Source organism: Cetorhinus maximus, chromosome 17, assembly GCF_964194155.1.
Source record: "Cetorhinus maximus chromosome 17, sCetMax3.hap1.1, whole genome shotgun sequence".
Taxonomy (NCBI): Eukaryota; Metazoa; Chordata; class Chondrichthyes; order Lamniformes; family Cetorhinidae; genus Cetorhinus; species Cetorhinus maximus.
In genome coordinates, this window is record NC_135895.1 from 7,006,770 (window position 1) to 7,127,741 (window position 120,972).

Genomic DNA, 120,972 nt, shown 5'->3' on the forward strand with positions numbered 1-120,972 from the left:
GTGAGTGGTCAGTGAGCTGTAGTTTGTGTTCCCCCTCTGAGTGGTCAGTTAGCTGTAATTTGTGTTCCCCCTGTGAGTGGTCAGTGAGCTGTAGTTTGTGTTCCCCCCGTGAGTGGTCAATGAGCTGTAGTTTGTGTTCCCCCTGTGAGTGGTCATTTAGCTATAGTTTGTGTTCCCCCTGTGAGTGGTCAGCGACCTGTTATCCCCCTGTGAGTGGTCAGTGACCTGTCTTTTCCCTGTGAGTGGTCAGCGAGCTGTGTTCCCCCTGTGAATGGTCAGTGAGCTGTAGTTTGTGTTCCCCTTGTGAGTGGTCAGTGAGCTGTAGTTTGTGTTCCCCCTGTGAGTTGTCAGTGAGCTGTATTTGTGTTCCCCCTGTGAATGGTAAGTGAGCTGTAGTTCGTAATCCCCCTGTAAGTGGTCAGTGAGCTGTGGATTGTGTTCCCCCTGTGAATGGTCAGTGGGCAGTGGTTTGTGTTCCCCCTGTGAGTAGTCAGTGAGCTGTAGTTTGTGTTCCCCCTGTGATTGGTAAGTGAGCTGCAGTTCGTAATCCCCCTGTGAGTGGTCAGTGAGTTGTAGTTTGTGTTCCCCCTGTTAGTGGTCAGTGAGCTGTAGATGGTATTGCCCATGTGAGTGGTCAGTGAGCTGTAGTTCATAATCCCCCTGTGAGTGGTCAGTGAGCTGTGGTTTGTGTTACCCCTGTGAGTGGTCAGTGAGCTGTAGTTCGTAATCCCCCTGTGAGGGGTCAGTGAGCTGTAGTTCATAATGCCCCTCTGAGGGGTCAGTGAGCCGTAGTTTGTGTTCCCCTGTGAGGGGTCAGTGAGCTGTAGTTTGTGTATGCGCTGTGACTGGTCAGTAAGCTGTAATTTGTGACCCCCCCTGTCAGTGGTCAGTGAGCTGTAGCTTGTGTTCCCCCTCTGAGTGGTCAGTGAGCTGTAGTTTGTGTTCCCCCTGTGAGTGGTCAATGAGCTGTAGTTTGTGTTCCCCCTGTGAGTGGTCAGTAAGCTGTAGTTTGTGTTCGCCCTGTGTGTGGTCAGTGAGCTGTAGTTTGTGTTCCCCCTGTGAGTGGTCAATGAGCTGTAATTTGTGTTCCCCCTGTGAGTGGTCAGTGAGCTGTAGTTTGTGTTCCCCCAGTGAGTGGTCAGTGAGCTGTAGTTTGTGTTCCCCCTGTGAGTGGTCAGTGAGCTGCAGTTTGTTTTCCCCCTGTGAATGGTCAGTGAGCTGTAGTTCGTACTCCCCCTGTGAGTTGTCAGTGAGATGTTGTTTGTGTTCACGTGTGAGTGGTCAGTGAGCTGTACTTTGTGTTACCCCTGTGAGTGGTCAGTGAGCTGTAGTTTGTGTTCCCTTTGTGAGTGGTCAGTGAGCTGTGGTTTGTGTTCCCCCTGTGAGTGGTCAGTGAGCTGTTATTTGTGTTCCCCCTGTGAGTGGTCAGTGAGCTGTAGTTTGTGTTCCCCCTCTGAGTGGTCAGTTATCTGTAGTTTGTGTTCCCCCTGTGAGTGGTCAATGAGCTGTAGTTTGTGTTCCCCCTGTGAGTGGTCAGCGAGCTGTGTTCCCCCTGTGAGTGGTCAGTTACCTGTCTTTCCCCTGTGAGTGGTCAGCGAGCTGTGTTCCCCCTGTGAATGGTCAGTGAGCTCTTGTTTGTGTTCCCGCTGTGAGTGGTCAGTGAGCTGTAGTTTGTGTTCCCTCTGTGAGTGGTCAGTGAGCTGTGGTTTGTGTTCCCCCTGTGAGTGGTCAGTGAGCTGTAGTTTGTGTTCCCCCTGTGAGTGGTCAGTGAGCTGTAGTTTGTGTTCTCCCTGTGAGTGGTCAGTGAGCTGTGGTTTGTTTTCCCCCTGTGAGTGGTCTGTGAGCTGTAGTTAGTGTTCCCCCTGTGAGTGGTCAGTGAACTGTAGCTTGTGTTCACCCTGTGAGTGGTCAGTGAGCTGTAGTTCGTAATCCCCCTGTGAGTGGTCAGTGAAATGTAGTTTGTGTTCTCCTGTGAGTGGTCAGTAAGCTGTAGTTTCTGTTCCCCCTGTGAGTGGTCAGTGAGCTGTATTTGTTTTCCCTTTGTGAGTGGTCAGAGAGCTGTAGCATGTGTTCCCTATGTGAGTGCTCAGTAAGCTGTAGTTTGTGTTCCCCCTGTGAGTGGTCAGTGAGCTGCAGTTTGTGTTCCCCCTGTGAGTAGTCAATGAGCTGTAATTTGTGTTCCCCCTGTGAGTGGTCAGTGAGCTGTAGTTTGTGTTCCCCCTGTGAGTGGTCAGTGAGCAGTAGTTTGTGTTCCCTCTGTGAGTGGTCAGTGAGCTACAGTTTGTGTCCCCCCTGTGAATGGTCAGTGAGCTGTAGTTTGTGTTCCCGTGTGAGTGGTCAGTGAGCTGTAGTTTGTGTTCCCTTTGTGAGTGGTCAGTGAGCTGTAGTTTGTGTTCCCCCTCTGAGTGGTCAGTTAGCTGTAATTTGTGTTGCCCCTGTGAGTGGTCAGTGAGCTGTAGTTTGTGTTCCCACTGTGAGTGGTCATTGAGCTGTAGTTTGTGTTCCCCCTGTTAGTGGTCAGTGAGCTTTAGATGGTATTGCCCATGTGAGTGGTCAGTGAGCTGTAGTTCGTAATCCCCTGTGAGTTGTTAGTGAGCTATAGTTTGTGTTCCCCCTGTGAGTGGTCAGTGAGCTGTGGTTTGTGTTCCCCCTGTGAGTGGTCAATGAGCTGTAGTTCGTAATCCCCCTGTGAGTGGTCAGTGAGCTGTGGATTGTGTTCCCCCTGTGAGTGGTCTGTGAGCTGTAGTTTGTGTTCCCTTTGTGATTAGTCAGTGAGCTGTAGTTTGTGTTCCCCCTGTGCGTGGTCAGTGAGCTGTAGTTGGTGTTCCCCCTGTGAGTGGTCAGCGAGCTGTGTTCCCCCTGTGAGTGGTCATTGACCTGTTTTTCCCCTGAGATTGCTCAGCGAGCTGTGTTCCCCCTGTGAGTGGTCAGTGAGCTGTAGTTTGTGTTCCCCCTGTGAGTGGTCAGTGAGCTGTAATTGGTGTTCCCCCTGTGAGTGGTCAGGGAGCTGTAGTTTGTGTTCCCCCTGTGAGTGGTCAGTGAGCTGTAGTTTGTGTTCCCCCTGTGAGTGGTCAATGAGCTGTAGTTTGTGTTCCCACTGTGAGCGTTCAGTGAGCTGTGGTTTGTGTTCCCCCTGTGAGTGGTCAGTGATCTGTAGTTGGTGTTTCCCCTGTCAGTGGTCAGTGAGCTGAGTGAGTGGTCGGTCAGTTGTGTGAGTGGTCAGTGAGATGGGTGAGTGTTCAGTTAGCTTTGTGAGTGGTCAGTGGGCTGTGTGAGTGGTCAGTGAGCTGTGTGAGTGGTCAGTGAGCTGTAGTTTGTGTTCCCCCTGTGAGTGGTCAGTGAGCTGTGGGAGTGGTCAGTGAGCTGTGTGAGTGGTCAGTGAGCTGTAGTTTGTGTTCCCCCTTCTGAGTGGTAAGTGAGCTCTAGTTTGTGTTCCCCCTGTGAGTGGTCAGTGAGCAGTAGTTTGTGTTGCCCCTGTGAGTGGTCAGTGAGCTGTGGTTTGTGTTCCCCCTGGGAGTGGTCAGTGAGCTGTGGTTTGTGTTCCCCCCTGTGAGTGGTCAGTGAGCTGTTTGTTTGTGTTGCCCCTGTGTGTGGTCAGTGAGCTGTACTTGGTGTTCCCCCTGGGAGTGGTCAGTGAGCTGTGGTTTGTGTTCCCCCAGTAAGTGGTCAGTGAGCTGTGGTTTGTGTTCCCCCTGTGAGTGGTCAGTGATATGTAGTTTGTGTTCCCCCTGTGAATGGTCAGTGAGCTGTAGTTCGTAATCCCCCTGTGAGGGGTCAGTGAGCCGTAGTTTGTGTAGCCGCTGTGACTGGTCAGTAAGCTATAATTTGTGATCCCCCCTGTGAGTGGTCAGTGAGCTGTAGTTTGTGTTCCCCCTGTGAGTGGTCAGTGAGCTGTAGTTTGTGTTCCCCCTGTGAGTGGTCAGTGAGCTGTAGTTTGTGTTCCCCCTGTGAGTGGTCTGTGAGCTGTGGATTGTGTTACCCCTGTGAGTGGTCAGTGAGCTGTAGTTCGTAATCCCCCTGTGAGGGGTCAGTGATCTGTTGTTAGTGTTCCCCCTGTGAATGGTCAGTGAGCTGTAGTTCATAATCCCCCTGTGAGGGGTCAGTGAGCCGTAGTATGTGTTCCCCTGTGAGGGGTCAGTGAGCTGTAGTTTGTGTAGCCGCTGTGACTGGTCAGTAAGCTATAATTTGTGATCCCCCCTGTGAGTGGTCAGTGAGCTGTAGTTTCTGTTCCCCCTGTGAGTGGTCAGTGAGCTGTAATTTGTGTTCCCCCTGTGAGTGGTCAGTGAGCTGTGGTTTGTGTCCCCCCTGTGAGTGGTCTGTGAGCTGTAATTAGTGTTCCCCCTGTGAGTGGTCAGTGAACTGTAGCTTGTGTTCCCCCTGTGAGTGGTCAGTGAGCTGTAGTTCGTAATCCCCCTGTGAGTGGTCAGTGAGATGTAGTTTGTGTTCTCCTGTGAGTGGTCAGTAAGCTGTAGTTTCTGTTCCCCCTGTGAGTGGTCAGTGAGCTGTAGTTTGTTTTCCCTTTGTGAGTGGTCAGTGAGCTGTAGTATGTGTTCCCCCTGTGAGTGGTCAGTAAGCTGTAGTTTGTGTTCCCCCTGTGAGTGGTCAGTGAGCTGTAGATTGTGTTCCCCCTCTGAGTGGTCAGTGAGCTGTAGTTTGTGTTCCCCCTGTGAGTGGTCAATGAGCTGTAGTTTGTGTTCCTCCTGTGAGTGGTCAGTGAGCTGTGGTTTGTGTTCCCCCTGTGAGAGGTCTGTGAGCTGTAGTTAGTGATCCCCCTGTGAGTGGTCAGTGAACCGTAGCTTGTGTTCCCCCTGTGAGTGGTCAGTGAGCTGTAGTTCGGAATCCCCCTGTGAGTGGTCAGTGAGATGTAGTTTGTGTTCTCCTGTGAGTGGTCAATAAGCTGTAGTTTCTGTTCCCCCTTTGAGTGGTCAGTGAGCTGTAGTTTGTTTTCCCTTTGTGAGTGGTCAGTGAGCTGTAGTTCGTACACCCCCTGTGAGTGGTCAGTGAGATGTAGTTTGCGTTCCCGTCTGAGTGGTCAGTGAGCTGTAGTTTGTGTTACCCCTGTGAGTGGTCAGTGAGCTGTTGTTTGTGTTCCCTTTGTGAGTGGTCAGTGAGCTGTAGTTTGTGTTCCCCCTCTGAGTGGTCAGTTAGCTGTAATTTGTGTTCCCCCTGTGAGTGGTCAGTGAGCTGTAGTTTGTGTTCCCCCCGTGAGTGGTCAATGAGCTGTAGTTTGTGTTCCCCCTGTGAGTGGTCATTTAGCTATAGTTTGTGTTCCCCCTGTGAGTGGTCAGCGACCTGTTATCCCCCTGTGAGTGGTCAGTGACCTGTCTTTTCCCTGTGAGTGGTCAGCGAGCTGTGTTCCCCCTGTGAATGGTCAGTGAGCTGTAGTTTGTGTTCCCCTTGTGAGTGGTCAGTGAGCTGTAGTTTGTGTTCCCCCTGTGAGTTGTCAGTGAGCTGTATTTGTGTTCCCCCTGTGAATGGTAAGTGAGCTGTAGTTCGTAATCCCCCTGTAAGTGGTCAGTGAGCTGTGGATTGTGTTCCCCCTGTGAATGGTCAGTGGGCAGTGGTTTGTGTTCCCCCTGTGAGTAGTCAGTGAGCTGTAGTTTGTGTTCCCCCTGTGATTGGTAAGTGAGCTGCAGTTCGTAATCCCCCTGTGAGTGGTCAGTGAGTTGTAGTTTGTGTTCCCCCTGTTAGTGGTCAGTGAGCTGTAGATGGTATTGCCCATGTGAGTGGTCAGTGAGCTGTAGTTCATAATCCCCCTGTGAGTGGTCAGTGAGCTGTGGTTTGTGTTACCCCTGTGAGTGGTCAGTGAGCTGTAGTTCGTAATCCCCCTGTGAGGGGTCAGTGAGCTGTAGTTCATAATGCCCCTCTGAGGGGTCAGTGAGCCGTAGTTTGTGTTCCCCTGTGAGGGGTCAGTGAGCTGTAGTTTGTGTATGCGCTGTGACTGGTCAGTAAGCTGTAATTTGTGACCCCCCCTGTCAGTGGTCAGTGAGCTGTAGCTTGTGTTCCCCCTCTGAGTGGTCAGTGAGCTGTAGTTTGTGTTCCCCCTGTGAGTGGTCAATGAGCTGTAGTTTGTGTTCCCCCTGTGAGTGGTCAGTAAGCTGTAGTTTGTGTTCGCCCTGTGTGTGGTCAGTGAGCTGTAGTTTGTGTTCCCCCTGTGAGTGGTCAATGAGCTGTAATTTGTGTTCCCCCTGTGAGTGGTCAGTGAGCTGTAGTTTGTGTTCCCCCAGTGAGTGGTCAGTGAGCTGTAGTTTGTGTTCCCCCTGTGAGTGGTCAGTGAGCTGCAGTTTGTTTTCCCCCTGTGAATGGTCAGTGAGCTGTAGTTCGTACTCCCCCTGTGAGTTGTCAGTGAGATGTTGTTTGTGTTCACGTGTGAGTGGTCAGTGAGCTGTACTTTGTGTTACCCCTGTGAGTGGTCAGTGAGCTGTAGTTTGTGTTCCCTTTGTGAGTGGTCAGTGAGCTGTGGTTTGTGTTCCCCCTGTGAGTGGTCAGTGAGCTGTTATTTGTGTTCCCCCTGTGAGTGGTCAGTGAGCTGTAGTTTGTGTTCCCCCTCTGAGTGGTCAGTTATCTGTAGTTTGTGTTCCCCCTGTGAGTGGTCAATGAGCTGTAGTTTGTGTTCCCCCTGTGAGTGGTCAGCGAGCTGTGTTCCCCCTGTGAGTGGTCAGTTACCTGTCTTTCCCCTGTGAGTGGTCAGCGAGCTGTGTTCCCCCTGTGAATGGTCAGTGAGCTCTTGTTTGTGTTCCCGCTGTGAGTGGTCAGTGAGCTGTAGTTTGTGTTCCCTCTGTGAGTGGTCAGTGAGCTGTGGTTTGTGTTCCCCCTGTGAGTGGTCAGTGAACTGTAGTTTGTGTTCCCCCTGTGAGTGGTCAGTGAGCTGTAGTTTGTGTTCTCCCTGTGAGTGGTCAGTGAGCTGTGGTTTGTTTTCCCCCTGTGAGTGGTCTGTGAGCTGTAGTTAGTGTGCCCCTGTGAGTGGTCAGTGAACTGTAGCTTGTGTTCACCCTGTGAGTGGTCAGTGAGCTGTAGTTCGTAATCCCCCTGTGAGTGGTCAGTGAAATGTAGTTTGTGTTCTCCTGTGAGTGGTCAGTAAGCTGTAGTTTCTGTTCCCCCTGTGAGTGGTCAGTGAGCTGTATTTGTTTTCCCTTTGTGAGTGGTCAGAGAGCTGTAGCATGTGTTCCCTATGTGAGTGCTCAGTAAGCTGTAGTTTGTGTTCCCCCTGTGAGTGGTCAGTGAGCTGCAGTTTGTGTTCCCCCTGTGAGTAGTCAATGAGCTGTAATTTGTGTTCCCCCTGTGAGTGGTCAGTGAGCTGTAGTTTGTGTTCCCCCTGTGAGTGGTCAGTGAGCAGTAGTTTGTGTTCCCTCTGTGAGTGGTCAGTGAGCTACAGTTTGTGTCCCCCCTGTGAATGGTCAGTGAGCTGTAGTTTGTGTTCCCGTGTGAGTGGTCAGTGAGCTGTAGTTTGTGTTCCCTTTGTGAGTGGTCAGTGAGCTGTAGTTTGTGTTCCCCCTCTGAGTGGTCAGTTAGCTGTAATTTGTGTTGCCCCTGTGAGTGGTCAGTGAGCTGTAGTTTGTGTTCCCACTGTGAGTGGTCATTGAGCTGTAGTTTGTGTTCCCCCTGTTAGTGGTCAGTGAGCTTTAGATGGTATTGCCCATGTGAGTGGTCAGTGAGCTGTAGTTCGTAATCCCCTGTGAGTTGTTAGTGAGCTATAGTTTGTGTTCCCCCTGTGAGTGGTCAGTGAGCTGTGGTTTGTGTTCCCCCTGTGAGTGGTCAATGAGCTGTAGTTCGTAATCCCCCTGTGAGTGGTCAGTGAGCTGTGGATTGTGTTCCCCCTGTGAGTGGTCTGTGAGCTGTAGTTTGTGTTCCCTTTGTGATTAGTCAGTGAGCTGTAGTTTGTGTTCCCCCTGTGCGTGGTCAGTGAGCTGTAGTTTGTGTTCCCCCTGTGAGTGGTCAGTGAGCTGCAGTTTGTGTTCCCCCTGTGAATGGTCAGTGAGCTGTAGTTCGTACTCCCCCTGTGAGTTGTCAGTGAGATGTAGTTTGTGTTCCCGTGTGAGTGGTCAGTGAGCTGTACTTTGTGTTACCCCTGTGAGTGGTCAGTGAGCTGTAGTTTGTGTTCCCTTTGTGATTGGTCAGTGAGCTGTAGTTTGTGTTCCCCCTGTGCGTGGTCAGTGAGCTGTAGTTTGTGTTCCCCCTGTGAATGGTAAGTGAGCTGTAGTTCGTAATCCCCCTGTGAGTGGTCAGTGAGCTGTAGTTTGTGTTCCCCCTGTTAGTGGTCAGTGACCTGTAGATGCTATTGCCCATGTGAGTGGTCAGTGAGCTGTGGTTTGTGTTCCCCCTGTCAGTGGTCAGTGAGCTGTAGTTTGTGTTCCCCCTGTGAGTGGTCAGTGATCTGTGGATTGTGTCCCCCCTGTGAGTGGTCAGTGAGCTGTAGTTTGTTTTCCCTTTGTGAGTGGTCAGTGAGCTGTAGTATGTGTTCCCCCTGTGAGTGGTCAGTAAGCTGTAGTTTGTGTTCGCCCTGTGAGTGGTCAGTGAGCTGTAGTTTGTTTTTCCCCCTGTGAGTGGTCAATGAGCTGTAGTTTGTGTTCCCCCTGTGAGTGGTCAATGAGCCGTAGTTTGTGTTACTCCTGTGAGTGGTCAATGAGCTGTAGTTTGTGTTCCCCCTGTGAGTGGTCAGTGAGCTGTAGCTTGTGTTCCCCCTGTGAGTGGTCATTGAGCTGTAGTTTGTGTTCCCCCTGTTAGTGGTCAGTGAGCTTTAGATGGTATTGCCCATGTGAGTGGTCAGTGAGCTGTAGTTCGTAATCCCCTGTGAGTGGTCAGTGAGCTGTAGTTTCTGTTCCCCCTGTGAGTGGTCAGTGAGCTGTAATTTGTGTTCCCCCTGTGAGTGGTCAGTGAGCTGTGGTTTGTGTCCCCCCTGTGAGTGGTCTGTGAGCTGTAATTAGTGTTCCCCCTGTGAGTGGTCAGTGAACTGTAGCTTGTGTTCCCCCTGTGAGTGGTCAGTGAGCTGTAGTTCGTAATCCCCCTGTGAGTGGTCAGTGAGATGTAGTTTGTGTTCTCCTGTGAGTGGTCAGTAAGCTGTAGTTTCTGTTCCCCCTGTGAGTGGTCAGTGAGCTGTAGTTTGTTTTCCCTTTGTGAGTGGTCAGTGAGCTGTAGTATGTGTTCCCCCTGTGAGTGGTCAGTAAGCTGTAGTTTGTGTTCCCCCTGTGAGTGGTCAGTGAGCTGTAGATTGTGTTCCCCCTCTGAGTGGTCAGTGAGCTGTAGTTTGTGTTCCCCCTGTGAGTGGTCAATGAGCTGTAGTTTGTGTTCCCCCTGTGAGTGGTCAGTGAGCTGTGGTTTGTGTTCCCCCTGTGAGAGGTCTGTGAGCTGTAGTTAGTGATCCCCCTGTGAGTGGTCAGTGAACCGTAGCTTGTGTTCCCCCTGTGAGTGGTCAGTGAGCTGTAGTTCGGAATCCCCCTGTGAGTGGTCAGTGAGCTGTAGTTTGTGTTCTCCTGTGAGTGGTCAATAAGCTGTAGTTTCTGTTCCCCCTTTGAGTGGTCAGTGAGCTGTAGTTTGTTTTCCCTTTGTGAGTGGTCAGTGAGCTGTAGTATGTGTTCCCCCTGTGAGTTGTCAGTAAGCTGTAGTTTGTGTTCCCCCTGTGAGTGGTCAGTGAGCTGTAGTTTGTGTTCCCCCTGTGAGTAGTCAATGAGCTGTAATTTGTTTTCCCCCTGTGAGTGGTCAGTGAGCTGTTGTTTGTGTACCCCCTGTGAGTGGTCAGTGAGCTGTAGTTTGTGTTCCCCCTGTGAGTGGTCAGTGAGCTGCAGTTTGTGTTCCTCCTGTGAATGGTCATTGAGCTGTAGTTCGTACACCCCCTGTGAGTGGTCAGTGAGATGTAGTTTGCGTTCCCGTCTGAGTGGTCAGTGAGCTGTAGTTTGTGTTACCCCTGTGAGTGGTCAGTGAGCTGTTGTTTGTGTTCCCTTTGTGAGTGGTCAGTGAGCTGTAGTTTGTGTTCCCCCTCTGAGTGGTCAGTTATCTGTAGTTTGTGTTCCCCCTGTGAGTGGTCAATGAGCTGTAGTTTGTGTTCCCCCTGTGAGTGGTCAGCGAGCTGTGTTCCCCCATTGAGTGGTCAGTTACCTGTCTTTCCCCTGTGAGTGGTCAGCGAGCTGTGTTCCCCCTGTGAATGGTCAGTGAGCTCTTGTTTGTGTTCCCGCTGTGAGTGGTCAGTGAGCTGTAGTTTGTGTTCCCTCTGTGAGTGGTCAGTGAGCTGTGGTTTGTGTTCCCCCTGTGAGTGGTCAGTGAGCTGTAGTTTGTGTTCCCCCTGTGAGTGGTCAGTGAGCTGTAGTTTGTGTTCTCCCTGTGAGTGGTCAGTGAGCTGTGGTTTGTTTTCCCCCTGTGAGTGGTCTGTGAGCTGTAGTTAGTGTTCCCCCTGTGAGTGGTCAGTGAACTGTAGCTTGTGTTCACCCTGTGAGTGGTCAGTGAGCTGTAGTTCGTAATCCCCCTGTGAGTGGTCAGTGAAATGTAGTTTGTGTTCTCCTGTGAGTGGTCAGTAAGCTGTAGTTTCTGTTCCCCCTGTGAGTGGTCAGTGAGCTGTATTTGTTTTCCCTTTGTGAGTGGTCAGGGAGCTGTAGCATGTGTTCCCTATGTGAGTGCTCAGTAAGCTGTAGTTTGTGTTCCCCCTGTGAGTGGTCAGTGAGCTGCAGTTTGTGTTCCCCCTGTGAGTAGTCAATGAGCTGTAATTTGTGTTCCCCCTGTGAGTGGTCAGTGAGCTGTAGTTTGTGTTCCCCCTGTGAGTGGTCAGTGAGCAGTAGTTTGTTTTCCCTCTGTGAGTGGTCAGTGAGCTACAGTTTGTGTCCCCCCTGTGAATGGTCAGTGAGCTGTAGTTTGTGTTCCCGTGTGAGTGGTCAGTGAGCTGTAGTTTGTGTTCCCTTTGTGAGTGGTCAGTGAGCTGTAGTTTGTGTTCCCCCTCTGAGTGGTCAGTTAGCTGTAATTTGTGTTGCCCCTGTGAGTGGTCAGTGAGCTGTAGTTTGTGTTCCCACTGTGAGTGGTCATTGAGCTGTAGTTTGTGTTCCCCCTGTTAGTGGTCAGTGAGCTTTAGATGGTATTGCCCATGTGAGTGGTCAGTGAGCTGTAGTTCGTAATCCCCTGTGAGTTGTTAGTGAGCTATAGTTTGTGTTCCCCCTGTGAGTGGTCAGTGAGCTGTGGTTTGTGTTCCCCCTGTGAGTGGTCAATGAGCTGTAGTTCGTAATCCCCCTGTGAGTGGTCAGTGAGCTGTGGATTGTGTTCCCCCTGTGAGTGGTCAGTGAGCTGTAGTTGGTGTTCCCCCTGTGAGTGGTCTGTGAGCTGTAGTTTGTGTTCCCTTTGTGATTAGTCAGTGAGCTGTAGTTTGTGTTCCCCCTGTGCGTGGTCAGTGAGCTGTAGTTTGTGTTCCCCCTGTGAGTGGTCAGTGAGCTGCAGTTTGTGTTCCCCCTGTGAATGGTCAGTGAGCTGTAGTTCGTACTCCCCCTGTGAGTTGTCAGTGAGATGTAGTTTGTGTTCCCGTGTGAGTGGTCAGTGAGCTGTACTTTGTGTTACCCCTGTGAGTGGTCAGTGAGCTGTAGTTTGTGTTCCCTTTGTGATTGGCCAGTGAGCTGTAGTTTGTGTTCCCCCTGTGCGTGGTCAGTGAGCTGTAGTTTGTGTTCCCCCTGTGAGTGGTCAGTGAGCTGTAGTTTGTGTTCCCCCTGTGAATGGTAAGTGAGCTGTAGTTCGTAATCCCCCTGTGAGTGGTCAGTGAGCTGTAGTTTGTGTTCCCCCTGTTAGTGGTCAGTGACCTGTAGATGCTATTGCCCATGTGAGTGGTCAGTGAGCTGTGGTTTGTGTTCCCCCTGTCAGTGGTCAGTGAGCTGTAGTTTGTGTTCCCCCTGTGAGTGGTCAGTGATCTGTGGATTGTGTCCCCCCTGTGAGTGGTCAGTGAGCTGTAGTTTGTTTTCCCTTTGTGAGTGGTCAGTGAGCTGTAGTATGTGTTCCCCCTGTGAGTGGTCAGTAAGCTGTAGTTTGTGTTCGCCCTGTGAGTGGTCAGTGAGCTGTAGTTTGTTTTTCCCCCTGTGAGTGGTCAATGAGCTGTAGTTTGTGTTCCCCCTGTGAGTGGTCAATGAGCCGTAGTTTGTGTTACTCCTGTGAGTGGTCAGTGAGCTGTAGTTTGTGTTCCCCCTGTGAGTGGTCAGTGAGCTGTAGCTTGTGTTCCCCCTGTGAGTGGTCATTGAGCTGTAGTTTGTGTTCCCCCTGTTAGTGGTCAGTGAGCTTTAGATGGTATTGCCCATGTGAGTGGTCAGTGAGCTGTAGTTCGTAATCCCCTGTGAGTGGTCAGTGAGCTGTAGTTTCTGTTCCCCCTGTGAGTGGTCAGTGAGCTGTAATTTGTGTTCCCCCTGTGAGTGGTCAGTGAGCTGTGGTTTGTGTCCCCCCTGTGAGTGGTCTGTGAGCTGTAATTAGTGTTCCCCCTGTGAGTGGTCAGTGAACTGTAGCTTGTGTTCCCCCTGTGAGTGGTCAGTGAGCTGTAGTTCGTAATCCCCCTGTGAGTGGTCAGTGAGATGTAGTTTGTGTTCTCCTGTGAGTGGTCAGTAAGCTGTAGTTTCTGTTCCCCCTGTGAGTGGTCAGTGAGCTGTAGTTTGTTTTCCCTTTGTGAGTGGTCAGTGAGCTGTAGTATGTGTTCCCCCTGTGAGTGGTCAGTAAGCTGTAGTTTGTGTTCCCCCTGTGAGTGGTCAGTGAGCTGTAGATTGTGTTCCCCCTCTGAGTGGTCAGTGAGCTGTAGTTTGTGTTCCCCCTGTGAGTGGTCAATGAGCTGTAGTTTGTGTTCCCCCTGTGAGTGGTCAGTGAGCTGTGGTTTGTGTTCCCCCTGTGAGAGGTCTGTGAGCTGTAGTTAGTGATCCCCCTGTGAGTGGTCAGTGAACCGTAGCTTGTGTTCCCCCTGTGAGTGGTCAGTGAGCTGTAGTTCGGAATCCCCCTGTGAGTGGTCAGTGAGCTGTAGTTTGTGTTCTCCTGTGAGTGGTCAATAAGCTGTAGTTTCTGTTCCCCCTTTGAGTGGTCAGTGAGCTGTAGTTTGTTTTCCCTTTGTGAGTGGTCAGTGAGCTGTAGTATGTGTTCCCCCTGTGAGTTGTCAGTAAGCTGTAGTTTGTGTTCCCCCTGTGAGTGGTCAGTGAGCTGTAGTTTGTGTTCCCCCTGTGAGTAGTCAATGAGCTGTAATTTGTTTTCCCCCTGTGAGTGGTCAGTGAGCTGTTGTTTGTGTACCCCCTGTGAGTGGTCAGTGAGCTGTAGTTTGTGTTCCCCCTGTGAGTGGTCAGTGAGCTGCAGTTTGTGTTCCCCCTGTGAATGGTCATTGAGCTGTAGTTCGTACACCCCCTGTGAGTGGTCAGTGAGATGTAGTTTGCGTTCCCGTCTGAGTGGTCAGTGAGCTGTAGTTTGTGTTACCCCTGTGAGTGGTCAGTGAGCTGTTGTTTGTGTTCCCTTTGTGAGTGGTCAGTGAGCTGTAGTTTGTGTTCCCCCTCTGAGTGGTCAGTTAGCTGTAATTTGTGTTCCCCCTGTGAGTGGTCAGTGAGCTGTAGTTTGTGTTCCCCCTGTGAGTGGTCAATGAGCTGTAGTTTGTGTTCCCCCTGTGAGTGGTCATTTAGCTATAGTTTGTGTTCCCCCTGTGAGTGGTCAGCGACCTGTTATCCCCCTGTGAGTGGTCAGTGACCTGTCTTTTCCCTGTGAGTGGTCAGCGAGCTGTGTTCCCCCTGTGAATGGTCAGTGAGCTGTAGTTTGTGTTCCCCTTGTGAGTGGTCAGTGAGCTGTAGTTTGTGTTCCCCCTGTGAGTGGTCAGTGAGCTGTAGTTTGTGTTCCCCCTGTGAATGGTAAGTGAGCTGTAGTTCGTAATCCCCCTGTAAGTGGTCAGTGAGCTGTGGATTGTGTTCCCCCTGTGAATGGTCAGTGGGCAGTGGTTTGTGTTCCCCCTGTGAGTAGTCAGTGAGCTGTAGTTTGTGTTCCCCCTGTGATTGGTAAGTGAGCTGTAGTTCGTAATCCCCCTGTGAGTGGTCAGTGAGCTGTAGTTTGTGTTCCCACTGTGAGTGGTCAGTGAGATGTAGTTTGTGTTCCCCCTGTTAGTGGTCAGTGAGCTGTAGATGGTATTGCCCATGTGAGTGGTCAGTGAGCTGTAGTTCGTAGTCCCCCTGTGAGTGGTCAGTGAGCTGTGGTTTGTGTTACCCCTGTGAGTGGTCAGTGAGCTGTAGTTCGTAATCCCCCTGTGAGGGGTCAGTGAGCTGTAGTTCATAATGCCCCTCTGAGGGGTCAGTGAGCCGTAGTTTGTGTTCCCCTGTGAGTGGTCAGTGAGCTGTAGTTTGTGTAGGCGCTGTGACTGGTCAGTAAGCTGTAATTTGTGACCCCCCCTGTCAGTGGTCAGTGAGCTGTAGCTTGTGTTCCCCCTCTGAGTGGTCAGTAAGCTGTAGTTTGTGTTCGCCCTGTGTGTGGTCAGTGAGCTGTAGTTTGTGTTCCCCCTGTGAGTGGTCAATGAGCTGTAATTTGTGTTCCCCCTGTGAGTGGTCAGTGAGCTGTAGTTTGTGTTCCCCCAGTGAGTGGTCAGTGAGCTGTAGTTTGTGTTCCCCCTGTGAGTGGTCAGTGAGCTGCAGTTTGATTTCCCCCTGTGAATGGTCAGTGAGCTGTAGTTCGTACTCCCCCTGTGAGTTGTCAGTGAGATGTTGTTTGTGTTCACGTGTGAGTGGTCAGTGAGCTGTACTTTGTGTTACCCCTGTGAGTGGTCAGTGAGCTGTAGTTTGTGTTCCCTTTGTGAGTGGTCAGTGAGCTGTGGTTTGTGTTCCCCCTGTGAGTGGTCAGTGAGCTGTTATTTGTGTTCCCCCTGTGAGTGGTCAGTGAGCTGTAGTTTGTGTTCCCCCTCTGAGTGGTCAGTTATCTGTAGTTTGTGTTCCCCCTGTGAGTGGTCAATGAGCTGTAGTTTGTGTTCCCCCTGTGAGTGGTCAGCGAGCTGTGTTCCCCCTGTGAGTGGTCAGTTACCTGTCTTTCCCCTGTGAGTGGTCAGCGAGCTGTGTTCCCCCTGTGAATGGTCAGTGAGCTCTTGTTTGTGTTCCCGCTGTGAGTGGTCAGTGAGCTGTAGTTTGTGTTCCCTCTGTGAGTGGTCAGTGAGCTGTGGTTTGTGTTCCCCCTGTGAGTGGTCAGTGAGCTGTAGTTTGTGTTCCCCCTGTGAGTGGTCAGTGAGCTGTAGTTTGTGTTCTCCCTGTGAGTGGTCAGTGAGCTGTGGTTTGTTTTCCCCCTGTGAGTGGTCTGTGAGCTGTAGTTAGTGTTCCCCCTGTGAGTGGTCAGTGAACTGTAGCTTGTGTTCACCCTGTGAGTGGTCAGTGAGCTGTAGTTCGTAATCCCCCTGTGAGTGGTCAGTGAAATGTAGTTTGTGTTCTCCTGTGAGTGTTCAGTAAGCTGTAGTTTCTGTTCCCCCTGTGAGTGGTCAGTGAGCTGTAGTTTGTTTTCCCTTTGTGAGTGGTCAGGGAGCTGTAGCATGTGTTCCCTATGTGAGTGCTCAGTAAGCTGTAGTTTGTGTTCCCCCTGTGAGTGGTCAGTGAGCTGCAGTTTGTGTTCCCCTTGTGAGTAGTCAATGAGCTGTAATTTGTGTTCCCCCTGTGAGTGGTCAGTGAGCTGTAGTTTGTGTTCCCCCTGTGAGTGGTCAGTGAGCAGTAGTTTGTGTTCCCTCTGTGAGTGGTCAGTGAGCTACAGTTTGTGTCCCCCCTGTGAATGGTCAGTGAGCTGTAGTTTGTGTTCCCGTGTGAGTGGTCAGTGAGCTGTAGTTTGTGTTCCCTTTGTGAGTGGTCAGTGAGCTGTAGTTTGTGTTCCCCCTCTGAGTGGTCAGTTAGCTGTAATTTGTGTTGCCCCTGTGAGTGGTCAGTGAGCTGTAGTTTGTGTTCCCTCTGTGAGTGGTCAGTGAGCTGTGGTTTGTGTTCCCCCTGTGAGTGGTCAGTGAGCTGTAGTTTGTGTTCCCCCTGTGAGTGGTCAGTGAGCTGTAGTTTGTGTTCTCCCTGTGAGTGGTCAGTGAGCTGTGGTTTGTTTTCCCCCTGTGAGTGGTCTGTGAGCTGTAGTTAGTGTTCCCCCTGTGAGTGGTCAGTGAACTGTAGCTTGTGTTCACCCTGTGAGTGGTCAGTGAGCTGTAGTTCGTAATCCCCCTGTGAGTGGTCAGTGAAATGTAGTTTGTGTTCTCCTGTGAGTGTTCAGTAAGCTGTAGTTTCTGTTCCCCCTGTGAGTGGTCAGTGAGCTGTAGTTTGTTTTCCCTTTGTGAGTGGTCAGGGAGCTGTAGCATGTGTTCCCTATGTGAGTGCTCAGTAAGCTGTAGTTTGTGTTCCCCCTGTGAGTGGTCAGTGAGCTGCAGTTTGTGTTCCCCTTGTGAGTAGTCAATGAGCTGTAATTTGTGTTCCCCCTGTGAGTGGTCAGTGAGCTGTAGTTTGTGTTCCCCCTGTGAGTGGTCAGTGAGCAGTAGTTTGTGTTCCCTCTGTGAGTGGTCAGTGAGCTACAGTTTGTGTCCCCCCTGTGAATGGTCAGTGAGCTGTAGTTTGTGTTCCCGTGTGAGTGGTCAGTGAGCTGTAGTTTGTGTTCCCTTTGTGAGTGGTCAGTGAGCTGTAGTTTGTGTTCCCCCTCTGAGTGGTCAGTTAGCTGTAATTTGTGTTGCCCCTGTGAGTGGTCAGTGAGCTGTAGTTTGTGTTCCCACTGTGAGTGGTCATTGAGCTGTAGTTTGTGTTCCCCCTGTTAGTGGTCAGTGAGCTTTAGATGGTATTGCCCATGTGAGTGGTCAGTGAGCTGTAGTTCGTAATCCCCTGTGAGTTGTTAGTGAGCTATAGTTTGTGTTCCCCCTGTGAGTGGTCAGTGAGCTGTGGTTTGTGTTCCCCCTGTGAGTGGTCAATGAGCTGTAGTTCGTAATCCCCCTGTGAGTGGTCAGTGGGCGGTGTGAGTGGTCAGTGAGCGGTGTGAGTGGTCAGTGAGTGGTCAGTGGGCGGTGTGAGCGGTCAGTGAGCAGTGTGAGTGGTCAGTGCGCTGTGTGAGTGGTCAGTGGGCGGTGTGAGTGGTCAGTGGGCGGTGTGAGTGGTTAGAGGGCGGTGTGAGCGGTCAGTGGGCGGTGTGAGCGGACAGTGAGCGGTGTGAGTGGTCAGAGGGCTGTGTGAGCGGTGTGTGAGCGGTGTGAGTGGTCAGTGATTGGTCAGTGTGCGGTGTGAGTGGTCAGTGAGCGGTGTGAATGGTCAGTGGGCTGTGTGAGCGGTGTGAGTGGTCAGTGAGTGGTCAGTGAGCAGTGTGTGGTCAGTGCGCTGTGTGAGTGGTCAGTGGGCTGTGTGAGCAGTGTGAGTGGTCAGTGAGCCGTGTGAGTGGTCAGTGAGCGGTGTGAGTGGTCAGTGAGTGGTCAGTGGGCGGTGTGAGTGGTCAGTGAGCTGTGGTTTGTGTTGCCCCTGTGAGTGGTCAGTGAGCGGTGTGAGCGGTCAGTGAGTGGTCAGTGAGCGGTGTGAGTGGTCAGTGAGCGGTGTGAGTGGTCAGTGGGCGGTGTGAGTGGTCAGTGAGCGGTGTGAGTGGTCAGTGAGTGGTCAGTGGGCGGTGTGAGTGGTCAGTGAGCGGTGTGAGTGGTCAGTGAGTGGTCAGTGGGTGGTGTGAGCGGTCAGTGAGCGGTGTGAGCGGTCAGTGAGTGGTCAGTGAGCGGTGTGAGCGGTCAGTGAGTGGTCAGTGGGCGGTGTGAGTGGTCAGTGAGCGGTGTGAGCGGTCAGTGAGCGGTGTGAGTGGTCAGTGAGTGGTCAGTGGGCGGTGTGAGTGGTCAGTGAGTGGTCAGTGGGCGGTGTGAGTGGTCAGTGAGTGGTCAGTGGGCGGTGTGAGTGGTCAGTGGGCGGTGTGAGTGGTCAGTGAGCGGTGTGAGCGGTCAGTGGGCGGTGTGAGTGGTCAGTGAGCGGTGTGAGTGGTCAGTGGGCGGTGTGAGTGGTCAGTGAGCGGTGTGAGTGGTGAGTGGTCAGTGGGTGGTGTGAGTGGTCAGTGAGCGGTGTGAGTGGTCAGTGAGCGGTGTGAGTGGTCAGTGAGTGGTCAGTGGGCGGTGTGAGCGGTCAGTGAGCGGTGTGAGCGGTCAGTGAGTGGTCAGTGAGCGGTGTGAGCGGTCAGTGAGTGGTCAGTGGGCGGTGTGAGTGGTCAGTGAGCGGTGTGAGCGGTCAGTGAGCGGTGTGAGTGGTCAGTGAGTGGTCAGTGGGCGGTGTGAGTGGTCAGTGAGTGGTCAGTGAGTGGTCAGTGGGCGGTGTGAGTGGTCAGTGAGTGGTCAGTGGGCGGTGTGAGTGGTCAGTGAGCGGTGTGAGCGGTCAGTGGGCGGTGTGAGTGGTCAGTGAGTGGTCAGTGGGCGGTGTGAGTGGTCAGTGAGCGGTGTGAGTGGTCAGTGGGCGGTGTGAGTGGTCAGTGGGCGGTGTGAGTGGTCAGTGAGCGGTCAGTGAGTGGTCAGTGGGCGGTGTGAGTGGTCAGTGAGTGGTCAGTGGGCGGTGTGAGTGGTCAGTGAGTGGTCAGTGGGCGGTGTGAGTGGTCAGTGGGCGGTGTGAGTGGTCAGTGAGCGGTGTGAGCGGTCAGTGAGCGGTGTGAGTGGTCAGTGAGTGGTCAGTGGGCGGTGTGAGTGGTCAGTGAGTGGTCAGTGGGCGGTGTGAGTGGTCAGTGGGCGGTGTGAGTGGTCAGTGAGCGGTGTGAGCGGTCAGTGGGCGGTGTGAGTGGTCAGTGAGTGGTCAGTGGGCGGTGTGAGTGGTCAGTGAGCGGTGTGAGTGGTCAGTGAGCGGTGTGAGTGGTGAGTGGTCAGTGGGTGGTGTGAGTGGTCAGTGAGCGGTGTGAGTGGTCAGTGAGCGGTGTGAGTGGTCAGTGAGTGGTCAGTGGGCGGTGTGAGCGGTCAGTGAGCGGTGTGAGCGGTCAGTGAGTGGTCAGTGAGCGGTGTGAGCGGTCAGTGAGTGGTCAGTGGGCGGTGTGAGTGGTCAGTGAGCGGTGTGAGCGGTCAGTGAGCGGTGTGAGTGGTCAGTGAGTGGTCAGTGGGCGGTGTGAGTGGTCAGTGAGTGGTCAGTGAGTGGTCAGTGGGCGGTGTGAGTGGTCAGTGAGTGGTCAGTGGGCGGTGTGAGTGGTCAGTGGGCGGTGTGAGTGGTCAGTGAGCGGTGTGAGCGGTCAGTGGGCGGTGTGAGTGGTCAGTGAGTGGTCAGTGGGCGGTGTGAGTGGTCAGTGAGCGGTGTGAGTGGTCAGTGGGCGGTGTGAGTGGTCAGTGGGCGGTGTGAGTGGTCAGTGAGCGGTCAGTGAGTGGTCAGTGGGCGGTGTGAGTGGTCAGTGAGTGGTCAGTGGACGGTGTGAGTGGTCAGTGAGTGGTCAGTGGGCGGTGTGAGTGGTCAGTGAGTGGTCAGTGGGCGGTGTGAGTGGTCAGTGGGCGGTGTGAGTGGTCAGTGAGCGGTGTGAGCGGTCAGTGGGCGGTGTGAGTGGTCAGTGAGTGGTCAGTGGGCGGTGTGAGTGGTCAGTGAGCGGTGTGAGTGGTCAGTGGGCGGTGTGAGTGGTCAGTGAGCGGTGTGAGTGGTGAGTGGTCAGTGGGTGGTGTGAGTGGTCAGTGAGCGGTGTGAGTGGTCAGTGAGCGGTGTGAGTGGTCAGTGAGTGGTCAGTGGGTGGTGTGAGCGGTCAGTGAGCGGTGTGAGCGGTCAGTGAGTGGTCAGTGAGCGGTGTGAGCGGTCAGTGAGTGGTCAGTGGGCGGTGTGAGTGGTCAGTGAGCGGTGTGAGCGGTCAGTGAGCGGTGTGAGTGGTCAGTGAGTGGTCAGTGGGCGGTGTGAGTGGTCAGTGAGTGGTCAGTGAGTGGTCAGTGGGCGGTGTGAGTGGTCAGTGAGTGGTCAGTGGGCGGTGTGAGTGGTCAGTGGGCGGTGTGAGTGGTCAGTGAGCGGTGTGAGCGGTCAGTGGGCGGTGTGAGTGGTCAGTGAGTGGTCAGTGGGCGGTGTGAGTGGTCAGTGAGCGGTGTGAGTGGTCAGTGGGCGGTGTGAGTGGTCAGTGAGCGGTGTGAGTGGTCAGTAGCTGTGTGAGTGGTCAGTGGGCGGTGTGAGTGGTCAGTGAGCGGTGTGAGTGGTCAGTGGGCGGTGTGAGTGGTCAGTGAGTGGTCAGTGGGCGGTGTGAGTGGTCAGTGAGCGGTGTGAGCGGTCAGTGAGTGGTCAGTGGGCGGTGTGAGTGGTCAGTGAGTGGTCAGTGGGCGGTGTGAGTGGTCAGTGAGCGGTGTGAGCGGTCAGTGAGTGGTCAGTGGGCGGTGTGAGTGGTCAGTGAGTGGTCAGTGGGCGGTGTGAGTGGTCAGTACGCTGCCTGTTGCCGCTGCTGCTTGTCCCGGTGTGAACGGTGCGGGGCGCAGCAGCAGCAGCGGCAGCGGCGCCGGGAGGAGCGGCCGCCTCTGCGAAAGGGAAAGAAAAGAGTGAAACCGGAAAAAGCCTCAGCGAGTCTGAGCCCGACTCCCCCGCAAACAGGGCGCGGACAGCGTCTCCCTTCCCCAGCGCCACAGCCACAGGCACAGCCAGAGCCAGAGAGATGTCGGCCGCCGCTAACCTCAGCACCACCAGGAAGATGGTGCAGCAGCTCCGCTCCGAGCTGGGGATCAAGAGGCTGAAGGTGAGCGGGTGGGAGCGGCGGAGACAGAGACAGAGCCTGAGCCCGGGGCGGGGGGTTTAACCTGAGCCCGGGGCGGGGGGGGATTAACCTGAGCCCGGGGGTGGGGGGGTTTAACCTGAGCCGGGGGGGGGTTTAACCTGAGCCCGGGGGGGGGGGGTTTAACCTGAGCCCGGGGCGGGGGGTTTAACCTGAGCCCGGGGCGGGGGGTTTAACCTGAGCCCGGGGCGGGGGGTTTAACCTGAGCCCGGGGCGGGGGGTTTAACCTGAGCCCGGGGCGGGGGGTTTAACCTGAGCCCGGGGCGGGGGGTTTAACCTGAGCCGGGGGGAAAGGGTGCGGGACCCAGAGACAAGTGGGATCCGGAGCTCCCTCCAGTCGCCGCTCCCTGTAACCCGCAGCGTGTCCGCAAAGCAGCAGCAGAGAGACCCCCACCTCCCTCCCCATCAGTGATCGAATCGCACGCAGGGAGGCCATTCGGCCCATCGTGCCAGCCCTGGCTCTTTCCAAGAGCTTATCCTCCCTCCTACTCTAGTCCCACTTCCCCATAATCCTGCAATTCACCCCCTCCTTTCCCCCCCTTTACAAATATTTACCCCATTTCCCCTTTTGCAAGCTGCTATTTCTGATCTGCTTTCAAACAGAGAATTGTCAGCAGATCCAAAATGGCAAAGGGTGAGTTTACTCGCTGGCCCTTGTGTGTGTGTGTGTGTGTGTGTGTTTATGGAGGTGAACTTTATTTCCCATTCACCCCAAGATTGTTACCTCTAGTCTGGAGCTTGCTAATCACTTCGTAAGACTCTTCCTTTTCATGAGTTTCATCCCATCCCTTTCTTAAGGACATTTAAAATCCAGTCCCTCCCTCCGACTCCCACTGGGACTGAATCTTTGGTTCTCTTTAACATGACCTGCTTTAATTGTCACACCTTTAGTTAAAAGCAATAGCTCACACATGCGCCTTAATGTGTTTAAGTGAGTTTCTGAGATGTCTCCTATCCTATGCTGTCTGTGAATTACCTCCCTTCATCTCCCTGTCAACAGCTCTGCGTGTTTTCTGTGTATTTTTTTTTTAAGATTGGCACAATTTTGGAAAGGGATTTAGGTAGTTCCAAGTGTAAAGATTTCACAACAGCCCATCTTTGGGGTGTGCTTTTCCTTCCATCCAGTCATGTCTTAATTTACAAGTGAAATGTTGAAAAACCTGTGAGCAAAACAATTCTCTCTTTCTCTGCCCCTTTCTCTGAAGAAAGAAAGAAGTTAGTTATAAAATAAACACTTCCTTGAACTGAGCAAATGCTCAGGGCATTGTAAACTTCCGTGTCATTCTTATGAGGAAGCAGAGCTTTAGCTCCTTGTAAATAACATTATGACACTTTCAGATCAGACCAAATATTGAATTAGACCTCGTCACAAGGAGTGAACACTTGCTTGCTAAGAGCTAAGTGAGCTCGACTGACTGTTCTAAAGTTCCTTATCCCTGTCAGGTTCAGTAGGATTTTTAATCGCCATTATATCCAGTGTTTCAGTTTCTGTAATTGACACAATCACTCCTAAGGCCAGGACAAGAATATTGCCTCACATACCATTAGCATTACCAGGAAGCTGACGGAGGTCTGTAGGAATCTTATTGACTGTTGAATTGTGTAAAGCATAAGTTCTGCAGAAGTGCATGTGGAGTGATTGTACCTGTTGTTGTTTTAAGTATTTTTGAATGTCTGCGCAATTCTAAAATTCTGTTAATAATTTCCGTTTTAGTTTTAAACAGTACAATGTGACATCACAGTACTCGTTGCACATCAGGATCAGCCGCCAGTACAAGATATCATATAAATGTGATACATACAAAGTTGTAAATTTCACAAGTTGGGAGAGGAAACTGAAATTTGCTGCAATAACAGTGGGTTAGGGAGAGAGTCCAAATTGCAACACTTATGCTGCAAATATGGCTTGGGGTCTTTGGTATCAGAGCTCACTTTCTGCGTCCTTTCGCTACTCAGAACCCCATCAGTGTGAATCTTGTGTCACCTTGGTCTGATAAGTGTTTCTTCTTAATTTGGAATATAAATTTAATATGTAATTTGATTTTGTATAAAGGTGATCCTTTTGGTTACATTAGAGGTGCATATTCTCTTTGAGCTCCCTGTTTGTTCAGTATGTTGATAGTCCTTGTCTTCTGTGAAACTTGCCCCTTTATGGTCAAATTCATGATAACGATCAAAAATATTATGAAGACATGGATTAGGTAGGGTAATGGAGGGAAAAAACAAGAACTTAAATGTAGAAAAACGTTTTGGAGGGATCGAGGAGAAATACAGATGAAAGGAAGTTAGAACCAGACAACAGGCTGCGGCACTAGTTACCAGTGGGTGAGTTTTGAGAAGATTTTTAAAGGTGGAGGAGGAATGGTTTAGGGAAGGAACTCCAGAGAGTGAGGGCCAAGATGGCTGAAGGCTCCCTTATCAGTGATTGGCTTAAAGAAGATGAGATGTACAGAAAGCCAAAGTAGGGGGGGAATGTAAGATTGGAGGGGGAATGAATGGGCAAATCTGTGGAGGGATTCATTTAAGTAGCTGTGGAACTCTGTTAGGAAGCCCCTCCCTAACAGCACTGTGGGTGTACCTACACCACATGGACCGCAGCGATTCACGAAGGCAGCTCACCACCACCTTCTAGAGGGCAACTAGGGATGGGCAATAAATGCTGGCCCAGCCAGCGAAACCCACAGCCTATGAAAGAATAAAAAAAAATAATAATTTAATAAACATTTGGCTGCTGTGGCTGTTAAAGTCATTCGAGATGGAGTGGCTTTCCTCATCTGTATTTTGGGCTGTTTTCGACTGCTAATGTACCAAAAATTTACAGGCTGGTTCTCTATTTGGTGATTCATCGGATTGAGCCTGTCATCAAGTATTAGTCCTCTCGCTGCCGAGTGCCAGTTTCTATCCAGGGAATTGAAAGCTTGTGCAACAACTTCAAATTATACCATGCTTTTAACAAAATAAAACAGCCCCAGGCGCTTCACAGGAGCATCATAAAACTAAATGTGACACCGAGTCACAGCAAGAGATTTTAGGGCAGATTTCTTAAAGCTTGGTTTAAAGGAGCATCTTAAGAAGCGAGATGGAGAGGTTTAAGGGGCTTAGGGCCTTGGCAGCTGAAGGTGTAGCCATCGATGGTGGAGCAATTAAAATCAGGGATGCTCGAGAGGCCAGAATTGGAGGAGCGCAGAGATCTTAAAGGGTTGTGAGACTGGAGGAGATTACAGAAAGAGGTAAGGCTAGGTAGGGATTTGAAAACAAAAATGAGAATTTTAAAATCGAGGCGTCGCTTGACTGGGAGCCAGTATAGGTCATTGAGCGCAAGGGTGATAGAGGAATGGGAGTTAATGCAGCAGAGTTTTGGATAATGGAGGGCAGAATGTGGGAGCCCAGCCATAAGTGCATTGGAATAGTCGAGGCTAAAGGCAACAAAGGTAGCAGATGGGCTGAGTAAGGGACAGAGTCTTGTGATGTTATGGAGGTGGCAATAGGCAGTCTTGGTGATGGCATTGATAGGACATGAAGGCTGGTTTAGCCTCGGCCAGTTCCCAGAGAGAAAAATGGAATTGGTAGCTGGAGAACAGTGTGCAGCACCCACTGAAGATAATGGCTTCAGTCTCCACAATATTTAATTAGAAAACATTTCTCCTCATCTAATGCTGAACGTCGAATAAGCAGCCTGATAATTTACAGACAGTGCAGGAGCTGAGAGAGGTGCTGGTGAGGTAGAACTGGCTGTCATTGGTGTACATGTGGAAACTGATGTGTTTTTGGATGATATCGCTGAGGGGCAGTATGTGTATGTGAGAAATAGGAAGGGGCCAAGGATAGATCCTTAGGGAAACACCAGAGGTTACAGCGTGGGAAGAGAAGCCATTGCACGTGATTCTTTGACTATGATTAGAAAGGTAAGAATGGAATCAGGTGTGAGCAGACCCACCCAGCTGTTGCAATGCAGAGTAACCTTGACAGCGCTAACTGACTGTAATAGGAGCAGTAACTGGTGTGGTTTTAAAATGATCCGGTAACAATACTATCGTGATATAAACATGGTCCTCGGTTGGTCACCACATGTAGACCTCCATCTCTGATGCATGAGACAACAAATGCATCCTTGGGGTAGCATCCTTGTTGCTTTCTGACAGCTGCATTCAGAAGTGACTCCATACTGTCTTAGGATTTTTACCAATTACATCTGGTTCTATTGTAAACTAGGTACTTGTATCCCATGCAGATAATTTTTGGAACAACGTAAGTTATGGCTACAGTAGAAACTCTCACTTTGTTCCATAAGTCAATAATTGAAATAATGTTCAAAAAGGCAGCTCAGGGTTTTGTCCTGTGTACTGGGAACAAACTGATGTCTTCTGTTTCACACTCTCTTCAAACTTTAGGATTAAGAAGAGTTTTCTCAAAGATGTCTAACCTTCTTTACCATGAAGTCTCATTTAAGAGGATTTAAATTATGTTAAACTTTACCTTTTGTTGTTTCTTGGCTTCAGATATCTCCTGCATTCTCATTTCCCTCCCGATATCCTCATTGTGTTTGGTGTAGAATTTATCAAACAGTTTCTTGCTCCGTAACTCTTTTTATTTTATTTATTCTTTCACACGATGTGGGCACCGCTGGCAAGGCCAGCATTTATTGCCCACTTTGAACTGAGAGACTCGCGAGGCCATTTCAGAGGGCAGTTAAGAGTTAACCACATTGCTGTGGGTCTGGAGTCACATGTAGGCCTGACCAGGTAAGGGCGGCACATTTCCTACCCTAAAGGGTAGGATCCAGATGGGTTTTTATGACAATCAATGATAGTTGTGATGGTCACCATTACTGAGACTAGCTTTATATTCCAGATTTTATTAATTGAATTTAAATTCCACAAGCTGCCATGGTGGGATTTGTATCCATGTCACCAGAGCCTGGTGGGCCTCTGGATTACTACTCCAGTGACATTACCATTAACCACCGTCTCACCTCAGGAGTTCCTGAACACCTCTCTCCTTCCTCAAGAGATCTTCATGCGTTTAATCCCTAATGCAATTTGCAATTGGAGGGGAACACCACCACCTGGAAGTTCCCCTCCAAGTCACTCACCATCCTGACTTGGAAATATATCGCCGTTCCTTCACTGTCGCTGGGTCAAAATCCTGGAACTCCCTCCCTAACAGCATTCTGGGTGTACCCACACCACATGGACTGCAGCAATTAAAGAAGGCAGCTCACCACCACCTTCTCAAGGGCAATTAGGGATGGGCAATAAATGCTGGCCCAGCCAGTGAAGCCCACATCCCATAAATGAATTTTTAAAAATTATTTTCTATGCTGTTTTCCAGCTTTGTAGTGTCCTTTGGGTCTGGCTATTCACCTTTGTGTCTGGGAACTAATTAACTCCACTGCCCATTGATTAGCAGAACAATTTATCACTAGTTTTACTATTCTTTGATTCTTTTTTTAGTTGTGCTGAAGCAGGCAGCCCACATCAGGTAATGAGAGTACTGGTGCCAATATTTCTCCTGTAAATCTATAGCTGATTCAGTACAACTATGCAAGAACAGGATTATCATCACCAAAGCTCTATTGTTCAGTACTTGTCTGCTTTGGTCCTGTAGCTAGGTATGACTTCATTATACCTCACTGTAATTAATGCACTTGACACTAAACACTTAGCTTCAAAGTGGATTTAACATGTCTGCCGTGCTGAATCAGAGGTTGTGGGTTCAAGGCCCAGGCTTGAACACATAATCTAGGCAATACCTAGGGAGCATTGCACTGTTAGTGGTGACATCCTTTGGATGAGATGTTAACTTGGGGCCCCTATACATCCTCTGAGATGGACATAAGAGATCTCAGGGCACTATTTTGAAGAAATTGAGGGGAGTTTTAACCAATGTCCCAGCCAATATTTATCCCTCGACTAACACTCAAAACAGATGATGTGACCATTTGTGGGATCTTGCTGCACACAAATTGGCTATCGCATTTTTCTACACTTGATATCCCTTCATAAATACTTCAATGGCTGTATAATGCTTTGGGATGTTCAGAGGTCATGAAAGGTGTTATAAAAATTCCTAAGCACTTCTAAGCAATCAAGCTTTCTGTCACTGACATTTGAGTTTACCTCTATAGAGATACATTTTTGTGCTAATAAGTTATAAAGACAGAAACATTGGGGACATTTCAAATACAGCTAGGCATTATGATGGAAGAATGAATGTACCAGCGGGATCTTTGATCAGTTGAATAGCCTTCCCTTACCCTGCTTTCTTTTATATATTGCTAATGGTCAGTGCTTTTCTGAATGTCCTGGCCCTATTCTCATTGAGCTACAACAATGTCATTCTATACACCCTTCTTCCCGGCATTGAAATCTGTACTGTTTTTCATTTGTTCACAGGATGTGGGCATCGCTGGCTAGACCAGCATTTATTGCCCATCCTTAATTGCCCTCGAGAAGGTGGTGGTGAGCTGCCTTCTTGAATCGCTGCAGTCCATGTTGTGTGGGTACACCCAGAGTGCTGTTAGGGAGGGAGCTCCAGGATTTTGACCCAGCGACAGTGAAGGAACGGCGATATATTTCCAAGTCAGGGCGGTGAGTGACTTGGAGGGGAGCTTGCAGATGGTGGTGATCCCATGCATCTGCTGCCTTTGTCCTTCTAGGGCTAGAGGTCACGGGTTTGGAAGGTGCTGTCAAAGGAGCCTTGGTGAGTTGCTGCAGTAGATAGTACACACTGCTGCCACTCTGTGTTGATGGTGGAGGGAGTGAATGTTGAAGGTAATGGATGGGGTGCCAATCAAGCAGGCTGCTTTGTCTTGGATGGTGTCAAGCTTCCTGTGTGTTGTTGGAGCTGCACTCATCCGGGCAAGTGGGGAGTATTCCATCACACTCCTGACTTGTGCCTTGTAGATGGTGGACAGGCTTTGGGAGTTAGTGGGTGAGCTACTTACTGCAGAATTCCCAGCATCTGACTTACTCTTGTAGCCACAGTATTTATATGGCTAGTCCAGTTCAGTTTCTGGTCGATAGTAACCCACAGAATGTTGATAGTGGGGGATTCAGTGATGGTAATGCCATTGAATGTCAAGGGGAGATGGTTGGATTCTCTCTTGTTGGAAATGGTCATTGCCTGGCACTTGTGTGATGTAAATGTTACTTGCTACTTAACAGCTCAAGCCCGATTATTGTCCAGGTCTTGCTGCATTTGGACATGGACTCCGTCAGTATTTGAGGAGTTTTGAATGGTGCTGAACATTGTACAATCGTCAGTGAACATCCCCACTTCTGACCTTATGATGGAAGGAAGGTCATTGATGAAGCAGCTGAAGATGGTTAGGCTGAGGTCACTACCCTGAGGAACTCCTGCAGTGATGTCCTGGGACTGAGATAATTGACCTCCAACAACCACAACCATCTTCCTTCCTCCTAGGTATGACTCCAACCAGTGGAAAGTTTTCTCCCTGATTCCCATTCACTCCAGTTTTGCTGGGGCTCCTTGATGCCACGCTCGATCAAATACTGCCTTGATGTCAAGGGCAGTCACTCTCACCTCACTTCTGGAGTTCAGCTCTTTTGTCCATGTTTGAAGCAAGGCAGTAATGAGGCCAGGAGCTGAGTGGCCCTGGCAGAACACAAACTGGGCATCAGTGAGCAGGTTATTGCCAAGCAAGTGCCGTTCGATGGCACTGTCAACGACCCCTTCCTTCACTTTACTGATGATCAAGAGAAGACTGACGGGGCGGTAATTGGCCGGATGGGTTGGTCGTTTTTGTGTACAGGACATATCTGGGTAATTTTCCACATAGCCGGTAGATGCCAGTGTTGTAACTGTACTGGAACAGCTTGGCTAGGGGCGCGGCAAGTTCTGCAGCACAAGTCTTCAGTATTATTGCCAGAATGTTCTCAGGGCCTGTAGCCTTCGCAGTATCCAGCGCCATCAGCCGTATCTTGATATCACGTGGAGTGAATCGAATTGGCTGAAGACTGGCATCTGTGATGCGGGGGACCTCCGGAGGTGGCCGAGATGGATCATCCACCTGGCACCTGGCCTTTGTGGCTCAAGGTGGCAGAAAATGCTTCAGCCTTGTCTTTTGCATTGATGTGTTGGACTCCCCAATCATTGAGGATGGGGATATTTGTGGAGCCTCCTCCTCCAGTGAGTTGTTTAATTGTCCACCACCATTCACAACTGGACATGTCAGGACTGCAGAGCTTAGATCTGATCTGTTGGTTGTGGGATCGATTAGCTCTGTATATCGCATGCTGCTTATGCTGTTTGGCACGCAAGTAGTCCTGAGTTGTAGCTTCATCAGGTTGGCACCTCATTTTTAGGTATGCTTGATGTTGCTTCTGGCATGCCCTCCTGCACTCTTCATTGAACAGGGTTGATGTCCCGACTTGGTGGTAATGGTAGAGTGGGGGATATGCCGGGTTTGTGGTTGAGTACAATTCTGCTGCTGCTGATGGCCCACAGCGCCTCATGGATGCCCAGTTTTGAGTTGCTAGATCTGTTCGAAATCTATCCCATCTAGCATGCTGGTAGTGCCACATAATATGATGGAGGGTGTCCTCAATGTGAAGGCAGGACTTTGTCTCCACAAGGACTGTGTGGTTGTCACTGCTACCAATACTGTCATGGACAGATGCATCTGAGACAGGCAGGTTGGTGAGGACGAGGTCAAGTATGTTTTTCCCTCTTGTTGGTTCCCTCACCACCTGCCGCAGACCCAGTCTAGCAGCTATGTCCTTTAGGACTCGGCCAGCTAGAACTGTCCTGATGCCACTGAGCCATTCTTGGTGATGGATATTGAAGTCCCCCACCCAGAGTACATTCTGCACTCAACGTTTCCTCCAAGTACTGTACAACGTGGGAGAGTACTGATTCATCAGCTGAGAGGGCACAATAAGTGGTAATCAGCAGGATGTTTGCTTGCTGATGATTGACCTGATGCCATGAGACTTCAGAGGGTCCGGAGTTGATGCAGGGCAACTCTTTCCCGACTGTATACCACTGTGCCACCACCTCTGCTGGGTCTGTCCTGCCAGGGGGACAGGACATACCCAGGGATGGTGATGGTGGTGTCTGGGACATTGTCTGTAAGGTATGATTCCGTGAGAATGACTATGTCAGACTGTTGCTTGACTAGTCTGTGAGACAGTTCTCCCAATTTTGGCACTAGCCCCCGGATGTTAACAAGGAGGACTTTGCAGGGTCAACAGGGCTGAATTTGCTGTTGTCATTTCTGGTGCCTAGGTCGATGCAGGGTGATCCGTCCGATTTCATTCCTTTTAGGCTTCGTAGTGGGGTTGATACAACAGAGTGGCTTGCTAGGCCATTTCAGAGGGAAGTTAAGAATCAACCACATTGTTGTCAGCCTGGGGTCATATGTAGGCCAGACAGAGTAAGGACGGCAGATTTCCTTCCCTAAAGGGCATTAGTAAACCAGGTGGGTTTTTGATGGACTAGCCGACAATGGTTTCATGGTCACCATCACTGAGATTGCTTTCTTTCAGTTTCAGATTTATAAATTAAATTGAAATGTTGCCATGGTGGGATTTGAAGCCTATTAGCCCGGGCCTATGGATTACTCACCCAGTGGCATTATCACTACGCCACCATCTGCCCTAACAGCTTTTCTTACCTAACTTACCTGTTCCAGAATTTTAAGTCTGGAAATCCTCATCCTCCTTTATTCTCCCTGTCTTCCTACAAAGAACAAGCCTTTAAAACCCTTTGGCACCAGCTAATTGCTACTTCCTCATTTGCCTACTTATTTACCTGGTCACTTCACCTTGTTTCCTCAATAACATTCACTCTGAACCGTAGCAAAATCTGTTACTAAACAAACCTCTGCTTGTGAATTCTAACATTCTCAGAAACTAGGAAATGGAGCAGTTCATGTAATGTGAATTGTCTGTAAGCGGTTCTTCCAATCACACACTATTTAATTGAAATTATAGTACCCTAACTTTTGTTGGAATTAGTTAGAATTTTACTGTACAAAACCGCAACAGGCCATTGAACCAACAGCCTGCACTGGTGTTCCTGCTCTACATGAGTCTCCTCCCACCTCTCCATCTCATCCTATCAATATTTGCATATTAATTTTTCCATCATGTGTTAGCCTAGCTTTCCTTTACATGCATCTATATTTAAGGAAGGATATAATTGCATCGGAGGCAGTACAGCAAAGGTTCACTAGATTGGTCTCTTGGATGAGGGGGTTGTCCGATGATGAGAGGCTGAGCAAATTTGGCCTAAATTTCCTGGCGTTTAGAAGAATGAGAGGTGATCTCATTGAAATATACAAGATTCTGAAGGGGCTTGATAGGGTAGATACTGAGAGGTTGTTTCCATTCGGGGAATCTAAAACCGGGGGCACAGTCTCAGGATAAGGGGCCAATCATTTAGGACTGAGCTGAGGAGAAATGACTTCACACAAAGGGTTGTGAACCTGTGGGAATTAAGGGGTCTAGAACTAGGGGTCACTGTTTGAAAATAAGGGGAGGCCCATTTAAAACAGAGATGAGGTGAAATCTTTTCCCTGAGGGCTGTGAATCTTTGGAACTCTCTTCCTGAAAAGGCAGTGGAAGCAGAGTCTTTGAATATTTTTAAGGCAGAGGCAGATAGATTCTTGGTAAGCAAGGGGGTGTTAGATTATCGGCGGTAGGTGGGATGCAGATTTCAGGTGACTATCAGATCAGCCATGATCTTATTAAATGGCGGAGCAGGCTCGAGGGGCTGAATGGCCTATTCCTGCTCCTAGTTCGTATGACATGGGAAGTGGGTGGGAAAATAGAATTGAAGCCCAAGATCAGCCATGATTGTAACTGAATAGCAGAACAGGCTCGATGGGCCGAATGGTTTACTACTACTCTTATTTCTTCTGTTCTTGTGCACTAATCACTTCAATCATTCCCTGTGGTAATGAGTTGCACAATACCGCCACTCTCTTGATAAAGATGTTTCACCTGAATTCCTTATTGGGTTTATTAGTCACTGGCTTATGGTGCTGGCTGCTAGTTTTAATTTTGAATTAATTGATGAAAGGATGCAGAAATGCTCGGACTTGTCTTCAGGATGATGGTTATTGCCAGATGTTGTTCATCACCCACTGGCCAGTTGCTCTGAATGCAGAGGGGGTTTCTGTCATGTAAACTATATACAAAGCAATGGTAACAACTACAATTCCCTGAAACCGACATCAAATAAATATGTCCAAAACAAAAACAGAATTACCTGGAAAAACTCAGCAGGTCTGGCAGCATCGGTGGAGAAGAAATCAGTTAACGCATTCCGTAGGGATCGTTCCCTCCGGGACACCCTGGTCCACTCCTCCATCACCCCCTACTCCTCAACCCCCACCTATGGCACCTCCCCATGCCCACGCAGAAGATGCAACACCTGCCCCTTCACTTCCCCCCTCCTCACCGTCCAAGGGCCCAAACACTCCTTTCAAGTGATGCAGCATTTCACTTGCATTTCCCCTAACTTAGTCTACTGCATTCGTTGCTCCCAATGCGGTCTCCTCTACATTGGAGAGACCAAACGCAAACTGGGCGACCGCTTTGCAGAACACCTGCGGTCTGTCCGCAAGAAAGACCCAAACCTCCCTGTCGCTTGCCATTTTAACACTCCACCCTGCTCTCTTGCCCACATGTCTGTCCTTGGCTTGCTGCATTGTTCCAGTGAAGCCCAACGCAAACTGGAGGAACAGCACCTCATCTTCCGACTAGGCACTTTACAGCCTTCCGGGCTGAATATTGAATTCAACGACTTTAGATCTTAAACTCCCCCTCCCCCCATCCCCACCCCGTTTCTCCCCCCTCCCCCTTTTTTTTCAATAATTTATATAGATTCTTCTTTTCCCACCTATTTCCATTATTTTTAAATCTAAAACTAAAACTTTGTTAGTCTTTCCACCCCACCCGCACTAGAGCTGTACCTTGAGTGTCCTGCCTTCCATTCTTAATTAGCACTTTTCTTAGATAATATCACCACCTTCAACACCTCTTTGATCCTTTTGTCTGTGACATCTTTTGATTATCTGCTCCTATCACTGCTTGCTTGTCCTTACAACCACCCCACCCTCAACTTCTCTCTCCCTCCGCCCCCCACCTTAAACCAGCTTATATTTCACCTCTCTCCTAACTATACTCACCGATGCTGCCAGACCTGCTGAGTTTTTCCAGGTAATTCTGTTTTTGTTTTGGATTTCCAGCATCCGCAGTAGCTTTTAGCTTTTTGTTTTTAAATAAGTATGTCCAATTAGTTAGAAAAAGGGGTGAAGAAAGATCAACAGCCAATTTCAGTGATTTTTCTTTCATTCATTCATTCATGGGTGAGAGTGTCGCTGGCAGCATTTGTTATCCATCCCTAATTGCCGTTGAGACAGGATCTGGCAGAGGTGGACTGGAAACAAAAGATTGACCAAGGAAACAGTAAATGAGGTATCAGCCCAGGGTATTCCCATAAGGAGGAATGATTGAGGTATCTCAAACCTAGAGCTCTCTGGACGACAAAGAAAATGGAGATTAAAATAAAACAGGAAAAGGAGTTTTGTGACATGTGAAGGAACAGAATTCGTGGAAAACCAGCATATTACAGAGTGCAGGGGGAATTTGAAAAATGATTTTAAAAATAAGGGCAAAGAGGGAGTCTGAAAATAGTGGGTAACCTAAAAGCAACAACATAATATTTTACTAGCACATAAAAAGTTAAGGAATGGTGGGGCTGATTAGGGACAAATTAGGAAGTCATCTGGAGAGGCAGAGGAACTGAATGAACACTTCGCAAAAGAAGAGGGTGGAGATCAGGATAGAGGGGGAGGGAGTGGAGATATTGGATAGAATAAAAACTTGAGGGGAGCTAAATGGGTTGGCAGCACTTAAAGTTGATGCGTCCCCAGTTCCAGGTAGAATGAACCCCAGGTTGCTGAGGGAAGCGAGGGTGGAAATAACAGAAGTTCTGGCCGTAATCTTTCTGCTTGGATGTGCGATTGGAGCAAGAGGATTGGAGGTTTGCAAACTTGGCACTGCTGTTCGAAAAGTTGGGTGGGGAGAGAGAGAGAGACGAACCTGATTCTGGGCTAAAAGCAAAAAACTGCAGATGCTGGAAATCCAAAACTAAAACAAAAATACCTGGAAAAACTCAGCAAGTCTGGCAGCATCTGCGGAGGGGAACACAGTTAATGTTTTGAGTCTGAATGACCCTTCAACAGAACAAAGTAAAAATAGAAAAGAGGTGAAATATAAGCTGGTTTAATGGGGGGTGGGGGGGGTGGGTGGGGTGGGTGGGGGCGACAGGTAGAGCTAGTGATAGGTGGAGATAACCAAAAGATGTCACAGACAAAAGGACAAAGAGGTGTTGAAGGTGGTGATATTATCTAAAGGAATGTGCTAATTAAGGGTAGAAAGCAGGACGAGCAAGGTACAGATAGCCCTAGTCGGGGTGGAGGGAAGGGATCGAAATAGGCTAAAAGGTAGAGATAAAACAATGGATGGAAATACATTTAAAAATAATGGAAATAGGTGGGAAAAGAAAAATCTATATAAATTATATAAATCTATATATTCTTTTCCCAACTATTTCCATTATTTTTAAATGTATTTCCATCCATTGTTTTATCTCTACCTTTTAGCCTATTTTGATCCCTTCCCTCCACCCCACCCCCACTAGGGCTATCTGTACCTTGCTCGTCCTGCTTTCTACCCTTAATTAGCACATATAATATCACCACCTTCAACACCTCTTTGTCCTTTTGTCTGTGACATCTTTTGGTTATCTCCACTTATCACTGGTCCTCTATCCAGCTCTACCTGTCCCACCCCCCCACCCCCCCTTTAAACCAGCTTATATTTCACCTCTCTTCTATTTTTCCTTAGTTCTGTTGAAGGGTCATTCGGACTCGAAACGTTAACTGTGCTCCTCTCCGCAGATGCTGCCAGACTTGCTGAGTTTTTCCTGATACTGGGCTACGTAGTCTAATGTTAGTGGTGGAAAAACTATTTTAGAACATTATCACGGTCCAAATGAATTCCCATTTTGAGAAGCATGAGCTAATACGGATCGAGAATCCTTTACCCGTAAATCCGAAATCCAAACACATCCAAAAACTGCTCTTCTTTTGAACCTCATTGACCATTAGCTTGGGAAGTCCAGTTCTTTGTCTGCCCTGTTTACCTTGCAATTTGTGTGGTGAACATGTCAAAAAGAAACTTCTTAAAGGTATTCTATTTATTATCCAGTGATGCATCTTACTTTTCTAGCCATTTTATGTACTTTAGACTATAGCTAGCCCAGGCTTAGGCTATTGGAAGGTAAGTTTATATGCAGTGTCCGAAAACCAAAATGATCTGAAATGCAATCGTCCCCGAGGTTTTTGGATAGAGAGTGCTTGACATGTAATGGACAGGCAGCACAGATTTGTTCAAAGTTCATCGTATCTAACTAACCTGATTTGAGCTGTTGATGAGATAACAAAGAATTGTTAAGGTCTGGAATGCACAACCTGAAAGGGTGGCAGAAGCAAATTTCATTGGAAATTTCAAAAGGCAGTGGGTCATGACCTTCAAGAGGACTAATTTTCAGGATTATGGGGGGGGAAAAAGCTGGAGTGTGGGACTAAATTGTACAGCCCTTTCAAAGAGCCAGCACAGGAAGATTGGCTGAAAGGGTAATCCGTGCGCTATATTATTCTATAATGAGGAGTTGTTGAGGCCAACTCTCAAATCAATAGTCTGTAAAACCTGGGTGAGAATCTGCCATCTACCCACCCCACCACTGGGACCTGATTTCTTCCCTCTAATCCATTCAAATCTTTCCTCACATTCCTGTCCTGCCACCACCTCAAATAGGACCAAAATCTCTGGCCCAGAGAGGGTAGCTGGCTGCTCCTAACATTTCCGTTTGCAGATATAAAATTATTTGTTTGTTCTTGTGCTGGATCTCAATGAGTAGTTTCTACAAGCCCAGTTGCCAATCTCTTGGATGGTAACCCAGACTACTTTGGGCAAACATATATTGTTGCCAAAGAATAGGATTAGTTACAAAAACAAAAATAGCTGAAAAAACTCAGCAGGTCTGACAGCATCTGCGGCGAGGAGCACAGTTAACATTCGAGTCCGTATGACTCTTCATCAGAACTAAAGAAATATAGAAATGAGGTGGAATATAAGCTGGCTGAAGGGGGGGTGGGGATGGGACAGGTAGAGCTGGATAGAGGGCCAGTGATAGGTGGAGGCAAAGAAGAGATTACCAAAGATGTCATAGACCAAAGGACAAAGAGGTGTTGATGGTGGTGATATTAGCTAAGAAATGTGCTAATGGGGACATTAAGGGTAAAAAGCAGGACGAGCAAGTGACAGATAGCCCTAGTGGGGGTGGGGTGGGGGGGAGGGATCGAAATAGGCTAAAAGGTGGAGAGAAAACAATGGATGGAAATAAATTTAAAAATAATGGAAATAGGTGGGAAAAGAAAAATATATTTTTTAAAATTAGTTAACTCTGAAGCCTTCAGCTGACCTTTACAAAATAATTGTGAGGAAAGGATGTAAAAGTCTATCTTGGTCATCAGGGTTCTGATGGAATCGGGAGTGCTCCTTTAAATAGGGAACAAAGTGGAGAAAGAAATACTTAAAAGATCCTCCAATGTCCAGAGTGGCAGGGGAAGTCTGGACATGGTAGCCCTTATTTCCAGGCCTGTTCCTAACAGTCGTGTTGATTTATGCTGATTGGGTTAGATGGAGAGAGGTGAGACGAGGCTTGTGTAGAGCATAAAAGCTGGCGTGGACCAGTTGAACGGATGGCCTGTCTCTGTACTGTACACGTTATGTAGTGAGCTCACTGCTTATGACAAATGGTTTTCCAAGTACTTTAGTAAACCAGTGAATTTTTCATACAGGGCAGTTGCACTGTTTCTCTTCAGCATGATTACAGTGACGTGTCATGGTGAACAGCCACAAACTTTGTTTATAATGATGCATTTTTTTACTTTTTTGTGTTTCCAAACTTCAGTTATTCAGGGAGTGTCATGAACCATTGGAGGGGAAGGGAGCTTGCAATTAATGAATTGCAAGTTTTACACAAGAACCATGTTTTCAGAATATTGAAATATTGTGGCTCAAGTGTGATGTTCTCTCTCTCTCGCTCTCTCTGTAGTGTTCCTTTCCCAGGAGTCCCCAGAGGTTAGTGCAGCTGGCTTTACTCAGGGAAGTGAGCAGAATTACAGAATGCAATTCCTCAACATTTTAAAAGCCCTAGATGCCGAGATGATAAAACCCCAATGTGACTTTTCTTTAAAATCATCAGAAGTTTTATGCAACGTTGCCTAAAATATTTGTACAAATAGCAACCTGAGATGAAAATACGATTGTATATTTTTTGCCCATAATTTTCCTTCATTGAATGGTGGTTTCTAGAAAGATTGTGAACACGTGTCCTGCTCCTAATGATCAGCTCTTTAATGCACCACAAAAAATGGTACTGAAGTTCAGAGGGTTCAATGTCCAGTCTGATAGCACATTATTAAAGGCGTTGCATACAGTCAGCACAGTTGAATACACCATGAAGTGATAACAGCTATAAATTTAACTCTTGTCCCTTCTCTTTGTCCCGTTCCCCCCACCCCCAAATAAAGGTGTCTCAAGCAGCTGCAGATTTGAAGCAGTTCTGTCTGCAGAATGCACAACAGGATCCATTGCTGACCGGAATACACCCAAATACTAATCCTTTCAGGCCGGCTAAACCTTGTTTGCTATTGTAGCGGAAATGTGATTCTACTTTCTTATGGTAAGTCAATGTATGGTTTTCCAAGAACAATAGTTTTCGATTGTTTTTGGTATTTCAAATAAAAGTGCTTTTAGACGCTGATGTTTGATTCAGGGTGGAGGGCCCTGGACTAGCTGATGTTATGTGCCGTAGGGCAGAGTGTGCTGGAGAGGGACATCCTTAGTTAGACTTGTTCATGCATGTTTAGCATCTAAAAACTTTTGATCACAAAGTTGCTGCACATGTAAGCTGGTAAAGGAGCAGCGAGGACAAGGGGGCATCCTGGGCTTTGGTGAACAATGCGATCAATGAGAATAAAGGATTGAGATACAAACAGGAATGACTGAAAGTGGTAGAGGGAGAAAGGCTGCTGAGAACACTAGGAGAACTCCCTGTATTTTTTTGGCTTAGTGCTGTGCTACTTTTGTGCCTACCCAAGCAGCAAGATGGATTTTTTTTAAAAATTCCTTCACAGGATTTGGGTATCTCTAGCTAGGCCAGCAATTATTGCTCACCATAATTGCCCTTGAGAAGGTGGTGGTGAGTGATTTCTTTGAATACAACCCAAGTGGCTTGTTTGGCCAATTCAGAGGCCAGTTAATAGTCAACCAGATTCCTGTGAGGAGCCAGATATAGATGAGACCAGGTAAGGACGGCAGATTTCCTTCTCGATTGGACATTAATGAACCAGGTTATTACGACAATCCAGTAGAGTCATGGTACTGGCTTTTTATTCCAGAGCCATGTCATTGACTGAATTTCAATTCTCCAGTTGTCATGGTGGGATTTGAACTCACGCCTGTGGAGTCAGGTTATATCCTTGGAACATCCCATCCAAGAAAGAGGCTTCAGACATTGGAAAACTCCCTCAGCGCTGCACTGAAAGAGAGTTGTCATATTGGTCCATGGCTCATTTTGGTGGAACATCAGCCCACTCACTGATCAAATAAGAGTCCTTACTCCTCACACACTGTGACTCCTGATGGAATGATAATGGTGATCATGTCCTTTCTGACTGAAGGACTGTATCGTTAGAGAACACTTGCAATAAAAGAGCGAGGGATGGGGCTGAATCGGGGAGTGATTAAAAACTCTTTGAAGTTGGGTCGGGGGCAGGTGAAAGTGGATTATAGACCAAACTGCGTGTCACCCTTAACAGTGAGATGAGGTTGGTGGGGGGCGGGGAAGAGAGTTTGTTTGTCCTGCAGTCAGGCGTAAATATAATTTACGTTACACTCTCCACAAGATAAGTATTTTCATGAGTTGTCTTTTGTTTGGTGGGGGTTGGTGGTCTGGGGGAAGAGTCTTTCAAGGTAAAATGTAACTTGGTGAGTAAGCCTCCCATTATGCCTCATCTTTCATCCCCTCAGCTTGGATGAATTTTACCCGCCCTGTATGGACCATAGGCACTTAGATTGCCCTGTTTTTGGGGCAATAATGTGGCTTGCTAATTACTGTAAATTAATCTTTGTTCCTTGAACTTTTGTCTTCCTTACAGGTTTCTGGGTCTTGTGGGAAATTCACCCTTGGTGCATGTTCTGAAAACAATGAAGATGTTTACACTAATCCTGATTCTCAGTTGCCTTCAGACCAATGGACAAGCCATGTCGGATCTGTTTTTGAAAGCCTCTTAAAATCTGTGCCAACTTTCCTTACTGTCACTTTGTAAATTGTCGGGTTCTTTGATACTGATTTACACTTACCTCATTGAAGCAATGGGGTGCCGTATGTACAACTTTAGTTGCTGCTTGTGCACAATCCTGTTTCTAGAAAGATTTGTACACTGGTAGAGAAAAATTTCAATAAAGATCCTAAGTGATTTATGTATTTTATATAGTTAAATGCATCATGAAAGTATACTGTATATACTAATGTGAACGGTTGAACACTTGGTATACCACAAACCCCCTCACTCCCAGAATATTTATGACTCTCAAAATGAGTCTCAGTAATTCAATGCTTCTAGCCATCTCAATTTGTACCTTTGTTTTGACCTTTCTCTGTTCAGCTGGTACATTCTTGTTGATTAGTGGAGGAGGCTGGGTGCTGAAGAGGTGAGTAGGGCTAAATTCCAGCTCCAGGATTTGAGCACAAAAAACAAAGGCTAACAGTCCAGTGCAGTACTGAAGGAGTGCTGCACTGTTGGAGGTTCTGTCTTCTGCGTGAGTCGTTAGGCCACGGCCCTGTCTTCCCTACTGGGTGGATGTGAAAGACCCCACAGCGCTATTTTGAAGGGGAATAGGGGAAATTATCCCACATCTCCTGGCCAGTATTTAACCTTCAGTCAACATCACAAAACAGGTTATCTTGTCATTATCACATTGCTGTTTGTGGGAGCTTGCTGTGTGCAAATGGGCTGCCGCGTTTCCTCACATTACAACAGTGACTACGCTTCGAAAATATTTCTTGGCTGTGAAGCACTTTGAGTCATCCGGTGGTTGGGAAAAGCACTATATAAATGCGAGTCTCTCAAGTCATTCTGGGATGTCATTGGTCACGTGCTAATTGATACTTTTAGCAGCTGTGATCTCGGAATGGCAAACGAGGGTGAGGGTAGCTTATACAGTCCTGTTTGAGATACTTTGGAGAGTATTGTAGTTTTTGGGGCTAACTGTATGACCTCCTGAAAAGTGGATGAAGACAGCTTGCTGTGTGTTGTCAATAAAAGACTTAGATTTTTGCGAAGGTCCGCCAGATAGCTAATAAAATATTAAATATCACAGTGTTATTGGAGGAAACAAAAGCAAAATACTGTGGATGCTAGAAATCTTAAATAAAAGCAGCTTTTATGTCCACTTGGAGGAAATAGTAGGCTGGTTAAAATGGTGTATGAAGAGGGAGCAATTATTAATGGGAACGGTTTAAATTGGAGCTTGGTAACAAGTCAAGTTCCCTAGGGTCCTGCCTTTGGTCCTCTATTGTTCATTATGTTCTCAAAGCTGATAAATAGCATTAAGTTGCATATATGAAAGTATGTCAGGAGGTTGCAAGCTGCTAATAAATGGTGGCTGTAATTCACCGTGGGAAAAGTTGTGTACATTGAGCAGGTTAACTTAAAAAGTAATATATATTTCCAGTCTGGGACCCCACTAAAAGTAGAACAACAGGAAAGGGACCAGTCAGTCATTAGATGGCTATAGGGAAAACAAAAAGGACTGAACTTAGGATACTTTTTTTCATTTACCTATTCATGGGATGAGGGCATTGCTGGCTAGGCCAGCATTTATTGCCCATCCCTAATCGCCCTTGAGCAGCTAGTGGTGAGCTGCTGCATTGAACTACTGTAGTCCATGTGGTGTAGCTGCACCTACGGTGCTGTTAGGGAGGGAGTTCCAGAACTTTGGCCCAGCAGCTGTGAAGGAATGGCGATATATTCCCAAGTCAGGATGGTGAGTGGCTTGGAGGGGAACTTGCAGGCAGTGGTGTTCCCATGTGTCTGCTGCCTTTGTCCTTCTAGGTGGTAGAGGTCACTGGTTTCTAAGGTGCTGTCAAGGGACCAGTGGCCAGTTGCTGCAGTGCATCTTGTAGATGAAATAATACTGCTGCTGTGCGTTGGTGGAGGAGGAAGTAAATACTTAATGTGGTGGATCAAGCAGGCTGCTTTGTCCTGGATGGGGAAAGCTTTTAAATGTTGGATCTGCACTCATTCAGGCAAATGAGTATTCCAAAAGCTCCTGACTTGTGCCTTGTAAATGGTGGGGAGTCAGGTGGTGAGTTACTCACTGGAGAATTCCCAGCCTCTGACTTGCGCAGGTATCCACAGAATTTATATGGCCGGTCCAGTTCAATTTCTGGTCAATGGTAACCCCCTTCCCCCACAACGTTGATAGTGGGGAATTCAGCAATGGTAATGCCATTGAATGCAAACGAGACAGTTAGATTCTCTCTTGTTGGAGATGGTCATTTTCCGTCATTTGTGTGGTGAAAATGTTACTTGCCACTTATCAGCCAAAGCTGAATGTTGTCCAGGTCTTGCTGCATATGGGCTCCGATTGCACTATACTGAAGCAGTCATCAGCAAACATCCCCACTTCTGACCTTATGATGTAAAGGTCATAGATGAAGCTGCTGAAGATGGTTGGGCTGAGGACACCACCCTAGCGAACTCCTGCAGCCCTGGAACCGAGATGATTTAACCTCCAACAACCACAACCATCTTCCTTTGTGCTAGGTATAACTCCAACCGGCAGAGAGTTTTCCCCGATTCCCATTGACTCGTTTTGCTAGGGCTCCTTGATGCCACACTCGGTCAAATGCAACCTCGATGTCAAGGGGCAGTCACTCTCACCTCACCTCTTAATTTCAGCTCTTTTGCCCATGTTTGGACCAAAGCTGTAATGAGGTCAAGAGCTGAGTGGCCTGGCAAATTCCTGATACTCCTGAATATATGAACCTTTGGTAAATTCTCACTTGAAAATATTTCTGTTACCACATCTATCTCCAAAACTCCAAAGAGGTCACAAAAAGTGGGCAAAAATTATATGTAAAGTTAGCCCTGAAAGGAGGATAGGTTTGGAGAATTTGAATTTTCCAAATGACAAACCATTACTGAATATGCTTGAGGGTTTTTGCATTGTTAATGGATTTGAATCAGCAGTTTTAGGTTAGGTGTTGAACTGAAATGTGATGGGTCATGTCTATAAAATGAAAAAAGTCAGCATCATGATTAGATTTCCAGAAGGCTGATTGGCTTATAGAATTTTCTGCAGCTTTTGCTGCAATCAGACATGGGCTTCCTTTACCTTCTGAAAGGAACAGGGTTAGAGGCTATTGAGGACGGAGTAGCATCAGTGAGAAGAGAAAGAATAAGCCCTGACTCCTTTCCACGTCTGGATAGTCAAAATGTTCCTCCCAACATCCAGTCCTTGCCAGCTACTGCTGACTTATAAATAGCCTCTACCTGTATCTCTCCTGCCCTGCCTCTGATCTTTTAAGTCAGCAGCGGAGGCTCAGACTGAAGTCGAGGGGGAACATTGCTACTTTAAGTATTGCAGCATTACCTCAGCAACAGCTGGATCCAATAACTATGGAAATATCTCTCCAGCAATAGGACAATGTGAATGAAGATTTGACCTGTATTTAAATTAGGCCCCTACCTCCACTTTTGGCACAAACACAAACATGTAATTCTACTGTTAAACATTAGTATGTACAGTACCTAATCACTTCAATATGGTCATAGCTTGTCTCCGCTTCCTTTAGACTGTTAGACAATGTTCCAGCATAGGCTATTTCTTTGTGGATCAAAATCTTTTAATACACTTTTAAAAATCCAGATCGAGTCACTCTCTTGTAAGTTAATGATACTGCAATTCCCATGTTCAGCCAAAATGGTGGTAAAGGGACCAAAGCTAATTCATCTACTGTAGAGCAGTTTCATGTGCCCTGGATTGCATTAGAAATATTTAATTCTCAATCCAAGCCAAACTGCATCTCGGGAGTATTCATTGTTTGTTGATTTCTGTGCTCACTGTGAGGAAATGTCTGTCTTTTAGTTTGGTTAACTTATGTAAAGATCAATCACTCCCAGATCAGAAATAAAAGTTCCCACTATTCTGCCTCCGAAAAGCGCTCCTTGATTCAACAGTGTTGACGTTTATTCACATCCACATCCCACACTGGCTAGACTATGGAGTGAGAATATTAACTGAATAGCACAATTCGTGCCAGTTCCGTGTTCATGTGGAATTAGGTCGCGATTATCTCTACTCATTTCATGTAGGACCCTTGGAGGAAGCAGAAGGCACTTTTAATCCATCTGTCTGGGTTGAATTTGAGCCTAGGTCCCAAAGTCTGTTGAAGATACCCACTTGGTCACTATTAAGATAGACGGTAGCGTCAGTTTTTATGATATTTTAAACTACAGTGAAGAGTCATACAGACTTGAATGTTAACTGTTTCAGCATTTTGTTTTTAATTTCAGATTTCCAGCATACGGAGTTTTGCTTTCATGTACTTGAGCTACTTACCCAATTCTATACGCACACATTTCCTCAATATTAATGCCTCAGAAGTGCCTAACTCCGGAATATTACCAGTTAATCAGAAACAAGCATCCAAAGGGATAGATTATCAGAGTTGGGCCAACTCCGGAGACCTTTAAGATGGCAGGTGGTACCCAGATGCAGAAGCCCACCCTCACCGTTTTCCACGGATCTGAGTTTTGCCAGGAGGGGGCAGGGCATGAATCTCTCAGTCAGCAGGCAGGAAACCTGAACTCAGCAGGGCCATCTGCAATTAGTGCGGAGTTCAAACAGTTTCCATTTTCGCTGTTCCAAGGGCCTTAACCTGCATTATGGGAGTCACCAATTTATGGAGGAAGTGTAAATGTTCTTGAAGGGTGGATAAGGTCAGTTAGCATCATGATCTGAAGGTTTTAAAATCCACAGACCTCTGAGGTCATGAAAGACACTATATAAGAATTGTCTTCTCTCTTAAGCAGTCCCTCAGGATCGAGGATGGCTTGCTTCCACTCCAGTTCGATGGGTTGACAACTCCAATGTATGATCTGCAGACTCTGCCACATGTGGGGCAGGTGGTGCTTGAAGGTTTGAGTAGATGGGTTGTTTGGAGATTTGTGAGGCAAAGAGCAGTTGAATGGAACCAACTGGATTGCTCTGCAAAAAAAGGAGTCAGCGCAGGCTCAATAGACCAAATCACCAACACCTAAACCGAGCTGATTCTAGTATAATTCAAGCTCTGTGTAGTATGTAAGCATCAGTATCAATGTCAGACGTACATAAACATCTGGTTAAAAATGGGATTTACATATAACCTTTTTGTTGGAATCAATTATTTTGATGGGAGTCAATTTCATATTCACCAACTTACACTGAAATCTTAATCTTGTCCTCCAACTGCACGTCTACTTAAATACGAACATATGAATTAGGAGCTGGAGTAGGTCATTTGGCCCCTTGAGCCTGCTCTGCCATTTGATAAGATCATGGGCTGATTTGACTGTGGCCTCAACTTTACTTTCCTTTCTACCCTTTGGCTCCCTTGTCAATCAAGAATCTAACTCAGCCTTAAAAATATTCAATGACTATATGAACATACAAGTTGGGAGCAGGAGTAGGCTATTTGGCCCCTTGAGCCTACTCTGCCATTTGATAGGTTATAAGTCAGTCATGGTCTTATGTACTTCCAAATCACCCATGCAGTATCACTTCAAATATCCTAATCTCACTTTTTTTCAAAAGAATAATTCAATACTGCAAGTCAATCCCTAATTTAACATCCTCAAAATTATGAGATACTGCTGAAATTTCTCTTTAGAAGATGGGGTCCTTAGAATTAAATGGTATTCTAAATGTGGTTGTACCTTTACATTTACAGGGTTAAAATGAGCGATATTAAACAAATTCGTATTTACCCAACTTGAAAATTCAAAAGAATGAATCCTGGTTGGATAAATGCAAATGAATAATTTAATTGATCCAAAACATAATCCTGTTACAAAGTACATTTACAAGGAGTCCTTTGAGTTGGTTCTGGTGTGCAGAACTTCCAAATTTGAGGATATAATACTTCTTAAAAGAAACATCGCTGTAGACTTCAGCAACCAGGCATCTGCTCTTCCAGAATTTATGTTCAAAGATTCCAGTTGGCGTCAGTTTTGGATAAAAATCGAGGACTGTTTAGATTGCCTTCAGGATATCCAAAATACATCAATGTGTAAAGGCAGTGCTGCCAAGGAGCATGCGTCATGGCTTCGACCAGTCCCAGTGAAAGATCAACTTTACAAGTGGAACTTCCTTCGGCTTGTATCCATTTCATGACGCTGAAGGAAAAGAAAGCAATGCAGATCAGTAAGGGAATGAATACAATAAGATACCCTGCATACACTCAGTATGTGACAGGTTAATCTCCTAGCCCCAGTTCGTGGCAGGGATTCATTCCCCTATTAGAAAGGTATTAAACTACCTCTGCTGAGCAAATTTATACACTCTACATTTTTGCACTGCATCCAACAGTCGGGGGACTCGAGCCACATTTAGGAACAGCAGAAGCAAATTTCCGTTATCTGTTCTCAATCATGTGGGCCACGTGCCAATTTATGGGAAATTGAGGTGGCACTAAGACAATGCTAAAATTTTAAATTTTGTCAAAGGCCTTCAGTCTATCTTTAATACCATGCACTAGATATTTCAAACAACCAACAAATTATTCTATGCTCTATACATGACCATAATTCAGGAGAATCTACAAAATTGTGTTGCTAGCAACAACACTTACATATCCCTTACCCATAACCCTCCCTGCAATTAGATAAAAGCAACACAATGAATTACATGGTAGAACGTACTATAACCCTGACATACATATTCTCACTCAGTCAATATATTTATCTGTGCTCCTCTCCGCAGATGCTGCCAGACCTGCTGAGTTTCTCCAGGTATTTTTGTTTTGGATTTCCAGCATCCGCAGCTTTTTGCTTTTATTTTAATATATTTATTTTGTTTAATTTTAAGTTACAATTACAGCATATTACTGACATTCTGATTTGAGATGGTAGTCAGAATCGCAAAAAAGATTCATTTGATTACAGCTACAAAAATTAAATCTAAATCACCTCTGTTGATGTTTTGCAATAGACTGGGGCATGTTATATGTAGCCCCAAGATAACAAAACACATCCCAAAAACTGACCTTGTGGATCCATTCATATTCTCCATACTTCGAATCAAATGTCCCTTTCTGCAGCGATCTCAGTTTCAGGGTGAAACGTGGCCCAAGTTCCTGAAGGCCAACTTTCTTTTCATTTCTAAATATGTACCTTTAAAACAAAAGCTCTGTGAGCATCTGGTTCTAATTCAGTGGAGATATCAGTTTAACATATTCCTTTGAATTAACATGAATTCACTAGAATGGTTCCTGGGAAGAGGGGATTGTCGTTTGATGGGTGTGTTTTTTTTTAATATATTCGTTCATGGGATGTGGACGTCACTGGCTAGGCCAGCATTTATTGCCCACCCCTAATTGCCCTTGACAAGATGGTGCTGTGACACCGCCTTGAACCGCTGCAGTCCATGTGGTGTAGGTATACCCAAAGTACTGTTAGGGAGGAAGTTCCAGGATTTTGACCCAGTGAAGGAACGATGGTATAGCTGGAGGGGAACTTACAGATGGTGGCATTCCTTTGCATTTGCTGCCCTTGTCCTTCTAGGTGGAGATCATGGGTTTGGAAGCTGCTGTCGAAGGAGCTTTAGCAGATTTCAAAAGGGAATTTGGACAAATACATGAAGGAGAAAACCAAGGCTATACGGAAAGATTGGGGGGGTGAGACTAATTGGATCATTCTTTCGAAGGGTGGTCACAGACACAGTGGACTGAAGGTCCTCTTTCTGTGCTGTACCATTCTATGAAGTGAATTTTCAAAGTCACAAACATAACCACTGAACTGGATTTTAAAAAAATGGGGGATAAACTCAAAATTTGCAGAAGCAAAGCATCTGAACCCAGCTGAGTGTCCCAACATTAGTATGTAGTCGGCAGCTGTTAGCTTGCATGAAAACAGGTCTGGTAGATTTTGTTAACTGTTATTGTAGTGCTTAATTAAGCTCGTGTGAAATTTTAAATATAAGAAATGAAGAGTGGGCTATTTGGCCCTTTGGGACCACTCCACCCTTTAAACAGATCACAGCTGGCCTTCCACCTCAATTCCACCTTCCCACGCTGTACGCATATCCATTAATTCCCTTAGCACCATATAATCTACCAACTTCTGTCTTGAATATACTTAACGACTGATTATCCACATTCAAATTTGAATGTGGAATTCAAAGATTCACTTTGAAATTTCTTCTCATCTCAGCCATAAATGGTCAACCCCTTATCCTGATACTCTGACCGTGTTCCCAATTCCCCAGCCAAGGAGACATTTTATCAACTTCTACTCTGTCAAGCTCCTTACGAATTTTGTGTTTCAATTAGATTACCTCTGATTCTTCTAAACTCCAAGGGATATAGGCCAAGCTCATTCTCCTAGGCACAACCATCTTCAGCTGCTTCATCAATGACTTTCTCTCCATCATAAAGTCAGAAATGTTGATTGCACAATGTTCAGCACCATTTGCAACTCCTCAGATACTGAAGCAGTCAGTGCCCTTACGCAGCAAGACGTGGACAATGGACAATCAGGTAATCATAAGTGGCAAGTGACATTCACGCCACTCCAGTGCCAGAAAATGATCATCTCCAACAACAGAGAATCCAACCATCTCCACTTGACAGTGAATGGCATCAATGTTGAATTCCCCACTATCAACATCCTGTGGGTCACCACTGACCAGAAATGGAAATGGACCGGACGCATAAATACTCAGGCTACAAGAGCCGGTTTACCATCTCAAGGGCAATTTGGGATAGGCAATAACTACTGGCCTTGCCAGTGATGCTCACATCCCATGCACAAATAAAAGCAGTGCTTCCCAGGTTCTAACAACTTGCTGTATAATTTTCTTTCTCCCTCACGTCCACTCTGGTTCTTTAGACCCTTGGGATTATTGAATAGATTGCTGCACACAAATGATGAGAGAGCTCGGACCTCACCAACATACTATATCATTATTTGAAAGGTATAGATAGTAGTTTAACTAAATTTGATTGCACATGTCTCCTGTTTGTGTGCAAAGTGAAAAACTTCTGTTTCCTGTTTGTTAGATTTAAAGTGTTTTTTGACCCTGGGTCAAGGATTTGAGAATGTCACTGAACTCACACTGAACTGCACTTGCGATGCCATGGCATACAAGGCTATGGGCCTAGTGCTGGAAAACAGGATTAGAATAGTTAGGCACTTGTTTGACCGGTGCAGACTCGATGGACCAAAGGGCCTTTTTCTGTGCTGTAGACCTCTATGACACCTATATTGTTACATTTATCCAATTCTTACATAAGCAGACCTTGCCTTGCATCTAATAAAGTCACCAAATCGAAAATATATATATTCCAACAAGGACTTGTAGAAATATCAATATAGTTTAAAATACAATTTTAAAAGTGCACCTGTGAAATCTGAAAAATACATAATCACGCTGGTTATGAAAAGTTGCCACTTGGCGTCCCACAAATTGTGGACTGTAAGGGAAGAGAGAAGCAAACATTCTCCCAATCGTGTGTCCCAGCCGGGTAGAGAAATTATTAAGGATCACTTCTGGTGCATGCTCTGTTGGATCCTTCCCTCTCCTCTGCAAGAAAAGTTCACAGATCTGTGTTATATACTATTTTTTCCCTAAAGTGGTCTTGACCAAGTTCTGCAGCAATATATTATGCATCATTCATTCCCGAGAAAGGTTTCAATAATGACAAGGAAAATCTACTCTAGCAACATAAATAAATTTCAGTCACTGTTCAGTTTACATGATCATTGCTCAATACATTATCTGAACAGACAACAAAGTCATTGCAAACATCACTGTCTGGACAAGGTCAGTGGGGTTTTGGGGTAAGATCTCTACTGTCATGTGTAAGGTAGCTTTATGCCTAGTTCTTTTACAAGCTTTTTTACTTTAGAAATGGTCTATAAACAGACAGCAATCTTTCACCTAGCGCAATGCTCCACATTGTCCATTTTTTTGTGGTATTATTTGAAGTTTAAATGTAATAGAAACCAAATAAATACAATTATATTACTGAAAAGACAGATATATTGCCAAAGCTTTTTGCCTTGCACTCATCAGGCCAAACGCAAGAATGCAAAGTTTCAAACAGTCACAACAATTTATACTACAGGAGAAAAGGGTGCTTGATTGGTTGGCAAGTCAACTCTGATTGGCCGAGGCATTGCCATGGAGAAAGTAGCGGGGAACTATAGGCTCCCCAAGCTCCTGGTAGTTCAAAAAAGACACAAGGCTTGAACAAATTCCTTTTGTTTGCACTCTGCTTATTACGTTTGAGTACGGACCGTACTTGCAAATCCCAAAACAAAACATCTATTAGGTGTGATTTTACACTTGGGCAGCACTTGCTGAACAATCCAGGGTGTGCTAATACCTACACTAAAACCAATTTAAGATGATCAGTTGAGCTTGTAACATGCTCATTAACGATTGCTAAAAGCAACATACATTCATGCAGGGACACATTTCTCTTGGTCAATAAGACTCGACTTGCAAACCAGTCAGCACTCGTTTCCCCTGTAGTATAAATTGTTGTGATCCTTTGAAATTTGGCAATCTTGCATTTGTCCTGATTGGTGCAAGACGAAAAGCTTCAGCAACATGTGTCTCTTTTCAAGCAATATTCAAGTTCTGTACTACCTAGCAAGTAGCAAATTATATAATTCACTAAGAATTATTCGTATTTATTTAACCAGCCAGTGATGTCAACTTTTAAAAAATCCATCAAGATTCAACATGGGACATTACTTCATATAAGGAACTAAAACATATATAGCAAAGCCATTCTATAACTTTCTATGTTTTCCAGTACACACTAAACAAAGTTCCTTAACATTTCACCTTAAGTTCTTTGGCTAAACGCACACTAGACATCTTGAAATGTGCTGTTGGTCCATTGGGGAGATGACTAACAATTAATCCATCTGTAGTTTTGGTTAAGGTAAAATAAGTTGTGTTTCCATGAAACTTCACAAAATGATCAGCTGGAAGACAAGTTTCTATTTAAATGAGAGATGGTGATGGAGTTGGGAGACTTGAACTCCCTATTGTGTCACCCACTGCCCTACATTGTTACGACAACTGTGGTTACCATATAGGATGAGACGTGGGCGTTTGCTGGCAAGGCCAGCATTTGTTTGTCTATCCCTAATTATCCTTGAAGGCGGTGCTGAGCTACCTTCTTAAAACCGAGCAGCCATTTCAGAGGGCACGTAAGAGTCAGCCACATTGCTGTGGGTCGGGAGTCACGTGTATGCCACATGGGGTATGGACAGCAGATTTCCTTCCCTAAAAGACGTTAGTGAGCCAGATGGGTTTTTACGACAAATCGACCACCATTATCATGGTCACCATTACTGAGACCAATCTTCAATTCCAGGTTTATTAATTGAATTTAAATTCCACCAGCTGCCGTGGTGGGATTTGAACCCGTGTACCTGGAGCATTAGCCTGGGCCTCTGGATTGCTAACCCAGTGACACTATCACACGCCCATTCTAAAAGTTTATTTAGGCAGTTTCAGTGTTAAATATTGAACAAAATCATAACAGGCTGCTGAATAAGCTGTGGCATATAAAGAGGATGTTTTAAGAAAATGAGATATAGATATACTGTGGGAAACCAGTGAGGTTGAGAAATGCTGCACAAGCAATGCCATGTGCACTCAAGCACTAATGTACTGTGCATAACACATAGTATTCAGCTATTCTTACCTGATCTATATCAGTGCAAACACCCACTAGGTTTTGGTTTTCCTGCTTCTGAATTCTTTTTAACATAGTTATCATGAAAGTCTCACCCAGTTTCCAAGTTTGCTAAATGTTCTGTGAATAGCCGAAGCAAGGCTAAAACCGTCGTTCAATGTAACATTTTACAGAAGATAATTAGATGGTGCAAATGTTTAGTTATCAGCAATGTACAATTCTTGATCACAAGTACTGATAAGGACGTTAGTTTAGCTCACCCTGGCTCAGTCACCTATAAAAAACGTTAGCATCTAACCTGCCCAGTCTTAGTTGCTGCAAAGGGCATTAAATGTCAGATATGCAGTGTTCGAACGGAGTCACATGTGTGTCAGGCAAGGGAGGGGCTCACGCAAGGAAATTAGTGACCTAGTTGTTTTTAAAACAATTGGACAGTTTTCATGGTCATGAAAATATTGAATTCAATTTTACATCGTTCCAGAGTGGTACTTGAACCACGAGGTTGCCGGGTCCTTTATTTCCAGTGAAGCAGTGCTGTGGATTTACCACCCCTATGCTGTTCAATACCACATATCTCCACTTCTCCAAGGGCCCCTCTTACCTGCTACCTTCAAAACTCAGGGGTCCCAAGTTCCTCCTACAATAACACAATTAGTAGGCATCACAGCTAGTTAATGCAAGTTTAGAAGACTGCCAAATACTCCTGCTTACATTTTATTAAAACAACACTGCTGAAATGCACTACAGAAAGAAAGAAAGAAAGAAAGAAAGGAACTGCATTTTTACAGTGCTATATACAACCTCAGGGTGCCCCCAGAGTGTCTTGCTACAAAAGTAACATTCAAAAAGGAACCAAATAAATATAGCACTGGCAATATCTGAAATGTGTAGAGCATTAGAGTAACACAAAACACTGTGACAAGTCCAAGTTTAAATGGAAACACCGAAGAAAACCAACTACATTTTCAAACAAGCTGACAAATGTAAAGGATACTTGGGACTTTCCGATCTTCATTGATGACAAGCAAGTCTGTAAAATCTCTAGCAACACACTGGGGTATGATCTTTTTCAGAGCCAATCCTCTCCTGTAGTAGACGTGCGAGTTTGGGACTATCTTTGCTAGCTGCTCACATAGCCTTACTGTTCTCTGAAAAACAAAACCACCCATTAGAGATTTAAAACTACGCAGCAGCTGAGGGGCAGTGATTAAGGCACCGTGACTGGATGCTGGAATCCTGGGCTTAGGGGAGGAGGTAAAAACCTGCGCCAGATTATTTGCCACTGGAAATTCCATCTGGGCTAGGCTGATTACTACAGAGGTCAAATAACAGACTACAGCAAACCAAACAAAAATACAACCTGGCCAGCCATACTGTGGCTAAAAAGAGCAGGTCAGAGGCTGGGAATTCTGTGGTGAGAAACTCACCTCATAACTCCGCAAAGCCTGTCTACCATCTATAAGGCACAAGTCAGGAGCGTGATGGAATACTCTCCACTTGCCTCGGTGATTGCAGCACCAACAACGCTCAAGAAGCTTGACACCATCGAGGACAAAGCAGCCGGCTTGATTGGCACCCCATCTACCACCTTAAACATTCACTCCCTCCACCACCGACGCACAATGGTAGCAGTGTGGACCATGTACAAGGCTCACCAAGGCTCCTTTGACAGCACCTTCTAAACCAGCGACCTCTACCACCTAGAAGGACAAGAGCAGCAGGTGCATGGGAACACTGCCAACTACAAGTTCTCATCCAAGCCATACACCATCCTGACTTGGAAATATATCGCCGTTCCTTCACTGTCGCTGGGTCAAAATCCTGGAATTCCCTCCCTAACAGCACTGTGGGTGTACCTACACCACATGGACTGCAGCGGTTCAAGGTGGCGGCTCACCACCACCTTCTCAAGGGTAACTAGGGATGGGCAATAAATACTGGCCTAGCCAGTGACGTGCACACCTCAAGATCAAATAAAATACATGTCCATAGCACTTTTACAATGGATAAAACATTCCTTGGTGCTTCTGAATTGAGACAGAGAGGAAAGGGCACCAAGCCGCAGCAGTGGAAACAAAGAGGAGGCTGAATCGGAAATTATGGATTTTAGGAAAGAAGGGATTGGAAAGGGAGAAAGGTTTAGAGACAGAGTTCCAGAGTGGAACCAAGTCTCTAACACTCAATGTGGGTAGAGAAAGGAGGGGTATATAAAAAACCAGGATCTAGTCTTACACATGAAGAGTGACCAGTGATGTGGAGTTTCAGGACCGTGCACCCATGGAATTATACTCCAAGCAGGAGTGAGCACCTCCAGGTGAGAAAACCTGGCACAACCCTCCCCATTACAATTACATACATCTCTTGCCCCATTAGTATTTACTTTCACACACCCCTCGAGGCCTGTCAGATGTGGTAATGAGGATCTTCGGACTCGTTTCTCGGTTGAAGTAGGAAGAAAACTCATCTGTTGCTTCATCGAAAGCCACCTGTGGGAGATTGATTTCATTTTTAAATAAACAATTGATCTGTACATTCTCTTGACTAAAAGTTTGCATAGTTACTCAAGTGAGGATTACCTCTGTCTGGCTTCAATCCCACCTAGTTCCAATTTAAAGCACTTTGAAAGGATATTTTTTTACGTACAAGAATTTCCCATGTAGCTAACTCAATATGGAGGCAAGAGCAGCAAAACATTGCCTCTGCTCTCTAATCTCATCATAAAGGAAGCCCCACACTCTGCCAAATAAAAATTAAATCCTTTCACCTAAGATCCAAAGTTGAAAATTATTGGTATTTAACTCCACATAATATGAATTAACATTAGTGGCCATCCAAATAAAATGCAGCCTGGACAACAAATCAGATGGGGCCATTAACAATGATTGACAAGGAGTTTGACAAAACCTGCAAAATTACCTCTTCGTCATTCGGGTCCACAGTTGTTTCATCATATACTCGCTGGTTTTCAATCGTCTTCGGAACTGGTTTTGGTGGTGCCTTGGAGACAGAAAAGTGTAATCAGGGAGAGCAAAGTTACATTCACTTAAAGACAAGTGACTTTTTCATTTAGCTTTTTGACATGAACCCACAAAGCTCAAGCCCGTTTTTGCCAAGTCGGCCTCCTCAGCACCAATCTTTCAGATGTGAGCAGCCACTCATCTTGTCAAAATCAAAAAGCAAGCTCCCCTACATTACATGGAATGACTTAAAACACAATGTATATTTGCAAATTATTCTACTTAAATATGGAAACCAATTATCTACACTATAGCACTGCCTCCTGGAAAAGGATAAATTCCACTCTCATCCCCCAAAACTGTGCTATAACGTGTACAAAAGCCAACCAGACCAAAACAATACCAGGTTGACTTGGGGCATTAGTTATGAGGTGCTACAACTGGCCCTACTGTTCTTAGACTGCAGAGGGGGAAAATCAGCTCCCTCTGTGCCCCTTGGTTCAGTAACCCTCAATGCTCTTGGCCTAATAAACATCTATTGACCTCAGTTTGAAACTGTCAACCAACCCCCCACCGCCTCTGCAGCTTCTTGAGGAGCATTCCAGATTTACACGCTCCTTTGTGAGAAGAAGTGTTTTCTGGCGTCAGCTCTGAACGGCCTAGCTCTAATTTTAAGATGATTCCCCCTTGTTCTGGAAGACTTAAATATAAAACTGTGCTAGACTGTGAAACCATATTACAGCAGGGTTTTAGCATCTTCAAGATTGGAGGAACAATGATGGCCGAATGGCCAAACTGCCAGCGACACCCACGTCTCAAAGAATAAAAACATTTTGAACTTGTACATTAAGCAGGTTACCTTGTCTCCAAGTGCCTCCCTCTCTTTCTGCCGTTTCTTTTTGGCTGCCAATTGCTCCTGAATAACAACAATGGGTAAAATGAATCTGTATCATTCAGAATCAGAACGTACATAAAATCTGGTCTCCATCAGAAAACCCGCCACATCTCAAAACTTAGGCTGAACCACAATTACAAATATTACCAGTTGATCTGCAATTATTTTAGTCCTTCTCAAGAATAATGTAGAGGAACAGTGGCGGGAGCAGCTTGCTGAGGCTGTAGTTATGGTCAGCACTAAAGTTCGTGGTTTGGCATTAACTTGAAAGCCAATGTGAAAATTAAGAGTAGAAAATATTATAATTTTCATAACATTGTGACCGATTGTAAAGAGAGGTTAATGGTGGGGTTTGGATTAGTTTCTCTATGTAGATGTGTGTGTGGGGGGGGTGTAATTGAATTGGAGGAAGCTGGTCTGGAGTTTTTGAGTTATCAAACGGGAAGCTAGGCTTGAAATGCTAAATACATAAACATAGCTGAAGTTTTAAAATGTGAGATGTGAGGAATATTTGCATTTTTAGATAAATTAGGTTAGTTTGAATTTCAAAGAGGTGGTAAGATGCTACACCTAGCCATAAGAAGCTAAGCCAAACAGTGTGTTTATTTTTCCCAAAGATTACTGATAATATAAATCTTTCATAGTACTCATATTATGAGAAAAGTAAAGTTGCAAAAACATATCGGAACAATGGAATTTACATTAAAAAGGGAGAAACATGTATAAAGGAGATGAGGTTGTGTGTAAGAGGGCAGGCATTCTAAGATCTAACACAAGTGTGAAAAGCCTCCAGCCTCTATGCATCAAGTTGCTGTCTACAGGAACCGAAGTTAAGAAAACTCACTGCGAATATCATGGTCCAGGGTATTGTGTGCTTTGCCTGGGTCTGTTGAAATGTATTTCATTTTACCATTACCTTAACGAATGTGTAACCGGGAGTCAGATTAATTAGGGGATTTAGGAGTTATTATAGTAGCAATTTGTAGGCCTATGTACTTAAAATCTCTTCTTCTATTAATAAAATGTTCAATTTAGTTTTGTAAAAAACCTCTAAGATTCGGTGGACTTATTACTACTGAATTCAAGGCATACATCTCGAAATAAAATACAAATCGCAAAGCAGTTGTGGCAGCTGTTTCAAGTTTCCCCCTCGGATTTGAGCAGCTCAGCATTTACCATCTGCTGTGCCATAAAATAATAAGTTCAATGGAATTCAGGCTTGACTTCACCACATAGGGTCTTCCATACCAGCAAACATGCCCTTAGAAAGAAAAGACTTGCAAATATGTAGTATCTTTCATAATCCAGGTTATTTCATTGGCTGTAAGGGTTAAGTGTAGTCACTGTTGTAATACAGGAAACGTGGTAACCAATTTGCCACGTTTCCACAAACACTGAGAATGGTCAGATAACCGGACTTAGCGATGTTGGTTAAAGGATAAATATTGGCCAGGGCATCAGGGAGAACTTCCCCGCTCTTCTTCGAAACTGTGCTGCATAATCTTTTGCGTCCATTTGGTTTAACGCCTCATTCAGAAAGCAGTATCTCTTGACAGAGCCATGTTCCCTCAGTCCTGCCCTGGAGTGCCGGCCTGGATATAAATAACTCAGCAGCAGGAGCACTGAATCCCTCCTATTTGTGACTGCCCCTGAGGCCAAAGGTAACCAGGACAAGAGGTCGGCAAAGGGCTCGACTCCCAGCTCAGCTGTACAGAAGAATGTCTGACCCAAATGAAAATTTTACATAAGCAGCTTTTCCTGCTGTTTATGAACATACGCACAGCATAAATGTGGGAAATTCAGCAAAAAATGGGAATAATTTTCCTTTCAAAGCAATTTCATAATATTAGAAAGGTCCCATTGTTATTGCGGTTAGACAGACATACAAGCTTTCTCCGAAGGCATTCTGTAATTAATGCACTGTATTGTACAGCTACGAGATTTTTAAAAATCAAGAAAATACCGCCCTAGGGAGCGAAAAGGGAATCATCTAAAGTCAATCCTGTACAGTAACGCTAAAGCACTAATATTTGTCTAGCTCCTTTTCACGTATTTCTTCCTACAATAAAGGACTATGAACCACTTACCCACATAAACATTGTCAGCTTCCTTGCATCATTACCACAGCAATGGCAATTTTGAAGAAAATAAGTTAGGCTTTGCTTGTTTTTACCATGCTGTCACAACGATTGCTTACCATATTGGCAAAAAAAGAATCTGCATTTTGAAAAGTGCCTCATCTCCTCTTCAATTAAATCCTCTTTTTGAGGCATGGATAAAAAAGGCAGCCAATTTACACATAGCAAGGTTGCATGAATCGGAAAAAAGGAATAACCGATTAAAAATATCTGGTGGTGTTGGCAGAGAGATTGGGTGGGATGCCAGGAGAACTCTCTTGCCCTTCTTCAAATAGCGCAAGGGGATTTTTATTTTTACAGCCACCCAACAGACAGATAGAACCACGTTACCATCTCATCTGGGACACCTCCAACAATGCAGCACTTCGTCAATGCTACTTCAGCCTGGATTACATACTCGCGTTCTGGAGAAGAATGTCAATGATAATTTTTACAGAGGGTCATTGCTGCAGCTGTCAAACCTACATGCTAATCCAGGATTTGGGCAGCGCTGGCAAGGTCACAACTGATGCCCACCTCTAGTTGCCTTGAGTTGGTAACGATGTTCACCCTTCTTCAATTACTGCGGCTCTTGTTGTAGCCATGCTCCCACAATGACGGGAGTTCGAAAATTCAGCAATACTAGAAGGAATGGGCATTGTACATCCAAGTCAGGGCGGTGTGTCACTTGGGAACTAATGGCATTCGCACTACATTACTGTTTGCCTTGACAGGTAGCAGAGTTTACAAGGTGCTACTGAAGTAACCTAGACAAGTTCCTGGAGTGCACAAAAGCAGGCAGATTTGAATCCTGTGGCAGCAGCAATAAGCAAGTACCCTGTCCTGGATGTGTCGAGCTTCTAGACTATTTTCATGATCAGAACAATTTAAGAAAGCGATGAAAATTCCAACACTTGAGTCTTATAGATGGTAGACAGGCTTCTTATAGCAGTTTTAATTCAACACTTTTAAATTGCTCCAACTATCCATGACAGAACTGCTCGCCCTCGAACTTCAACTAAAGCCATGCAGCTCAAAATATTCCCCCCAGTCAACCTTTGGAGGCACAGGAAAAAACTATTGTACTGCTGGGTATTTATTCATAGCTCAAGTTGACACGGGATGAAAATTTCACTCAACCGCCACCATAGTTCACTGGAAAATGTCAGCAAACCTGTTACAGCATAACTGTCCTCCCGACAATCAAATGTGTATGTGTATCAGATGACTGACTAAACCAGTTTTACAGATATCGGAACCACATATCGATACTGCCTTACAGAAATGCAGCAATCTATCCAAATAAGCTGGGAGAACATTTGCATACATATATCTATCAGGCTGTGAAGCATTTAAATCCTGCAGAATATTTGCAAGGCAAGTCTCACTGCCTGTAGATAAGGTTCCCAGTTTTAGATTCCAACCAAAACAACTCAATGTGACTTGAACAGAAGTCTAGTGGCCAAGTCTACTAATGCATCTTTATTTTATGAGGGGGAATTTTGACAGAAATGCTTTTCTTCTTGGAAATGAAAACTATTTTTCTGCCCCTCAATATTGATTAAAGAGTTCACCATCACTGTGAAGTAACTTCAAACCTGTCCTGACAAATGAAACAGCAATGCTTTTACAACCCTTATCAACATAAAGCATTGAGAATAACCAGAACCGGCCACCAAAAATAACTCAAATAAATACGTAAAATCATGAAAATGTAACACTGAACCATTTTCCTCTTTCTAACTTGCGCCTGTAAGAAAGAAAATAGAACTGTTCAACCAAGTTTGCGCTTTCCTCTATACAAGCAGCAATCTTAATCTATTGTGCACACCTAGTTCCTATATCCTTTTGTTCCCTGTTCTCTTTCTAATCAATTCATAAAATGTTGACATGGTTTTTGTTACAAACGCTAGTTCCACTAATGTGTTCCTCAGCCTCACTATACACTGACAAAAAACAAATTGCTCCTATTCACCATCACAAACCTCTTCCATTTACAGTTCTGGATTTTATATTGTAGAAAAGATATAGCGGAACTGGGAAATGTGGGAAAAGATGATTCACAAGGAATATGGAACTCACTACCATAGGGAATAGTTCAGTCAATTAGAATAGGTTCACTGTACTGCTTCCCCTTTAGTGTATGTTCACTAGATTGGTCTCAAGGATGAGGGGGTTGTCCTATGATGAGAGGCTGAGTAAACTGGGACTATATTCTCTGGAGTTTAGAACAATGAGAAGTGATCTCATTGAAACATACAGGTTCTGAAGGGGTTTGATAGGGTAGATGCTGAGACATTGTTTCCGCTGGTCGGGGAATCTAAAACAGGGGGGCACAGTCTCAGGGTAAGGGGCTGATCATTTAGGACTGAGGTGAGGGGAAATTACTTCACTCAAATGGTTGTGAATCTTTGGAATTCTCCACCCTAGAGGGTTGTGGATACACCATCATTGAACATATTTAAGGCTGGGATAGGCAGATTTTTGATCTCTCTGGGAATTAAGGGATATGGTGAGTGGACAGGAAAATGAAGTTGCAGGCCAAGGTCAGTCTTGATCATATTATATGGCAGAGTAGGCTCAATGGACTATACTGTCTACCCCTGCTCCTATTTCTTGTGTTCACACATGGGAGAAAGGGATAGAAGGATATACTGATAGGGTGGGAGAAAGTACAGTTGGAAATGGTGTATGTGGAGCATAAATACCAGCATGGACCCATTTGGGTAGAGTGGCCTCTTGGTGCTGTAGACTATGACATTTTATGTAATATGCTATCGTGGATCTATGTAGACAAGAACCCTAAAGCAAACTGATTACACATTGTGCTAAGGCTTGTGAACAAGAGACAGATTTTGTTTGTCTCTAATTTTATCCCCCAAACCACCTGGTTTGCAATGAGCAACTAGCAGCATCAGACAAAAGGAGAAATCAAACCAAAGGCTTGGTTTTTAGCTGCTTAACTACAATTTTATATTCTATATATAGTCTTGCCAAAGCAAAATTATAGGTTAGGAAAAACTTGCACAATTTCCAAGACAAAGGAGAAAATAAGGAAAATTAGCAGAAGACAGGGAAATGACAGATGGGAACCAGATGATAGACTCACCACAGCGATAACAACAGGTAGGAGACAAAGAAACATCTCAGCCTAATTCAGACTTGCCTCTCCCACTACCAACACCCACATTAACAGCCCCTGCTTGACCCCCACATTGTTAATTTTTGTCCCATTTTCCTTCGCGATTTAGCCATTCATTTCCCCACTCATTCTTCTCCTCCTCTCCCTTTCAGCCAAACTTATGTTCCTCTCTGTTGCCCCGCTCACTCTTCCCTAGCCTCTCACATTTCCTTCATATTTCAAAAGTAACTACACTTCAAAAATACTTCATTACTTTGATTCTAACCACCCCACCCTTGACATTGAACAACATTAGCATTTCTGAATCCAACATCATCAACATCCTGGGGTTTACCATCAACCAGCCATATAAATACTGTGGCTACAGGAACAGGTCAAAATCTTGGAACTCCCTCCCTAACAGCAATGTGAGTGTATCTACACCACGTGGACTACAGCGGTTCAAGACGGCAGCTCACCTTCTCAAGGGAAATTAGGGATGGGCAATAAATGCTGGCCCAGCCAGCGACACCCACAACCCATGAATGAATAAAAACGCTCCAGGATCTGAACACAAAAATCTAGGCTAACACTGCAGTCTAGTACTAAGGGAGTGCTACAGTGTTGGAGGTGCCGTCTTTCAGATGAGAGGTTAAACCGAGGCCCATAAGCCCTCTTTAGTATTGAACATGCCTGATCAGCTTCGCTAGGAGGGCCACCTCGTCCACATGCCTGTCACAAGGTTCCCGATACAAGAACTCCACTCGGAGCTTCGACACGGCAAGCAAGCCCCAGGAGGGCAGAGGAAACGCTTCAAGGACACCCTCAAAGCCTCCTCGAAAAAGTGCAACACTCCCACCAACATCTGGGAGTCCTGGCCCAAGACCACCTGGAGTGGAGGGAAAGCACACAGGAAGGAGCTGAACACTTCAAATCTCATTGCCAAGGGCTAGCTGAAGTCAAGTGTCGACAGCGAAAGGAACACGTGGCAACCTGGGCACCCCACGCACCCATTCGCCCTACCACCCTCTTGCTCCATGTGTGACAGAGACTGCAGCTCGCACATTGGATGCTTCAATCACCCGAGAACTCATTCTTAGTGCAGAAGCAAGTCATCCTCACCCACTAGGGACTGCGTAAGATGATAGGCCCTCTTAGCTGAATGCAATAGATCCCATTGGCACCATTTTGAAGAACAGGGGAGTTCTGCCTCGTATTCTGGCCAATATTTATCCCTCAATCAACATCACCAAAAAAGCAGAATATCTGTTCATTATCACACTGCTGTTTGTAGAAGATTGCCAGGCGCAAATTAGCTGCTGTGATGCCTCGTTACAACAGTGACTGGAGTTCAAAAGTGCTTCATTGGACGGAAAGTGTTGAGGCATCTAGTGGCCGTGAAAGACGGTATATAAATGCACGTCATTCTTTCTATTCCTTAACTCCCCCTCATCATCCATTCCAATCCGCTCCATTACTTCCCCGAGATCCCCTCTCCCACCTCCCAAACTCCACCTCCACTTCCCTTTCGCAGCCCCAAACCTCTCTCTGCCCCATCTCTCGCCTCACCTCTAACTTCTCTCCACACCACTCAGCCCAACTCCCCTCCGCCTACAACCCTCAACCCCCCCTCTCCAAGGACCCTTCCCCTCACCTTCGCTCTCCCCCATCTTCACTACCCCCCCATCCACTGTCCCCCTAAGCCCCCCTACACTCTCCCCTCGACCACCCTCTTCACTCTCCCCTCGACCCCCCCTTCACTCTCCCCTCGACCCCCCCTTCACTCTCCCCTCGACCCCCCCTTCACTCTCCCCTCGACCCCCCCTTCACTCTCCCCTCGACCCCCCCTTCACTCTCCCCTCGACCCCCCCTTCACTCTCCCCTCGACCCCCCCCTTCACTCTCCCCTCGACCCCCCCTTCACTCTCCCCTCGACCCCCCCTTCACTCTCCCCTCGACCCCCCCTTCACTCTCCCCTCGACCCCCCCTTCACTCTCCCCTCGACCCCCCCTTCACTCTCCCCTCGACCCCCCCTTCACTCTCCCCTCGACCCCCCCTTCACTCTCCCCTCGACCCCCCCTTCATTCTCCCCTCGACCCCCCCTTCATTCTCCCCTCGACCCCCCCTCATTCTCCCCTCGACCCCCCCTCATTCTCCCCTCGACCCCCCCTTCATTCTCCCCTCGACCCCCCCTTCATTCTCCCCTCGACCCCCCCTTCATTCTCCCCTCGACCCCCCTTCATTCTCCCCTCGACCCCCCCTTCATTCTCCCCTCGACCCCCCCTTCATTCTCCCCTCGACCCCCCCTTCATTCTCCCCTCGACCCCCCCTTCATTCTCCCCTCGACCCCCCTTCATTCTCCCCTCGACCGCCCCTCTTCACTCTCCTGCACCACCCTTGACTCTCCCCTGACCCCTTCACTTCCCCTCCACTCTTCATTCTCCCCCCCGACCCACCCACTCTTCACTGTCCCCCCCGACCCCCACTTTTCACTCCCCCCCTCGACCCCCCACTCTTCATTCTCCCTTCGACCCCCCCACTCTTCACTCTCCCCCTCGAACTCCCCCCACTCCTCACTCTCCCCCTCGAACTCCCCCCACTCTTCACTCTCCCCCTCGAACTCCCCCCACTCTTCACTCTCCCCTCGACCCCTTCACTCTCCCCCCACTCTTCACTCTCCCCTCGACCCCCACACTTTTCACACCCCCCCTCGACCGCCCACTCTTCATTCTCCCCCCGACACACCCACTCTTCATTCTCCCCCCGACTCCCCCACTCTTCACTCTCCCCACCGACCCCCCCACTCTTCACTCTCCCCACCGACCCCCCCACTCTTCACTCTCCCCACCGACCCCCCCACTCTTCACTCTCCCCACCGACCCCCCCACTCTTCACTCTCCCCACCGACCCCCCCACTCTTCACTCTCCCCACCGACCCCCCCACTCTTCACTCTCCCCACCGACCCCCCCACTCTTCACTCTCCCCACCGACCCCCCCACTCTTCATTCTCCCCTCAACCCCCCCACTCTTCATTCTCCCCCTGACCCCCTCCACTCTTCACTCTCCCCCTGACCCCCCCCACTCTTCACTCTCCCCCTCGACCCCCCCACTCTTCACTCTCCCCCTCGACCCCCCCCACTCTTCGTTCTCCCCCTGACCCTCCCACTCTTCATTCTCCTCCCAACCCCCCCCCACTCTTCACTCCCCCCGACCCCCCCACTCTTCACTCCCCTCAGCTCCTCACCCCCACCCCCCCACCTCTCCACACCCCCCGGCTCCTCCCCCCCAGCCCCTCACCCCAGCTCCTCACCCCCGCCCCCCCACCTGCTTACCCTCACCCCCGCCCCCCAGCTCCTCACCCTCACTCCCCAGCTCTTCACCCCCACCCCCCCCCGCTCCTCACCACCCCCCCACCGCCCAGCTCCTCACCCCCCCAACCCCCAGCCCCTCACCCCCGCCCCCCACTCCTCAACCACCGCCCCCAGCTCCTCAACCCCACCCCCCCGCCCCCCAGCTCCTCACCCCCCCGCCCCCCAGCTCCTCAAACCCCCGCCAGCTCCTCAACCCCGCCCCCCACCCCCCCGCTCCCCCCCACCCCCCCCCCACCACCCGCCCCCCCAGCTCCCGCCCCCCCAGCTCCCGCCCCCCCAGCTCCTCAACCCCACCCCCCCACCCCCCGCCCCCCGCCCCCCCACCTCCTCAACCCCGCCCCCCACCCCCCCAGCTCCTCAACCCCGCCCCCCGCCCCCCCAACCCCGCCCCGCCCCCCCAGCCCCCCGCCCCCCCAACCCCGCCCCCCAACCCCGCCCCCCACCCCCCAACCCCGCCCCCCCACCCCCCCGCCCCCCAACCCCGCCCCCCCACCCCCCACCCCCTCACCCCCCCCCCCCCAACCCCGCCCCCCCACCCCCCACCCCCTCACCCCCCCCCACCCCCTCACCACCCCCACCCCCACCCCCTCACCCCCCCCCTCACCCCCCCACCCCCTCACCCCCCCCACCCCTCACCCCCCACCCTCCCCCTCACTCCCTACCCCCCCACCCCCTCACTCCCTACCCCCCCCACCCCCTCACTCCCTACCCCCCCCACCCCCTCACTCCCTACCCCCCTCACTCCCTACCCCCCTCACTCCCTACCCCCCCACCCCCTCACTCCCTACCCCCCACCCCCTCACTCCCTACCCCCCCACCCCCTCACTCCCTACCCCCCCACCCCCTCACTCCCTACCCCCCCCACCCCCTCACTCCCTACTCCCCCCCACCCCCTCACTCCCTACCCCCCCCCACCCCCTCACTCCCTACCCCCCCCCACCCCCCCCCTCACCCCCCCCACCCCCTCACCCCCCCACCCCCTCACCCCCCACCCTCCCCCACCCCTCACTCCCTACCCCCCCACCCCCTCACTCCCTACCCCCCCCACCCCCTCACTCCCTACCCCACTCACTCCCTACCCCCCCACCCCCCTCACTCCCTACCCCCCCACCCCCCTCACTCCCTACCCCCCCACCCCCTCACTCCCTACCCCCCCACCCCCCTCACTCCCTACCCCCCCCACCCCCTCACTCCCTACCCCCCCCACCCCCTCACTCCCTACCCCCCCCACCCCCTCACTCCCTACCCCCCCCACCCCCTCACTCCCTACCCCCCCCACCCCCTCACTCCCTACCCCCTCACTCCCTACCCCCCCACCCCCCTCACTCCCTACCCCCCCACCCCCTCACTCCCTACCCCCCCCCACCCACCCCCTCACTCCCTACCCCCCCCACCCCCTCACTCCCTACCCCCCCACCCCCTCACTCCCTACCCCCCCCACCCCCTCACTCCCTACCCCCCTCACTCCCTACCCCCCCACCCCCCTCACTCCCTACCCCCCCACCCCCTCACTCCCTACCCCCCCACCCCCTCACTCCCTACCCCCCCACCCCCTCACTCCCTACCCCCCCCACCCCCTCACTCCCTACCCCCCCCACCCCCTCACTCCCTACCCCCCCCACCCCCCCCACCCCCTCACCCCCCCCACCCCCTCACCCCCCCCACCCCCTCACCCCCCACCCTCCCCCACCCCCTCACTCCCCACCCTCCCCCACCCCCTCACTCCCTACCCCCCCCACCCCCTCACTCCCTACCCCCCCCACCCCCTCACTCCCTACCCCCCCCACCCCCTCACTCCCTACCCCCCCCACCCCCTCACTCCCTACCCCCCCCACCCCCTCACTCCCTACCCCCCTCACTCCCTACCCCCCCACCCCCCTCACTCCCTACCCCCCCACCCCCTCACTCCCTACCCCCCCACCCCCTCACTCCCTACCCCCCCCACCCCCTCACTCCCTACCCCCCCCACCCCCTCACTCCCTACCCCCCCCACCCCCTCACTCCCTACCCCCCCCACCCCCTCACTCCCTACCCCCCTCACTCCCTACCCCTCCACCCCCCTCACTCCCTACCCCCCCACCCCCCTCACTCCCTACCCCCCCCACCCACCCCCTCACTCCCTACCCCCCCACCCCCTCACTCCCTACCCCCCCCACCCACCCCCTCACTCCCTACCCCCCCCACCCCCCCCACCCCCTCACTCCCTACCCCCCCCACCCACCCCCTCACTCCCTACCCCCCCCACCCCCCAGCTCCTCACTCCCTCACCTGCCGCCGGGCCCGCTTCCACCGCTGGAACATGAACTGCCGCCGCTGTTTGTTTTTAATCTCGGACACACTGAACACGGGCGGGAACTGGGCCTGGGGCTGGGGCTCGGCCCCGGCCTCTCCGCCCGGCTCTCGCCGTTTCTTCTGCTTCCCCTCGAGCTCCATCTTCTCGCTCGCACACGCGCGCGCGGTATCGCCCCCACCTAACCGCGACCTTTCACCCAGCCCGCGCCTCACTTCCGCTTCCGGGGTGACGTCAGCACCCTCCCGTCGCGCCACCTGCTGGCGCAGGGGAGCCGCCGCTGAGCCCGGCGCGCATGCGCAGCGCCAGCAGCCACTCAGCCCCTTGGGGTCAGTCAACCTTGAGAGTTTAAGGGAAAGGAGAAAGTGCATTTTTTCCAATTGTTGTGTTGCACCATCTGAGGCTCAACCTATTGCAAGGGGAATGGAATATAAAAGTAGAGAAGTCTTGCTGCAGCTGTTGGGTTCCTTGGTTCCACCAGGGTGACTTACCACCCCAAACTTTATTGCGTTATCCCGTAAATCAGTGGCTTGTCCCGCGTCAGCTTCTTTACCGTATTGATGATGTTGGAGTTTTGTCACAGCTATGGTAGCATTCTGCCCGTCACTCCCCTCCCACCCACAACCACCCCTCTCCCCCACCCCCACAATCACCACCACCACCACCAACACCCCCCCGCCCCCAGCCAGCACCCACTGTTACAAATTTGCATCGATGCCAAAATGTCCCTTCAATTTTCACCAGTCGTTACTCACTCTGGTGCAATCATACCTCAATACTTTATTCCCCTTAAGGAGGGATTTAAGGAGCTCTTGTGCTGCAGCGATAGCGTCCCTGCTTTCTGGACCGGAACTCCACGTTCAAGCCCCACTTCAGGACTCGATGGCCAGGGAAAGTGTGTGCAAAACATGACCAAAGAGCTTGACTATCAGCCTGTAAATCCTTCCAATACCCCTGATGGCAGATGGCAAGAGCAGAAGGGTTTCCATACTGCAGAAGGCAACGCAAACCACTGCAGCCCTTTGCAAAGCATAATCAATCAAGCCAAGCATTGCCAATCCAATGGATGTCAACGGTCATCGACACCCTCTAAGGGCCTGGTACCAGAAGGAGGAGGAGGAGGAAGGAGGGATGTACTTGAATTGGAAGCAGTTCAGAGAAGGCTCACATGGCTGATTCCTGGGATGAAGGGCTTTGCCTTATGAGGAAAGGCTGAGCAGGCTGGGCCTGTCTTTGGGACGGACGGCCTACACACCTAGAATCACACTGGCACTGAGGGTGGAATCGTCAAGGAAGGGGAGTTCATTTGATTGTTCCATTTCAAAGGCGAATTTGAGCACAGGATGGAGCCCATGAAGACATGTTAAGAAATTGTTACATGCAGCCGCGGATTTAAATAAGCAAACATATCATCCACATCTTGGAAATATGCAAGAATAAGGATGCTGCCATCAAGCCGAAAAGACATCTGCCGATCATACAAACGAGTAATGTGGTGTTTGAATTTCAGTGCCTGTGTGATGTTAGGTATGTAGGCTGCCAAAGACTGGCAGGTTGTATCAAACAGCGTGTCCCAGCTGCTGTTCGCAATGGGCAGGGTACAGACCGTACCCAACCAGCCCGTGTTTGCAAAACTCAAAACAGTGTCCAACCATTAGATGTGATTCTGCGATTGGACAACATTTGCTAAATAATCCTCAGTGTGCTAAGAATTAGGCTGACAACCAATTTAAGATTGCCAGTCGGGCTCAATGTGGCGCATTTGCGTGGACTGGAAGCTACATATATTAATCAACAAGGCCCTGTTCTTTGTAGACAAAAAGAACATGTGCACACATTTTGCCTGTTTCAGATAAACAAAATAAGTGACAGCCTTTTTCTGACCCATTTCTCAGGCCTATGCCTTGACCAATCAGGGTCAAGCTACCTTGTTTAAATTTCAAACAATGCTTGGCAGTTAACTGTTAACCACCAGAACTGGTGCATTCTCCATGACAACACCACTTGCCAACCAATCAGCACTCTCTTCACATACAGTATAAATTGTTGTTTTCCCCTCATTTTGGTATTCTTGTGAGGTGTCCTAATGAGTGCAAGACGAAAAGCTTAGACATGTCTCTTTTTCAGCAATACTGAAGTCCTGTACTACCAAACAACTTCCTCCGAACTCCATAAACTTAAGTTATTATTAGCCAAACACAACAACCAATGCATGCATAGTAAGATCCTGTAGATTATAAAGAAGATGAGCAACCATCGAATAGAACCTTAAAATTATTACAACATAGTAGGAGGTAATTCTGCCCATTTTGTCTATGGCAGTTCTCGTGCAATAACAACTCAACTAGTCCCGTTCCTCTGCCCTTTCCCTGTAGCCCTGTGGTTTTGTTCTCTTTATCCAATTCTCTTTTGAAAGCCACAATCTGTCTCCACCACGCTCTCAGACAGTGCATTTCAATCCAAAGCACTCACTGCATAAAAAAGCTTTCGTCATGTCTCTGCTGTTTCTTTTGCCATTCACCTTAAATCGATGTCTTTTGGTTCTCAATCCTTCTGCCAAAGGTATTAGATTCCCTCTATCTTCACCCTCCCGACCCCACATGATTTTGGGACATCTTTATCAAATCTCCTCTCAACTTTATCGAATGAGAACAGCCCCAGCTTCTCCAATCTATTTTCATAACTGAAGTTCCTCATCCCTGGAATCATTCTCATGAATCTTTTCTGCACTTTCTCTAATACCTTCACATCCTTCCTAAAATGTGGTGCCCAGAAATGAACACAATACTCCAGTTGAGGCTGAACCAGTGTTTTGTAAATATTTATCACAACTTCCTTGCTTTTGTCCTCTATGCCTCTATATATAAAGCCCAGGTTCTCAAATGCCTGATTAACTGCTTTCTCAAACTGCCCTGCCATCTTCAACAATTTGTATGCAGAACCCTCCAGGTCTCTCTGCACCCACTTTAGAACTGCACTGTTTAGTTATTGTCTCACCTCGGCTGAGAAAGCAGACAAAGCCACAGTTTAATGGCACCTTTAAGAGTGCAGCACTCCAGCTGTTCTGCACTGGGACTGTCAGCCTGGATGATGGGCCCTAGTCCCTAGAGTGCCACTGTGAACCTATGACCTCCTGACTCAGACTCAGAACCACAGCTAATGCCCCACTGTGAATGAGCATAAATAGCCGCAGCTGGTTGGAACAAATCACTGAACCCAAAGGCTGAGGAGACAAGGCCACATTTCCATTGACACATCACATATTACACTTCACAACATCTGGATTCGTTCCAGCCAATAGGGCAGCATCAGAATGACTGCAAAACCTTGCCCATATAAACTGAACATATCATTTATAATAATTAAAAATGAAACGGGTTCCCTGCCCAGACCAACACTTGATAATAACATAAGTGGCAATTTGGAAATTTAGCCAGAGTATTTTTTTATTCATTCACAGGATGTGGGTATCCCTGGCAAGGCCTGTATTTGTTGGCCATCCCTAATCACCCTTGAGGGCAGTTTAGAGTCAACTATATCGCTATGGGTCTGGAGTCACATGGTCCAGACCGAGTAAGGATGGTAGATTTCCTTCCCTGAAGGAAACAGATGGTCCCTTTTTTAAAATGACAATTGATGATAGTTTCGTTACTGAGACATGCTTTATATTGCAGATTTTATTCATTGAAGTTAAATTCCACCAGCTGTCATTTGAACCCATACCCTGAGAGCATTAGCCTGTGATTCTAGATTACTAGCCCAGTGACATTACTATTACACCTCCGCCTCCCCCTAACTGGATGAAGTGAATGATCAATGCACATAAATTGTGTTGGACTCAAGATTGTCCTTCCTTCCTCTTGATTTGTTCCCTGCTCATAATGCAATTCTGAGAGCAGCATTGTGAATGCTGTGGTTGTTGGAGCCACGGTCAGAGAGTGACGAAGAAACTGTGGCGTTTCTTAAATCCTGGTTTTCCAAAGTTTAAATAAAGTGACTTCCAGAGTAGTGGACCACTCACCTCTCTCTAGACCCCAACAATTTCTTATTAATTTATGGGATGTGGGCATCACTGGCAAGGGCAGAGTTTATTAGGATATGAAAGGAAGTAGCTACACAGATAGTGGATGCACTGGTAGTAATCTTCCAAGAATCCTTAGATCCTGGTAAAATCCCAGAGGTTTGGAAAACTGCCAATGTAACACCCTTATTCAAAAAGGGAAGGAGACAAAAAACAGGTAACTATAGGCCAGTTAACTTAACATCTGTCATTGGGAAAATGTTAGAGTCTATTATAAAGGATGTAATAGTAGAGCATTATGTAATCAGCCAGAGTCAGCATGGCTTCATGAAGGGAAAATCATGCCTGACAAATTTATTAGAATTCTTTGACGAGGTAACAAGCAGGATAGATGAAGGGGAATCAGTAGATGTAATATATTTGTATTTCCAAAAGGTGTTTGATAAGGTACCACACATAAGGCTACTTAATAAGGTAAGAGTCATGGCATTGGGGGTAGTATATTAGCATGGATAGAGGATTGGCTAACTAATAGAAGACAGAGAGTTGGGATAAGAGGGGCATTTTCAGGATGGCAGCCTGTAACTAGTGGAGCCACAGGAATCAGTGCTGGGGCCACAACTATTTACAATATATATTAATGACTTAGATGAGGGAAGTGAATGTACTATCGCCAAGTTTGTGGAAGACACAAAAATAGGTGGCAAGGCAAGTGGTGAGGATGACAAAGAGTCTACAGAGGGATATAGACAGCTTAAGTGACTGGGCAAAAACTTGGCAGATGGAATATAATGTGGGAAAATGAAAGGGTATACAATTTGGCAGGAAGAATAGAGGAGCTGAATATTATTTAAATAGAGAGCAAAGGTAAATTATGAAAGAAAGCAAGTGTGAAATGTAAAAACTGATAGCAAAAGCTTCTACAAGTATATAAAAGGAAAGAGAGTAGCTAAAGTGAATGTTGGTCCCTTGGAGGATGAGGCTGGGGAGTTAATAGTGGGGAACGCAGAAATGGCAGAGACACTTAATCAATATTTTGCCTCAGTTTTCACAGTGGAGGACACTAGTACCACCCCAATAGTAACAGGTAGTGCAGAGGATATAGAGGAGTAACTTAGAACAATTACCATCACTAGAGAAAAAAGCACTGAGCAAACTATTGGGATTAAAGGTTGACAAGTACCCAGGACCTGATGGCCTACATCCCAGGGTCTTAAAAGAAGTGGCAGCGGAGATAGTGGATGCATTGACTATAATATTCCAAAATTCCCTGCATTCTGGAAAGGTTCCAGTGGATTGGAAAAATGGTAATATAACGCCCTTATTCAAAAGGAGGGGAGGCAGAAAGTAGGAAACTATAGACCAGTTAGTTTAACGTCTGTCATTGGGAAATTATTGGAATCCATTATTAAAGAAGTAGTAATGGGGCATTTGGAAAGTCAAAATGCAATCCATCAGAGTCAGCATTGTTTTATGAAGAGTAAATCGTGTTTGACTAATTTGCTAGAGTTCTTTGAAGATGTGACAAGCAAAGTGGATCATGGGGATCCTGTAGATGTAGTATATCCGGACTTCCAGAAGGCCTTTGATAAGGTGCCGCACAAAAGATTAATACACAAGATAAGATCACACGGAGTTAGGGATAATATATTAGCTTGGATAGAGGATTGGCTAACCAACAGAAAGCAGAGAGTCAGGATAAATGGGTATTTTTCTGGTTGGCAAGCTGTAACTAGTGGGGTGCCACAGGGTTCGGTCCTTGGGCCCCAACTATTTACAATCTATATTAATGACTTGGATTCAGGGATAGAAGGTACTATAGCTAAATTTGCAGATGACACCAAAATAGGTGGGAAAGTAAGTTACAATGAAGAAATAAGAAATTTACAAATGGATATGGACAGGTTAGGTGAATGGGCCAAATTTTGGCAGATGGAGTTTAATGTAAATAAGTGTGAGGTTATCCATTTTGGTCAGAAGAATAAAAAGGCGACTTATTATGTAAATGGAGAGAAACTTCAGAATGCTTCAGTGCAGAGAGTTCTAGGTGTCTTCGTGCATGAATCGCTGAAAGCTAGTATGCAGGTACAGCAGGTAATAAGGAAGGCAAATGGAATTTTGGCATTTATTGCTAAAGGAATAGAATATAAAAATAGGGAAGTGTTGTTGCAACTGTACAAGCCATTGGCGAGACCGCACCTGGAGTACTGTGCACAGTTTTGGTCCCCTTACTTGAGGAAGGATGTAGTTGCATTGGAGGCGGTTCAGAGGAGGTTCACTAGATTGATTCCAGAGATTCGGGGCTTGTCTTATGAGGAGAGGTTGAGCAATTTAGGCCTATACTCGTTAGAGTTTAGAAGGATGAGAAGAGATCTAATTGAGGTATATAAGATGCTAAAGCGGATAGACAAAGTAGACATGGAGAGGATGTTTCCCCTCGAGGGGCATTCTAGAATGAGAGGCCATAGTTTTAGGCTAAGGGGTGGTAGATTTAAATCAGAGATGAGGAGGAATTACTTTTCTCAAAGGGTCGTGAATCTGTGGAAATCACTACCTCAGAGTTCAGTGGATGCCGGGACGCTGAATAAATTTAAGGAGGAGATAGACAGATTTTTAATTAGTAATGGGTTGAAAGGTTACGGGGAGAGGGCGGGAAATTGGAGTTGAGGCCGAAATGAGATCAGCCATGTTCGTACTGAATGGCGAGGCAGGCTCGAGGGGCTGAATTGCCTACTCCTGCTCCTAGTTCTCATGTTCTTATGTAGAAGGACTGAAGAAAGCTGCAGCACAGAGAGATTTGGGGGCGCTCTTGCATGAATCACAAAAAGCTAACATACAGGTTCAGCAGGTAATAGGGAAGGCAAATGGAATGTTGGCCTTTATTTCAAAGGGAATGGAGCAACAAATAGCGAAGTCTTGCTAAAACTATACAAGGCACTAGTTAGACCACACCTAGAATACTATGAACAGTTTTGGTCCCCTTTTCTAAGGAAAGATATATTGGCATTGGAGACAGTCCAGAGAAGGTTCATTAGGTTGATCCTGGGTTTGGAGGGATTTTCTTATGAGGAGAGGTTGAGTAGGTTGGGCCTGTACTCATTGGAGTTTAGAAGAATGAGAGATGACCTTATTGAAACATATAAGATTCTTAGGGGGCTTGACAGGTTAGATGCTGAGAAGTTGTTTTCCCTTGTGGGAGAGTCTAGGACCAGAGGGCATAATCTCAGAGTAAGGGGTAGCCCATTTAAGATAGAAATGAGGAATTTCTTCTCTCAGAGGGTAGTGGTTTGTTTTTAATCAGTAAGGGAATCAAGGGTTATGGGGAAAAAGCAAGAAAATGGAATTGAGGATTATCAGATCAGTCATGATCTCATTGAATGGCGGAGCAGGCTCAATGGGCTGAATGGCCTATTTCTGCTCCTATGTCTTATGGTCTTATTGCCCATCCTAGGTGCCCTTAACTGAGGGGCTTGCTATGAGTTAACCACATAGGTGTGAGACTGAAGTCACATATAGTCCAGACAAGGTAAGGGTGGCAGCTTTCCTTCCATTGAGTGAACCAGGTGGCTCTTCACAAGAATCCAGGTCATCATTAATGGTACTAATTAATCCAGATTTTTTAATTATTTAATTTTCCCAGCTGCTTAGGTGGGATTTGAACTCATGACCCTGATACATTAGTCGAGGCCTCTGGATTACTAGTTCCATAACATAGCCACTATGGTGCTGTTTCCTGTCATTGCCAACAAAGAAACAAGGAGACATTGAGCAATGAAGTCTCTCCACAATGTCAATGCACCAAAACAATGCCCTGCAAATTGATGATTAATGAATATTTTGTTCAAGAAACATACCTGGGCCATTGACATTGTCCAAAATTGTTCACTCTTCTTACCAACAGAAAAAACTCTCAATGTGGAAGAGTGGAATAAGAAATGGACAGTTTCTGTCACTTTACCAGTGTACAAGCTCCAGTAGACCCCTGAAAAGGACCCCACCTGTTGACTGAGATGCGCAAATCGGTTGGGGGGGAGGGGCTCTTATGATGGGAGGGGTGTCCAATGCTAACTTTTGGACTGAGTTAGGTGGAGCATTTTATTAGGGGCTGGGAGGGGCAGGAATGCTGCTGTGTCCCCTGTTCAGAGATTAGGCAACCACCAACATCTGCCCCCCAGGAGTCCACCCTGTTCCAGCCCCAAGGTTTATATTGGGGGGGCACACTACTGGCCCGAAGGGAACTCAATTTGTGAACCTAGGACTAGCGGCACAATTTCAATAATGAAGGGTCTCTCATTTAAAATGGGGATGAGGAGGAATTTTGCCTCTCATGGGTCATTAATGTTTCAAATTCTCTTCCACAGGGAGGCTGGGTCATTGAACACATTCGAGGCTGAGCTGGACAGATTTTCTTTTATCGACGAGGGAGTCAAGGGTCATGGGGAACAGGACAGGAAAGTGGAGCTGAGGCCACAAGCAGATCAGCCACGGTCTTGTTGAATGGCGGAGCAGGCTTGATGGGCCGAATGGCCTACTCCTGCTCCTAATTTTTGTGCTCTTATCATTTCTGGCTGCCGCCTGTCAGTACAATTAGGCCTGGCCCACACTGGCAACTATCAGGGGCAGAGGGCAAATCTATCCCGGGATTTCAGAGGAAGACTAAAGAAAGAAAAGAAAGAATCTACGTCTCAGAGTAAAGGGAAGACCTTTTAGAACAGAGATGAGGAGAAACTTCTTTAGCCAGAGAGTGGTGAATCTATGGAATTCATTGCCACAGAAGGCTGTGGAGGCCAGGCCATTGAGTGTATTTAAGACCGAGATAGATAGGTTCTTGATTGGTAAGGGGATCAAATGTTACGGGGAGAAGGCGGGAGAATGGGGTTGAGAAATTTATCAGCCATGATTGAATGGCAGAGCAGACTCGATGGGCTGAATGGCCTAATTTCTGCTGCTATGTCTTATGGTCTTATGGTCTCTGTGGCGCCTTGTACAACGTCAGGACTTCCAAAGTTCTTTACGTCCAACGAAAAAAAATTCTTGACGTGAAGCCACTGTTGCAATGTAGGAAAATGCGGAAGATAATTTGCAGTCAACAAGATCCCACAAACAGCAATATGATCACGACGGGATAATCTTTTTTTTCTCGGAATAAAAGCAAAATATTGCGGATGCTGGAAATCTGAAATAAAAACAAAAAAATGCCGGAAAAACTCAGCAGGTCTGGCAGCATCTACGGAGAGAGAAACAGAGTTAGTGCTTCGAGACCCGTAATCACTCGAAACGTTAACTCGGTTTCTCTCTCCGCAAATACTGCCATTTTTTCCAGTCTTTTCTGTTTTTATTTTTATTTTGCAGTTGTCTGAGAGATAAGCATTGGCCCAGGACACCGTGTAGAACTGACCAGGCTTATAGCCTCATCAAAGGATTTTAAAAAGACATGTGAAGGAATCCTTTGCTGAGAATCTTCATCATTAACAGGAGCAACTATAGGAAAAATCTTCTCCCCGATTACTCAGTGGAGGAATTAATGTACACAACAGCCACTAGGTGGAAGCAACCTTACAACGTTCACAACCGTTTTGGAATTAAATTTATCATAAAGAAATTAATAGTTATAATCTAACCAAGGGAACAAATGCAATTTGTTCCCACAGTTCAATTAAACATTTTGCTAGGTTGGATTTTTTATCAGGTATCAAAAGAATGATTTCCAGGAGGGAAAATTAAGTCGGGGCTTAGATCGCCCAATACAACAACAAAACCTTGCATTTTTATATTACCTATAACCCAAACACCCCAAGACGTTCCACAGGAGGATTATCAAACAAAATTCAATACCGAGCCACATCAGGAGATATTAGGTCGGATGACTAGAAGCTCGGTCAAAGAGGTAGATTTCAAGGAATGTCTTAAAGGAGGAAAGTGAGGTAGCGAGGCGGAGAGCCGTGGGGACTGAATCCTTGAGTTTCGGGCCAAGGGAACTGAAGGCACGGCCGCTAATGGTGGAGCCGTTAACAATTAAAACGGGGGATGCTCAAGAGGCCAGAATTAGAAGAATGCAGATATCTCGGAGGGTGTGCGGCTGGGAGAGATTACAGAGATAGGGAGGGGAGAGGCCATAGGGCAATTTGAAAAATAAATTTATGCTCTGCCTGAGTGGAAGTCAGTGTAGTTCAGCGAGCACAGGGCTGACAGGGGAATTGATGCAAGTTAGGATATGGGAAGCAGAATTTTGAATGAGACTAAGATTAAGCAGGGTGGGAATGAGAGACGGCCAAGAGAGCATTAAGTCTAGGCATGGACACGACTCTCAGCAGCAGATGAGCTGAGGCGGGTGTGGGGTGGGCCGATGTCACGCAGGTTGAAGTCGACAGACTTAGCGATGGAATGAATGCGGCCGAGAGCTCATCTCGGGGTAAAATCCAACATGGAGGCTGTGAACAGTCTGGTTTAACCTCAGATAGTTGCCAGAGAGGGGGAGGGAGTCTCACAATAACTCACAAACGGAGATCTGGCCAGCAGACTGATTGTTGTGGCCTTGCATGACATTTTGTGGTTCCTAAATATCCTTGGTGAAGTCTTCGAAGAATATCAAGCTGGAGAGCTCTTGGTAAGACTAATCTCTTGTTGAAGACTAGTAAGTCATCAATGACAGTGACGTGCTGGCAGTGTTCAAAATACTGGCGAGGAATTGGATTACTGGTTCAATGAAGTGCGCAGGTGGGTGCACCAGGAGCTCAGGTGACTCCAGTGAAGCTACAACACAGGACTACTTGCGAGCCAAACAGCAGAAGCAGCAAGCGATAGACAGAGCTAAGCGATCCCACAACCAACAGATAGGATCTAAGCTCTGCAGTCCTGCCGTGAATGGTGATGGACAATTAAACAACTCACTGGAGTAGGAGGCTCCATAAATATCCCCAGCCTCAATGATGGGGGTGCTCAGCACATCAGTGCAAAAGATAAGGCTGAAGCATTTGCAACCACCTTCAGCCAGAAGTGCTGAGTAGATGATCCATCTCGGCCTCCTCCGGGGGTCCCCAGCATCACAGATGCCAGCCTTCAGCCAATTCAATTCACTTCACATGATATCAAGAAACGGCTGAAGGCACTGGATACTGGAAAGGCTATGGACCCTGATAACAATCTGACAATAGCACTGAAGACTTGTGCTCCAGAACTAGCCAAACAGTTCCTGTATATCTACAACACTGGTATCTACTCAGCAATGTGTAAAATTGTCAGGGTATGTCCTGTCCACAAAAAAAAGCAGGACAAATCCAAACTGGCCAAATGCCGCCCCATGAGCGTACTCTCAATCACCAGCAAAGTGATGGAAAGTGCCGCCAACAGTGCTATCAAGCAGCACTTGCTTAGCAATAACCTGCTCACTGATGCCCAGTTTGGGTTCTGCCAGGGTCACTCAGCTCCTGACCTCATTACATCCTTGGTTCAAACATGGACAAAAGAGCTGAACTCCCAAGGTGAGGTGAGAGTAACTGCCCTTGACATCAAGGCAACATTTGACCGAGTGTGGCATCAAGGAGCCCTAGCAAAACTGGAGTCAATGGGAATTGGGGGTAAACTCTCCACTGGTTGGAGTCATACCTAGCACAAAGGAACATGTTCTGTTGAAGAGTTATGCGGACTCGAAACGTTAACTGTGCTCCTCTCCACAGATGCTGCCAGACCTGCTGAGTTTTTCCAGGTATTTTTTACAAAGGAACATGGTTGTGGTCAGTCATCTCAGCTCCAGGACATCACTGCAGGAGTTCCTCAGGGTAGTGTCCTAGGCCCAGCCATCTTCAGCTGCTTCATCAATGACCTTTCTCCATCATAAGATCAGAAGTGGGGATGGTCGCTGATGATTGCACAATGTTCAGCACCATTTGCGACTCCTCAGATACTGAAGCAGCCCATGTCCAAATGCAGCAAGACCTGGACAGTATCCAGGTTTGGGCTGCCAAGTGGCAAATAAAATTTGGGCAACACAGGTGCCAGTTCATGATTGTCTCCAACAAAAGAGAATCTAACCATCTCCCCCTGACATTCAATGGCATTTTTTGTTTTATATTTGTTCATGGGATGTGGGTGTCGCTGGCTAGGCCAGCATTTATTGCCCATCCCTAATTGCTCTTGTTCAGAGGCCATTTAAGAGTCAACCACATTGCTGTGGATTTGGAGACACATATAGGCCAGACCAGGTAAGGACATTAGTGAACCAGATGGGTTTTTAATGACAATCGGCAATGGTTTTGTGGTCATCATCAGACTTTTAATTCCAGATTTTTACTGAATTCAAATTTCACCATCTGGTTAGAACCCAGAACCCCAGGGCATTAGTCTGGGTTTCTGGTTTACCAGTCCAGTGACAATACCACTATTATCATCGCTGAATCCCCCACTATCAACATCCTGGGGGTAACCATTGGCCAGAAACTGAACTGGACTAGCCATATAAATACTGTGGCCACAAGAGCAGGTCAGAGGCTAGGAATCCTGCAGCGAGTAACTCACCTCCTGACTCCCCAAAGCCTGTCCACCATCTACAAGGCACAAGTCAGGAGTGTGATGAAATACTTTCCACTTGCCTGGATGAGTTCAGCTCCAACAACACTCAAGAAGCTTGACACCATCCAGGACAAAGCAGCCCACTTGATTGGCACCCATCCACCACCTTAAACATTCACTCCCTCCACCACTGATGCACCGTAGCAGCCATAAGTACCATCTACAAGATGCACCACAGGAACTCACCAGGGCTTCTTTGACAGCACCTTCCATAGAAACATAAAAACATAGAAACTAGGAGCAGGAGTAGGCCATTCGGCCCTTCGAGCCTACTCCGCCATTCATTATGATCATGGCTGATCATCCAACTCAATAGCCTGCTCCCGCTTTCTCCTCATATCCTTTGATCCCTTTCGCCCCAAGAGCTATATCTAACTCCTTCTCGAAAACATACAATGTTTTGGTCTCAACTACTTTCTGTGGTAACGAATTCCACAGGCTCACCACTCTCTGGGTGAAGAAATTTCTCCTCATCTCAGTCCTAAATGGTCTACCCCATATCCTCAGACTGTGACCCCTGGTTCTGGAGTCCCCTACTATCGGGAACATCCTTCCTGCATCTACCCTGTCTAGTCCTGTTAGAATTTTATAGGTTTTTATGAGATCCCCCCTCATTCTTCTGAACTCCAGCGAATATAATCCTAATCAACTCAATCTCTCCTCATATGTCAATCCCACCATCCCAGGAATCAGTCGGGTAAACCTTCACTGCACTCCCTCTATAGCAAGAACATCCTTCCTCAGATAAGGAGACCAAAACTGCACACAATATTCCAGGTGTGGTCTCACCAAGGCCCTGTACAATTACAGCAAGACATCCCTGCTCGTACTCAAATCCTCTGGCTATAAAGGCCAACATACCATTTGCCTTCTTTACCGCCTGCTGCACCTGCATGCTTACCTTCAGCGACTGGTGTACGAGGACACCCAGGTCTCGTTGCACATTCCCCTCTCTCAATTTATAGCCACTCAGATAATAATCTGCCTTCCTGTTTTTGCTACCAAAGTGGATAACCTCACATTTATCCACATTATATTGCATCTGCCATGCATTTGCCCACTCACTCAGCTTGTCCAAATCACACTGAAGCATCTCTGCATCCTCCTCACAGCTCACCCTCCCACCTAGCTTTGCGTCATCTGCAAATTTGGAGATATTGCATTTAATTCCCTCATCTAAATCATTAATATATATTGTGAATAACTGGGGTCCCAGCACCGATCCCTGCGGTACCCCACTAGTCACTGCCTGCCATTCGGAAAAAGACCCGTTTATTCCTTCTCTTTATTTCCTGTCTGCCAACCAGTTTTCTATCCATCTCAATACACTACCCCCGATCCCATGCGCTTTAATTTTACACGCTAATCTCTTATGTGGGACTTTGTCGAAAGCCTTCTGAAAGTCCAAATAAACCACATCCACTGGCTTCCCTTCATCAACTCTACTAGTTACATCCTCGAAAAATTCCAGTAGATTTGTCAAGCAAGATTTCCTTTTCATAAATCCATGCTGGCTCTGTCCGATTCTGCCACTGTTTTCCACGTGCTCAGCTATTAAATCTTTTATAATGGACTCTAGAATTTTCCCCACTACCGACGTTAGGCTTACTGGTCTATAATTCCCTGTTCTCTCTCTGCCTCCCTTTTTAAATAGTGGGGTTACATTAGCTACCCTCCAATCTGTAGGAACTGTTCCAGAGTCTATGGAATCTCGGAAGATGACCACCAATGCATCCACTATTTCTAGGGCCACTTCCTTAAGTACTCTGGGATGTAGATTATCAGGCCCTGGGGATTTATCGGCCTTCAATCCCATCAATTTCCCCAACACCATTTCCCTACTAATACTGATTTCGTTCAGTTCCTCCCTCTCACTAAACCCTGTGTTCCCCAACATTTCTGGTATGTTATTAGTGTCCAAACCCACCACCATTGCCCTCTAGAAGGACAATGGTAGCAGGTGCATGGAACACCTCTAGCTTCAATTTGCCCTCCAAGCCACTCACCATCCTGGAAATATATCGCCGTTCCTTCACTGTCGCTGGGTCAAAATCCTGGAACTCCCTCCCTAACAGCACTGTGGGTGTATCCATACCACATGGACTGCAGCGGTTCAAGAAGACAGTTCACCACCACCTTCTCAAGGGGCAGTTAAGGACAGGTAATAAATGCTGACCCTAGCCAGCGGCCCTAACGTCCCATGAACAAAATGAAAAACTGTAGAAAATTAGAGAGAGAAGAACATTGAATCATAGAATTGTTACAGCACAAAAGGAGCCCATTCTGCCTGAATGGCAGAGTCCCTGTCAGCTCTCTGAGACAGCAATTTGGCTAATCCCACTCTCCTGGCCTATTCCCCATGGCCCTGTGATTTTATTCCCCTTTAGGCGCTTATCCAATGTTACCCAACGTAGAGATTCATTAGTGGGGAATTTCCAAAGGGGTTTTCCAGCTTGTCCACCATAACTTCACTGTTCTTCCCAGGGTTTACACAGACCTTTCCGCCGAAGTTACTTAGGACAGGAGGATATTCCCGGATATCCTTCCCCAGAGAGAGAGGAGCCAATGACTACATTACAACTGTGACTGCAATTTAAAATTGCTTTGAGTATTGCTGAAAAAATAGACATGTCGAATATTTTCATCTTGCATTCATCAGGACACTTTGCAGGAATACCAATATAAGGCGAAAACAACAATTTATACTGTATGTGAAGAGAGTGATGATTCGTTGGCCAGTGGAATCTGATTGGTGGAGATGTTGCCATGAAGAATGCACCAGTGATGGTGACTGACAGTTAACTGGCAAGCATTGTTTGAAATATAAACATACAGTATAAATTGTTGTTTTCCCCTTAATTTGATATTCTTGTGAAGTCCTGATGAGTGCAAGACAAAAAGCTTCGACGTGTCTCTTTTTTCCGCAATACTCTCGAGTTCTGTACCACCGAACAGCTATTTAGCATTGTTTTACTGGCTGTGAACCACTTTGGGACATCCAGTGGTCGTGAACGGTGCTGCACATCTTTCTTTTCTTTCCTGAAAAGATTGCCACATAACCTAGGGCCAATGCTACAGCCTAATAATCAGCTCCCAGAGACTGAGGCGGAATCGTCCCAGATTCGCACAAAGTGCGGCAGCGAACGGGAAAAGAGGACTTTTCACCCGCCAGTTGCAATGGTGGGTTTTTGCACCGGATGGTCTCATTACCAGCATGTCCTGCATCCTTCATTATACGGTCAAGGGGAACATGCCAGATCGCTGGCAGGAGGGCTCGCATGTGCCCGCCATGCCATGACCTCGGCACTTCCTCGCTCCAGCGCCACATTTAAAGTCCATCAGAAGCGCATACCTACTTACGTCTTCCGACCAGGGCTGCTCCAGCCGACAGAGGGCCCTGACAGCAAAGAAGACGGCTGCTCCCAAATTTAGCGATGCCTCTCTGGGGCACCTGTTGGACGCAGTGGAAAGCCGCCACAATCTCCCTCTACCCCTGCTCTGGCTGTAGGAGGTCCACCAGAGTCACCAATAAGAACATTAGAAATCGGAACAGGAGTAGACCATTCGGCCCCTCGAGCCTCCTCCGCCATTCACTAAGATCATGGCTGATCTTCTTGTGTTTTGATTTCCACATTCCCATCTAACCCCGATAACCTTTGATTCCCTTGCCTAACAAGAATCTATCTACCTCTGCCAGAGAGTGGTGAATCTATGGAATTCATTGCCACAGAAGGCTGTGGAGGCCAGGTCATTGAGTGTATTTAAGACCGAGAGAGATAGGTTCTTGATTGGTAAGGGGAACAAAGGTTATGGGGAGAAGGCGGGAGAATGGGGTTGAGAAACTTATCAGCCATGATTGAATGGCGGAGCAGACTCAGGAGCAGAAATTAGGCCATTCGGCCCATTATGTCTTATGGTCTTATGGTCTTATGGCCTTAAAAATATTCCATGACCCTGTCTCCACCACCTTCTGAGGCAGAGAATTCCAAAGTCGCACAACCGTCTGAGAGAATAAAATTTCTCCTTATCTCTGCCCTAAAAGGGTGATCCCTAATTTTAAATCAGTGCCCCCTAGTTCTGGACTCACCCACAATGGAAACATCCTTTCCACATCCACCTTGTCAAGACCGTTCAGGATCTTATATACTTCAATCAAATCACCCCTCACTCTTCTAAATTCCAGTGGAAACAAGCCCAGTCTGTCCAACCTTTCCTCATAAGACAACCCACTCATTCCAGGTATCAATCTAGTGAACCTCCTCTGAACCATCTCCAATGCATTTCCATCCTTCCTTAAATAAGGAGACCAAAACTGCACACAGTATTCGAGGTGCGGTCTCACCAATCCCTGTATAACTGAAGCATAACGTCCTTACTTTTATGTTCAATCCTTCTCGTAATAAAGGGTAGCATTCCATTAGCCTTCTTAATTACTTGCTGTACCTGCATACTAACTTTTTTTTGACTTACGTACTAGAACACCGAGATCCCTCTGCACCTCAGAATTATGCAGCCATTCTCCATTTAAGTAATACTCTGCTTTTTTGCTCTTCCTGCCAAAGTGAACAACTTCACATTTTCCCACGTTAAACTCCATTTGCCAGATCTTTGCCCACTCACTCAACCTATCTATATCCATCTGCACCCTCCTCATGTCCTCTTCACAACATACTTTCCTACCTATCTTTGTGTCATCTGCAAATTTAGCTACATGTCTTCACTCCCCTCATCTAAGTCATTGATGTAAATCATAAAAAGTTGAGGTCCCAGCACAGACCTTATCAAATGTCTTCTGGAAATTTAAGTACAGAACATCTACAGACTCCCCTTTATCCACTGCGCATGTTACTTCTTCAAAAAACTTCAATAAATTGGTTAAACATGATTTTCCTTTCACAAAACCATGCTGACTCTTTCCGCTTGCCTTGAGCTCTTCTAAGTGCTCAGCTATAACCTCCTTAATGATCGATTCTAACAACTTCCCCTCATCAGATGTCAAGCTAACTGGCCTATAGTTTCCTGTTTTCTGCCTCCCTCCCTTCTTGGGAGGTGATGGCAGTGGCAGTCAGCACCACTGGAGCACAGAGGAGGTCAGCCATCCAGTGCAGGAAGAGGATGAATACTCTCCTCTGTTCTGCCAGGGTAAGTCAACCACCTCATCACTCTCAGCTCACATACTCCCAAACCCATCACACATCCACAGGGATCTCGTACTTAAAGGGACAACATCATTAACTCTCGTACCTCCATAAGTCTCATATCCTCTGGAGCTCATGTCCTCATCCCATCCATGGCTCCGCTCACCACACAAATATTCCCCTCAGTGCCATGTGTCCTGCTCAAACCCTTCTATCTGTTTTCATGCAGGAGAAGCTGGCTCACATCAGCAGGGAGAGGTCCCAGACTGGGGGTAGAGTGGGTCACATTAGGCCCCTCACTCACTTTGAGGAGTGTGCCATCATGCTGACTGGTGGGGACATGGACCGTGCCTGTGGTGACGGTGAGGTTAGTGGCAAACAACCACATGAGGATCCTGCACCACGTCATCCCTCTCTCAATGCAACTGTGAGTGCCTCTCTCCTGCTTTTGACTCTGCTGCCAGGCACTTCATTATCTCAACTTTGGTTCACAGGGAGCTCTGCCAAGCGACCGACACCCTCAGCCAGCCAGTCCCTCAACTCCATCCACATCCTCACCTCCAGCCAAGAGGACACCTCCTCCATTGAAGAGCTGGAAATAAGCAGCCTGGAAGACCCATCACAGCGCTTACCCACACCCTCCACTAGCGCAGAGACACACACCTCGGTGGGACCTGGATCTAGAGCAGGCTTGGGTTCACAATCTGGTGGTCACTGCATGGACATGTGTCCGCAGCAGGAGGAGGCAGGTTCAGTCGTGCTCCCCGTCACTCGGAGGGCTGCTGGGGGAGGGGCGTCTGTGAGGTCCGAGTCAGATGACAATCCCCTGGATTCAGCCTTCCAACTTATCATGGAGAGTCAGCAGAAGTTGGGGGAACGTTACGCAGAGCTGTTGGAAGCCCTCAACAGAGTGGCACACGAGTCAGAGGAGTGCGTCTGCCTGCTCTCTGATGAAGTGGTGCCCACATGTGCGTGTATGGTGGTCTCCATGGGAAAGATGGCGGGCGCAATAGAGACCCTGGGCTAGCAGAACATGGAGATGCATGCAGACTTGCACTCCATCACAGTAGCCATGGGTGAGTTCCTGCAGTGACAACGTGAGAGGGAAATGGGGCACCTCGACATCCCTCCAGGTGCTCCTTTCCTTCAAGGAGTCAGGCCGGGGTCCTCGGGCACCAGAAGGGAGGAGGGGCGGCAGCTGACACCCCTGGGTCACCCACTCATGAATCTCAGAGACTATCCTCTCCCTCTGAATCCCCTTTACCTGTGACCCCTCAGCCTAGTCCACTGTCACCTCAGAGGGAGCAGCTGGCTCACAGGAGGACAACCAAAGTAAGCCGGGGCCCTAAAGGCCTCTGCTCTCCAAAGGACACACACACCGGTCATCAGAGGCAACTGGGCTAATCATCGCACAGGCTGTCTCCACCCCTTCTGTGGATGTCAGGGTAGCACCTAGAAGAAGCTCCGAGAAAAGTGGTTGCACGGATGAACTCATTTTGTCACTTTATAATTTGAAAATATATTCACTTTCACTGTAATAATGTGTGATGGTGCCTTTCACCTTCATTTACAGGCTTCACGAGGCATCCCACCAACTCCCCCCACCCACCCTGCCACCAGCAGATCAGCTGCACGCAGCGCCCAGGAGTGATTCTGGAGGGGGAAGTATGTGGCAGGGCCTTTCGGAGCCTCGTGCAAACATTCTCCCACGCACACGGATTTGAAACACACGGTCATGGTCAAGTTTCTGCTCAGCTCCCCTATCCTTTCCCTTTCTCCAGTCACCCATGTCCTTTCCCCAATCATTGTTGACTTCCTCCTCCCTCCTGGCATCACCTTCCATCTCCCCACTGTCACCTACCAACCAGGACCCTTTCTTTTCCGGGATGTCCAGATGAATGTGCATGTTTCCATCCTTCGCATCCACATTGAACTCCCCGACCTCCTTCTCCCCGCCCCCCAGGATTCGTGTCTGCTTCCGAGTCCCCACCAGCACCCTCGCCATCCCTTCTACCGCTACCGCCGTACCCTCACCCTCCCACACTTTCTGCTCACTCTACCCCCTCTCATACTCACTGTTCCCTCCGACCACACCCACTCTCAGTTCGCTCCCCAGGAGGCAGTCATTGGCTCCACACATCCCTCCCTTGCACATTCACCTGGACATTCCTCCCCACTTACTCCCTCCTCTGCCCTTACTGCCTCCCCCCTCTGAACTCCTTCCCCACTCCGAACTCATTTCCTTACACAATTTCCCCCCTACACCTATCTCCCCAGTTGCCGCATTCTCCCCTGTTACACCATCCTCTCTCGTACTCCCTCCTTCCCCCTCTCAACTTCACCCCCTCCAACACCTTTGCTCCTCCCTTCTCCTAACATCACCACCTCCTCCCTGTACACCTCCCTCTCCCAGTCAACTCTAGACCTTCCTCTCCCATGTGCCGACCCTGCCTCTCCGGTACACCTTCTTCTCCGGTACACCTTCCTCTCCGGTACACCTTCTTCTCCGGTACACCTTCCTCTCCGGTACACCTTCTTCTCCGGTACACCTTCCTCTCCGGTACACCTTCTTCTCCGGTACACCTTCCTCTCCGGTACACCTTCTTCTCCGGTACACCTTCCTCTCCGGTACACCTTCTTCTCCGGTACACCTTCCTCTCCGGTACACCTTCTTCTCCGGTACACCTTCCTCTCCGGTACACCTTCTTCTCCGGTACACCTTCCTCTCCGGTACACCTTCTTCTCCGGTACACCTTCCTCTCCGGTACACCTTCTTCTCCGGTACACCTTCCTCTCTGGTACACCTTCTTCTCCGGTACACCTTCCTCTCCACTCGCAGCTGGACCTTCATCTCTCCCCACCCCCTCGCCGATCACCCATAGCAACTGATGGCCAACACCTTGATGTCCCGCTGCAGACCACAGACTTCAACAGAAACCTCCCACCTTTCACAAACTGCTTCGCGGTGGAGCCATGTCCATGAGGATCCACCCAGCAGGTGATGCATGTGTTCCTCCAGCCTCTGGTAGCTGTAGGCCTCCAGCATCTTCTGCTCCTCGGATGTCCGCAATCTGACCAAGGCCCTAATGATAAGTCCTGACTTCTGCATGTCACACTTGTCCAGGCATGACCCGGGCTGGCTTGTTTTCCTGCCAGCAAATCTGGTGTGGGGGCACGATTCCCGTCGGGCCTTACTTTGCCTCCCATTATCAGGATGCAAAGCGGGTTCACGCCGACCTCCAGCGAGATTGGTGTTCCGCCATGGCAGACACCATGGGATGATCCCGCTGTGATTTCACATCGCATGAAACTGGTTTTCGGACTTCTCGCCATGTCGTTCCATTCCCCCCGCCCACCATGGTGCCCGACACCAACAAGAGCAGAAAATTCCGGCCTGAGTGTTGACCAATGACCAGCTCCCAGAGACTGAGTGTCGACCAATGACCAGCTACCAGAGACTGAGTGTTGGCCAATGACCAGCTCCCAGAGACCGTAACGACCAATGACCAGATCACTGAGATTGACTGCCAACCAATGGCCAGCTCTGAGGTTATGACTGTTGACCAATCGGGGCATTCCAATGGAATTAGACTGCTTTCTGAAAAGCGAGAACTTTCAGGGAGAAGGTGGGGGAATGGCAATAATGAATTGCTTATTCGGAGAGTCAGTACAGGCATGAAGGGCCGAATGGCCTCCCTCTGCATTGTAATCGTTCTGTGATTCTGTGACCAATGATCTGTTCCAAAAGAGTGAGTATCAACCAACAGTCAGTTCCGAGAGAGTGAGCGTCAGCCAATTTCAAGCTCCGAGAGTCTGAATTTTCACCAATAATCAGCTCATAAAGCGTGAATGCTAACCAAAAGCCAACTCTTACAGTAATGTATGTTGATCAATGATCTACTCCGAGAGAGTGAGTGTCAACCAATAGCCAGGTCTGAGTGTCAACCAATGACCAGCTCCTACATTGCGACTGTAGCCAGATATTGCACCCTCGTAAAAATGTTTCATGTCCATGACCTTTCATCAGAACTAATTTCTTTGTTCAGTTTTGTTTGTCTGAACATCCTTTTAGAAGCTCAAAATGGATTCCCAGAACGCAAACATACGGTATCTACTTTGAAGGTGAGGCCAAGCAATACTATCTTGGCCCGTGACCGACACGCAGCCCTTTTCAGTACTTCTTCCAAACCAAAATATCATGAAGGACACCCAATGGAATGCAAATAAGCTGATAAAACAATTGTCTCGAATTCTAACTGGCTTAACACCTTAGTGCCTCAGTCAAAGAGTTGTGACAGTTGCTGAGCTATGCTGACTGATCACAGTTCAATGAAAATAATGCCCTCACTCAGCAGCCGTTTTAGATTGTGGCATTCACCTCAGACGTGGGTGACTACAACTCTTAAGCAGATGTACAAATCTAACAGAGCAAAACCCTTGCATTTTTCGCAGAAAGCCGAAAACAATGCGAATTATATCGAGGTTGTATATCTTGGATAGACTTAAAGGGGGCTATTTAATACATATTCTTAGACAAGATATTAGGTAAACTTTAATAGCACCAGTTCAGTTTGCCAGGGGTGGGGAAAGGGGGGGGGAAATCACAAAACCACAAATGGCAAAAGAATTTAATTTTTTTTTAAAAAAAAGAACAGGTTGAGTTTTCTAAATTAGACGAGCTTCCAAGCGATGTGCATGATCAAGCTGAGCAGGGAACTGTGCTGACAATCTCTGTTGCCTGGCTCATCTGCTATTTGCATATTAAGAGGGCAGGGCACAAGCATGTGTAGGGGCAAAGGCCAGGCAAAGAACTATTATCCAAGGGCTATTGCGTTACAGCAACGAATTAAACCTTGGGTTCAATGACCCTCCTGGTTCCACTACTGGGTGTGCGTACAGTTCTCGTACCAGGACACGGACCTTCGGAAAGCTTTGTAAATATCTGGGTGCTGTGTACAGAGAAGTCCCCCGCTTCTCCGCATCTGGCTGAATGTCCGATTCAGGTCCCCGATGCAGATCCACCGTTCGTAGTAATGCAGAGAAGCGCACCACTTGGAGTGGTCGTTGTACGAGTCAAAGAGGGCAGGCCCCGGCAATTCGACCCTTGCCACGTTGTAGACGTGATACGGGAGGGAGCAGTTCGAAGGGAGCTCGTATTTGCTGCTGTTCCAAGTTTTTGCCAGCAAATCTGTCTTCAAGGCTTGGGCAACCCAACCTGCATAAATGTCTGAAAAACAGCGACGAATGTGGCTGATAGTTAAAAATATCTGTGAGCTCTTAAGATGTTTACATACACAAGAGTATATTAAAAAATCTGACACCTGCATCCATTTCCTGACCACAAAACCTTACTTCCCGTTGTCATGTTTTTGCCACACTTGTATCGTATTTTTAGGAACATAGAAACATGAGAACAAAATTAGGCCGTTCGCCCTCTCCAGTGCCATTATGAATCCCTGCGTCCCCATTTACAGAGGACAATCAGTAAAGATCTGTGGCGGAAAATAGGGGTCTTTGAAATGCTGATGGCAAGACACACGGGCCAGGGTTTTATGGCCCCTCCCGCCCGGCGGGATATTACGGTCCCGCCAAACCGCACGGCGATTTAAATGGCTCGCCGCATCCAGCAGGGATGGATCACACCAAGGCAGGGCCTTAAAATCCCGGCCACGGTTAAAATTCCACGTATGCACATAAGACCGACGGAGAGGTGCCAGAAATTGCAAAGAGCAAAAAGAACTCTTAAAAGAGTGACATCCAAAAAAGAAAATTCCGTATTTTGGCCATAAATTTTGGCTGAAAAGCTACAGAGTCCTCTCCTAGAGGGCAAGGTGAAGAGCAAGCAGGAAGAGGATTCGGCCTAAGGGCAGTTGAGTGATGGATGTCACAGAGCGGTTGCGGGTGAGGACGTGTGAAGATCGCGCAAGACTGACGGGCGTGAGGTACCGCGACAGCAGATCTCCTGGTAGGAGACAAGCAGAGGAAGCAGCAGCAGCAGCATTTAGAATGGGAGACTGTGCAAAGTTGTCTTTCTATCCCCTCTTAGGGCCTTCAATGGGAAGTGAGGAGAGCGTAAAGTGGCAGGTGTTTATTGTCGGGTTCTATCAAACGTGTGGACATAAGAGCTTAAGATGAGAAAATTAGACAGGAAGTAGCTGCAGATGGGAGGGTCAGCAGCTGGAGAGGTAGAGATTTAAGGTAATTGGCAAAAGAACAGGCGGGGAGATGAGGAAAATTTTTTTAACACAGCGAGTGAGTTGTTGTGATCTGGAATGCGCTGCCTGAAAGGGCGGTGGAAGCAGATTCAAGAATGACTTTCGAAAGGGAATCGTATAAATACTTGAAGGAGAACGATTTGCAGGGCGACGGGAGAAGGGCAGGGGTAATGGGGACCAATTGGGTGGCTCTTTCAAAGAGCTGGCACAGGCACGATGGGCGGAATGGCCTCCTTCTGTGCTGTATCATTCTCTGAATGGCCCCATTTGCCACCTCCATTCCTTAATGGGGGTGACATTTCTAGTGGCTTGTTTTACATAGCTGCTTGGGCTCTTACCATCTTCAAAATGCTTGTATTTTGCAAAGTTCTGAAACCGAACTCCCCCTGTGGATGTAAGCATGGTACGGCGTATCCACGGTGACTTGGCAACACCGATACCGTGGACAACAAATCGGAGGTCTGAAAGCTCAGGCAGGAAGATATGAGGAAGAGACCAATTGTAGACATGCGGGTTATAATATAAAAGCTGCCTTCCTGTTAAAAAAAAAAGATTTTTGTGCGATTAGTTTGTCAGCGATAAGTCCGTAAGGTTCTATCCCCCAATACCAAACAGAAAAGCTGTAACTTAAAATCTACCGTGCTTCAAACACTCAACTATTCCCAGCACACGAGGCAAACCATTTCTCGCATTGATTTTTTTTGTGCAGAGGTCAGCATGCTCTGGATTGTAAGTAGCGGCAACAAAAGCAATATGTATTTATATAGCATCTTTAACTTAATAAAACATTCCACGGTGCTTCAAAGGAACAATATAAAACAAAATATGATACTGAGTCACATTAGGAGCTATTAGGTCACACGACCAAAAAGTTGGCCAAAGTGTAGCTTTTTAAGGAGTGTCTTAGAGGATGAAAACAAAGTAGAGAGGCAGAGTGGAGTAGAGAAGGTATTTCAGATCTTGAGGCCCAGGCAACTGAAGGTGCCGCTACCAATGGTGGGGCCAATTAAAATCGAGGATGCACTCAACTGGCAAAATTGGCCACCAGCAGGCAGCCCTGCCACTGAGGTGCCCACTGTTGATTGCAAGCCTTGGCATTGGGAGGGTGTTGGGCTCGTCTCCCAACGCCTTCCCCCATCGGTTTACCACCCCCCCCCCCGAATCCTTTCAGCCCATCTCCAGAGGGCTTGCAAAGCTCATTCCTTTATTTATGCCTGAGAAGTTAACTCACCGGCATATTCCCAACAACATCGCCCACCCCTTACATACATAACATACAATAAGAATTCCTTACCGATTTCCATCATCTGGCTGTAATTATATGTAAAACAGAAGAGAGTCTGTCCAAATTTCCTTCCAGACGAAGGCCATGAGTAACCATTCTCAAGAAAGGGAGGGAAGTTTGGGGTGCTGTGACTCAACCAGAACCCTTGGGTTTTGTCGAACAGCAACACACCTAGAATTAGATAACAATGAGTAACACACCGTCAAAACACATGACTAATGAGCATCATGAAGGACACTATAGGATATAATTTAGACGTTTGCGTTAGCAGTGCAGCTATTTATCAGCAAGAATGAATACTGGGAATTCAGATATGGAGATTGGTGGGACTGTAGAGAACGAGAAACTCTCGCGAGGCCTGCTCAGCTTTGAACCTGAATTCCAGATTTGTGCTGCAAGATGGTGAAGCTAGGATTGACAACCCTGGCTCTCACCGATGACTTCCCAACACACCGACACGGTGTGTTCCCAAGCCAATTGGAAAGCAGAAAGTTTGCTCATTCCACAATTGGATGATGTTTAACTATCAGCCAAAGAGTCTTATTCCTCATCTCCAATTTTTTTTTTGTAATTAATAAACAGCTGATCAAAGAAAATGAATAATTATACTAAACCCTCGCTCTACACTTGGACTCCTTCACAAATTCCCAGGTGTGCTGACCTCTCTGCTCAACCTCCTGATATTTGCCGATCTATTTGTTCAGATTTCGGATACTTGCTGATCCCCGTTTGCCTAATGATTTCAAAGTTCAGAAACTGAAACTCACTTATTTAAAAAGGGAAAATCGCAAAGCTGTCTCAGCAAGTCCAGAACAGAAATGCCTCAGATTGAGTTTGTGCTGAGTCAGTGACTCCATCTCGGCAGAGTTTATCTAAAATTGGTGCTAACAACATGAGGGGGAGGAAAACAAAATTAGTCAGTGCCCCGTGCTCCTGACCACCTTCCAGTAACTCCTGCTGCTGCTGCTAGCGTGTGTGAGTGCATGTGTGTGTGTGTGGGGGGGTGGGTGTTTTGTGTGTGTCTATTGTGTCATTTGTGTGTGCGTGTGCATGTATGTGTGCATGTGCTTTGTGTGTGTTTATGTGTGTGTGTATGCATACGAGTCTGTGTTTGTTTTTTGTGTGGGCGTGTGTGGGTGGGCGTGTGTGTATGCTTTGTATGTGTGAGTATGTGCATGTTTTCTGTGTGTTTGGTAGGCGTGTGTGTTTTGTGCGTGTGTATGTGTTTTCCATGTGTGTGTTTTGTATGCGTGCGTGCACTTGTGTGCATGCGTGTGAAAACCCTGGACAAAGACAGGGCTGGGCTGGGCTCTGATGTTCTCATGTGGGCAAGTTGTCTGCCGACACTCACTGTTGTGGCTGGTAAATAAATCACAGGCCTCTGGCTCTGAAGAGCAGGGGCGCTCTCTTCGGTGTCCTGGCTAATTTTTATCTTTCATACAACACCACTTAAACAGATTATCTGCTTGTGGGACCTTGCTGTGTACAAATTGGCTACCACATCTCCTACATTGCAAAGTGACTACGCTTTTAAAAAAGTACTTCAGTTGCTGTAAAGCAGGACATCCTGAGGTCGTGAGAGACGCTACGGAAATGTGAGGTCTGTCCTTTTTATCTAAGTCAGAAGGCCGTGAGTTCATGCTCCACCCTGAGTGCTAAAACATGCAGTCTCCATTTTGCTGACACTTCAATGAGGTACGGAGGGAGTGCTGCAGTGTTGGAAGTGCCGCCTTTGGAGTGGGATGTTAAATTAAGGCCCTCTCAGCTGGATGCTGCTAAAATCCTTGTACATTTCTGTGTAACCCTGTGCAACTCACAATGACTTCCTAAAAGCCAAAATAAATCTGTCAACAAAAGAACAAATTGCTGATCACCTTCATTAATTAATTTAGGCTACCATTGCTGTAAGAACGCAAAACGAAAATTCATTTAAGAATAGCTGTAACTTTCACTTGTGATTCGTGAAGCATCTGTTAGAGCTGTTAACATGTGAATTTCCCTCACGTTTTTGACTCTGTAATAACAAACTAGCTTCAAGCCAGCTGCAATGTGAGTAAATCAAATATTCTAGTGAGGTGGGCAAGAATGTGCTTCTGGGTTAAGGTGAGGAGAGTGGTTTAAGGGTGAAGTAAAGCAGGTTAGCATTACAAATGGTTCATAGATAGTTATTCAAATTGGCACTGCTGGCTGAGAGCTATATCTGCCAGTTCTGCATGATGGAATATTGACCCTTTACAGATAGCGACACCCTCCATATTCTTTCTGTGGGACTGACGGACCACTTGGTTCAAACTGACTCACCTCAGCCATGGAGGAACTAGCTCCTTAGGCATTCGGACAAAAGGTCAGCGACCTGAAAAGTTAACCCCCTTTCTCCCTCCACAGATGCTGCCAGACTGAACATTTCCAGCATTTTCTGCGTTTATTTAAGGCTGTGGCTCAGCTGGTAACCCTCGGGCCTCTGAGTCACAAGGGTCGCGGGTTCATGGTCCCACTGCAGGGATTTGAGTGCAAAATACGGGCTGACATTCTAGTGCAGGGCGGCGTGCAGCAGTGTCACAGGTGCCATCTTTCAGAAGAGGCAATAAGCTGAGGCGCCATCTGCTCTCCCAGGTGAACATTGAAGATCCCTTAATACTACTTTGTAGTAGAGCCCTGGCCAATCCCTCAACAAATGCCTGAAATAGATTATCTGCTCATTGTCACATTACAGCTTGTGGGAGCTTACTATACGCAAATTGGCTGCACGTTTCCTGCATTACCACGGTCAGTGTTTGCAGAAGTATTTCATTGGCTGTAAAGTGCTTTGGAACATCCTGATATCACCGAAAGGCACTATATAAATGCAAGTCTCCTTTTTTTTTCCTTTTTCTGTCTTGATTACGGAGATGAGGACAAGTCAACTGTGGATCCCACCACCCCCCATATTGGAAAGGTTGATGCTGCAGGAAGGGGAGGATCAAATTTGGTTCAAAGTCCCTCTGGTAGAAAATCCTGCCAAAGCCCAATGCTTATGGACTAGTGAAGCTGACCATGAATGTGAAGCCTGATGGTGTGTCTGGTCCTCAAAAACCACGAGTGAAGACCAACATGAAAGGAGGAAAGAAAACTGGACAAAAAACACATGAAATGTTGATGTGAAAAAGACAATTTCCCCTCCTGCTATTGGAAGGGAAGAAGTGGCGGATGATATTGGGTTGGTAATCAGAAGTGAAGTATAAAATCACGGTTAACTGTTGCCAAGGTCATTATCCTTTACCTCCCCAAAGAACTGACCAATGGTGGAGCCCATTATATATTGGCTAATTATTAACCAATGGTGAACTGCAATCAGCTACTTGTCCTGTCATGTAATACCTTTCCAATGTTGACAAGTAACCTAGGTTATTTCAATATTGCTCTGAAAATTGATAATCCTTGACATTTCACTTTCACCTTCAATATCATTGTGACAGGTATCGAGAGACTCCATAAATCCCAAATGTGAGGGGAAGGGAAAATAAAACGATAATACAGCAGCCACTTTAAGACATTTTGTTCCCATAAATTTATTAAAGAGTTCCAAATGCATAAATGACAAATATAAACAGACCGAGTTCAACTACAGGATTCTCGGGCTCCACATACTTTAGTTCAAATCCAATCTGGATTGACCACCCAATGTATTCAACACTCTGTGCCAACAGTATATAACATTTAGTTACCTTTTGTATGTCCATGCTTCACGTCATAAGGCATTGATGGTGCAGCATCATTGTAGATAAAATATGCTCTGTCTTTGACCTGTTTCCGGGGGAAACAACAATGATAGCTCCCAGTCCAAACATATAAATTCCATAAAGTCACACAAGGTAAACAGGAGAGGTTACGAAATTCGAAGGGTGGGTGAGTCAATAGCAAATGGATCTCACTAAAGACAAGTGTGAGGTGGTGCATTTTGGTGGGTGTCAGAAGGTGGTATCGAAATAAGAAGCCTCAAATTTAAGTCAGAAATGAGGGATTTCTTCTCTCAGAGGATCGTTAGTGAATTGGAATTCTCTTCCCTAGCGAGCAGTGGAAGCTGGGTCATTGAATATATTCAAGGGTGAGTTGGGCAGATTTTGCATTGATGAGGGAGCCAAGCGTTATGAGGGGCAGACAGCCAAGTGGAGTTAAGGCCACAATCAGATCAGCCATGGTCTTATTGAATGGCGGAGTAGGCCCAGGGGCTCAAATAGCCTACTTCTGCTCCCATTTCTTTTCATGTTCTTCTTATGCCTCATACTCTTTGGGAAGAGTCTAAGTGAAGCAGAGGAACAAAGGGATCCAGGGAGACAGATTCACAAATCACTAAAAGTAGCAACACAGGATAACAAGGCCACAAAAAAAAAGCAAACCAAGCATGAGACCTCATTTCTAGAGGAATAGAGTTGAGAAACAGAAAGGTTAAACATATAGAGAAGTTTGGTTAGGCAACATTTAGATTTCTTTGCACAGTTCTGGTCCCCACATTTCAAAAAGCGTAGAGACGTCGGAGAAAATTGCAAAGTGATTAACAAGGATGATACAGGAACAAAGAGGTTGTAATTATCTGGAAAGATTGAAAAGGCGAGGCCCTTTTCTCTAGAAAAGAGAAGGCTGGGTGGGGTGAAGGACCTTGCTAAACTGGACACAGAAAAGGTGTTTCCACCTGTGGGAGATCGAGAGCACAGCTGAAGGACATAAACTTAAGATAATCACTTATAAACCCAACAAGGAATTCAGGAGAAACTTCAAGAGTGGTGAAAATGTGAATCTCAGTACTGTAAGCTGTGGTTGAGATGGATAGTACAGATATATTTATGAGGAAGCAGATAGGCAGATGAGGGTGAAAAGAGAATGATCTGCTGATAAGATGAGATGAAGTAGTGTCGGGAGGAGAACCCTGTGAAGCCTAAACACCGGTACAGACCAGTTGATCCAATTGACTAGTTTTGACACTGTAATTCCTATGTTGTTTAATTTCAGGCGGTGTAATTTGGTGAGGTGGGATTTTGCTGGTCACTTTGACTCCTCATGACTTCATCCCAAAGAAGAAGAAAAGTCATACAGACTCAAAACTCTGTTTCTCCCTCCCACCGACGCTGCCAGACCTGCTGAGTTTTTCCTGCATTTTCTGTTTTTAAGTACAGGAAGGAATTTTGAACCCACATCATGAAAACAATTGGGATGGGTTAGCTTTGTGCTCTTCATTGTTAGCTCACTCAAGAGATCCACACTGGAGCCTATTCCTTCCCAGTGAGCATGGGAATTTTTGGGCGAAGAGCCAGGTGAAATTCCTGGGAGAGGATCCAAACTGCTCCTGGGATGTCGAGAGGTAAGGGTAAAGAAGCAATCACAATCTTCCCAACTCTTGTCCCAGGTTGGGCATTTATAATCGCATAAATGGGATGGAAGGATGAAGGACTCGCTCAACCACAACTAGGGTAGAATCCTGCCTCCTCACATTAACCTGCATACATTCTGCGACAGTTAATGCATCACAAAGCCCTAATTTATGGGATGCCAGTTTAAATCCAGCCTGGGACGATAGGTGTAGAAGAGTCATATGGGCACAAAAGTCTGTTTCTCTCTCCGCAGATGCTGCCAGACCTGCTGAGTTTTTCCAGCCTTTTCTGTTTTTATTTCAGATTTCCAGCATCTGCTGTATTTTTGGTTTTTATGATAGGTCAAATGTTTTGCTCTGCAAGGGTCCCAAGTGAAATGGGATAAGCTGTTCCAAAATTTGCCCTAACTCAGCACTAACTGGTAATCTCACATTCATGACAGGTTTTGCAAAATGGAAAACCATGACAATGCTGTAAGAGAACACACTCTTACATTGAACACCCCTGACATTGGTAGAGTAGAGGGTAGATCTATGAGTCACGCAGTCAAACAGACAATTGTATCAGTGCCGGATTTGATGGTACAAAGCATTTCTTCCCCAGAACTGCAACTTTTCCACTCAAGGGGCACTTTGTGACATTCTGGAAGAAATGATCGGGGAATTCTCACCGGGACCCTATTGCTTTAGTGTGCATGAGGATTGGTCACACTGTGCGTTTACACTTGCCTTTGATTTATAGGTGGAGTAAAGCTGATGCAAAGTTCTCCCTGGGGCACTCTCCGTCATATTGACAAGGTATTTGCCCTGCTGCCAGTTTACAGTTGAAGGATCCAAGTACATGTATCTTAATCCCATCCCGACAGCTTGATGAACTCTATGTTTGGGCAGCTTGTAGATGGCAAACCTGTGAGGTAAGGAATTGACAAAGAGCAAAAGAGTAGAAAAATGGCAAAATAAAACACCAAAACATCTAACGCTTAGAAGTGTTTGGGATGTTAATCTGTTAAGAGCTGTAAAAATTTAACATTGCACCTTCAACAATACAGTCCCTCATTGCTGCACTAGAGTGCCAGTTTAGTTCAAGATGTCCATTGCTTTATTGTATGAAGCTATGTCTCAGCTTATCTGCTGCTGAAACACTCATCCATGCATTTGTTACCTCTATGCTTGACTATTCCAACACCCTCCTGCCTGGCCTCCCACACTCTGGCCTCTGTGAGAATCTGATCATCCAAAGTCCTGCTGCAAATGTCCTTATTCGCTGCCAAGTCCCACTCACCTACCACCCCTGTGCTTGCTGACTTACTTTGGTTCCCAGTCAAGCAATGCCTTGATTTTAGAATTCTCATCCTTGTTTCCAAATCCCCCCCATGACCACCCCTACCTATCTCTAGAACCTCCTCCAGCCTCACAATCATCTGAGATAATTTTGGCCTCTTGAGCGCCTCGATTTTAATTGCTCCACTATCGCTGTCTTCAGCTGCTGAGGGCTTAAGCTCTGGGATTCTCTCCCGAAACTTCTTCACCTCTCTGTCTCGCTTTCCCTCTTTACAAAACTTCTTAAAAGCTACCTCTTTAATCAAACATTTGGACATCTGCCCTAACATCCCCTTATGTGGCTCGGTGTCCAATTTTGTTTTATAATGCTTCTGTGAAGCATTTTGGGATATTTTATTACAATATGGACTCTATGGCTGGGATTTTCTGTGTCTGCCTGTGTTGGGTGGTGTGAGCAGATCGTGTGAAACCAGTTGGCGATTATCCACTCAGCCGGCCGATGGCAGGCCACGTTTCCTGTCATCGGATGCCGGGAACCTCATTGTAATACAGCAGCATATCATTATAAGGCCAGCCCACTGGACTCATTCCCCCCTCCTCCCTGCCCCGCTGTATCATCCACCCACGTTGGCGGGAAAACACGCCGACGTGTTTCACAACAGCACATAAGCGACGTGTACCTGGCGAGCTGCACTTCGCTCGGGGCTTCAAGGTTTGTTTGCCTACCTTGCTTCGGGCAGCACTCGCAGTCATCAGCGCCAGGCTTCACAGACAACACCACATCACTTTAGAGGGGCCTCACAGACAGGTCTCTACCTTCCAGGTCAGCCATATGTGTTTGGCTTTTCAATGGGCTGTAGGGCAAGGTCTTGCTTGGGGAAGGGGGAGAAGTGGCCTCAGGCAAGGGAAGAGGCTGCAGGACGAGGGCTGTACTGGGGAAGGAGGGTATCCCAGGGTGTGTGTGTGGGGGGCACATATCGATCTGTACAAGCAGCCTCAAGATGATGAGGGCTGAGGAGACAGTCTCTGGAGGAGATGAGACCAGATGGACATGTGAGGGTGTGTGTGTGTGAGAATGGATGGTGATGCCCCTTGAGCTGGCAGTGAGTGAGATGCCAGTGAATGTGTGATGGGCTTGAGTGTGTGAGTTCAGAGTGATGAGATGGTCCCATAGCCTGGCTGCACAGATAAGATCATTCATCCTCCATCTGCATTGGATGGGCAACCTCTTCTGTGCAGCATTGGCACTGACCACCACTGCCACCGCTTGGCATTCTGGATTGGTGACACCCGTTACCCGTCCTGCGGGCAGAGCGGGGGTACAGGTGGGCCTCCACGGCATTCAAATGGCATTCCAGTGGCGCGTCATTAAACCTGGGAGCTATAACCTTTTTGTTTTGCATGGATGTCTTCCCTGCAGTAGTGGTGGGCTGGAAGCACTGAGATGTGTGAGCGCGGCTGAACTTTAAACATGGCGCCTGGCGTGATGTAGCAGCGAGGTGATGGCATCGCGGGCGAATGAGAGTCCGCCCACCATGGAAATGGCCTGTTTCCCAGGAATGCATAAGCTTGGGACGATACGGCATGAAAATCCTCCATCCCAGCCAGCGGGTAAAATGTCAATTCTGTCCTATATAAATGTGAGTTTTTGTTTATATGTAAAATAATAATATGCTTGCTCACATAAAACTCACATTTTATTGCAATAGTACTTTTTTAAAATACTGGATTTCTATTAATTCTTTCACCAAAGACTTAAACAGAATCAAAACTTTTCATTCTGGAACAAGCTACACAAAGCTGTCTGTGTGTAAAAACAGGCCTAGGAATATAAATGCAAATATTGTCAAGAATCTGACCTTGTGACTTGTTTATAGTTGTAGATAACGAAAGTCTAATTGGGAACTGTTTTCTCCTGAGTTGAAAAGGCAGGTTTACATCTGATGGGCTCAATATTATTTGGGCATTGGTGAGACCACACCTAGAGTACTGTATGCAGTTTTGGACGCCTTAATTTAGGTGGGACATGTTTGTATTGGAGGCAGTTCAGAGAAAATTCACTAGCCTGATCCCCTGGGATGGGGAGGTTGAGGAAAGGTTGAGCAGGTTGGGCCTATACTCATTGGAGTTTAGAAGGATGAGAGGCGGGCTTATTGGAACATACAAGATTCTGAGGGGGCTTGACAGGGTGGATGCTGAGAGCATGTTTCCCCTCGTGGGGGAATCTAGAACCAGGGGGCACAGTTTCAAATTAAGAGGTCTCGTATTTAAGACGGAGATGAGGAGGAATTTCTCCTCTCCAAGGATCGCGAGTGTTTGGAATTCAGTCCCCCGGAGAGCAGTGGAGGCTGGGTCACTGAATATATTCAAGGCTGAGTTAGACAGATTTTTGATGGGCAAGGGAATCGAGGGCTATGGGGGACAGACAGGAAAGTGGAGTTAAGGCCACATCAGGTCAACCATGATCTTAGTGAATGGGGGAGTAGGTTCAGTGGACCGAATGGCCTACTCCTGCTTCTACTTCTTATGTTCTTATGAATAAACACTCAAATTTCCTTGAAATCTGCTGATATAATTCCAGCATCTATCATCGAAGAAAACAGCTTCCTCATTACCATCTTGTTCCATGACAAAGTCCTTGTAAAGTTTTGTAGCAACATTATAACTGCTCCTTCCTTGAGTCTAAGTTTGTATGTTGCCCTGCCTATTGGAGTTAGACTGTGTAGAAACTCTGGAACATATGCACAGTTAGCATCTTCTTCATCTATAGGATCAATGCTGATGTATTCATTCAATTTATTAGACAGCTTTTCTAAAATGTTTTGATTCAAATCTGGTGAATATTTATTTTTACCACAAAGAATATCTTTTGAATAAGTTGTATCAAGTAATTGCCCCCGTCATTTAGCCACACTTAAGCAATTCCATCATTTCATCCACCCCTCCCAAACCACCCATCCTATGCCTCCCATCCTCCCATGCTATCCCCATCCTTCCTATTAATCTCATCCCATTCCTCACAGAAATGATCGCTAAGGGATATAATTAACAGATATAATCCCTATTATATCTTATAGACTCATAGATGTTTACAGCACAGAAGGAGGCCATTCGGCCCATTGTGTCCGCGCTGGTCAACTAGGATCTGACTACACTAATCTCATTTTCCAGTGTTTGGCCCATAGCCCTGGAGGCTATGGCAACGCAAGTGAATATCTAAATACTTCTTAAATGTTACAAGAGTTTCTTACTCAACCACCCTTTCAGGCAGTGAATTCCAGGCTCTCACCACCCTCTGGGTGAAAAAATTCCTCCTCAGCTCCCCTCTTAGCTTCTACTTCTTATCTTAAATCTATGCCCCCTGGTTATTGATCCTTCTACTAATGGAAAAAGTGCCTTTTTATCCACCCTATCTATGCCCCTCATAATCTTATTCACCTCTAACAGGTCCCCTCTCAACCTTCACTGCTCCAAGGGAAAACAACCCCAGCCTATCCAATCTTTCCTCATAGCTCAGACCCTCCAGCCCAGGCAACATCCTGGTGAATCTCCTCCGCACCCTCTCCAGTGCAATCACATCCTTCCTATAATGTGGTGACCAGAGCTGCACACAGTACTCCAGTTGTGGCCTAACCAGCATTTTACACAGTTCCAGCATAACCTCCCTGCTCTTGTATCCTATGCCTCAGCTAATAAAGGCAAGTATCCCATATGCCTTCTTAACCACCTTATCTACCTGCCCTGCTACCTTCAGGGTTTTGTGGATATGCACACCAAGGTCCCTCTGATTTTCAGTACTTTCTAGGGTCCTACCATTCATAGTGTAATCCCTTGCCTTGTTAGCCCTCCCAATGCATTACCTCACACTTTTCTGGGTTGAATTCCATTTGCCACTGCTCTGCCCACTTGACCAGCCCATTGATATCTTCCTGCAGTTTACAGCTATCGTCCTCACTATTTACAACTCTACCAACTTCCGTATCATCCACGAACCTCTTGATCATACTTCCTAGAGTCATAGAGTCATAGAGGTCTACAGCACAGAAAAAGGCCCTTTGGCCCATCGAGTCTGCGCCAATCAAACAAGTGCCTAACTATTCTAATCCCATTTTCCAGCGCTAGGTCCAAAGCCCTGTATGCCATGGCATCGCAAGTGCACATCCAAATACTTCTTAAATGTTATGAGGGTTTCTGCCTCTACCACCCTTTCAGGCAGTGAGTTCCAGATTCCCACCACCCTCTGGGTGAAAACTACATTTAAGTCAAAATCATTCATTTACACCACAAACAGCAAGGGTCCCAGCACCGAGCCCTATGGAACCCCACTGGAAACAGACTTCCAGTCACAGAAACATCCCTCTACCATCACCCTCTGCTTCCTGCCTCTCAGCCAATTTTGAATCCAATGTGCCACTTTGCCTTGGATACCTTGGACTCTTAGTTCCTTGACCCGTTTGCCATGAGGGACCTCATCAAAAGACTTGCTAAAGTCCATGTAGACCACATCAAATGCATTACCCTCATCAACACTCCTGGTTGCGTCCTCAAAAAATTCGATCAAATTTGTCAAACACGGCCTTCCCTTAACAAATCTGGGGTAATTCTCCTACCAGGGTAACTTTGTTATAGGTCTCCCCTTACCTTCCGCTGTTTTTGTTCTCCACCATCACCGCCACCACCACCACTGCCATCGCCGTCATCAACAGCACTGCCACCACCACCATCACGATCACTACCATCGCCACCGCTGCCATCACCGCCATCACCGCCACCGCCATCACCATCGCCACCAACATCACCATCACCACCACCATCACCATCGCCACCACCATCACAATTGTCATCACCATCACGATTGCCACCATTAACACCACCACCATCACTGCCATCAACACCATTGCCACCATCGTCACCACCATCACCATCACGACCACTGTCACCATTGTCATCAGCATCACGATTGCCACCATTAACACCACCACCATCACTGCCATCAACACCATTGCCACCATCACCATCACGATCACTACCACTGCCACCTCCGCCATCAGCACCACCATCACTACCATCACCACCACCATCACTACCATCACCACCACCATCACTACCATCACCACCACTGCCACCACCACCATCACCATCACTGCCACCACTGCCATCACCATCACTGCCACCACCACCATCACCACCACCACTGCCACCACCACCACACCCACCCGCCACCACCGCCATCACCACCTTCACCTTCATAACCACCATCACGACGACAGCCACCACCGCTGTCACCACCATCACTGCCATCACCATCGCCACCACTGCCCCCACCACCATCAGCGCTGCCACTGCCATCACAGCCACCATCACTCCCACCATCATCCTCACTGCCAAGACGCCTCTTGGTCTGGCTCGCCACTGCCTTCAAATCCTACTTTACCTGAAGGCTTCGCCTGACTTTTTGCACCTTGTATGTGGTAGCACAGGAAATAGGCTTGTGGGTGAAACTATATAGTCAGTACTAGTGTAACACTCAGTGCTCTGACCTTGTATATAAATGAAACCTAGTGAAGTTACTGAATGAAGATGGACCAAACACTCTCATTCACAAAAACTATCCATTCAATACGCGTGCAGTTCTAGAATCCGCATTAAAGGAAGGATGTGATTGCACGAGAGAAAGTGCAGAGGAGATTTACCAGGATGTTGCCTGGGCTGGAGAGTTTTAGTTATGAGGAGAGATTGGATAGACTGGGGTTATTTTCCTTGTAGCAGAGGAGATTGAGGGGGGACATGATTGAGGTGTATAAAATTATGAGGGGCATAGATAGGGTAGACAGGAAGGAACTTTTCCCCTTGGTGGAGGGATCAATAACCAGGGGGCATAGGTTTAAGGTAAGGGGCAGGAGGTTTAGAGGGGATGTGAGGAAGAATTTTTACACCCAGAGGGTTGTGGAAATCTGGAACTCACTGCCTGAAAGGGTGGTAGAGGCAGATACCCTCATAACATTTAAGAAGTATTTGGGTGTGCACTTTCAATGCCATGGCCTACAAGGCTATAGGCCTAGTGCTGGAAAATGGGATTAGAATAGTTAGGTACTTGATTGACAGGCGCAGACTCGATGGGCCGAAGGGCCTTTTTCTGTGCTGGAGACCTCTATGACTCTATGACTCTATGACTCATGCCATAATAGTATGAACATATTTGAGCTGGGTGTGAAGCTTTTTGAATGCATTACAGCAAAGAATGTCAATGTTGAAGATTAGAATACATTCTAATTCATCCATTCAGTTTTAACGCTGAGCTATCACAGGCCAACAACAACACAGATAGGTGCAGAGAGAGCTCCTGCTACTTTGCACTCGTTTAGCCTATGATTTAGCATGAAATTTCTTTCAATTCCCACACCAGCCAGTCCATGGACTCTGTGAATTCTGGTATCACCCGTGGCTCAGTTGGAGCTCCTGCCTTGAGTCAGAGGGTTCACAGTCCCGCTCCAGAGATTTGCGGCAGGATTTTCCACAGCCACGCTCTTCCAGCCCCGCCGCAAGCCAACGGGCTTCTGGCTGGGGCACTGCCTCGCCCGGGGTAGGTCCCGCCCGCGACGGGGTTGGTAAATCCCGGCCTTGAGCACACAGTCTGGGCTGACGTTCCAGTGCGATGCCGAGGGAGTGCTGCACAGTCGGAGGTGTCGTCATTCAGATGAGATGTTAAACTGAAGCCCTATCTGCCTTTCAGGCTGATGTAAAAGACCCCGCCACACCATTTTGAAGAAGTGTATGGGGGTTCTACCTGGTGACCTGGCCGATATTTATCCTTCAACCAACATCGAGGTTGATACTCCCAGGGCAGTACTGAGGGAGTGCTGCACTGTCCGAGGTGCCATCTTTCGGATGAGGTATTAAACCTTATAAGGCGGATGTAAAAGATCCTACAGCATTATTGCAAAAAAGAGCAGGGGAGCCCTCCTCAGATTCCTGGCCAGTATTTATCCTTCAACTAACATCGCTAAGACAGAATACCTGATCATCTACCCCAGTGCTGTTTGTGAGGCCTTTCTGTGTACAAATTGGCTGTCAGGATTCCTACATTATAACAGTGACAAGCACTTCATTGGCTGTACAGCACTTAGGGATATCCTGGGTTTGTGAAAGGTGCTACAGAAATGCAAATGTTTTCTTTCTAATTACCATGAAATGGGGGACTCTTTTTAGCTGTGGGTCCACTTGGATCTAGACTCACGCAGCCTCAAGCTCCTTCCACTGGCTGTGTGGCACATTGTACCCACCAATCCACTGGTTGTGTGGCATGTTGTACCCACCAATCCACTGCTTGTGTGGCACATTGTACTCACCAATCCACTGGTTGTGTGGCACTTTGTACCCACCAATCCACTGGTTGTGTGGCACTTTGTACCCACCAATCCACTGGTTGTGTGGCACTTTGTACCCACCAATCCACTGGTTGTGTGGCACTCTGTACCCACCAATCCACTGGTTGTGTGGCACTTTGTGCCCACCAATCCATTGGCTGTGTGGCACGCTGTACTCACCAATCCACTGGCTGTGTGGCACGCTGTACTCACCAATCCACTGGCTGTGTGGCATGTTGTACCCACCAATCCACTGGCTGTGTGGCACGCTGTACTCACCAATCCACTGGTTGGCCGGCTTCATCTCTGCAGGAGATTTCAGCGACACTGGAACTGATGTGAGCGATCAACAGGAAGAACGGAGCAAGGGTAGATGGTGCTTCCATATCATGAGCGGCTCTGTTGCAAACTAATTCACCTAGTGTGTTCTCCCCAGCTGCTGATGAGGAAACTACTCTCATTGGACTTATCTGCAGTTCTGTTATTGAGAAAGCAGAAGTTGCACTGTGATAAATTAGTCATCAAACCTTAGACGGCCCTCTTTACACTCCCCTTGGTGCCTTGGGGTTTGTTTCTCTGCCACGTGACTGTGGGGAATTAAAATCATCAGCAAAATGACAACTTTTAATTAAGCTGCAGCCCAAACCTCAACCTCAGGTTGTGCCAGGAGAAAGAAATAAAATCTGAAAATGTTGGCATCACTCGAAGAATTGGTAGGCTGTGGTTAAAGTTAAAGAGCCAATAAACCAAACCAGTTGGCCCGGTTTATGTCCTGCACCGATGTCGCAGAGATCCAATTGTTTTTGTGCTGCGCTTTCAGCCCCTTGGGACTTTCGAGAAGTTTAACGAAGGGTTTAAAAAAGGCCAAACAGATTCAGGTCAAAAATGTTTCTGTTCCCCATCTGCAGCAACCTTGCTCTGCCATGTTCTGCCAACATTTTGCCACCATCTTATGATGTGAAACCCAGCATATCCTTGACAAAGAATTTCCAAAATGGCTGTGGTTGTGTATTATGCTGAAGGTAATTGTCCCAAGTATTTTCAATGCTGCCCACTGGGGTTCTCACTCAGTTGTCCATCTGAGCCGACCTGCATCTCCGACCACCCATGGATCATACTCCCGTGCAGCACCTGTGCCCGTCCAACACGAGGCTCCATTCACTTTCAAATCCAAAAGCAGGCTTGTGCCAAGGTTTCTTTTCAGCTCCCGAGTCCTTTCCCCTCCCCCAGTCACCCATGTCCTTTCCCCCATCACTGATTCCCCCCCACCCAGCATCACTTTCTACCTCCCCACCATTAGCTACCAACCAGAACCCTCTTCTTTCCTGGATGTCCAGGTGAACTTGCACGTTCCCTATCATCCTGAGAATCCCACCTCAATCCACATTGACCTCCCTGACCTCCTCCTTCCCATCCCCATGGTCCGTGCCTGCCTCCAAGTCCCCACCAACCACCCTGGCCATTGCTTCTACTACTACCATCAAACCCTCACCCTACCACCTTTTCAGCTTACTCTGCCCCCTCTCATACTCACCATTCCCTCCTACCATTCTCAGGAGACAGTCATCAACTCCACAAACCCCTCCCTTGCATTTTCACTGGGACATCCTCCTGCCTTACTCTCTCCTCCACCTTTACTCCCCCTTCTACCCTTATTCCTTCCTTGCCCCAGACTCCTTCCTCCCCTTGGACCCCTTCCCCTCATCGAACTCACCCCTCCCCCAGACTCCATCCTCCCCCTGATGTCCTGCCCTCCGAATTCCTTCCTCCCCCACCTTTGACGTCCTTCCTCCCCCAAGAGGCCTGTCCCTCTCCGAAATCATTCCCCGCTCTGAATGTCTTCCTCCGCCCGGACTCCTTCCCCCACTCCGAGCTCCTTCCTCCACCCAAAGTCCTGCTCCTCTCCAAACTTCTTCCCCGCTCCGAACTCCATCCTGCCCCTCCGAACTCCTTCCCTTACACCTTCCTCCCCCTTCACACATACCTCCCCAGTTGCTGTATTCTCCTCTGTCACACCCTCCTCCCCACCGTACTCACTCGCTCCCTCCCAACCTCACCCCCACGGAACCTTCTTCTGCCCCACCCCCACCCAACCTCACCCCACCCGTGCACCTTCCTCTCCCTCTCACGCCTAGACCTTCCTCTCCCCCCCCATCACCGATCATCCATAGCAGCCCATGGCCAAGACCATGATGTCCCGAAGCAGAAACGAAGCATCAAAGGAGACCTTCCACCTTCTGAGAGCTGCTTTGCAGCAGAGCCATGTCCGTGAGAAGCCATCCAGCGTGTGGTGCACATGTTCCTCCAGCGTCCAGTAGCTGTCGGGCTCCAGCATCCTCTGGTCCTCGGATGACCGCGCAGTGAGCAAGGCCCCTAACGGTAAGTCCCGACTTCTGCGCATCACACTTGTCAAGACTGCCTATGTTAGACGATGTCAGCAGGCATCTTTTTATCTTAGCTTTAAATCCCCAGGCCCAGATGAGACGTACCCCAGGCTACTGTGGGAGGCAAGGGAGGAGATAGCAGGGGCTGCGACATTAAATCCTCTCTGGCCACAGGAGAGGTGCCAGAGGACACTAATGTGGTACCATTATTCAAGGAGGGTGATAGGGATAAACCAGGGAACTATGGGCCAGTGAGTCTAATATCAGTGGCAGAGAAGATTTTGGAAAAAATTCTGAGGGACAGAATTAATCTCCACTTGGAGAGGTAAGTCAGTCAGCATGGCTTTGTCAGGGGTAAATCATGTCTAACAAATTTGATTGAATTTTTTTAAGGAGGTGACTAGGTGTGTAGATGAGGGTAGTGCAGTTGATGTAGTCTACATGGACTTCAGTAAGGCTTTTGACAAGGTCCCACATGGGAGACTGGTCAAGAAGTTAAGAGCCCATGGGATCAAGGGCTATTTGGCAAATTAAATCCAAAATTGGCTTAGTGGCAGGAGGCAGAGGGTGACGGTCGAAGGTTGTTTTTGTGACTGGGAGCCTGTGTCCAGTGGCATACCGCAGGGTTCAGTGCTGGGTCCCTTGCTGTTTGTAGTGTACATTAATGATCTAGACATGAATGTAGCAGGTATGACCAGTAAGTTTGCAGATGACATGAAAGTTATTAGTGCGGTGGTAAATAATGAGGAGGAAAGCCTTAGATGACTGGACGATATAGACGGGCTGGTCAGATGGGCAGAACAGTGGCAAACGGAATTTAATCCTGAAAAGTGAGGTGATGCATTTTGGGAGGATTAACAAGGCAAGGGAATACAGAATGAATGGCAGGATCCTAGGGAGTGCAGGAGATCAGAGGGAACTTGGTGTGCACATCCATAGATCCTTGAGGGCAGCAGGACTAGTAGATAAGGTGGTTAAAAGCAAAAAACTGCAGATGCTGGAAATCCAAAACAAAGACAAAAATACCTGGAAAAACTCAGCAGGTCTGGCAGCATCTGCGGAGGGGAACACAGTTAACGTTTCGAGTCCGATTGACCCTTCAACAGAACTAAGTAAAAATAGAAGAGAAGTGAAATATAAGCTGGTTTAAGGGGTGGGGGGTGGGGGGAGGTGGGGGGAGGACAAGTAGAGCTGGATAGAGGGCCAGTGATAGGTGGAGATAACCGAAAGATGTCACAGACAAAAGAACAAAGAAGTGTTAAGGTGGTGAAATTATCTAAGGAATGTGCTAATAAGGTTAGAAAGCAGGACAAGCAAGGTACAGATAGCTCTAGTGGGGGTGGGGTGGGGTGAAGGAATCAAAAAAGGCTAAAAGGTAGAGATAAAACAATGGATGGAAATACATTTAAAAATAATGCAAGTACGTGGGAAAAGGAAAATCTATATAAATTATTGGAAAACAAAAATAAAAGGGGGGGAAGCGGAAAGGGGGTGGGGATGGAAGAGAGAGTTCATGAACAGTTCCTCTGACATGTCTTCCTTCTTCCTTAACCGAGGTTTTCCACCCACAGTGGTTGACAGGGTCCTCAACCGTGTCCGGCCCATCTCCCGCGCATCTGCCCTCACACCTTCCTCTCCCTCCCAGAACCATGATAGGGTCCCCCTTGTCCTCACTTATCACCCCACTAGCCTCCTCATTCAAAGGATCATCCTCCGCCATTTCCGCCAACTCCAGCATGATGCCACCACCAAACACATCTTCCCTTCACCCTTCCTGGTGGCATTCCGCAGGGACCGTTCCCTCCGGGACACCCTGATCCACTCCTCCATCACCCCCTACACCTCAACCCCCTCCCACGGCACCTTCCCATGCAACCGCAGAAGGTGCAACACCTGCCCCTTTACTTCCCCTCTCCTCACCGTCCAAGGTCCCAAACACTCTTTTGAAGCAGCATTTCACTTGCACTTCCCTCAATTTGGTCTATTGCATTCGCTGCTCCCAATGCGGTCTCCTCTACATTAGAGAGACCAAACGCAGACTGGGTGACCGCTTTGCAGAACACCTTCGGTCTGTCCGTAAGCATGACCCAGACCTTCCCTGTCGCTTGCCATTTCAACACTGCACTCTGCTCTCATGCCCACATGTCCGTCCTTGGCCTGCTGCATTGTTCCAGTGAAGCTCAACGCAAACTGGAGGAACAGCACCTCATCTTCCGACTAGGCACTTTACAGCCTTCCGGACTGAATATTGAGTTCAACAATTTCAGATCATGAACTCTCTCCTCCATCCCCACCCCCTTTCCAATCCCCCCCCTTTTTTCCAATAATTTATATAGATTTTTCTTTTCCCACCTATTTCCATTATTTTTCAATGTATTTCCATCCATTGTTTTATCTCTACCTTTTAGCCTATTTTGATCCCTTCCCTCCACCCCACCCCCACTAGGGCCATCTGTACCTTGCTCGTCCTGCTTTCTACCCTTAATGTCACCTATTGGCACATTCCTTAGATAATATCACCACCGTCAACACCTCTTTGTCCTTTTGTCTATGACATCTTTTGGTTATCTCCACCTATCACTGGCCCTCTATCCAGCTCTACTTGTCTCACCCCCCACTTAAACCAGCTTATATTTCACCTCTCTTCTATTTTTCCTTAGAAGAGTCATATGGACTCGAAACGTTAACTGTGTTCCTCTCCGCAGATGCTGTCAGACCTGCTGAGTTTTTCCAGGTATTTTTGTTTTTGTTTTGTATATAATATATAATCCTGGCTTCACTGCTGGATTTAAAACAAGGTTTGCCCTTTTCAATATTTTTCCAATCTGTTTTGTGTCTCTAAAAATCTCCATGCGCTCAGTGATGTTACCTCAGGGTGCCTTATGCTCGCACATGAAAGCCAAAGTATCAATCGTCCTGGGAAAAGGCAGATTAAAGTTGAGTTACGGTCATTTACATAACTAGGTCATCTATTTATACTCACACTGCAAGTTTATAATTGTTAATATTTGCACCACAGTCACGGGTGGTGGCCCAGATAAATATAGTGTGTTGTTGTTCATCTAACTTTCATCAAAACATAAAAGGCAAGTTTTGGGGATTTTCTTCATGTCTCCATGGTAGCTACATAAGGGGAGGCAGTGGCATAGTGGTATTGGCACTGGCCTGGTATTCCAAAGACCCAGGGTAATGCTCTGGGGACCTGGGTTTGAATCTCACCACTGCAGATGAAATTTGAATTCAATAAAAATCTGGAATTAAATGGCCATGAAAAGATTGTCATAAAAACCCTATCTGGTTCACTAAGCCCTTTAGGGAAGGAACTTTGCCGTCCTGACTCAGCCTGGCCTACATGGACTCCAGACCCGCAGCAATGTGGTTGGCTCTTAAAATGCCCTCTGAACAAGGGCAATAAATGTTGGCCTAGCCAGATACCCACATCCCATGAATAGACATAGCAGCAGTGGGCCTTTTGGCTTATCAATCTTTCCATTTAATATCATGGGTGATCTTAAACCTCAACTCCACTTTCCCACCAATCCCCATACCTCTTGATTCCCTTAAGAGTCCAAAAATCTATGAATCTCAGTCTTGAATATTCTCAATGACTGAGAATTGACAATTCACGGGGTAAAGAACTCCAAAGATTTGGAAACTTCTGAATGGTGGAATTTCTCCTCATCTCAGGCCTAAATGGCTGACCCTTTATCCTGAGACTGTGACCCCGTGTTCTAGATTCCCCGGCCAAGGGAAACAACCTCTCAATGTCTATTCTGTCAAGCCATCTCAGAATCTTATATGTTTCGATCAGATGAACTCTCAATCTTCTGAACTCGAGCAAATATCAGCCTATTCTATTCAATCTCTCCTCATAGGACAATTGTCTCATATTAGGATTCAATCCAGTGAGCTTTCATTGTATTCCCTCTAAAGCAAGCATCCTTAGGGTACACAGACCAAAACTGTGCACAGTACTTAAGGTGTGCTCTCACTAAAGCCCTGTACAATTGCAGCAAGTCTTCCTCACTCTTGTACTTCAACTCCATTGCAATAAAGACAAACATGCTGTTTGCCTTCCTAATTGCTGGCTGTACCTGCATGTTAACTTTCTATGGTTCATGTACAAGAACACTCAGGTCCTCCATAATGCCAACACATAATAGTCCCTCCTTTGCTGGTGTTGGGGCTGGATTTTAACATGGGCTTTGGGGCCCCGACATCAGGACCAAATGGGGGTCCTGAGCTCGCATTTGACGGCAATGAGATGGGCTCAGAAATATTCCCGTATGTGGCTGCCTAACTGGCCAGCTTGGAGCTCACTGGCTGGCTCCTGATGCATTCACTGACCTTGACCACTTGTGCAAGGGCTTTAAAATTCTTGTGTCACCGCAACCAAGTTTTCAGCATCTGGCAGGTGGCATTGACCTCCATAGCTCCCAATGCCTTTTAAGCACTGGTCTGAAGCACCCAGGGAAGAGGGAAGAGAAGCTCTCTCCTCCTATCCTGAGGGAAGAGAAGCTCTCCTCCTCCTATCCTATCCACTTCCTGAACCAGCAATACCCGAAAACCTGGGGGCAGTGTTCCCTGGCCTGCTAGACCAGTCTACTTCCTTGTTGAAGGAATGGTGTCCCAGCAGTTTCAAGCTCAGGCTGCACCTCGACCTTTTTAAAAATATATTCATTCGTGGAATGTGGGTGTCGCTGGCTAGGCCAGCATTTATTGCCCATCCCTAATTGCCTTTGTTCAGAGAACATTTAAGAGTCAACCACATTACTGTGGGTCTGGAGTCACATGTAGGCCAGGCCAGGTAAGGACAGCAGATTTCCTGCCCTACAGGGACATTTGGAACAATCAGCAATGGTTTTGCAGTTATTGTTAGGGGGAATTAAATTTATTTAAAGGAGAATATAGTAAGAACTCATTGGGAATACTTAAAATCTCCGGGCAGACATGACTGCTAAGCATATTAGCAGTTGAAGATTGCCAGATGAACCTTGCACAGCCTTGAGAGTCAGTCTGGAGACAAAAAGCATGACATCAAGAATAGATTAAGTGTGCTCTTCGACAGATAGGGAAGGGGCAGATGGTTTTAGCTTAGATATGGGAAGATGAACAATGGACAAAAAGGGGGCTTTGATGAAGCACAAGTAATCTTGAGTCGCAAGAATCAAGGTCCATGTATACATGCATTAATTCTGATTGGATAGTATAATTATGTATATATGCTTTAGAATAATTGGGTAGCAAAATCACATGTTTATGTACTCAATAGGATAGAGATAGTATGGAACCGGTGTGTAGGTTACGGATTGGATGTAGTCAAATGTACTCAAATGTATTATGATAAGAAAAATAGTACAAAAATAATGGAATGTAATTGATCGGGGAGCTGGGTGACCATTTCACAGAATGGTAGCAGCTCCCTTGCATATGCTCAAATAAACCATTTAAAAGAAGCCTGAGTCTCATGTGGTCGTTGCGGAATTGGAGAGTGTAGTAGTTTCCCTTCAGTTATCATCAGACTTTAATTCAAATTTTACTATCTGTTGTGGTGAGATTCGAATCCAGGTCCCCAGAGTATTACCCCAGGTTACTGGAATACCAGTCCAGTGACAATACCACTAAGCCACCTCCTAACCTAAGAGGTGCAGTCCGGGTTTTCATAGTACAGGCTAGCTTTAGCTTTTGCTAGACTTGCACAGAGCTGGGGCCCCCTGCTGAGACATCTAGCGACACAGCAGCACATTCAGCACAGGGCTGCATACCACCCCCATGGAACTGAGCATGCAGCAATTTGCCCACTGCCAACATCACTTAGATCAGGCACAGGGTAATTGTGCATCGCAGTCCTCAAGCCCAAACCCAGGAGCTATCAAATTCAGACACTCAGGAATCTAGGCACAAACAGGTGGACACCATTTAGCTCCCTGAGCCTGTTCCACCATTTAATTAGATCATGGCTGATCTGCGACCTAACTCCATGTATCGGCCTTTGTCCCATATCCTTTAATACCTTTGATGCAAAAATCTATCAATCTCCATTTTACAAATTCAATTGACATCAATTACCATTTATGGAAGAGAGTTCCAAACTTCAACTACACCTTTTATAAATAAGTCTTTCTTAATTTCACTCTTGTAAGTTCTGGCTCTGATTTTCAGACTATGTCCCTTGGGCCCAGGCTCCCCAACCATCAGAAACAGTTTCTTCCTATCCACTCAGTTCGTCTTAATATCTTGAAAACTTTGACGAAACACTCCCTAATCTTCTAAATTTCAGGAAGTACAACCCTAGTTTGTGAGATCTTTCCCGGTAAATTAACCCTTGGAATCCAGCTATCATCCTGGTATAGGGCATATCAAAGCTATCTCGTGGGACAATGGCTATCCTGATCAGACCATTGTTCACTGTATACCGCGTAACCTCGTAAATGGGCCAAACGCCACCACTTTCAGACCTGAAATGAGCCTGGTCTATCTCAAATTACCCTGGAAAGGCAAAGTAACTCAAAAATTTGAGCAACAGATTAAACAGATCGTTTCATGTTGCTGCTATGCAGTGGCTACATGAGTGGCATTTTTCACTAACAGGATGCTGGCGTCAGTCCAAAAAGATGTTCTTCCTACCACATAGTTGAGCAACAACGTGTATGAATTTCAGAGCCAGCGCGGAGCCAGGTATGTGGGCCATGCTTCCCAATGATTGGCTGATCAAATCAAACAGCATGTTCCTTCGGTTATTTGGAATAGACAGGCTGTAGACCGTACTCAACCAGCCTGTACTTGTGAAACCCAAAACATGCACTTTTGGCTGTGATTCCACAATTGGGTAGCACTAGCTGAACAATCCTGAGTGTACCTGCTATGATCCCAGCTGAGTTTACCCCGGACAAGCCTGATCCCAGAGTGGAATCCAGCTTGATAGATCCTAACTTTTATTTGTTTGTGTAGATACGTGAAGAGTAGCTACTGAACACAGTCACAGGAGTCAGCTGATGAACTTTTAACAAAAGAATAAAACATTTATTAAACAAGAAAAGATGAACTATAATACAATAATCCTTCACCCACAACAATACCTTTACAGACATATACAGGTTTGTAAGAACAACACAAGTTACGAAAGTTATCTTGTACTCTAATGTCCACAGTAAGTACACAGTCCATGTACCAATAGTCACCCTGTGGTCAGACACACCACACCCTGAAACCAAGTGACATATGCCACCTCAACCAGATGCTATGGATCTCTCCTCAACTTCCCCCAGGCGCTTGTCACACCATGAGCCAACCAGTCTCACTGCAGTCCGTCTTTCACACTAGGGTTTCTGATCTCCACTCTTCAAGACCTCACCTTGGAATGTTCTCCCAAACCGACGCTTTCTCTCAGACGCTTCCGCAAGGCTTCACCTCCAAGGTTTCGAACTCTCCTTACAATGTTCCTTTCCCCTGGGTCACCACATGCATTCAAGCTGTCTTCCACACACTCTTTCTCATCAACTCAGCCATCAACAGTACCACTGTTTCACATGCACATAGCAAAGAGTTACAAACCTTCAGCCATCTCTTTAGACCTTCTTGCCTCTTACAGGAGTCCCCTGGGGTCCTACTCACCAATCGGTTTTCTGTTTTGGATACCAGTGAGGGCGTTGGTTCCTCAGAGGAGTGCAGTCAGAACCAAATTTGTGGCACCACAGGCAGCTCTGCTGTACCGGAGGGGAGAAAGAAGAGGGGAAGAGCAGCAGTAATAGGGGGTTTGTTAGTTAGGGGAACAGACAGGCGCTTCTGTGGCCATAGACATGACTCCAGGATGGTATGTTGCCTCCCTGGTGCCAGGGTCAAGGATGTCACGGAGCAGCTGCAGGGCATTCTTCTGGGGAAGGTTGATCAGCCAGAGGTCGTGGTGCACATTGGTACCCATGACTTGGGTAGGAAAAGGGATGAGGTCCTGAAAGCAGACTTTAGGGAGCTAGGAAGGAGATTGAAAAGCAGGACATCTAAAGCAGTAATCTCAGGGTTACTCCCAGTCCCACGTGCAAGTGAGTATAGAAATAGGAGAATTGAGCGATTAAATACATGGCTGGAAAGCTGGTGTAGGAGGGAGGGCATCAGCTTTCTGAGGCATTAGGACCGGTTCTGGGGAAGGTGAGACCTGTACAAGCTGAACGATCTACACCTGAACAGGACTGGGATGAATATCCTCACAGGAAGATTTGCTAGTGCTGTTGTGGGGTGCGGTAGTGGGGGCAGGTGGGGGAGGTGCGGTTTAAACTAGATTGGCAGGGGGATGGGAACCTGAGGACAAATTCAGAGCAGTGAACAGGACATGGTGAATTAGTGAGTGACTCTGAAAGACAGAAGCAGCACAGGTTAAAAAGTGTACAGCACAGGAGTTTGGCAATGTTCAAGGGATATATGTAAATACAAGGAGCATAGTAAATAAAACTAATGAGCTGAGGGCACAGATAGACACATGGCAGCATGATATCTTTGCTATAACGGAAACTTGGCTTAAGGAGGGGCAAAAATGGTAGCTCAACATCCCTGGATATAGAGTTTTCAGGCAGGATAGGGAGGGGGGTAAAAAAGGTGGTGATGTAGCATTATTGGTTAAAGAATCAATTACAGCTGTGAGGAGGATGATATACTAAATGAAGCATCAAATGAGGCCATATGGGTTGAGCTCAGAAATAAAAGGGGCAGCCACACTGCTAGGAGTGTACTATAGACCCCCAAATAATGGAAAGGAGTGAGAAGAGCAAATATGTAGACAAATTTCTGGGTGCAAAAACAATAGGGCAGTAATTGTTGGGGACTCAACTACCCTAATATCAATTGGGATACTAACACTGTGAAGGGCACAGGGGGTGCAAAATTCTCAAACTGCATTCAAGAGAACTTTTTTAGCCAGCAAATAACAATCCCAATGAGAGGAGGCGCAATTCTAGATTTAGTCTTAGGAAATGAAGCTGGGCAAGTGGATGAAGTAGCAGTGGGGAACCATTTTGGAGATAGTTGATATAATATAATTAGATTTAGCATCATTATGGAAAAGGACAAAGATAGAACAAGAGTAAAAGTTCTAAATTGGGGGAAGACAAATTTTATGAAGCTGAGAGGGGAGCTGGCGAGAGTGGACTGGATACAGCTTTTAGAAGTAAAAACTGTGTCAAATCAGTGGGAGGCATTCAAAGGCGAGATTCTGTGAGCACAGTGTAGACATGTCCCCACAAAGAAAAAAGGTGATACTGTCAAATCTAGAGCCCCCTGATTACCCAGAAGCATACAGGCTGAGATAAAGCTGTAAAAGAAAGCTTATGATAGTCACAAAAGAATTAATACTGTAGAAAGCCTAGAGGAGTATAGACAGTACAGGAGTGAAGTAAAAATGGAATTTAGGAAAGCAAATGGCAGATATGAAAAATATTGGCAGGTAAAATGAAAGAGAATCCTAAGATGTTTTACCAGTACATGAAGAGCAAGAGAATAACTAAGGAAAAGGTAGGGCCTATCAGAGATGTACATGGTAACTGTGGGTTGATGCTGAAGATTTGGACAGGGCTCTCAATGAGTAGTTTGTCTCTGTCTTCACTAAGGAGAGGGATGATGCAGACATTCTAGTTAAAGAGGAGGAGTGTGAAATATTAGACACAATAAGCATATTGAGAGAAGAAGTACTGGAGGGACTGGCATCCTTGAAGGTGGATATATCACCAGGGCCAGACGGATTGTATCCCAGGCTGTTGAAGGAAGCCAGGGAAGAAATGACAGATGCTCTGAGGATCATTTTCCATTCCTCACTAAATACAGGCGAGGTCCAGAGGATTGGAGGTCTGTGAACATTGTACCATTATTTAAAAAGGGCGCAAGGGTTAGTCCAGAAAATTATAGACTGGCAGCCTGACTTCGGTGGTGGGAAAATTATTGGAAACAATTCTGAGGGACAGGATAAGCTGTCACTTGGAAAGGCACGGATTAATCAGGGACAGTCAGCATGGTTTTGTTAAGGGAAGACCATGCCTTACGAGCTTAATAGAATTTTTTGCAGAATTAACAAGGAGGATTTATGAGGGTAGTGCAGTGGATGTTGTCTACATGGATTTCAATAAGGCATTTGACAAAGTCCCACATGACAGACTGGTCAGGAAAGTGAGATCTCATGGGATACAGGGGAAGGTGGCAGGTTGGATCCTAAATTGGTTCAGTGACAGAGAACAAAGGGTAATGGTCGATGGATGTTTTTGCGAATGGGAAATGGTTTCCAGTGGTGTTCCACAGGGCTCAGTGTTGGGGCCCTTGCTGTTTGTTGTATATATTAATAATTTAGACTTAAATGTGGGAGGCATGATTGGGAAATTTGCAGATAACATAAAAATTGGCCATGGAGTTGATAGTCAAGAGGATAGCTGTCAACTCCAGAATGATATGAATGGTCTGGTTGAGTGGGTGGAGAAGTGGCAAATGGAATTCAATCCGGAAAAGTGTGAGGTAACACATTTGGGGAGGGCAAATAAAGCAAGGGAATACTCAATAAACGGGAAGTTATTGCGAGGAAGTGAGAGACCTTGAATATAATTGCTCTGGAGAGAGTGCAAAGGAGATTTACAGGAATGTTGCCAGGGCTTGAAAATTACAGCAATGAGGAAAGATTGGATAGACTAGGGTGTTTTCCTTAGGACAGAGGAGGCTGAGGGGTGACCTAATTGAGGTGTACAAAATTATGAGGGGCTTAGATATGTTAGACAGGAAAGACTTGTTTCCCCTAGCTGAGGGGTCAATTACCAGGGGGCATAGATTTAGGGTGATTGGTAGAAGGATTAGATGGAAAAACTTTTTCACCCAGAGGGTGGTGGGCATCTGGAATTCACTGTCTAAATTGGTGGTTGAGGCTGAAATGCTCAACTCATTTAAAAGGTACCTGGATCTGCACCTGAAGTGCTGTAACCTGCAAGGCTACGGACAAGGTGCTGGAAGGAGAGATTAAAAATGAGCTCCTAGTTTCTTTTTTTCTTTTTTTTTGGCCAGTGCAGGCACGATGGGTTGAATGGCCTCTTTCTGCACTGTAACTTTCCTATGGTTCTAAGTGACCGCTTGTTGCCATAAGCATATTAAACATGAATTATGATTTGGTAATAGTCTGTAAGTCATGCTAAAGAAATGTCCCATTGCTATTTGTGGGTTTGGGTGTAGTCAAATGTCATGACTTTTTTAAGTGTCCTCGCACTATTTAGATTTGCGCACGCTCCCAGGTTTACGTGTTTGACTACCTGACCCAGGTATGCTTCAATCCTTGACATTTTAGCTCGTATTTCTGGCGATTGTCCTGGACTCGATGAGCTTTAGCTAAGTACGACCCTGCAGTACATGCAATTTCAGCACTAGTTACAGGTTTCCACAACCATCCCTCCAAAGTCTTTGGTGAGACTTGTGCACAACGTGTGTATCTATCTCTCTAGACTGGAGTTTTTTGGGAATTAAATTGCCTTTATATATACACCTTTCACAACCACCGTACGTCTGAAAGTGCTTTACAGCCAATGAAGTACTTTTTTGAAGTATGGTCACTGTTGTAAATCTACTTTTGTGTTGTTTATTAAGTATTAAATACCAGAACACCAGGATAACACTCCTGCTCTTCTTTGAAATCGTGCCACAGGGTCTTTTTGTCCACATGACAGTGTTTATTTGCAAGATGATGGGGAAATAATGGGATGTGCAGAAGGTGATTTTCCTGTTGTGTCAGTGTCAATAGATGCAGCCATTTCTTAATACCACAGGGTGTGAATCGCGTTAGCTAAACACTGAGGTTGGGGAGCTCAGAAGGAGGTCGAGATGGACCATCCACTCGGCACTTTTGGTTGAAGATGGTTGTAAATGTTTTGTCTTTTGCACTGATGTGCTGGACTCCCCCCATCATTGAGGATGGGGATATTTGTGGAACCTCCTCTTCCAGTTAGTCTTTTAATTGTCCACCACCATTCACAACTGGATGTTGCAGGACTGCAGAGCTTTGATCTGATCTGTTGGTTCTGGGATTGCTTAGCTCTATCTATGGCATGCAGCTTCCGCTGTTTGGCACGCAAGTAGCCCTGTGTTGGTAGGGTGGGGTATATGCCAGGCCATGAGGTTACAGATTGTGGTATAATACAATTCTGCTGCAGCTGATGGCCCACAGCACCTCATAGATGCCCAGTTTTGAGCTACTAAATCTGTTCTGAATCAAACCCATTTAGCACAGTGTTGGTGCCAAGAACACAATGGAGGGTATCCTCAGGGTGAAGGTGGGACTTTGCCTCGATAAGGACTGTGCGATGGTCACTCCTACCAATACTGTCATTGACGGATACATCTGCAATAGGTAGATTGGTGAGGGCGAACTCGAGTGGGTTGTTCCCTCACCACCTGCCGCATGCAAAAGTGTTAAAAGCCAGAAAACACCTATTTAAGGTGATTGGCAACAGAATCACAGGCACATTGGGGAAAGTCATGCTTTACGCAGCAAGTGGCTAGGATCTGGTACTGCCTAAGAGTGGAGTCGAGGCAGATTTAATCATAGCTTTCAAAGTGGAATTGGTAATTATCCAAAGAGAAAAACTCTGCAGGGCTACAGTGAAAAGGTAGGGCAGTGGGCCGAATAGTTGTGTAATTCTTATAGCAAGCCAGCATGAGCACAACAGGTGAATGGCCTCCTGTGCTATAACCATTCTATGATTCCAGATAGAGTGCATTGGAAGGTTCTATTTCCTTCAGTAGAGAGGTCAATAACCAGGCGGCATAGATTTAATATAATTGGTAGAAAATTTAGAGGAGGTTTGAAGATTTTATTTTACCCACAGGTAGGTGGGGGTTTAGAACTCATGGGCCTGGATTTTCACCGAGTCAGGTTGACTGGAGAGCCCTTTAAAACTGGCAGGTGGGTAGGGATCCCAGGCTTCCTGACCCCATTCCCGAGCTATGCGATTTTCAGGACTGCCTTTAAGACGTGCGGCTGCATCCTGTCAGAAACCCCCAAGCAGCGCTCCCAACTAGGCTGGTTCCATTGCGTAGAAAGGCATGTTCTACTGCTCCATCATTTTCATGGAGTCGGGCAAGCTTTTTAAAGAGTCCTGATTCATGGCCCTTTAGAGGGGTCATGAACCCAGTGTGCAGGAGGGGTCCTTTAAAAAGCTAAGTTCAAAAAGTCCCCCCTCATTCCCACTATGTCCCCTCATGTCCCCTATGTGAAGCTCTGACACTTCCATGCTATTGACCCACTGTGCACTTTCTAAAACCGACGAACACCATAGCGTTTAATGGCATGTGTAAAAAAAATCTTTGAAAAATGTAATCCTTTAATCACTTTCTCGTACGCTTGAAAAAAAAAATGTCTGGGCTGCAGGCTAATAAAAGTGTCAATCATCCAGGTCCTTTGAAGTTTCAAAAACCACAAACCCTTGAAACGGCTTAACTTGTGTCAACAAACATTGTGAAACTTACTGCAGAGGTCAGGGAGCCTGAGCTGTCAATCAAACAATGTTTCCTCTGGGGACTAGCGGTTCTGTTATTCTGACGGACTTATGGCCCAGGGGCCAGAGGGAGTGGTGGGGAGGGCAGCCATGAGGTGGCACGGATGGGACATGGGGGGTGTTTGGAGGGTGAAGGGTGTGTGAGGGGGGTGAGGACTGGAGGGTCTTTGCATTTTTATTTCACTGGGACAATGTCCCAGGGCACCCGAGGCAGGCCTTTTGAACAGCCCTGTGGCTGCCTCTGCACTTCTTCCCAGATCGGCTGGCCTGACTCCAACTCGCACCCCTCCACCCCCCCGCAACAGCAATGAAGATATCCCACCTTTGCGGGCTCTTTCTCCTGAGGCAGGTGGGCTGAGCCAGGAATTTTCCCGACTTCCCCTGCCTGCCTTGGGGATGGAAATCCGGGCCATTGTTTGAAA

At 47.2% G+C, this 120,972-nt stretch overlaps 3 protein-coding genes across 3 annotated transcripts; 1 reads left to right on the forward strand and 2 right to left on the reverse strand.

Annotated features, from left to right (window-relative positions):
* Positions 1 to 20,449: 20,449 nt before the first annotated feature.
* LOC144692162 (guanine nucleotide-binding protein G(I)/G(S)/G(O) subunit gamma-5-like) lies at positions 20,450 to 39,195 on the forward strand. The gene is made up of 3 exons (XM_078560680.1): positions 20,450 to 20,568; positions 37,238 to 37,389; positions 38,867 to 39,195. Exons 1-2 carry the CDS (start codon positions 20,488 to 20,490, stop codon positions 37,361 to 37,363), a joined length of 207 nt encoding a protein of 68 aa, XP_078416806.1. The 5' UTR covers positions 20,450 to 20,487; the 3' UTR covers positions 37,364 to 37,389; positions 38,867 to 39,195.
* Positions 39,196 to 42,202: 3,007 nt separating this feature from the next.
* Positions 42,203 to 65,657, reverse strand: rpf1 (ribosome production factor 1 homolog). Its single transcript, XM_078560678.1, has 9 exons — positions 65,421 to 65,657; positions 54,508 to 54,564; positions 53,608 to 53,688; positions 53,082 to 53,177; positions 51,686 to 51,839; positions 49,830 to 49,912; positions 48,376 to 48,557; positions 46,021 to 46,147; positions 42,203 to 45,151 (listed from the first exon to the last, which is right to left on the reverse strand). Exons 1-9 carry the CDS (start codon positions 65,583 to 65,585, stop codon positions 45,110 to 45,112), a joined length of 987 nt encoding a protein of 328 aa, XP_078416804.1. The 5' UTR covers positions 65,586 to 65,657; the 3' UTR covers positions 42,203 to 45,109.
* Positions 65,658 to 87,065: 21,408 nt separating this feature from the next.
* Positions 87,066 to 105,135, reverse strand: dnase2b (deoxyribonuclease II beta). The gene is made up of 6 exons (XM_078560681.1): positions 104,941 to 105,135; positions 96,743 to 96,920; positions 94,374 to 94,452; positions 90,679 to 90,840; positions 89,723 to 89,920; positions 87,066 to 88,396 (listed from the first exon to the last, which is right to left on the reverse strand). Exons 1-6 carry the CDS (start codon positions 105,120 to 105,122, stop codon positions 88,050 to 88,052), a joined length of 1,146 nt encoding a protein of 381 aa, XP_078416807.1. The 5' UTR covers positions 105,123 to 105,135; the 3' UTR covers positions 87,066 to 88,049.
* Positions 105,136 to 120,972: the final 15,837 nt, after the last annotated feature.

Bases quoted from the DNA above. Each gene is read 5' to 3' on its own strand.
- LOC144692162 (XM_078560680.1), top strand. From the start codon at position 20,488: ATGTCGGCCGCCGCTAACCTCAGCACCACCAGGAAGATGGTGCAGCAG. The intron at 20,569-37,237 runs GTGAGCGGGTGG...CCCCAAATAAAG, and splicing joins TGGGGATCAAGAGGCTGAAG to GTGTCTCAAGCAGCTGCAGA.
- rpf1 (XM_078560678.1), bottom strand. From the start codon at position 65,585: ATGGAGCTCGAGGGGAAGCAGAAGAAACGGCGAGAGCCGGGCGGAGAG. The intron at 53,689-54,507 runs GTAACCTGCTTA...TCTGTCTCCAAG, and splicing joins GGGAGGCACTTGGAGACAAG to GCACCACCAAAACCAGTTCC. The intron at 48,558-49,829 runs GTGAAATGTTAA...CTTTTCTTGCAG, and splicing joins GTTTAGCCAAAGAACTTAAG to AGGAGAGGGAAGGATCCAAC.
- dnase2b (XM_078560681.1), bottom strand. From the start codon at position 105,122: ATGAGAGTAGTTTCCTCATCAGCAGCTGGGGAGAACACACTAGGTGAA. The intron at 90,841-94,373 runs GTAACTAAATGT...ATCTAATTCTAG, and splicing joins GAAGCATGGACATACAAAAG to GTGTGTTGCTGTTCGACAAA. The intron at 89,921-90,678 runs GTAAGGAATTCT...TTTTTTTAACAG, and splicing joins CAGCCAGATGATGGAAATCG to GAAGGCAGCTTTTATATTAT.